The 138,586-nt window shown below is 62.5% G+C and overlaps 3 protein-coding genes across 7 annotated transcripts; 2 read left to right on the top strand and 1 right to left on the bottom strand.

Annotated features, from left to right (window-relative positions):
• Window positions 1-14,387: 14,387 nt before the first annotated feature.
• On the bottom strand, window positions 14,388-22,316 carry CMPK2 (cytidine/uridine monophosphate kinase 2). The gene is made up of 5 exons (XM_080683495.1): window positions 21,601-22,316; window positions 19,904-20,018; window positions 18,279-18,480; window positions 16,663-16,896; window positions 14,388-15,956 (listed from the first exon to the last, which is right to left on the bottom strand). The coding sequence occupies exons 1-5, from the start codon at window positions 22,267-22,269 to the stop codon at window positions 15,830-15,832; spliced, it is 1,347 nt and encodes a 448-aa protein (XP_080539621.1). The 5' UTR covers window positions 22,270-22,316; the 3' UTR covers window positions 14,388-15,829.
• Window positions 22,317-32,854: 10,538 nt separating this feature from the next.
• RSAD2 (radical S-adenosyl methionine domain containing 2) lies at window positions 32,855-47,391 on the top strand (the record flags this gene model as incomplete). The annotated part of the gene is made up of 6 exons (XM_080685715.1): window positions 32,855-33,194; window positions 38,472-38,633; window positions 40,216-40,445; window positions 43,420-43,569; window positions 44,409-44,441; window positions 45,770-47,391. 6 exons carry the CDS (start codon window positions 32,855-32,857, stop codon window positions 45,932-45,934), a joined length of 1,080 nt encoding a protein of 359 aa, XP_080541841.1. The 3' UTR covers window positions 45,935-47,391.
• A 4,943-nt stretch (window positions 47,392-52,334) lies between these two features.
• On the top strand, window positions 52,335-113,102 carry RNF144A (ring finger protein 144A). Of its 5 annotated transcripts, none has more exons than XM_080683021.1 (8): window positions 52,335-52,696; window positions 94,969-95,114; window positions 96,846-96,950; window positions 97,082-97,142; window positions 99,882-100,089; window positions 101,978-102,125; window positions 103,860-103,949; window positions 108,661-113,102. In XM_080683021.1, the coding sequence occupies exons 2-8, from the start codon at window positions 94,980-94,982 to the stop codon at window positions 108,790-108,792; spliced, it is 879 nt and encodes a 292-aa protein (XP_080539147.1). In that variant the 5' UTR covers window positions 52,335-52,696; window positions 94,969-94,979; the 3' UTR covers window positions 108,793-113,102. The 5 variants fall into 5 exon arrangements, with proteins under 5 accessions (XP_080539147.1, XP_080539151.1, XP_080539149.1 ...); XM_080683023.1 differs by lacking the exon at window positions 52,335-52,696 and adding an exon at window positions 72,839-73,157; XM_080683024.1 differs by lacking the exon at window positions 52,335-52,696 and adding an exon at window positions 73,198-73,254.
• Window positions 113,103-138,586: the final 25,484 nt, after the last annotated feature.

Below are 138,586 nucleotides of genomic sequence, written 5' to 3'. Positions count from 1 at the left end.
CGGGATGCTCAGAATCGGCGGAGAGCCGCACGCCCCAGCTCGAGGCCGGGGGTCATGCTGGCGAGGCCACCCCGTCCTGTCTCCAGGCCTCGCCCCGGAGGGAAACCTTCCCCCCCACGTGTTCGGCGAACGTACGTCTCCAGAACCAGCGCCCCAAGTGCGGGGAGTCTGGGCGTTTCTGGCGATGTGGCCTCAACACGGAGGAAGGAGCTCGGTGCCCAAACCTGCCTGTCGCGCCCCAGAAACCTTTGCAGATGCACCCACGTCTGAGTGTGGCGCCGCGGCCCGGCGTCCAGGACGCACGGAGCCCAGGAAGTCGTTGAAATCGGGGCCTGGGAGGCATGAGCGGGCTGGTTTTTAGTTGAAATGAACTGAGTTTACACATTTTCAATGTGGCGCGTGGAGCCCCTCCCGTTGGTTGTGAAGTGGGCAGCGAAGGACGGAGGTGGGGGAACATAACCCCAGTCCCTCCCGCGCCCACGAGAAATGAAGCCTGAAGGGAACGGACAGAGGTTCCTCGGTCGGATGGAGAGCCAGCACCTGTACCCCAGGGCAGTCGTGGGGAGCACAGCCGAGCTTGGTGGAGAGCCCAGCGCAGCCGCCCCCGGCCCTCGGGCTCCTCCGTACGGCCGACGAGACGGCGGCGGTCCTCCCAGCCCGGGGCGGGGGTCAGGGCGGCTCCCCGCTTTGCTCTCTTGTGGTGTTGGTGTTGGTGTTGGTGTTGGTCTGGCCTGGTCATCCAATGAGGGTGTTAGACACAGAAATGCATCTAATGTCATTTTTCAAATTCTCGGTGGCTCCTTCCTCCTTCAGCCAGATCCCAAGGACGCGGCCGCGGGTCCCTGTCCCCAGGCCTCAGGCCTCGGCACCTGCAGGGTTAACGCTGCCCCTCCGCCCAGCCGGCCGGGATGATCCCTCAGGCACATCTGTCCCAGCCAATCCCGCACAGCCCGACCTGACGGAGGGCGGGCGGGGCTGTGCCAGGCGCCTTTCCCTGCTTCTCAATGCACACACGCCCCCCACACACACCCACACACATGCACACACATGCACACACATGCATGCACACACATGTGCACACACATGCACACACACATGCACGCACACACATGCACACATGCACACACATGCACACACACACAATGAGACGAGAAAGCAAAGTCTCCCTTTGAAAAATAAACGCTAAGCGCTGGGCGTCCTCCCCTGAGGCCTGTCCTTGGGGGGCAGGGACTCCCCGTGTCCGTCCTCCAAGCAGGACGGTCACTGTGGTGCTGCCGGGTCCCTGCTGCTGAGGACACTGTGAGCACCGAGCAGGAGGCGCATCCTCGCCAGCACTGGACCCCGTCAAAGGGCCCTCAGTCCTCATGGCACGTCCTCCACCCTGTGCAGGGGCCGGTGAGGGTCCCGGCAGATGGCAGCCGGTCTCTCCCTCCCCCTCCCTCTCTCTCTTTCTCTCTCTTTCCCCTCCCCCTTTCTCTCCCCCTCCTTTTCTTCGTCATCTCTCCCCCTCCCTCTGCCCCCTCTTCTCTCCCCCTCCCTCTGCCCCCTCCTCTCTCTCCTCTCCCTCTGCCCCCTCCTCTCTCCCTCTTCTCTCCCCCTCCCTCTGCCCCCTCCTCTCTCCCTCATCTCTCCCCCTCCCTCTGCCCCCTCCTCTCTCCCTCATCTCTCCCCCTCCCTCTGCCCCCTCCTCTCTCCCCCTCCCTCTGCCCCCTCCTCTCTCCCTCTTCTCTCCCCCTCCCTCTGCCCCCTCCTCTCTCCCTCTTCTCTCCCCCTCCCTCTGCCCCCTCCTCTCTCCCTCTTCTCTCCCCCTCCCCCTGCCCCCTCCTCTCTCCCTCATCTCTCCCCCTCCCCCTGCCCCCTCCTCTCTCCCTCATCTCTCCCCCTCCCTCTGCCCCCTCTGTCTCAGTCTCGGACCTGGTCAGGGTCTCTAGGAGGCCTGCCGACCCTGCCCCGGGCTGTGCACATCCATCTCCCTGGGCCTGTGTATATTGTCCGTCTCGTGGGATAAATACAGGATCTGGGACCCGCCGTCCGTTCCCGAGAAAGAGGCTTTAAATCCCTCTCCAGACACAGGGTGCTCTCACGGGGTGGAGATTCTCCATTGACTGGGTTTGAAATGCTAACGGGAACATTTTTTTTTTTTTTACATTTATGGGTGTCTTTTTTTCCCCCCGTGGAGGGACTCAAGAACATTGCTGGGCTATTAACCAAACCAATTCTGGGGCCCCTGAGGCCTGCCCTCCCCACCCCCACCCCAGAGCTGAGCAGTGTGGGGAGCTGGAACACAAAACATGGAGAATTCATTCATCGTATCGGGAGAAGCGTCACAAGACTACGTTTGCACTGGCCCATCAGCCTGCGTGTGCGTGCGTGCGTGTGTGTGTGTGTGTGTGTGTGAGTGTGTGTGTGTGTGTGAGTGTGTGTGTGAGTGTGTGTGTGAGTGTGTGTGTGAGTGTGTGTGAGTGTGTGTGAGTGTGTGAGTGTGTGTGAGTGTGTGTGTGAGAGTGTGTGTGAGAGTGTGTGTGTGTGTGAGTGTGTGTGAGTGTGTGTGAGAGTGTGTGTGTGAGAGTGTGTGTGAGAGTGTGTGTGTGTGAGTGTGTGTGTGTGAGTGTGTGTGAGAGTGTGTGTGTGAGAGTGTGTGTGAGAGTGTGTGTGTGTGTGTGTGTGTGTGAGTGTGTGTGAGAGTGTGTGTGTGAGAGTGTGTGTGAGAGTGTGTGTGTGTGAGAGTGTGTGTGTGTGTGTGAGTGTGTGTGTGAGTGTGTGTGAGAGTGTGTGTGTGTGTGAATGTGTGTGTGAGAGTGTGTGTGTGTGTGTGACTGTGTGTGTGTTGGGGGGGTGATAAGAATGGTGCTATGACATTGTCATCTGGAAACGAGACACTCAGGCACAGTGACTTTGCAGATCTGGTCCACACCGAAGCTTGAAAACATGTAAAACGAAAACGAAACATAACGAGAAAATATTTATAGAAACCACTCCCTCCGGTTTATAAATTAAAAAAGAAAAAACACTTTAGAAAACGAAGTCAAGAGAAGAGGGCTCAGGAGTGGAGACCTGCTGGGCCGGGCCGGCGTCCCATTTCCCCAGCCCTCATCCCTCCCTCCCCAGAGCCCGAGGGGTTAGCGGAAAAGTGGGCGTGGCTGCTGATGACTCTCCGCAGATCCAGCCACCTGATGTCGGCCTCCCCTCTGAGAGAGCACGTCATTATTTTCAAACTAGAGGCCCGGTGTGTGACATTCGTGCACGGGGAGGGTCCCGAGGCGTGGCCACCTTCATTCCGTGCCGCCCCCTGGTGGTCAGTGCACGTCATAGCAATGCTCGAACTCCAGGTCTCCCGGTTGAACTCCCGAGGGGACACTTTGCATATTGGCCTTTTATTTATAGATTCTCCTCAAGCTCTATTTTTTGGGGGACCCGTGGAAATGCTAACCACTGTTTTCTTTCCTGTGGTACACACACACATGCACATGCACACATATGCACAAACACACACATATACACACACACAAACCCCACAGTGACAACAGGAGTCAACGGCATGGCTCACCACCCGTTTTCCCCTGTAAAGCTCAGGCTCCGTTCGGATGCGTGGAAAGCAGGGACCCAGAGCCCCAGGAAGCACACGGCCGGGCCACGCGGTGCGGGCTTTGCGGGTCCTCTCACCGGGGCCGGTGGCTGTCTGCATAGACACCCGGTTCACTACACAGAGACCTTCCGCTCCTCTCCCTGGACGGGGAGCGGGGTGACTGGGGTAATTGAATATTCCAGCAAGCAGTGAGGCTCCATTCATCCACGACGGATTTCCACTGGTGAAAACGTCCATCCTGGGAAAAGCACTCCGTCTGCCGGCTCCATGGAACACACCCCGGCCTTCAGGATGGGGCTCAGCATGGACCCCGGGCTCCTCGGCCAGGGACCGCCTCCACCCCTGGACACGGGGCTTCCTGGCACGGACGAGGGGGAAGCTTGGGAGAGAGCGCACGCTGAGAACATGTGGGGGAAGGCAGGGGAGGCAGGAAACACTTGGGTGCGTTCCTGGGAAGGGACAGAATTGATGAGAGAGGGGCGTGGGAGAGAGAGAAGTGAGGTCCAACATCTACAAAAACCTACACCCACAGCATCCTTAATGGTGAGCAACTGAGTGTTCCCGAGACCAGACACCATACGAGATGGCCCTCTCGCCATCCTTCTTCCATACCCCACCAGGAGGCCTGCCTGTGGCAACGAGACAAGAAAGGGGCGGAAAGGTGCACAGATTGCGAGGGGGACGCTGCATCGTCCACAGATGACATGATGGCCCCTCCTGCGTGTCTAAGTGGTGCCGGTGGGGGATGTCCGCGTCCCCAGCACCACCTGGGAGCAGCCCGGGAGCTGGGGAGGGGGGGCCTGACAGGTAATGCAGTCAGCTTCTCACTGCTGCATTCAGAGTGTGTGCACACGTGTGTGCTTGCGTGCAGGTGTATGCATGCATGCTTATATGTGCATTTGCACCCTTGTGCATTGTATGTACATGTGTGCTTGTGTGTACGCATGCATGATTTCTGTACACGCACATGTGTTTTATATGCGTGCATATGCATGTATGTGCACATCTATGCACACGTATGATTTATGTGCATGTGTGCGCACATGCATGCTTGCGTGTGCACTTGTGTTTTATGCATGTATGCATACATATGCATGTGTGTGCAGTGTGTGCTTGTGAGCATGCACACCGCTTTACCAAGGCTCTAGTCATTAGCAGAAGAGCTTTAAGATCTGCTAAGACACATAATGGCTTTCAAACCTTTGACATTAAAATGTTCTATAATCACCTTCCATTAGCAAAACCAGAAAAAGCTTGGCTTTGGTGTAAAGCACAAGTCAATTTGCCTCCTCCCCACCTTGCCTCGCCCTCCATAATGGCCTGGTGCCTAAAATACCCCAGACCTTTGCGATCTTAGGAAGGCAATTAGTGGAGTTTTTTTGGCTTTGCCGTAAAAAAAAAAAAAAAAAGTTCCAGATTTCACGGCGCCCAGCGCAAGCCCTTCACACCGTGGCGGACGGCAAGTGTAGGAAAACCCACACGGAAGCGGGTTGCGAGGGGGGCTGGCTTCGTGCACATCAGGAGACGTTCCCCAGGGAAGGGAACCGTCAGCCCAAGACGCCAACGGAGGAGGCGAGCTCTGGGAGAGCACACCCCCGGAGGTCCCGGCTGCGGGCAAAGGCAAGCATGAGCCTTTGTCAGCCATGTGCTGGGTGGTTTGGTTGACCAGATGGCTCTCGGGTGACTTTGGGTTCTAAAATCGCCTGTACTTGGATGGTCTTTGAGAGCCGTGCCTCTTTTCCCCATCTTCCCAGGCCCCCCACATGCAGGTGGCACCTGTGGATGAACAAGGAGGCCTGGGGGGGGGGGGGCGGGCGGACGGGGGGAGCCAGCGATAACGTTGCCCGAATCTCCATGCATCTGGATGCCAGTTGCCCCCCCTTCCCTGGTCTTAGTGACCCTAGGACAGGGTGAGGTCTCCCCGCAGCTGCTCGGGGAGTGCCAGCTGCTGAGCCGGGAGACGAGTGCATGCACACGCGTGTGCTTGTGTGCAGGTGTATGCTTATACGTGCATTTGCAAAGGTTTGTAAACCTGCGGTTTGCCGTCTCGCCCACTCCCTCCCTCCCTCTCTGTGTGGGTCTCAGGTCTCAGCACGGACACCCCACCCAATCCTCGGCACCCACCCTTCACGTGCTGTTCTTCCCGCTGCCGATGCCCCCCCCTCTCAAGGAACTCTTACTTTTCTCTAAAACTCACTCCGGGGTGGGGGGTGCGTCTCCCAGCGCTGCCCCTGACCTTCTCCGCCTTCTCCCGCCCTCTCTCCTGGGCTCTCGGCACCTGGACCGCTGCTGCTGATTCTCACCTGTCTGCCTGCCCCCCCCGCCTCCCCGTGACTGCGGCATGTCCTTGGACCTCTGAGACCCTGGCCTGTCCTCATATGCCTGTCATCGGGGCGAGTGCTGAGTGCTGTCTCCCCCACGCCTCTTGCTAACGTGGGAGGCTGTTCGTGCCGCCCAGGGGTGAAGGCCTGCTGCCAGGGGAGGGGATGCGTGTGGTGGCTCCCGAGCACCCACGGCACGGCGGGCGGATGTTTGAAGAGGGGGCACGGCCCGCCGGCAGCCAGCTGTGGGGGAAGCACCCTCTCTCTTGTTCGTACAAGACGGCCGCCGCACTCAGGCCAACAGGTTTCTGTTAGACGGGTCCTCGGGGAAGGATTTCGAATCCTAGAGAGCGTGGCGTGTGGGGACCTGCGTGTGGGTCTCCTACAAACTCTCACTGTCCGACTGGGAAGAGCCTCAAAGCCGGACCACGGACCAGAGTCCGCCCCCCCGCCCCCCCCCCCCGAGGGTCCTGTTCTATGAAGCCCTCCGGAAGGCGTGGAGGGTGGCGCTCCGAGCCCCCGGGCGAGGGAACGCGGGGGACCCGCCGTTTTCGGGGAGACCTGCAGCACTCGGCCCTGTCTGACCGCAGCAGCCCCATAAAGCATCTTGGCTACAGCGCGGAACAGGCTCGCAGCCACCCCACGTCCACAGAGGGCCCTGCGGTTGTCGGCGGAGCGCGGACCGGCGGCGACAGGACCGGGGATTCATTTCTGCAGATTCTTTTTTACATTTTCAAAGTGCACCGTATGGTCATCAACACTGACGTTATCGCCTTCCCTGTGTGTGCCTTCGGGGGGACGCCTGGGCACGCCCGCGGGGGGAAGGGCGGTCCCGTCCGCAACCTGCTCTGTTTGTGTTGGTTCTGGGAGCGCCGACGGAGGGAGCCTCACCGGGCCGTGTGGCCTGCATCTCGGTGGGAACGCCGCCAGGCAGGGCCGTCCCAGCTCTGTCCCGGTCCACAGTCCACCCCTGACGGTTCCCAATCTCTGTACCGAGAGATGCCAGGGATGAGGTGCCGTTCTTATCACCCCCGGGACTCCCCGAAATGGGTCCAACCCGATCCAACCCGGCCAGAGAGGCTAACACACATCACACACCTATTCACAGACGAACCCTACCCTGGCGCTACCGGCCTCTTCCAGGGCATCGCTGCCTTACAGGCGTCTCTGAGGTTGGGGGCCCTGGCTTCTGCATGGAGAGGTGCACCGGAGATCGGGAGCAGGGCGGTTCCCGCACGGGGCCCACCTGGTGCCTCCTCGTCCAGGGCCGCTGTTCACCCCCAAACACGCACACATCCGGTTCAGCTCCTGCTCAGATGGCTGACAGCTGAAGGTCGCAGCCTCGGGGTCAGCTACCAGAGCGGCTTCCATGGGGGATGCGGTGCATGACCGCTGGCTCATCGCCCGTCAGTCCCTGGCGCTGGGCCTGCCCCTTCGCTCTCCTCGCTCCCTCAAGTGCCTCCGGGCCGATGACCTTGACCCCCGGAGGGGCCCTTTCCGGTCCCATTTCAGAGGCACAGGAACCTAAAGGCAGCCCCTCACAGACCCCGTGACCCCGGCTTCCTGCGGCCACGGCACAAAGGAGCCGTTTCATCGGGCGCTCACACGGCGGGCCGAGCGGGACCGTCCTGCGAAGTCCTTCCTGGAGCCGCCGCCCTGACGACGCACAGCGCCACCCGCTAGGGAAGCACAGCGCCCGATGCGGGGGGGGGGGGGGGGGGGGGGTATGTCCTCTGCGCGGGCGTTAGGCCGAGCGGGGCCTCGATGCGGGGCGTCTGTGACGTGTTTTACGGGGCCATTCCTCGTCCTGGTTCCCTCCGCCGGCAGGTTCTGCCCATCGCCCTGCCATCGGGACCACGCAGGGGGAGGAGGGGCAGGGTGCCGGGCGAGGAAGCGGTGACTCTAGGGCAGGGGTGGGCAAACTTTTTGACTCGAGGGCCACCGTGGGTTCTTAAACTGGACCGGAGGGCCGGAACAAAAGCATGGATGGAGTGTTTGTGTGAACTCATATAAATTCAAAGTAAAGGAGCGGAGGGGAGAGCAAGGGAACCGGACAGAACAGCCGGATCCGGCCCGCGGGCCGTAGTTTGCCCACAGCTGGTCTAGAGCCTGGGACACAGCAGGCCCCGCCCGGCCGCACACTGGCCGCTGGGAGCCTGCCTCGGGCCCCACTTGCACGCCCCGTGGTGACCGGGGCGGGGCTGAGGAGAAGGGGAGAGCGGGCCGGGGCCCCCACCTGCGACCCTCTGGCCGGCGACGCCAAGAGAGCCACGACCACACCTCGGGATGCGGGGACCCAAAGGCGCTGCCTCCTCTCCCGCAAACCCAGCTGTTGGCGGATCCGAACCTCAAGGCCACACCCCAGCAGCGAGGCCCCCGGCGGACATGGCAGGACGCAGCCGCCTCCGGGCAGGGGGTCACCGGGCCCTGGAGCCCAGCTGGCTGCACAGACCACAGCTCAGGACAGACCTGAATCTGCTTCTGTTCCACCTCCTTCCGGAGGATGGGGGATGCCGGCCACCCCAGGACGCCCCTCTGAGCAGCGCGGCCCCCGTGCAGACCGCTCACCTGGCCCAGCCCCGCAGCGGGGAGCCGGGGACCGAGACCGCGGTGGGACTTCCAGCTACAAAGGAAGTCTGCGGGGTTAGGCCAGCCACGTGGTTTTAATTGGAAACGGGGCTCTCCTCCAAGGAGAGAGACAGCGGGGGTGGGGGGTGGGGGTGGGGGTGTGGGGGGGTAGGGGTGGGGGTGGGGTGGGTTTGGAGTTCTGCAGGGGAGGGGGGTGTCCTGATTCAGGTGCTTATTGGGGGTCAGCAGTATGGCCCCACAGGAAGGTGCCCCGTGAGGGTGGGGCCTTGCCGTCCGCAGGCAGCCGCAGCTGTGACCTCTGACCCTCAGCCCCAGAAGAACGACACCTCATCCATTTCTCCTGAACCGCATGTGCAACCCGGTCCCAGGGGCACGGCCGTGCAGCAAACGCCCGGCGTCAGCCCCGGAGCCAGATTTTCTTCAAAAGGACGGGCATTTTCCAGTCCGCGGGCCGGCAGCATGCGGGAGGGTCCCCGGGGAAGCCACAGCCGCTGATTATCCTCGTAAATTTTTCATCAGGACATCTGCCCAGCTCGCTCCCCTGCCTGCCCTGCCCTGCCCTCCCCCTCCCCTCCCCTCCCCTCCCCTCCCTCTCTCCCCTCCCCTCCCCTCCCTCCCTCCCATCCCCTCCCCGCCCAGGGCCTCTGACAAGCATGAAAGAGGAGAAGGCAGGGCTGGCCCCCAGCAGCCAGGAGTGGCCCCGGAGGCTGAGCTGGGCCGCTGATGGGTCAGGGCCCTACGGTGAGGCTGCAGAGCCAGGCCACGCCAGGGCAGGATAAAGTCCACCTGCAGGCCCCGCTGATCTGGGCCGGGAAAGGGGGGTGCCTGCCCCCCACCCCACCTTGTTCTTTCCCCCTTTCTTTGCAAGGGTGGCCTCCAGCGTGGGGTCCAGGGCCGGCTCCCCACGAGACCAGACCCTAGCGCCCCACGCCACGCCCAGGAGAAGGAACGCGCAGGAACGGGCGAGGGCGGGGATGCTTCCTGATTCCCAGGGGAGACGGCCGGGTCCTGGGGAGACGCTGGCCGCTCACCGCTTCCGGCCCCGCCCTCCCCGCGGTGCGCACCCGCACCCGGAGCCCGCAGCTCCGCCCCGAAGGCAGCGAGTCCCGTGCATTCTGTGCGCTTGGAGGCGCACGTGCTCCCCCGCTTCGCGCAGATCTCCCCGGGGACGGGCCGCGCCCTTGACCTGAAGCTGCGGTCTGGGCGCTGGGGGTGCCCCCCTGCTCGGCGGGGTCCACCGTCAGCGCCCACCACGCGGAGGGCGGGGGTCCTCCAACAGGTGGAGGCGCTGCGCACACCTCGGAAAGGCCACCTTTTGTGCTCCGCTCGGCCCCTTCCCTGGGGAGCCAAGCGGGTCCGTGGAGCCACAGCGCCACCCAGCGGCCCCTCCCCGCGACGCCCCGTCTTTGCAGAGAGGAGGGGGAGGGGAGAGGGCGGATTTCTTCTTTTTTTGCCTGAAAGCAGGAGGTGCGTCTCCCTCAGGTCACGCCACAGCATCTCCACCCCTCGGTGTGCCCTTCATGCGCCCCCTCCAGGCTCCCGGCGCGCCCTCCTGAAGTCAGGTGCCCCTGGCTCCACCTGGGCGGGCTGCCACGCCCCACGGCCTCAGCCCCTGCCAGCCCCGGAAATTCCACGCGGGGACGGGGTGCCCCGGCCCCCCATGCTACAGCAGCTCCTGGCACAGGGGATGGATGGGTGTACCTGCCCGGCGGGCGCCGAGCCCCAGGGGCGCCCACGGGCTTCCCTCCACCTGAGACCTGCCCCGCACCCCCGCGGCCCTGGCGGGTGGAGGCTCTGGAGAAACCCCGGCCCTGCACCCCGCGGGCCCTGCCCACCTTCCTCCCCCACGTGCAGCCGGCGCCTTGGGGACGGGACCCAGGAGGGAGACCTCTGGTGTCACAGCGGCAGGCGCACTCCCAAAGGTTTGAATAATGTTCCCGCGGGCACTTAGGGCACAAAATGGGCGAAGGGGAGCCCTCCCGGCGTGGCTCAGTGGATAGAGCGCCGGCCTGTGGACCAAAGGGTCCCGGGTTCGATTTCCGTCGGGGGCTCGCACCTCCCCGCCCTGGTCCGGGGCACGTGGGAGGCAACCCATCCCTGTGTCTCTCTCACATCAGTGTTTCTCTCTGTCTCTCCTTCTTTCTACTCTCTCTCAAAATCAATGGAAAAAAATATCGAGTGAGGACTGAAAAACAAATAAATAAAATGGGCAAAGCCGAGAGCCGTGGGGTCTAGAGATCGGGGTCTGCCTCCCGCCCGCCCTCCCTCTTCCTGGGTGGCCCAGGGACCTCGCCAAGCACAGAGCCTTCCTCGCAAGAAAACAGTCTTTCAAAGAAGAAACCAGCCCTGGCTGCTGTGGCTCAGTGGATAGAGCGTCGGCCTGCGGACTGAAGGGTCCTGGGTTCGATTTTGGTCAAGGGCACGTACCCCGGTTGCAGGCTCATCCCCAGCAGGGGGCGTGCAGGAGGCAGCCGATCCATGATTCTCTCTCATCATGGATGTTTCTCTCCCCCTCTCCCTTCCTCTCTGAGATCAATAAGAATATATTTTAGGAGGAGACACAGGGGCCCTGGCAGAGGCTGGCCCCCTGGGTCCCCCGATTCTCGGCTCTTGCTCTCTCCGCGCCCCGCCTCGTCCAGAGGAGGTTTAGCGGGAGGTGGCCTCTCACTGGGCGCCCGCTGCCCCCCTCAGCCACATCCTCGGGTCCCCTCTGTCCTCTTCACCCCCGTGGCCCGCCCCCAGCGCCCCCACCCCCCCCCAGGGCTGAGAATTCACATTCAGAGGGAGGGAGCGCGGGCCATCTGCTCAGGCCCGTTTCCGGCAGCGACACACTCAGAGCGGCCGGGCGTCCCGGACCGCCCGTGGGGAGGACACGGTCACGGAAGCGCCATCCCCGCCGCCAGGACCGGAGCCAGGACGCCGCCTGCCGCCTCTCAGTCGTGGGCTCCGCGGACGGCGAGGCCAGTGAAGCGGCTGATGTACAGACTGGGCCTTCAGGACCGCCCACTCCGGTCAGTGGGCAGCGGGGTGGGGGGTCCCCGTCCTCACTCACGCCCGCCGGGAGCCTCGGGAACCCTGTTTTAGGGGAGAAGCACCAGCGGGTGCTCAAGGCGGGCTCTGACCTCCGGGCCACCCCCTGTGCAGGGAGCAGTCGTCGGGAGCTGGGACGGCCGGTTTGCGGCGCAGAAAGAGCCCCTCAGTGACGATTAACGGGGTGTGGGGGGGGAAGGGGGTGTCCCTGTGAGCCGGGGTGCCGGCAGGAGGAGGAGGAGGAGAAGGGACCTCGATTGGGGGCCTCCCCGGGCAGGACCAGAGCTCCTTCCCCCTCGTCCACTGGTCCTGGCCCGGTTTCACCCTCAGGGGCGGGAGGGGCAGGATGACACCCTGAGGGAGAAATGAGTTCAATAAGGTGTCCCCGGAGCTGGTAAGAGGCAAGCCCGGCCCACGGCGGGTCTGACAGTAGGGGGTTCTCTCTCCATTGGACAGAAGCTATGGAGCCGCTGTGCGCCAGGCACTGTGGTCGGCGCTGGGCATGGCGGTGAGCACGCTCGGCCTTGATGGAGCGCTTGTTCTAGTGCAGGAGCAAGGACACACACACACACACACACACACACACCTACATACATACACATATACATATGCACACATACATACACATATACATGCTCACACATATACACACATACACATGTACATACATACACGTATATATATACACACGTGCAGCTATAATTACAGATACAGGCATGGGCATACAGTTAGGGACATGGATATGGCTATAGATGTGGGATAAAGATACAGTGATGGGGATGGGGATGGGTGTGGCTACGTGTATGACGGGCGTAGGGTTGACGTAGACATGGGCGCGGACTAAGCGTGGCTAGAGCAGGTGCATGAGTCAGAGCAAAGGGGAAAGGGCGGGGAAGGTCTGAGGCAGAGTCATGGGAAAGGCCTCTCTGGGGAGCGGTGGGGAACAGAGACCGGGGGGTGGGGGGGGAAGGCACCCAGGAAGCCCTGAGGGTGAGGGGCCGGTGACGGGTGGGCTGGCGCTGGGTGCTGCCCTCGCCCGGACTGCAGGGGCCGCAGGTGCGGGCAGCAATGAGGCGGCCACTCATCCCGGTGCCTGTGAAGGAAAAGCAAGCCCGTGGGCATGCCGAGAAGCCGTCACGCAGCCGCCATCAGGTTTCCGGGGGATTGGAAGTGCGTTTGTTTATAAAATGTTCACCTGTGGTCGCCAGGGGAGGGGAGGGGAGGGAGGGAGGGGCCCCAGCACAGGTGACGGAGATGCGACGTGGGGTGGCGGGCACGCAGTGCAGAGCACTGATCTTGGGGCAGAGACGCCCACCCCTGCACCCGGGGGTTCATGGTGACCAATGTTACCCCCAGGAGTCGTACGGAGAAGACTGACTCGCCTAAAGGGCTGAGGGAGCCCACCCATCACGTCGCAGGTGGTGGGCCGGCTCTGGCCTCCCCGGTTACGGAAACATCACAACCATGGAAGAGAAACAGCTTGCCTTGAGCTCCGATCCCGGTGAACATGCTGCGGGCTCGGGCCCGAGAGGGAACACGCTGCGGCTGTGGCGTTTGGCTCACGGCCCCGCGGCCGCGGACGGCGTGTTCTCCAGCCACGGGATTCGGCGATCCGTCAGCGGCCGCGGGGGGCCGGGAGCTTGCGGGGACATTAGCCAATCTCAGCAGGAGCAGCCCCGTGGCGCCCAGAGCTGCTGGGAGGGGAGCGGGGTGCGAGGTTTGAAGAGCACGTGAGCGAGCACACGCAGAGCCCCCAACGCCTCGGGGCGCCAGGTCCCAAACCGTGACCTCTGGAACCGTCAGTCACGCGCACAGGTGAGCTCGGGCCAGCAGTGCTGGCGAGCCTGGTGCTTTGTACGGAGCCTGGGAAGCCGGGAAACGCACGCCGTCACGCATCGGCCGCTGACAGGTGACCGGGGCAAGCCGCTCCGGCCCATCCCCACGGCTCAGAGACTGACATCGCTCACCAAGGTCTTTCCTGGAAGACTCTTCTGACCCCCGGGCTGTATTTAGAATTCTTGAAGCAAGAAGTCAGCCCCTTCGGCCTGGAAACGCCCTGTGCTTCCTCCTGCGTCCTCCGGGGAGACCGGGCGTTTCCATAAAAGGAGCCTCTGCTGTTGTCAGGGTGCAGCTCGGGGGAACCCGTACCCGTGAGCTCTCCCCCGCCCCCTGGTGGGCACAGGGCGGACTTGCTGGGAGGCCATTGGGTTCCATTTTCATGAAAGAAAATCGAGAAAAAGAGCTGAGTTCTAAGCGGGGGGAGGGATGGAACCAAACGCAATTCGTGACCCGTTTCCCACGTGAAGTTTTTTAAAGTTCAAGATCAGCCATGAGACGCTGCCAAGCAGACTTCAGCCAGGGCACAGGCCCCCGGCGAACCCCTCAGACCCACGCTGGAGGCTCTGCGTTTAATCCGGGCCCCGAGAACCTTTCCATCAGGTCGCGGATGAAAATCACCCCTCAGAGCGTGGAACCGAATGGGACGCGGGGCGCCAGGGCTGAGCCAGCAGGCGGGGCGTTTGGGCAGGATGTGCAGATTGCGCTCGGCCCGGGGGCCCAGGCCTGACCTCTTTACGCCCCAAATGTCCCTCCTACCCCAGAGCCCCCTGGAGGGCACCTTCGGACATGAACACGCGCGGCCACAACAGCGCAGGCCGGGGACCGCAGCGAGTTTATTCGCCGCGAGGGCAGAAAGGGGGCCCCGAGGCTTGTCTTCCGGGGCAGCACGCAAGCTGTTCAGGCCGTAAAGCCATGAACCCCAAGAACATAATTCGATGTCACATCTTAAAGGATCCTGACACTGTGTATCAGCTTTAAAAACATCTTCAGCTGAAATTACATTTCCATTTCTTTTTTTTTTTAATATATTTTATTGACTTTTTACAGAGAGGAAGGGAGAGGGATAGAGAGTCAGAAACATCGATGAGAGAGAAACATCCATCAGCTGCCTCCTGCTCACCCCCTACTGGGGATGTGCCTGCAACCAAGGTACATGCCCTTGACCGGAATCGAACCCGGGACCCTTCAGTCCGCAGGCCGACGCTCTATCCACTGAGCCACACCGGCCAGGGCTACACTTCCATTTCTACGCACAGATATAGAGTGTGCACAGAACCTAGAGTTCTTTTGAAAAATAGAGTGATACAGTTCATACTAAAGGTTACTATAATTTAAGATTCCATAGCAGGAACCTGGTAAGGCCTCACATATAATTATCTGGGTGGGCGGGGGGGGGGGGGGGGAGGGACTGTCTCCAGAAGACAATCATCTATCCATCTTAGACCGGGAAGAGATTTTAGGTGATCGCCTGTGTCTGCTCACTCCTTAAGACACACAAAGCATCATCCTCCCATTTTTGATCACGTTACTACTAACGTTACGTGACTCACCCAAGGCCACCAAGCTAGGAAATGTCCTCGCTTCTCAGCCACTGTTTTCTAGCCGAACAGACCGCTGAGCAGATTTCATGTGCACACATGGACATTCAAGTGCCAGACAGCCTACTAAGACCCCCCCTCCCCGCCCCGCGGGCCCGCTGCGCTCATGACGGAATGAGCAGACACGCCAGCGTCGCCGTGGCTTCCTGGCCTCCACCGTTGTTAGTGAACCCCCCTCCCTCGGCTACGGAAACCCTGCGGGACACAGCGACGTGACCACATCGCGGCCCCGGCCACGCGGAGGCCTCCAGCTCAGGGCAAAACACTCCCCCCTCACCCAAAGCCCGTCCACGAGGAAAGGACGGGATCCAAACAAGCAGAAGGTATCCCATAATCCCAGGGAGGCCGGCGTGCCTGCGCTCAGGGGCCCTCGGGGTTGTGAGCCGCAGGCACAGGTGGACACCGGCCGTGTACGTGCCCCCTGCCCACCGGACGGCTCCTGGGAGCCGGGACACACAGACCCGTCCTGCGGGAGTGCTTGGCTCCGGGATCCGGGGCTCGGTCAGGAGAATGGGGCGAGGCCAGGCTGGGAGGACGTCCACGGCCACCACCTCAAGGTCTTGCCAGCGAGCAGGTGTGGGCGCGGCGGAGGCCGGGGCGGGACGCCGCGGGGCGGGGAGGGCTTCCTCGGACAAGACAGACGGTGGAGGCCTTTGCTGGGGCGGCCTGAACCCCGCTCCTAGAACAAGTGTGGGACGGGACTGGGCGGAAATCCCTCTTGGCTCTTACGGGAACGTGGCCCGTCTCCACCCCGACCAGAAGCAAGAACGGTAAGGAGGGGGACACGGAGAAAAAGGTCTGTGCCCGATGCTCGGCGGCACCCCGCGCGGGGAAGCGTGTGCCCAGCGTGGGTGGCCAGGCGCGCGTCACGGCAGCTGAGGCCAACGTTGGCGGAGGAGGCTGAGCACCGCCTGCAGGACCGTCTCCCTGGAGGGGCTGGCGTCCACCACGTGGCAGCCGGGGTCCTCCATCCGCTCGTAGGAGACCTCCACCCTGGGGACGGGAGGAAGGAACAGGGTTGGCACACACCTCCCCTCGGCTCTCGGGCACACGGCACTGTCCCACCCGCAGCTTGAAGCAAGGACCCCGTGGCGTTACCGCCACCTCCCCTGGCGCTCCTCTGCCCACAGGCCATGCTTGAGACACCGTGTTTGGTACCTGAGAGGGCCCGGCCCGCGTGGCTCAGTGGTTAAGGGCCGACCTAGGAACCAGGCGGTCACAGTTCGATTCCTGGTCAGGGCACAGGCCCGGGTGGTGGGCTCGATGCCCAGGGTGGAGCACAAGGAGGCAGCCGATCCATGATTCTCCCTCATCATCATCATCATCATCTCTCTCTCCCTTTCCCTCTGAAATCAATAACAATATGTATTTTTAAAAATACCTGATAGGTTAGGAGTGATGTTTAGCGGCCAGCATTTATGAGTCCCTACTGTCTGCCACACAGTAGGGTTCTGCACGAGCCTTCCCTCCTCATACCCAGCGACCTTAGGGAGGACCCACTGGCACCCCCATTTTGCAGACCGAGTAGCAGAGGCTCAGAGATTAGGTCATACGCCCAATGACAGACGTCTCCGCAGTCCGTGCCCCGGACGGTTTCCGATGACCCAGAGGTCACACAAGCCAGAGGTCGTCAGCGTGCACACCGCTTTCTCCCCTGAGCGTCTCAGGCGCCCCCGCCCGGCGCGGGCGCAGCACCTACTTCTGACGGAAGACGCTGTTGGCCTCCAGCTCCTCCTCCTCCCTGGTCCTCTCCAGGCCGCGGCCTTGGATCCGCTTCGTTCTCTCCTCAGGGCTCACGGTGAGCAGCACGACCAGGTCGGGTCTGAGCAGGTCCTTCGGCCACTGGTATATGGGGTGGTGGGCCGGGGGCAGGTGCTGGACGGCCCCGCTCACCTCGGTGGCGATGGCGTAGGCGGCCGTGCTGTGCCAGTACCTGGGGAGCCAAGGGGCGGTGAGTTCCCCGTCTGCAGGAGGAATCGGGGTGGCTGAGCATCAGCCACAGGGGTGGCTCTGCTCGAGCCTCCTGAGCGTTGCACCAATTAAATAAATAAACCGCATCTCACGCTTAAAGTATTTACAAAACATCAAGAACAGCTGGCCCGGCCAAAACCGGTTTGGCTCAGTGGATAGAGCGTCGGCCTGCGGACTGAAAGGTCCCGGGTTCGATTCCGGTCAAGGGCATGTAACTTGGTTGCGGGCACATCCCCAGTAGGAGGTGTGCAAGAGGCAGCTGATGGATGTTTCTCTCTCATTGATGTTTCTGACTATCTATCCCTCTTCCTTCCTCTCTGTAAAAAATCAATAAAATATATTTTAAAAAAAAAAAAAAAAAAAAAAAAAGAACAGCTGGCCCGGGCGGCGTGGCTCAGTGGTTGAGCGGCGGCCTATAAGCCAGGAGGTCACCGTTCGATTCCCGGTCAGTGCACAGGCGGGGGGGCGGGCTCGACCCCCAGTGTGGGGCGTGCAGGAGGCAGCCGATCCATGATTCTCTCTCATCACTGATGCTTCTTTCTCTCTCTCTCTCTCTCTCTCTCTCTCTCTCGCCCCCTCTCTCTCCTTCTTCTTCTCTGAAATCAATAAAAATATATATTTTTATAAAAGAATAAAATGCACACCCACAGTAAGGATGCGGTGGGCTCCCCGCAGAGCTGGCGACTCGGCGGGAACTGCACGCAGGGCGCGAGTCCGCTGTCCCATCGTCCTGATTCGTCCCCTTCTAGGGATTTACCCGTCTCTGGTGTGCTCTATGTACAGCGTGTCCCAGGAGGTATACACACTTTCGCAGCTGAGAGCGCAGTTCCGGAAAGGAAACGTGTCCTAATAAACACGCCTTTAGAGGGACTCACAGTGTGTACGCATACGTGTTTGGGATGTGCTGTATTTATCGCCCTCTCCTGCCACCGTGTGCTTGCTCCATGACAGCAGGGCACCAGGGAGGTGGCCAGGACACGCCTGCCGACTCAGCCAGCGACCCGGCAAACCGCTGAAGGGGTGGACCGGTGAAGGAGACTGTGGCCACTGTCCCCACGGGGCCGCTCAGGACCTGGGCAGGTGGCATCGTCTTTCTCACGCCTGCGTTTCTCAGCAGGAAGGTGGGGTGACCCTCCGTGCCCGCCCAGCTTTAGGGCGACGTATGCGGCCTTCTCAGCGCAATGCCAGGCGGCGGTGCAGGTAACTCATGCATCACAGACGCTATTGCTGTGACTATCGTAACACAGTTTCCCTTAACAAACACAAGCGTGTACTCGCCCGCGCACACACATGCGCGCACACACACACACGTCAGGAAGGCAATGCCGCCCTCCTCTCACCCACCTGTCCACCACCACGGGGGCCCGGGCGGACGCCTGGGCTATCTCGGAAGCCACGATGTAGTTGCCCAGAGAGTAGAAGGCTCTCCTGACGATGGCGGGCTCGTCGTCGAAGGTCTGCCGCCACTGGCTGACGCAGGCGGGCGGCGACTTCAGCAGAGCGGCCTGGAGGGCTTCTGCCACCGCCTGGGTCACGGTGGTTTTGCCTGCGGGGCACACAGCACGTCTCAGCCCCCACCACTGTCACTCCCAGGAGTCACTCTCCACGCGGGAGCAAAGGCGTTCCTTCCACGGTCCCTCAGCGCAGCGGGTGAAATCACACGATGCTTTGGAGCAGGCGTGTCAAACTCACGGCCCGCAGGCCGCAGGCCTCGTTCACTCGGCCCGTGTTAGCCTTTGCGTTTGACGTGCTCGCGTCACAGACACGCGGAGGCCCTTTGGGACCCCGGGACCCGCTCTTCGGTGTCGGAACGCCGGGAAGGGAACCCAACTGGCCCCCTTGTTGACAAGGGATGGGCAAGCTCTGGCGTGGAGGCCGGATCGGCTCTGCTCACGCCTCCTGACCTGCCCGCTGCCCCGGGAAAGGGCCCTCCAGCCGCCACACCAGGTGACACCATTGTTCCCCCGAGAACAGCCTTGTCACCTGGCGGGCCGGTGTGGCTCAGCAGCTGAGCGTTGACCCAGGAATAAAGAGGTCACCAGTTTTGAAAAACATTATAAACTGATGAACAAAAAGATAGATACAGAGGCAGTAAAGCATCCAACAGAGTGTCCAATGACAGCGGGAAGGTTAGGGAGAGGTGGGGAAAATAAGAGATCAACTGAAGGACTTGTATGCATGCATATAAGAGTAACCAACGGATGCAAAACATTGGGGGGTGAGGGCATGTATGGGAGTGGGGTGGGGGGGGCAATGGTAAGGTATGTACACATATAATACCTTAATAAAAATTTGAAAAAAAAAATAAAAAAGAGGTCACCGGTTCGATACCCGGTCAGGGCACCTGCCCAGGTTGTGGGCTGGATCCCCGGTGGGGGCTGTGCAGGAGGCAGCCGATCGATGGCTTCCTCTCTCATGGATGTGTCTCTCTCTCTAAAGAAAATAATAGTGATAATCATAGTAATAGCCGTGTCCGGGGCTCTCCTCCGCCCTCGGCCGCACCTCTGCGTGTGCCGATTCTCGGTGGCGAGGACCCATCGGGCCTTCCTTGCCGGCCCAGCCCCTCTCTGGGCCAAACACCGCCCCCCCTTCCCCACCACCCTCCCCCACCACCCTCCCCCCCGCCAGCTCTCCCCGTCTCCAACCCCCTAGCCTCCCCACCCAGGCTGCACCCACTGCCATCCACCGCCCCCCCTTCCCCACCACCCTCCCCCACCACCCTCCCCCCCGCCAGCTCTCCCCGTCTCCAACCCCCTAGCCTCCCCACCCAGGCTGCACCCACTGCCATCGTGTGCCTGAGGCTCAATGCCCCAGCCCGAGGCCGCCCACCGAAGGGCTTTGGCGTCTCAGCGTCGCACCCCCAGCTCCCTCGGCACAGCCAGAGGCTCGAGGCCCAGCGGACTCTGCAGTTCCCTCGGGCAAGACCTAACCGGCTCCTCGTGGCCACACCCAAAAGGAGCGTCCCTCACCTGTGGCGTCCAGGCCTTCCATGACGATGACCGGGAACGTGCCTCTGTGCACCTGCCTGGGGCACTGGTCCACCAGCTCCAGCACGGCCCGGGCCTCGGGCATGAAGGGCGTGCACTGCAAACAGTGCAGCGTCAGCATCGGGGAGGGGGGGGGCAGGGGGAGCCTCAGCTGAGCCCAGAGCAACCTGGAGCCCGCAGGCAGCGACGGCGGCGGGCGCCACCCCGGTTCACAGTGTGTGGACCTGGAGGGCGGGGTGGCTGCCGCTCAGAGGCGGCAACCGTCAGGGTCCCGCTTCCCCGAGGAGGAAGGACGGGAGTGACACCCCACTACGGACCAGCATCACCCAGCGATATGGGGACTCCAGGCCCCGCCTGGGAAGTGCGTCCAGACACCTGGAGGATCGGCTGCGCCCACCATGGGCTCTGAAGAGAGCAGTGGGTCCCCCGCCTCTCCATCCCTCCCGGGTGAAACCCCGCCCGGCGGGTGGGAACGAAGGGAGCACTGAGCACCTCAGGGGCTCAGGAGCCAGGCTTCTCGGGGACCCAGCCTAGCCAGGGCCTGGGGTCCAGGGGCACCTGGACAACCACACTGTGCGCCCGGATTCATTTTACAAGCTTATGGGGAGCGCGGACAAAGGCGGAGCAGAGCGGGGTGTGGCAGGGGTTCAGAGAGCGGACTCTGGGTCACCCCACTGCAGCCCCCTCCCCGGCAGCTCTGGGCTGAGGCGTGGGCTTGGCTGAGCCGGGCATCCTGACAACTCTGTCAGGGGTGGTCCTCGCATTCCCTCTGTCGCTAAGGAAACAGATGCAAAAACTTTTAAGAAACTTGCTGAGGCCAGCCAGCGTGGCTCAGGGGCTGAGCGTCAACCCAGGAACCAGGAGGTCAGGGTTCGATTCCCGGTCAGGGCACAGGCCCGGGTTGCGGGCTCCATCCCCAGTGTGGGGCGTGCAGGAGGCAGCCGATCCATGATTCTGTCTCATCCTTGATGTTTCTCTCTCTCTCTCCCTTCCTCTCTGACATCAATAAAAATAATAAAAAAATAATAAAATAAACATAAAAAGAAAGTGAAGTGACACAGGCCCTCAATGCCAGAGTCTGGATTTCACCCCGAGCGGCCTGGCCTGCGCGCCTGTCCCCGGGGATACCCCATAAGCTTGTAAACTGAATCCAGGTGCACAGTGTGGCCTCCCGGGGCGGCCCTGGACCCCAGACCCTGGCTAGGCTGGGTCCCCGAGAACCCTGGCTCCTGAGCCCCTGAGGTGCCCCCTTCGTTCCCACCCGCAGGTGGGGTTGCACCCAGGAGCGATGGACAGGGGAGCGGGCACCTCAATGGCCCAAGCAGGCGGCCTGTTTCAGTCTCAGCTACTTACACCCCCAGGGGCCTGCCTTTCTCCACCCCCACCTCAGGACGGTGAGACCCTGAGCTGACGTCATCTCAGTGCCCCGCAGCTCCTGTCCTGTGTCCAGCTCTGTGCCAGGGGCCAGGTGTCCCACATCGGGGTGGGCGGTCCTAGCGGCTGGGATCTCCAAAGGGCCACGGGGTCTGCACAGAGCCAGGCAGGCAGGCTGCCTCCGAGACCCCACAGTGAACCAAGGACCTGGCCAGAGGGCCCTTGCCAGGCAGCCCCGCCCCACGCCCTGCCCGCTCCTCGGACCCAGGGCTCCATCCAGCGGGCTGGGAAGGGCGGCCACTTACCGCCTCCAACACTGCGCGCGCGGCCTCCCGGTGGGGGAAGACCCCCGAGCTGGGCAGGTCGGGCACCACGGGGTGCAGCGCGGGCTCCGGGGCGGGCACGACGCGCTCAGGGTCCACCTGACGCCACTCCCGGCCGCCTCGCAGCTCCCACGGGCGCTGCCACAGCTGGTGGCTCTCGTCGCCCACGAACTCGCCCAGGCTCGGGCGCGGGGCCTCCAGGCACGAGTCCAGCAGCGCCAGCAGCGCGCGCCGCGTGTCGGGGCTGTCGTCGGGGTCGCGGAGCAGCACCCCCCGCTGCAGGCCGCCCGCCCCGCCGCCCGGGCAGTAGCGCAGCATCCGGCGCAGCTGGCAGCGCCCGAGGGGCCCGCGGCGCAGCTGCAGGAGGAGGCGCTGGAGCAGCCGCGCGGCGCGCACCCGGGCGGCGCAGTCCCTGCCCGGCGCCACCGGCACGCAGAGCGCGTAGCTGCGGCCCGGGGGGCCCAGGAGCGCGGTGGCGCGCGGGTCGGGGGGCGGGTCGGGGGCGGCGGCGCCCGCGGTGCCCACGGCGAAGTGCGCCAGGCTGCAGCCCGGGAGCTCGAGCGCGAAGCAGCTCGGCTGCGCCATGGCCCCCGCGCAGGCCGGGCTCTGCGGCCGGGCCAGGAGCGCGAGCAGGCGGCCGGCCGGGGCCATGGGCGGTTCCCGGTCCCAAGTCCCCGCGCTCTTAGGAAACCGGGTGCGGTCGGGGCGCCGCCAGGAAACGAAAGCGAAGCGGGGGGGGGCGGGAGGGGGAGGGAGAGGGCGGGGCAGGCGGGCGAAGTCCGCGCCAACTGGCAGGGTGTGGGGGAAAGGCCGCGGTGCGCGTGGCCGCGGGTCCCCCGGGTCCCTGGTTCCCCCCGCGCCACCCCTGGAGCCGCCTTCTGCGCGGGCTCCGCAGGCGGCGCCGGGCGGGACTGCGCCTGCGCGGGGCTCCAAGCGCAGGTGGCCGTGGCCCTGGCCTGGGTGAGTCTGTCCGTCCGTCTGTCCTCACTCGCCCTGCAGACGCCTTACCCCAGGGGCCTGCAGGGCCTGCAGCCTTTTCCGGACCTGGCCTCCCCGCCCTGCCCACCCATCCGCCTGGCTCAGCCCCAGCCCCACCCGGAGCTGCCCAGGGCCTGAGCACGTGCTTTATGCTTTCCTTCGGTTTCCCGCTGCTGCTGCTGCTGATGCTCCAGCTGGGACACCAGCTGGGCGCCTCCGAAGGGCCTGTCACCCGGCGGAACCCCAGCGGGAAGTGGGGGGCGGGGATCCACCATGGACTGTGTGCATGCACCAGTATGCATCACCCGTGGCCACAGACAATGGGGGGAAGGGGTGGGGGGGGGGAACAGGAACAGGCTGGAAGAGGTCAATGGGGGCGGGGGGAGGAAGACCTATATAATACTTTCAACAATAAAGGTTAAAAATAAATAAGTAGCGGGGCGTAAACCAAGCCCGTGCCCAGGGCCCCGCCACAGGGACCCACGGGGTGTTTTAGGGGCGGGAAGAGGCGCCTCGGGCCATTGCTGCCTCACTCACGCCATCACTTGGGTATTTTCCTTCGCGTGCGCTCATTCGCTGATCCTCACCAAGGATCTGGCTGACCAAGCAAAAAAAAAAAAAAAAAAAAAAAATACCCTGGGGAAAACTCTGGAACGTTTAGACTTGAGATGGAGGTGCGGAACAGAAGATAAACTGAGAACTGAGCTTTGCCATGGGGCCGTGCTGATGGACGGTGGCATGCTGTTTAATGAGAAAGGAAACTTCCTGACACACAGCTCGTCTGGAGATGGGGTGCAGTGGGGCGAGCAGACAGAGGGGACGGGGCTTAGCGCCTGGGAGCGTCCGTGTGATCCCTACGAGCGAGACGCTTAGGGGGCCGAGCTCCTTGCCCGGCATAGCACAGGTGGACATAAAAAAGGAACCAGCTCCCTCGTGTGCGCTTTTTAAAAATATTTTTATTGATTTCAGCGAGGAAGGGAGAAGGAGAGGTAGAAACATCAATGATGACAGAGAATCACGGATTGGCTGCCTCCTGCACGCCCCCCACTGGGGATGGAGCCCGCAGCGCTGCCACCCCAGGCAGGGGCCCTGCCATGGAATTGAGTGGTGGCCTCAGGTTCATAGGTCGGTGCTCAACCACTGAGCCATGCCAGGCCGGCTCCTTTGTGTCCTGCCTCCTCCTGTGAGCCTTTCTGGATTCTTCCATGCCACCCCCTCACCACACACACACACACCTGTTCTTAATTCAAGCTTTCTCTCCATTTCCACCCACCTCCTCCCTACAGGACACGTGAAGGTCATGACAGGGCCGTAGCTGAGCTCAGTCAGGGTGACCTGGTGTGGAAAACGGAAGACCCACCATCCTCACTTACGAAGGAGAACCATCTCTCCAGCCTGGGACCCTCCGTCCCGGGGCCGAGGCTCTGTCCACGGAGCCAAACCAGCCAGGGCCTGGGAAGGTTCTAGATGTTGACCCCTGCTGATCCCCGTGTGAACCTGAATCCTCGTCGCCCTGTCCCGAGCGCTGTGCACAGACGGCCAGGTGGGGACGGGAAGCTCGTGCACAGCTGGGGTCCCGAGATGAGGTGCCCGCGGCGTCCCTGACCAGCGGTCTCTCTCGCACGTGTCCCTGCGGCTCACTGCCAGGGAGGACGCACGGCCTGTGGGAGCCCAGGTGGCGAAGGCTCGGAAGCCGGTGCCGGCCTCGCCCGACTGTGATGGGGACCCGGCCAGGTTGCTCTCGCCCGCCTTCCCTTCCCTGGAATGAGCCCCACCTGTGAGTGCCAGCTGCCTCCACGGCTCATGAGCTCTTGCGGCCAATCGGCAAACAGGAGGGCCACCTGGAGACACACAACCTCACACAGAAATGAGATAAAAATGTCACGGAATAGAACTGTTACTGTGGAGCACCTTGGGGTTCTTCCATCTCGTTAAACATACACACACACACTTACACACACACACTTACACACACTTACACACACTCACACACACACACACACACTTACACTCACACACATTCACAATACATTCACACACACACACATCCACACACACACTCACACACACACACATTCACACATACATTCACACACACATTCACACACACATTCATACACTCACACACATACACACACACATTCACACACACACACTTAAACACATTCACACACATTCACACACACACACTCACATTCACACACACACACACATACACTTACACAGACACACACTTACACACACACTTACACACACACGCACTTACACACACATTCACACCCACATTCACACACACACACACACACTCACACACACATTCACACACACACATTCTCACACACACACTCACACACACACACTCACACACACTCACACACTCACACACACACACTCACACACACACACACACACACACTCACACACACATACTCACACACACACACACTCACACACTCACACACACACACACACTCTCACACACACTCTCACACACTCACACACACACACACACACACACACACAGGTCTGTAAATGAGTAACATTGCTCTCATTGCCCGGGTTCCCTCACAGCCGGCCAGGGCGGGGCAGGCCGAAGCGTTAACCCCAGGCTCCAGGACCCGGGAAGGCGCGCCGCCAGTTCCTACCCATCGGCCAGGAAAACCCCACACGGGGACGGCGAGAGACCTGCGCAGGCGCGTCACGAAAGAGAACATCGGTGCTCCCCTTCACCGTCCTCAGAGACCGGGACACGAATTGAGAGGAGGGACCACGACACCCTCCCTGGGTGGCTAGGGGGAAACCAGGCAAACGGGAGCGTTTGGGGGAGCACGGGGAGCAGGGGCTGCGGCACGGGCCTCCATGGTTCCAGAGAGACAGGCGCGGGGAGAGGCCTGGTGCTGTGTGCGGGGGAGCACCCGTCCCCCCGTGTGCCGGGGGAGCACTCCTCTCCCCGTGTGCCAAGGGGAGCACTCCTCTCCCCGTGTGCCGAGGGGAGCACTCCTCTCCCCGTGTGCCGGGGGAGCACTCCTCTCCCCGTGTGCCGAGGGGAGCACTCCTCTCCCCGTGTGCCGAGGGAGCACTCCTCTCCCCGTGTGCCGAGGGGAGCACTCCTCTCCCCGTGTGCCGGGGGAGCACTCCTCTCCCCGTGTGCCGAGGGGAGCACTCCTCTCCCCGTGTGCCGGGGGAGCACTCCTCTCCCCGTGTGCCGGGGGAGCACTCCTCTCCCCGTGTGCCGAGGGGAGCACCCGTCTCCCCGTGTGCCGAGGGGAGCACCCGTCTCCCCGTGTGCCGGGGGAGCACTCCTCTCCCCGTGTGCCGGGGGAGCACTCCTCTCCCCGTGTGCCGAGGGGAGCACCCGTCTCCCCGTGTGCCGGGGGAGCACTCCTCTCCCCGTGTGCCGAGGGGAGCACCCGTCTCCCCGTGTGCCGGGGGAGCACTCCTCTCCCCGTGTGCTGAGGGGAGCACCCGTCTCCCCGTGTGCCGGGGGAGCACTCCTCTCCCCGTGTGCCGGGGGAGCACTCCTCTCCCCGTGTGCCGGGGGAGCACTCCTCTCCCCGTGTGCCGGGGGAGCACTCCTCTCCCCGTGTGCCGGGGGAGCACTCCTCTCCCCGTGTGCCGGGGGAGCACTCCTCTCCCCGTGTGCCGGGGGAGCACTCCTCTCCCCGTGTGCCGAGGGGAGCACCCGTCTCCCCGTGTGCCGGGGGAGCACTCCTCTCCCCGTGTGCCGGGGGAGCACTCCTCTCCCCGTGTGCCGAGGGGAGCACCCGTCTCCCCGTGTGCCGGGGGAGCACTCCTCTCCCCGTGTGCTGAGGGGAGCACCCGTCTCCCCGTGTGCCGGGGGAGCACTCCTCTCCCCGTGTGCTGAGGGGAGCACCCGTCTCCCCGTGTGCCGGGGGAGCACTCCTCTCCCCGTGTGCCGGGGGAGCACTCCTCTCCCCGTGTGCCGGGGGAGCACTCCTCTCCCCGTGTGCCGAGGGGAGCACCCGTCTCCCCGTGTGCCGGGGGAGCACTCCTCTCCCCGTGTGCTGAGGGGAGCACCCGTCTCCCCGTGTGCCGGGGGAGCACTCCTCTCCCCGTGTGCTGAGGGGAGCACCCGTCTCCCCGTGTGCCGGGGGAGCACTCCTCTCCCCGTGTGCCGGGGGAGCACTCCTCTCCCCGTGTGCTGAGGGGAGCACCCGTCTCCCCGTGTGCCGGGGGAGCACTCCTCTCCCTGTGTGCCGGGGGAGCACTCCTCTCCCCGTGTGCCGGGGGAGCACTCCTCTCCCCGTGTGCCGGGGGAGCACCCGTCTCCCTGTGTGCCGGGGGAGCACTCCGGTTCACGCACAAGCACGCGTGTTGACCAAAAGGCCGACCTGCACGGCCTCAGAGCTCTTCTCAGTCGAGCAGCAACTAAGCCAGCCGTGGGCAAACTACGGCCCGCGGGCCGGATCCGGCCCGTTCGCCTGTTCTATCCGGCCCGCGGAGCCGAAAGAACAGAGGGTTCTCTTGCTCTCCCCTCCGCTCCTTTACTTTGAATTTATATTAGTTCACACAAACACTCCATCCATGCTTTTGTTCCGGCCCTCCGGTCCAGTTTAAGAACCCATTGTGGCCCTCGAGTCAAAAAGTTTGCCCACCCCTGAAAGCGGAGGCGGGTTCACAGGCGGACACGGGGCAGCTGCGCAAAGGGACACGTCTGTGGACACCGAGTGGACTGGGCTGCGCAGCCCTGAGAGCCGCTGTGTGGTCGGTCTAGGTCCACTGTGGTCGGCAAACCGCGGCTCGCGAGCCGCATGCGGCTCTTGGGCCCCTTGAGTGTGGCTCTTCCACAAAATACCACGGCCTGGGCGAGTCTATTTTGAAGAAGTGGCGTTAGAAGGAGTTTAAGTTTAAAAAATGTGGCTCTCAGAAGAAATTTCCATTGTTGTCCTGTGGATATTTGGCTCCGTTGACTAAGGCGTTTGCCAACCACTGGGCTAGGCGTTAAAAGAAGGCACACCGCCCTGGCCGGCTGCTCGGCGGTTAGAGTGCCAACCGCACTCGGAATGACCTCGGGTTCGATGCCCGGCAAGGGCACGGGTCTCCGGTGCAGGTTTGATCCCCGGCTCGGTGGAGGCGGTGGTGGGGGGGGGAGACGCAACCAATCGATGTGTCTCTCTCACATCGATGTGTCTCTCCCCGCCCCCTCTCCATCTCTCCCTCTTTCCTTCCCTCCCTCCCACTCTTTCTAAAAGTCAATGGAGGAAATATCCTCAGGCAAGGATTAAATAATAATTAATAATCATAATAATAAATGAGTGAGAGCAGGCAAACTTAGGGTGCAGTTGGAGAAAACAGGACAGGGTCATCTTGGCGGCAGAGGGAGGCCCCGGGCCTGGGAGAAGGTCGTGGCGAGGTCAAGGTCGGGGTAAAGTGTTTTTGTTGCTGTGTGTGTGGTTTTTTTTAACAAGATGGTGGTGGCCAAGAAGCGTTCACTGTCGGGAGGTCACTGTGCGCACATTTGTGACTCCACGTGCCACCGTGAGCTCACGCACGTTCCCTCTTCCTCACGCACCATGGGCTCAGCGGCGACCCGAAGCAGAAGGGAGGTGGTTGCGAGCAAGGACACCCAGCCCACCAGCCCCTGATGCGTCAGCCGAGCAAGGACACCCGTCCCACCAGCCCCGGGCGGTCCGCGTCGGAGCCCGGGAATGTTGGGAATGTTGACGTGCTGAGGGACAGACGTCTCGGGGCTCAGAAGCTCGATGGTGACGACGTCTGCCTGTGACCCAGCTGCGTGGATGCCTTAGAGCTGGCCGACCCCGAGGAGCAGAGAGGGGAGGGCTGCCTCGACCTCCCTCCCTGGCCTTTCCAAGCTACGACTTTGAGGAAGAGGGGCGCCCACTCCTGAGCCTCACTCCTCGGGGTGAGAAAGGCGATCAGGGAGAAGCAGCCCAGGTTCAAAGGCGCTGCGGTGACTGTCGGCTGCTGGGAGCCATCGCAGGAGGGACCCTGACCTACTGATCTTATGTGTGTTTCACATGTTGATATTTTAAAGATATATCTTTATTGATGTCAGAGAGGAAGGGAGAGAGAAACATCCATGATGAGAGGGAATCACTGATCGGCTCCCTCCTGCACGCCCCACACTGGGGATGGAGCCCACAACCCGGGCCTGTGCCCTGACCCGGAATCGAACCGTGACCTCCTGGTTCCTAGGTCGGCACTCCACCCCTGAGCCCCGCCGGCCAGGCCATATATTAATCTTTTTTTTTTTTAAATATATTTTATTGATTTTTTAACAGAGAGGAAGGGAGAAGGATAGAGAGTTAGAAACATCAATGAGAGAGAAACATCGATGAGCCACCTCCTGCACACCTCCCACTGGGGATGTGCCCGCAACCAAGGTACATGCCCTTGACCGGAATCGAACCTGGGACCCTTCAGTCCGCAGGCCGACGCTCTCTCCACTGAGCCAAACCGGTTTCGGCCGTATATTAATCTTTTATCTGATGCCCAGGAGGCTGCCGGTGAACACGGCTCATGGGAAGAACAGAGGAAGGAAAGGGTGCCTGAATGCACGAGGGAGTGAGGAGCGAGTGGATGAAAAATGAAGGAGCACAAGCCCGGGGCCCGGATCCAACAGCCTGCGGAGGGAACCATAGGTCATGTGATAGTCACGATCAGTGAGTGAGCCGTGTGGCAAGTCTGTAAGTGCTCTTTCAGCCCCTACGCCCCGGGGGACGTGAGCGCCTCCGGCTGTGAAATAGGTTAGCGCGCAGGGAGAGCAGCCCACCCCGGGCACGGGCGCTCCCAGGGGCGGTGTGCGGTGTTTCTAATTGTGCCCACCCCGACGCCCGGGGCTTCACACGCATTACACCAGCCAGCAGACATGGCTCCGGGGGTGCGCGTTGAGCTAGGAACCAGGAGGTCACGGTTGGATTCCCGGGCAGGGCACACGCCCGGGTTGTGGGCTCCATCCCCAGCGTGGGGCGTGCAGGAGGCAGCTGATCCATGATTCTCTCATCACGGGTGTTTCTCTCTCCTCTCCCTTCCTCTCTGAGATCAATAAAGAACATATTTTTGAAAAGAGACGCCTTCCGTCCTGTCATCCTTCAAATGCCCCGTGTGTGAGCCTGAAGCCCGTTTTCCCAGGGGTGGTACCAAGAGCAAGCAGGTGGAGAACTTTATCTCACAGTAAACAGCGGCGGCTGAGCTGGCCACACCTTCAGACCTGTGGCTCCCAACACCCGAGGTCACCGCGTGTGCCCTCGGGGACGTGGTGGGAAAAGTAAACAGACTTGTTTTCGTTTCCTGATGCACACGTGATCTAGAAGAAAAACAATACAAACCTGCTTCTGGTTTGAGCCAGACCAGGGTGCGGGGGCGGGGGGGAGGTCAACGCTGTGGGCAGGGCCGCAGGGAGGGCACTCCGTTAGCGGTCGCATAGCAGGTCTTCGGCACGCACCCCCTCGTGTCTCCCGTGGGGTTTCAGTTTCACTTCCCGGGAAACACGGTCTCCGTTTCCTTCCAGACAGTGCTCTCTGCAACAGCCCCCACCCTCCCGCTGTGCAGGCCCGCCTCAGCGGTTCCCACACGTGCAAAGCCCTCGGGTCTGGGGGATGCACAGCTCGGGGGGTTTGCAGCCGGGAACGGAGATCCAGGGAGATAAACAGGACCCAGCGCCTCGGGGCTGCTGGGTGAGGAGCTCGGGCTGCGGGATCCCGCCGTGCTTTCTAAGAAAACTGTGAACACCAACAGCCAGCCGCCGTCCTGCGAGAGAGAAGCATCTGAGAAAGGGCCGGGGGCCCTGGCCAGTGTGGCTCCGTGGACAGAGCGTCGGCCTGTGGACGGAAAGGTCCTGGGTTCGATTCCCAGTCAGGGCACATGCCCGGGTTGTGGGCTCCATCCCCACGGTGGGGAGTGGAGGAGGCAGCCGGTCCATGATCTTCTCTCATCATCGATGTCTCTCTCTCCCTCTTCCCCGCCCTTCCTCCCTGCGATCGGTACAAACACATTAAAAAGCGAAGGGCCTGGTTGTACCACGTCGGTTACCGACGGCCGGAAGGGGCCGCGCTGCAGGGCAGTGTCCTCCTGCGCCAAGGGTCAGCCCGGGACGGGTTGGGGTGCGCGTCACCATGGCTGTGGTCTGAGAGGGCGGCGGGGCGAGTGAGAGGGTCTCAGGGCGAGTGAGAGGGTCATGGGGCGAGTGAGAGGGTCACAGGGTGAGTGAGAGGGTCATAGGGTGAGTGAGAGGGTCACAGGGTGAGTGAGAGGGTCACAGGGCGAGTGAGAGGGTCACGGGGCGAGTGAGAGGGTCACGGGGCGAGTGAGAGGGTCACGGGGCGAGTGAGAGGGTCACGGGGCGAGTGAGAGGGTCACGGGGCGAGTGAGAGGGTCATAGGGTGAGTGAGAGGGTCATAGGGTGAGTGAGAGGGTCACGGGGCGAGTGAGAGGGTCATAGGGCGAGTGAGAGGGTCATAGGGTGAGTGAGAGGGTCTCGGGGCGAGTGAGAGGGTCTCGGGGCGAGTGAGAGGGTCACGGGGCGAGTGAGAGGGTCTCGGGGCGAGTGAGAGGGTCAGAGGGCGAGTGAGAGGGTCTCGGGGCGAGTGAGAGGGTCTCGGGGCGAGTGAGAGGGTCACGGGGCGAGTGAGAGGGTCATGGGGCGAGTGAGAGGGTCACGGGGCGAGTGAGAGGGTCTCGGGGCGAGTGAGAGGGTCACGGGGCGAGTGAGAGGGTCTCGGGGCGAGTGAGAGGGTCAGAGGGCGAGTGAGAGGGTCTCGGGGCGAGTGAGAGGGTCTCGGGGCGAGTGAGAGGGTCAGAGGGCGAGTGAGAGGGTCTCGGGGCGAGTGAGAGGGTCTCGGGGCGAGTGAGAGGGTCACGGGGCGAGTGAGAGGGTCACAGGGTGAATGAGAGGGTCACAGGGCGAGTGAGAGGGTCATGGGGCGAGTGAGAGGGTCTCGGGGCGAGTGAGAGGGTCACAGGGCGAGTGAGAGGGTCTCGGGGCGAGTGAGAGGGTCAGAGGGTGAGTGAGAGGGTCATAGGGCGAGTGAGAGGGTCTCGGGGCGAGTGAGAGGGTCACGGGGCGAGTGAGAGGGTCTCGGGGCGAGTGAGAGGGTCAGAGGGTGAGTGAGAGGGTCTCGGGGCGAGTGAGAGGGTCACAGGGCGAGTGAGAGGGTCATAGGGCGAGTGAGAGGGTCTCGGGGCGAGTGAGAGGGTCACAGGGCGAGTGAGAGGGTCACGGGGCGAGTGAGAGGGTCAGGGGGCGAGTGAGAGGGTCATAGGGTGAATGAGAGGGTCTCGGGGCAAGTGAGAGGGTCATAGGGGTGAGAGGGTCTCGGGGCGAGTGAGAGGGTCATAGGGTGAGTGAGAGGGTCACAGGGCGAGTGAGAGGGTCATGGGGTGAGTGAGAGGGTCTCGGGGCGAGTGAGAGGGTCTCGGGGCGAGTGAGAGGGTCACGGGGCGAGTGAGAAGGGTCACGGGGCGAGTGAGAGGGTCTCGGGGCGAGTGAGAGGGTCTCGGGGCGAGTGAGAGGGTCATGGGGCGAGTGAGAGGGTCATAGGGCGAGTGAGAGGGTCACGGGGCGAGTGAGAGGGTCACGGGGCGAGTGAGAAGGGTCACGGGGCGAGTGAGAGGGTCACGGGGCGAGTGAGAGGGTCACGGGGCGAGTGAGAGGGTCTCGGGGTGAGTGAGAGGGTCATAGGGGTGAGAGGGTCTCGGGGCGAGTGAGAGGGTCATAGGGTGAGTGAGAGGATCTCGGGACGAGTGAGAGGGTCATAGGGCGAGTGAGAGGGTCTCGGGGCGAGTGAGAGGGTCATAGGGTCAGTGAGAGGGTCATAGGGTGAGTGAGAGGGTCATAGGGTGAGTGAGAGGGTCTCAGGGCGAGTGAGAGGGTCATAGGGGTGAGAGGGTCATAGGGTGAGTGTGGTCATGTGGTCAGCGGTCACCCGGCCCAGAGGCAGCGGTCACGCCTTTCACAGCTGACTTCCCCGGAGGCACCAGGCAAAGGTGACAGGTAGAAACCTCTAGAAGTGATGTCAGGCGTGAGTCATGCCCGGGACAGAGGTGGCCTCCCTGCGTCTATCGCGATGCGGCACCTACGTGCAGGCCCGGAGGCAGCGGCCGGGGCCGGGCGAGTCCTCTGCCTGGGCTGGCCCTGCGCCAGCTTTCATTTTCAGGAAGGGAGAACCGAAACTCAGACAGCTGAGCGTCAGCCCCGAGGGGTGTGTCGCCGGCTGCCGTGACAGTGTGGCACACATATAAGCAAGCCGCGCGGCCGCCCCGCCACGGACCCTGCACCATGTGGGCACTGGCTCCCCTGGCGTTCCCCGGGAAGCTGCTGGGCGCCCTGTGGGGCAGCCTGGCGCCCCTGCTCCTGTGGCTCCGGGCGCTGCTCCGGCTGGCGGGGACCGACAGGGGCCGGGGGCGGCAGGAGGGGCCGGAGCCCGAGGGGGCCGGGGAGGAGGAGGAGGAGGAGGGAGGCGGCGGCCACGACGGGCCCCTCACGCCCACCAGCGTCAACTACCACTTCACGCGCCAGTGTAACTACAAGTGCGGCTTCTGCTTCCACACGGCCAAGACCTCCTTCGTGCTGCCCCTGGAGGAGGCCCAGAGGGGGCTGCGGCTGCTCAAGGAGGCCGGTGAGTGCCCTCCCGGGGCATCGGGGGCTCGGCCACGGGCACTGGGCTGGGGACGCACACGGGCTGGGGACCCACACGGGCTGGGGACGCACACGGGCTGGGGACCCACACGGGCTGGGGACGCACACGGGCTGGGGACGCACACGGGCTGGGACGCACACGGGCTGGGGACGCACACGGGCTGGGGACCCACACGGGCTGGGGACGCACACGGGCTGGGGACGCACACGGGCTGGGACGCACACGGGCTGGGGACGCACACGGGCTGGGGACGCACACGGGCTGGGGACGCACACGGGCTGGGGACGCACACGGGCTGGGGACCCACATGGGCTGGGGACGCACACGGGCTGGGGACGCACACGGGCTGGGGACCCACACGGGCTGGGGACGCACACGGGCTGGGGACCCACACGGGCTGGGGACGCACACGGGCTGGGGACGCACACGGGCTGGGGACGCACACGGGCTGGGGGCCTGCGGTTTCCCATCGCAGGACGAGGATACCGCACAGGCCCTGGAGATGATGCTGGCTGACCCTGGGGAGGGGCGCCAGGTCTTTTAAAACCACGGAGCCGGCTGGGGCCGTCCGCCCAGTGTCGGGGAAGAGGCAGGTGGGAAGGCTGTGGTACTGTCCGGCTTTGTCCAAAGCACCGATGGATCGGGTTTTCCAGAAAGCGTTAAAGAGGCAAGTCCAGTCCAGCCGGCAGGGCTCAGGGGTTGAGCGTCGACCTAGGAACTAGGAGGTCACGGTTCCATTCCCGGTCATGGCACAGGCCCTGGTTACGGGATCGACCCCCAGTGTGGGGCGTGCAGGAGGCGGCCGATCCACGATTCGCTCTCATCCTGGATGTCTCTCTCTCTCTCCCCCTCGCCCCTCCTCCCTGAAAGCGATAATATGTAGAGATAGTGAAGCAAGTCCGTGCCCAGAACACAGGCTTGGATTGGGGGCGGCAGTGATGGGGCCTTTCACGTCTTCCAATGAAGCTGGAAAGACATGGCTGTCGAGACCCCTGGCTGAACCTGAGGTTGGTAAAGGCGGGCAGGCAGGCAGGGCACGCCGTGGTCAGCCCAGAGGGGATGCCCTCCTTCCCGCCCGTCCTGTCTGTCCCCCAGCACCTCTCAACGAGCAGTTCAGCGGCAGCACCCACATTCCCCTCCGCTGCTCTCACTTTCCATGGAAGCTTAGGCATCCACACCATGGCCCCCATCCAGAGGGCACCCCGTGGCCCCCCCGCGGGAAAGCAGCACCCCTCCCCGGGCGGAGAGACCACGTGCCCGAGGGCCCGCTCCCTGCCCACGCCGCCCCCTCCCCGGGGCAGCCGCCACGCCTGCTCAGCGCCCAGGAGCTCGGCCTGGCGGCGCCCTGTATGCGATCAAACCCCGCGTCTTGCTCCCCATTCTGTTGCTCGATGGTCCACAGCTGCTGGGTCCCGTGGGGTCCGGCTGAGGGGGTCCCCGTTTCTCAGCAGGATGATCACGTTTCATCTCACTGTCTCTGCGGCCCCCACTTTCCCGTGGCCCTCTCTCTCGCTAACCTATTTCTGATGCTCCAACTCGCCCCCTTAGCCCTCTCGCACCGCACCACGTCCCCCGCTTCCCCCCGCGTCAGCACAGCCTTCGAGGCCCGTGGCAAGCTCAGCGTTGCCATCAGCACCCCCACCCCAACGCCTTAGGTGCCCCGTGCAGTGGGCACATCACGCCACACCCCTGAACCCCCACATCCGCACCCCCAAGCCTGTGGTCACACTGGCCCCTCCTCCTGGAATGCCGGGCACCCCAGTCTCTGTGGGGGAGCGCCCCTGCTCCTCTTCGGGCAGACGAAGGCCCTGCCCTTCCTCTGTGACCCCGCAGCCTTGTCCCGGGGGGGCAGGGTACAGCACCTTTCAAGTCGCGAGGCGGTTTGGTGTTGTGGTTTGGTTTCCGGTATCCGAGGCCCCAAAGCGTTTGAGGGCCAGGGTGGACGCTCAGCCGTTGTGTGTCACGCCCGGCCAAGGAGCTGGAACGGAGCAGGGCCCTAACGCGCTTTGGGGTGTGGAGTGAACGGGGCGCGGAGCCTGCGTGGGGAGCAGGCTTGTCCTGGGGGAGCGTCTTCGGCTCTTGAGTCCCCACGGGCCTGGGCCTGAGGGACACGGTTTATCCGACATCGGGCGTCTCTGGATCAACAATCTCTAAAGGCAGGGAAGGTAACTCCGGACCGCCCAGGGCAGGTCACAAGACGCAGGCCCGCGAGTGCTGATGACTGCTTACAGGGGACGGCCCACCACGGGCAGCTGCAGCCAATATGTTCACGCGGTGACCTCTCAGGCGGTGACCTCTCAGGCGGTGACCTCTCAGGCGGTGACCTCTCAGGCGGTGACCTCTTAGGCAGTGACCTCTCAGGCGGTGACCTCTCAGGCCGTGACCTTCAGTGACCTCTCAGGCGGTGACCTCTCAGGCGGTGACCTCTCAGGCCGTGACCTCTCAGGCAGTGACCTCTCAGGCCGTGACCTTCAGTGACCTCTCAGGTGGTGACCTCTCAGGCAGTGACCTCTCAGTGACCTCTCAGGCGGTGACCTCTCAGGCGGTGACCTCTCAGGCGGTGACCTTTCAGTGACCTCTCAGGCAGTGACCTCTCAGGCGGTGACCTCTCAGGTGGTGACCTCTCAGTGACCTCTCAGGCGGTGACCTCTTAGGCAGTGACTTCTCAGGCAGTGACCTCTCAGGTGGTGACCTCTCAGGCAGTGACCTCTCAGTGACCTCTCAGGCAGTGACCTCTCAGGCAGTGACCTCTCAGTGACCTCTCAGGCGGTGACCTCTCAGGCGGTGACCTCTCAGTGACCTCTCAGGCGGTGACCTCTCAGGCGGTGACCTCTCAGGCGGTGACCTCTCAGTGACCTCTCAGGCGGTGACCTCTCAGTGACCTCCCAGGCAGTGACCTCTCAGTGACCTCCCAGGCAGTGACCTCTCAGGCGGTGACCTCTCAGGCGGTGACCTCTCAGTGACCTCTCAGGCGGTGACCTCTCAGGGTCAAGCCGACAAAAGCGCTGGGATGGGAATGGCTCAGGTGCCGGATGAGCAGGTGTGTGGCTCAGGGAGGAGCCTCTGTGTCGGGGACGACCGAACAGGTAGATTCACATCATAACCTGAGTGCATCGCCTTCACACGTGCAACATATTTCACGTTAAGACACGCGGGGCTGAAGCGACCTCCGCTTATTTCCTTCCCTGGCTCTTCAGCAGAGAGGCTGGCGTGTTCACCCCCAGGAGCCGCTGGGACCCGTGCACGCGTGTCACCCTTCCCGTGGGCACCACTGGGGACCGGCTGGCCTGTCTGAGACCTTCCCCCCTTCTCCCCTTCAGCTGCTCATCACATTTTTAAACATGTTTTTATGGATGTCAGAGAGGGAGGGAGAGGGAGAGAGAAACATCCATGAGGGGAGAGAGTCATGGACCGGCTGCCTCCCGCACGCCCCCCACCGAGGATGGAGCCCGCAACCCGGGCCTGTGCCCTCGACCAGGAATCGAACCCTGACCTCCTGGTTCCCAGGTCGATGCTCAACCTCCGAGCCACACGGGCCGGACCAGCTTCTCGTCCTTTCGTCCCCTCCACACCTGCTCCTGGGCCTCGGCGAGAGCCTGGCGGGCCCGCACCCCCCTCTGGGAGAGGGTCTCCCTGTCCCGGTGACCCGCCCTTTCACCTCAGGGGGTTCCCCTGGGGGACACTGCCTGTCGCGCTGGAGCCCCCAGCCTGTGAGCTTGTCCGTGGGCGGCGAGCAGGCACCGCTGGCCAATCACAGCACCGCTGAGGGCGGAGGGCCCCAGGAGGGACCAACAGCTGTGATTCGGGGTGCCTTCCCCCGGGACTGGTCCGGGCAAGGTCGGGGGCACCCTCTTTATAAAGCTCCTTGGGGAGAACAGGACTTGTCCAGGGAGTCCCGGGCCGGTCACCTTCAGGAGCGGGAATCGGACAGGAGCCTTCGCTGCGGTTCTGTGGGGGGAAGAGGACAGGGTGCGGCATGCCGGCGGCTGGGCACAGGGCTCCCAGCGGGCTGGCCCGGGTGCAGGGGGCAGCGAGCAGCTCCCGGAGGGTGAGCCCCAGGGAGCAGGTGTGGGTGCTCCCCTAACTGCTGCCCCCGGACAGGCGCTGAGAGCCTGTGGCCAGGGCCCGGGCCTGGGGCAGGGTTGCGTCCCTAAAAGCTGCTACAGCTGCACGGATGCCGTCGCCCGGCGTCTGATGGGGAGGTGAGGGGGGGATCTGATGGGGAGATGGGGGGGGGAGGTTCTCAGGGACCTGTGTGGCCGGCGTGCCGGGTCCACGAAGGCGCAGGTGGACATGGCAGGACGTTGAAGGAAAGCCTCTGGAAGAGGAAAGGCGCATCCGTGCGAAGGCGTGTTTATAACGTGTTTGTAACAGTTTCCCAGACACCGGCTGGGCGGGTTGGGAGCCTGGAGGACCGTCAGCACGGCCTTCCAGCCCAGCGCGCAGAGGGCTTCCACCTGAACTGACCGCGGCTCTCGTTGAACACCTACGGGTCCTCGCTTTCATTCTGACTTCACTATTTTGTTATTTTCCCCCCAAATAAGGGAGTAAATCAACCGAGCGCAGGGCAAGGATTTGGGGCAAGAGGCACCGGTCTGTGGAAGGGAAGGGAGGGGAGGGGAGGAGGAGGAGGGGAGGAGAAGGGAAAAGAAGGGGAGGGGAGGGGAGGGGAGGAGAAGGGAAAAGGGGGGAGGGGAAGGGAGGGGAGGGGAGGGGAGGGGAGGAGAAGGGAAAAGAAGGGGAGGGGAGGGGAGGGGAGGAGAAGGGAAAAGGGGGAGGGGAAGGGAGGGGAGGGGAGGAGAAGGGAAAAGGGGGGAGGGGAAGGGAGGGGAGGGGAGGGGAATCAACCAGGGGACTTTCATTTTCCCGGTGAAGCCCTGGCTCACCACCCAGTCACTCTCATAGCACGGGGCTGACGGGCCGGGGCCTCGGGGCGGGGTGGGGGGGAAGGCAAGGAGACTCTCACGGCATTTCCGTGGCGCTGAGAAAACAAGGCTTTGGCATGGAGGTGATGATGGGTGTCCGTGGCCGGGAGAAATGGGAGAAAAAAATGTGCCTCAGCCCTGGCTGGTGTGGCTCAGTGGATAGAGCACCGGCCTGTGGGCTGAAAGATCCCGGGTTCAGTCCCGGTCAGGGCCCATGCCTGGGTCTCGGGCTCAGTCCCCAGTGCGGGGGGGGGGGGGGGGGGGAGGGGGCGTGCAGGGGGCAGCCGGTCCACGACTCTCTGTCACCGGGGGTGTGTCTCGTCCCCGCCAGGCATGGAGAAGGTGAACTTCTCGGGCGGGGAGCCCTTCCTGAAGGACCGCGGCGAGTACCTGGGCCGCCTGGTGAGGTTCTGCAAGGAGGAGCTGCGTCTGCCCAGCGTGAGCATCGTCAGCAACGGCAGCCTCATCCGCGAGCGCTGGTTCGTGGATTACGGTGAGTGCCCTCCCCTCCGAGGCCGCCCCCTGTGCGGCTGCATCTCCTTCCTGCCTGGGCCCGGGGCCAGGCCTCCTGCGGGGACGGGAGGGGACCAAACGGGCTCCTTCTAATCCCTTCGCAAGCCGCGTGTGGAGGTGACGGCAGGTGAGTTCTGCAGGGCTCCCGCAAACACGTGTGCGCGGGCAGATAACAGCGTTTGTGAGCACAGCCCCTCGGCCGGGCCTGCCAGGGTGGCGAGCAGGGGGCTGGGCTCCAGCTTCCCCGCAGCAGGCAAGCCCCACGGTTTTGCTCTTTTGCTATCAACTTTAAGTCTCATAGAAAGTAAGCGACTGGCCCGGTGGTGTGGCTCAGGGGCTGAGCATCCACCTGGGAACCAGGAGGTCACGGTTCGATTCCCGGTCAGGGCACAGGCCTGGGTTGCGGGCTTGATCCCCAGTGTGGGGCGTGCAGGAGGCAGCCGGTCCATGATTCTCTCTCATCACTGATGTTTCTCTCTCTCCCTCTCCCTTCCTCTCTGAAATCAATTATATATATATATATACACACACACACTCACACACACACATATATATAAAATAATAAAAGTGTAATATGCTAATTAGTCTGGACAGCCGAACGAACTTCCAAATGACCTTTTGGACAAAGCTGGGGCTGCGAGGGCCAAGCCCCTTGCATGAATTTTGTGCACCGGGCCTCTAGTATGTGTGTGTGTGTGTGTGTGTGTGTGTGTGTGTGTGTGTATACTAGAGGCCCAGTGCACGAAATTCATGCACAGGGGGTGTCCCTATGCCTGGCCTGCACCCTCTCCAATCTGGGACCGCTTGGGGGATGTCCGACTATCGGTTTAGGCCCGATCCCGCTAAACCAGCAGTTGGACATTCCTCTCACAATCCAGGACTGCTGGCTCCTAACTGCTCGCCTGCCTGCCTGCCTGCCTGATTGCCCCTAACCACTTCTGCGTGTCAGCCTAATTGCCCCCTAACTGCTCCCCTGCTGGCCCGATCGCCCCCAACTGCCCTCCCTGCTGGCCCGATCGCCCCCAACTGCCCTCCCCTGCCAGCCTGATTGCCCACAACTGCCCTCCCCTGCCGCGACCCGCCTCCTCCGCTGGGACCCGCCTTCGTTGTGCACGTGGCCATCTTGTGGTGGCCATCTTTGTGGTGGCCATCTTGTGGAGGCCATCTTGTGACGACATCGTGCATGAGGGCGCAAGGACCACCTAGGCTTTTATTAGTATAGATATGAAAAGGCGTAGGTCTGCAGAGCCATGGATCCAATGTACCGACCTCCCTCAGAAGTGAGTGAGACCCTGGAGGACGTGCTGGTAGGACCTCACACACACGGGCGGAGAGTTTCTCTCGCGCGTAAACGTTGCCAGCATCCTGTGAGGCGTCTTCATTTCTAAGATTATTTTACCGAGCGTAGCGCGTGTTTCCGTGAGTGCTGTGGGGGCGGGGGCACGCGGCGTTTAAACATTGAAAGCGGACGTGGGACACAGGTTTGTTTCATCCGAGGAGGTCCGAGCCGCCGACAGGCCTGGGTCCTCGGTGGCCATCTGAACGGCCACCCTCTCCCGCAGGCCAGTACCTGGACATCCTCGCCATCTCCTGCGACAGCTTTAACGAGGACGTGAACGTCCTCATCGGCCGCGGCCAGGGGAAGCTCAACCACGTGGAGAACCTCCGGAGGCTGAGGCGCTGGTGCAGGGAGTACCGTGTGGCATTCAAGATCAACTCCGTCATCAACCGCTTCAACGTGGACGAGGACATGCGCGCGCACATCCAGGAGCTGAACCCGGTGCGCTGGAAGGTGAGCGCCGGCGGCCCCGCCCACGGTCACTCCACACCGTGCTGGCGGGAACGGCTTCGGGGAAGTGGAGATGGTGAGCCTGCAGCTCTGAGCCACAGAGCCAGCTGGGAGCCAGGTCCTTCCTTTTTAAGAAATATATTTTTCCTAGAGGCCCGGTGCACAAAATTCATGCATGGGTAAGGTCCCTAGGCCTGGCTGGCCATCAGGGCTGATCTGTGGGGCGACTGGCGAGGTGATGGGGTGGGCCCCCGCTGGCACCCACCTTGGCTGGCCTGGTGCCTCCTGCTCGCCGGCCCCACCCCCCGCAGCTGCCACTGGTCGCCTCCCTCTGCGGGGTGACCGGCGGGGTGATCGGGGGCCCCTGCTGGCTCCTGCCTTGGCTGTCCTGGGGCCTGTGGGCTAGGGGCAGCTCCTGCATTGAGCATCTGCCCCCTGGTGGTCAGTGCGCATCATAGCAACTGGTCACTCCATGGTCGTTCCGCTGTTTGGTCGATTTGCATATTACGCTTTTATTATATAGGATTGATTTCAGGGAGGAAAGGAGGGAGAGAGAGATAGAAACATCAATGATGAGAGAGAATCATTGATCGGCTGCCTCCTGCACGCCCCCCTACTGGGGATGGAGCCCACAACCTGGGCCTGTGCCCTGACCGGGAATCCAACCATGACCTCCTGGTTCCTAGGTCGACGTTCAACCACTGAGCCACACCAGCCAGGCCCTAGGTCCCCTTTTATCTCTTAAAGTAGAAGCCACGTGCATTCTCTCTGCCTCGGTTTCCCCTCCTGTACATGCAGGCAGGGCTGATCCCTTCTGCATATGGGGAGGAGGGAGGCCGGGGTATGCTGGGTGCTGGGAGACGGTCTGAAGAAGTGTCCCGAAAGCCTCTCCCGCATTCACCGTGAAGCAGAGCCAGCCGCCGGTCCCCCTGCTCTGGCTTCTGTGTGCACGGACGCTGTTCTGCATCGATCCTGCGCACATGCCTTTCCATGGCGTTCTTTGGAGGTAGCCAGGGCACGGCCCTGCCCAAGCTGCAGCAACGTTCATTCACTACGATCTGTGCGTCCAGGCTGACCCCACCGTCAGCTACTGAAGCATCTCAAGTTCAAAGACACTCCTTGCCTTTGGTCGGCTGCCACCTGTGGTCCCCTGACAATTCCCTGGGACGGAGTTTTTCCTTTCCCAACGATGCGGTCCTTACGATGGACTATTACCACACACACTCACACACACACACACTCTCACACACACACTCACACACTCACACACTCACACACTCTCACACACACACTCACACACACACACACTCACACTCACACACACACACTCACACACTGACTCACACACTCACACACACACACTCACACACACACTCTCACACACACACTCTCACACACACACTCACACACACACACTCTCACACACACACACTCACACACACACACACACTCACACACACACTCTCACACACACACTCTCACACTCACACTCACACACACACACTCACACACTGACTCACACACTCACACACACACACTCACACACACACTCACACACACACACTCACACACACACACTCACACACACACACACACTCACACACACACACTCACACACACACACACACTCACACACACACTCACACTCACACACACACACACTCTCACACACACACTCACACTCACACACACACACTCACACACTGACACACACACACTCTCACACACACACACACTCACACACACACACACTCACACTCACACACACACACTCACACACTGACTCACACACTCACACACACACACTCACACACACACTCACACACACACTCACACACACACACTCACACACACACACACACTCACACACACACACACACACACACACACTCACACACACACACTCACACACACACACTCACACACACACACACACTCACACACACACACACTCACACACACACTCACTCACACACACACACACACTCTCACACACACACTCACACTCACACACACACACTCACACACTGACACACACTCACACACTCACACACACACACTCACACACACACACACACTCTCACACACACACTCTCACACATTCACACACACACTCACACACATACACACACTCTCACACACACACTCACTAACACACACACTCACACACACACACACTCACACTCACACACACACACTCACACACACACTCACACACACACACTCACACACACTCACACACACACTCACACACACACTCACTCACACACACACACACTCACACACACATACACACACACTCACACACACACACACACTCACACACACACATTTATTTACTTAAAAGAATGTTGAAAAAGACAATTCATGGCTTTGGAAAACTGTCCTTATGCAGTAACTGAGAAACTGATACACCCTAGGGGCCTTCATCAGGTATTTTATTAAAACTCAGTGGGAAGAATAGCATTTTGAAAATGCTTATATCTTGATTTGGGGATTACAAACAATTGGCTTTTTAAGAAAATATTCTTTTTAATTGATTTCAGAGAGGAAGGGAGAGGGAGGGAGAGAGAGAAACTTCCATGATGAGAGAGAACCATCGATCGGCGGCCTCCTGCACGCCCCACACTGGGGATCGAGCCCACAACCCAGGCTTTGGCGCCCAAACACATGTCATATATGTGTTCGCATGGCCCCTACATCCTTCCGGGAGCATTTCTTATTCTGTGGTCCAAAAACTTAGATGACAAAACCAGATCAAATGTCACCGAGGCCCGTTATCTCTGCATCTACCTTTTAGAAACATCTGTGCTCCCTGAACCCCAGGGCGAGCTCAAGTGTCCCCAGAGCAATGTCTTTCTAGAATGTTCCTCAGTGTGAGCGGTCGACTCGGCTCGGGAGAGAGGAAGCTGGGGCGGGGGCCTGGGTTCGGGTGGCACGCGACGGGACGCTCTCGCCAAGCACACGCGTGTTCCAGGTGTTCCAGTGCCTTCTCATCGAGGGGGAGAACGTGGGGGACAGCGCCCTGCGGGAGGCCGAGAGCTTCGTCATCAGCAAGGAGGAGTTCCAGGGCTTCCTGGACCGGCACCGCGGCGTGCCCTGCCTGGTGCCCGAGTGCAACGACAAGGTGGGCGGCCTGCGCCGGCCTGGCACACCGCACGCTCAGATCCATGCCGAAGGGGCCCCTCTCCCCAGCTCCGCAGCGTCACGTAGAGACAGGGCCAGGGGGGCGTCTAGGGCTGCGGCCGCCATCTGTCCTGCGCCCTCCAGCCCTGGGGCCTTCGTTTGTTTTAAAAAATATTTTTACCGATTCTAGAGAGAGGAAGGGAGAGCGAGAGAGAGAGAAACATCCATGATGAGAGAGAATCATGGATCGGCTGCCTCCTGCACGCCTCCTACTGGGGGCTGAGCCGCAACGGGGCACGTGCCCTGACCGGAATGGAGCTTGGGACCCTTCAGTCTGCAGGCCGACGCTCTATCCACTGGGCCACACTGGCTAGGACAGCCCTGCGGCCTTTGCATGAGCTCAGGGTGCCCCCTCCTCCAGCGGGCGTGGTGCCACCGTGGAGCGCTGGTCTCTCCTCCTGGAATACAGACGTTGAAAAAGGGGGCAATGGGGTGCCTGGGGGAATCGGCCGCTGGGAATGCTGGGTAACGAAGAGCAGGCTCTCCCACCGCGAGAGGAGATGGGGAAGACTTTTTTCTGAGCGACACGGGACCCTCTGGGCACAGGGCAAAGAGACCGGTCGGTCAGAACACACACACCAGCTGCCCTGGAGGGTTGGGAGGCGGGGTGGGAGGTGGGGAGGAGGTGGGAAGGGGGAAGGCTCACCCGGGGGTGACATGCCCAGAGACACTGAGGCGAGGTGGGAAGCGCTGAGCCCGGGCTAATGATCACAGACCCGCGGGACAGCCCCCGAGCGTGGGACTGAGCTGGAGGCTGAACTGGTCCCTCTCCCTTTGCAGATGAAGGACTCCTACCTGATTCTGGATGAGTATGTGAGTGCGCCCCGCGGCCACGCGCTGTCTCTGGCAGATGGGCGAGGGAGCCACGAGGGCCGGGTCAGAGCATCGCCCTTGGTCCACAGCGGTCCTTGGCCAGCGATTCACCTTTCTTCTTTTTTTGGTTAATCCTCACCCAAGGATGTTTTCCCATTGGTTTTTAGGGCGAGTGGAAGAGAGAGACATCCATGGGAGAGAGACACATCGATGGGTTGCCTCCTGCACGAGCCCCGACCGGGCCCGGGCCAGGGAGGAGGCTGCAACCGAGCTGGACCAGAATCGAGCCCGAACCCGTTGGTCCTCAGGCCGACGCTCCAGCCACGGAGCCACACTGGCCAGGGCAGCACTTGATGTGTCCATGGGGTCCCCGAGTCCCATTCACGTTACCAGCCCGGCCCCTGCGCCAGGTTCTGGGTCACGGCCTTGGCCAGGCTCAGCGTGCACCCGCCCCTGTACTTGCTCGGAGCCTCGGTGATGGGTTCCCCGTGTGGCTGTGGGTCCACGGACGTGCCCTGGAAGCCGGCATGACGGTGCCTCTGTAGAGCCGCCATGACCCGCCCGCACTGCCCTCCCAGGGGGAAGGGAGACCCCTCCCCCAAACGCCCCCCCCCCTTGCTTGTCCTGTTTGGCGTGGCTTTTTTTGGGGGGCGGTGGGGGGAGGGGTCTGGATTCATACCACTTGGCCCATATTTCTACACCAGAACAAATAATTCCATTCAAAGACCTGTATGTATTTATTTTAAATATATTTTTATTGATTGCAGAGAGGAAGGGAGGAGGAGAGAGAGAGAGAGAGAAACATCCATGAGGAGAGAGAATCATGGATCGGCTGCCTCCTGCACGCCCCACCCTGGGGATCGAGCCCGCAACCAGGCATGTGCCCTTGACCGGAATAGAACCCGGGACCCTTCAGTCCGCAGGCTGATGCTCTATCCACTGAGCCACACCGGCCAGGGCCCCAAGACCTGTTTTTTTTTTTAAAAAAAAAAACGCGTCTAATAAGAACCATGGCGGCAATTTTTAAGTTGGATTTGGTCCTTTGAGAGACGCTTACTGTGACTTTATAGCTTTTTATTGTTTTCCAGTTAATCAAAGGCAGTTCATAGCTACTTATTCCGGGTTTTTCCTGTGGGGCGTGAGGGGTGAGGCGAGCGTGCGGATGCGGTGCCCGGGGCCCCGGCAGGCTGAGCGGTGTCCGGCCCGCGGCTCTCGGCGAACACGGGCTGAGATGGTGGGAACACCCACAAATCGGGCGGAAGCCCAACAGCGAGTTTTCCGGGTACACGACGCGGAAACCCCCCATGTCTGTCCTGCACTTTCCACAGATGCGCTTCCTGAACTGCAGAGAGGGCCGGAAGGACCCGTCCCCGTCCATCCTGGACGTGGGCGTGGAGGAGGCCATCAAGTTCAGCGGGTTCGACGAGGTGACGTTCCTCAAACGCGGAGGGAGGTACGTCTGGAGCAAGGCCGACCTGAAGCTGGACTGGTAGGGCAGCCGGGCGCCTGGCCCCGTCGGGGGAGCCTCCAGCCGCCCCCGGGGACCCGGCGGACTCCCTGCTACGCCCGGTGGCTGGCCACGGGGTCCCGGCGCGCGTTACCGTGGTAACTGAAGCCCACGGACGCGGACCACTCGCTGGGGTCACTTCGCTTGCGTGGTGTGGGTTTTTCTTCAGCGCCGTTTTGTTTTGTTTCCTGCGATTCCTGCGTGTCCATCTCCAAGTTACTTTCTCTGGTTTGTGCATTTGACGGTCACGTCTTTTCTGCTAAATCCCCCGAGGCCAGTGGTCACCTCTGGAAAGATTGGGACACCTCCCTGCCGCCACGGCTGCGTGTGGCAACGCCGTCCGCCTTCCCGCCCTCGCACCATGGCCACCCGGACTCCCTCCCCAGGCGGGCAGAGCGCGGCAGCGGTGTGTCCGGCTCAGGAACAGCCTCATCATCGGCTTCGGTGCCGGCCCGGGGAGGTGGCCGCGTCCCCCCATGATGCCGGGACCAGCCCAGGCCCAGGCTGACTGCTCCATAAATGAGGGCTGGCTCGCTCTCTTCTCTCGCTCTCTCTCGCTCGCTCGCCTTCCTCTCCAAGATTCCTAGCAAACCCCAGGCACACTTCCCAGTTCACGATGCAGTTGACCCGGGCTCAGGCCTTGGGGTGCTGTGTGAACCCATTATTCAGCCACACGAGTCTGTTCAGCAGAAACGGGCGAGTGTAGGGGGCAGATGGCTGTGGGCACCGGCGGGACGTCCCGGCGCCGGGCGTGTGGGAGAGTGAGGAGGGGTACACGCTGCACCTGGATCCCATGTCGACGGAGCCGAGGGCCCGGGTCCTGCTGCTCGAGTCCTCGGAGCCACGGGGAGGGAAGAAGCGCCGTCCAGGCCCGAGGACAGGGCCCCACGTCTCTCCCTCACACCACGAGAGACCGGGCGGGACCTGTCCCCGAAAGGGGTCAGGACCAGAGAGCCCTTGTTTATGTAACCGAGTCCTTGTTGATGGCCTGGAAAATGATAACTTCCTGTCATTGTTTCCAAAAAAAGCAAAATCATGGAAAATTTTTGGCCCTAGCAGAGCAAAGAGCTATGTCCATCCCGCTGCCACTCCGCTGCCCGCCACCAGGTGGCGCGTCCCCGGCGGCACAGCCCGCCCCACGCGCTGATGTGTGTCCCAGGCCTGCGGATGCCGAGGGGTTTGCCTTGCTGGTGTCTGTTTCTCAGGAAAGACGTCCCTGCTTCAGAGTCCGAGTCCCTGTCATTCAGCAGGAGTGAGTGTGTGTGTCCCGTCGTGCTGTCAAACGTCTTCCGTGCGGAGGTCAAGCCGCAAAACACACACACAGATGAAGCAGCTGCCGCGTTAGGGGCCCTAACGAACACCAAGGCTTCACTGGGGTCAAAAGGAGGAAGAGACGGATAGGAAGTGGCTCTCCCCTGTGGGCTTGATGGCATCGAGGCTATGATGATGTCACTGTGATCGAGCTATGATGATGTCACTGTGATCGAGCTATGATGATGTCACTGTGATCGAGGCTATGATGATGTCACTGTGATCGAAGCTATGATGATGTCACTGTGATCGAGCTATGATGATGTCACTGTGATCGAGCTATGATGATGTCACTGTGATCGAGGCTATGATGATGTCACTGTGATCGAAGCTATGATGATGTCACTGTGATCGAGCTATGATGATGTCACTGTGATCGAGCTATGATGATGTCACTGTGATCGAGGCTATGATGATGTCACTGTGATCGAGCTATGATGATGTCACTGTGACCGAGCTATGATGATGTCACTGTGATCGAGCTATGATGATGTCACTGTGATCGAGCTATGATGATGTCACTGTGATCGAGGCTATGATGATGTCACTGTGATCGAGCTATGATGATGTCACTGTGATCGAGCTATGATGATGTCACTGTGATCGAGGCTATGATGATGTCACTGTGACCCGCAGAAACACAACTCGGGGTGTTTTCTTCCCTTAACGCGAGTGCGCTTTGCCAACGGTCGCTTATTCCCTGAGAGGAAGCGCGTTGCTCGCTCCCTCGGTGTCTCTGAAGCAGAACCCCAGCCCGCAGCTCACGTCCGCCGACTAGAGGGACTTTTCCTCCCGCTGACCGAGACGGGCCCTCTCCTGCCCCAGAGGGAAACATCAAACAAAACCAGGCTAAAGCTGCCCTTCGGGAGGACGCTGCGGCTTTGCGCCCCGTGCCTGCCCCGCCGCCGTGAAAGCACCCCCCGCCCCCCCCCCCCCGCCCCGCCGCCTCGCGCACCCTCAGGAAGGGCAAAGCCTTGACCTTTAAAACATTCAGAGGTTCCCCGTCTCTGAGCCGAGAGAAGCGCGGCGTTCACACCGCAGGGACTTGGAAGTTGGATTATGTAACCTGTTGCGTGACGCTCTCGGTTTCAAATCCGAGTCTCCAGTTTCACGAGACATGTTCCTCGGTGGCTGGGACAGCTTGGGAGGGACCCGAGGCGTCTCCGGGTGAAAGGCGGAGGCTGCGGCCTTGCTCTCCTGCTGAGTCTCCGCCGGAACGACAGGACTGGCGGTTCGTCTTAAGGGGCCGAGATCGACGACGGGCGCGCGCAGTCGCCCATCCGGCTTTGAAGGTGTGATGTCTCTCTGTCCTTTCTCCGAAGTGATGGGGACGTGCCTCCTCTCTGTCACGGGTGAAGATGCGTGAGACCACTGGGCGGGGCCCCCCGAAACGCAGGCACCTGCTCTGCGTCCGGCGGGAGACTGGGATCGAGTTGTGGGTTCGAGAGAGAGAGAGAAAACCTGATACTAAAGAGAGCGGACAGGTCACATGGGGCTCAATCCGACAGTCCCTGCAGGCCACCCCCTGGCAGAAAAGGCGCTTCGTCAGCTGCGGTCACAGAGGCAACGCGGGCCCCGGAGGTCAGCATTCCGCCGGAGTGCGAGCCGGCGCTCTGAGACGCTGGGGAAACGCTTGTATATATCGTCCTCGCGTCTGACGCTGTGTTGGAAGATAGAATGTATTAAAATGTGTTTTGTACGGGCCTCCTCTCTCCGTTGAGTGTGATCAAGTGTGTACGGTCATTGCGTGCTGCCGTCGCGAGAGGCGAGGACACGTTAAGCGTCAGCCAGGCTGTCCAGGGACCCTGAGCACATTTTAGCCCAGCCGTGGGCAAACGACGGCCCGCGGGCCGGATCCGGCCCGTTCGGCTGTTCTATCCGGCCCGCGGAGCCGAAAGAGCCGAGGGTTCTCTTGCTCTCCCCTCCGCTTCTTTACTTTGAATTTATATTAGTTCACACAAACACCCCATCCATGCTTTTGTTCCGGCCCTCCGGTCCAGTTTAAGAACCCATGGTGGCCCTCGAGTCAAAAAGTTTGCCCACCGCTGCTTTAGCGTGGGGGTGGAGGTGAGAGGGCGTGGAGGTGAGAGGGCTGAGTTCCTGCAGATGGGCGACCAGCATGGCACCAGCCCCGGGTGTGGGGGTCAGAGGGCTGAGGTCCTGCAGACGGGCGACCAGCATGGCACCAGCCCCGGGCGTGGGGGTCAGAGCGCTGCCCTGCGGAGTGTGACCTGGTCAGCTGCCCAGCAGAGAAGGGCTCCCCCAGGACCCTGGTTCCTGGTGTCCATTCAGTCTTGACCCCTCAGATGCCTGGGGCTGGCCCTGCATCGGCCCCACGTCATGAAAGGCTGACGCTTCCGTCACCTGTTCCCTCTCCGCCCCGCTCCCAGTTCCGGGGCCCCAGCGTTCCCCTCACGCCCTCCGGCTGGAACTGGTCTCCCTGGACACGCCCGAGCGCCTGACCGCTGGTGAGAAGCACTCACTTTCCCCCGAGGCCATGGCCTCGCTCCCCTCCCATCCCGATGGGCCAGCCTCGGGGCGCAGGCCCCAGGACGGGGAGTCAGATCCAGTGAGGACACTCCAGGGACGGCTGGAGCCCTCATCATCATGGCCGGGTCACCCCCAGCCACATTGGGGTGCTCCCCTCAGTGCCAGGCCCCGGGATGCGTGCCTCCGCCAGTCGGGGAAGGAACAGGACCTTACACAGAAACGGAGGAGCCAGTCCGACGCAGAGGCCACTCACGGGGCTGGGGTGACCAGAAGGATCTAGCGTTGTGTTCATGATGAAAAGAGCACACATCCGGGGCCTATTGGAAAAGCAGAGTCAAGCCACAGGAAGAAAATAGAAATCGCCCACAACCGTACCCCCAGAGGCGACCGTGCATTCGCCCCGTCTTCCCGGGCACGCACGGGTTCAGCGAGTTCATGCTCCACACTCCTGTCCCCGCACCGTCTGAAGGGTCACCCGGCCAGTGCGTGTCCTTCGCGTGAATGAGAGCAGCTGGCGCTCACAGTCCCGCTGGGGGAGGCGAAGGGCCCGTGGCATTCACAGCGCCCCCCTCCCCCCTCCTCCCCCTCCCCCCCCCCCCCCCCCCCCCGAGTGTGAACCAGGCCCCGGGCTGGGTTTCCATTTGCCTGCATGCCTGCGTGTGGATGTGCAGGTCTCTCAGGTCCTGGGAATTCGCTGAATCTTAACCACCACCACCGCCACCACCACGGAAACAAGGCCCGGACAGAGCCGCCCCCGGGGCATCTGGGAAACTGCCCGCAGGCTCCGCCGATCGCCCGGGCATCTCGCTGTCCCGGCTGCTTCTGCTCCCGGTTCACACGCGGTGGTTATGTTTTTCCCGCACCAGCCGGGGCCGGCCAGTCCCCTGTCTCCCCACACCGCCGGCCAGAGAGCGTCAGATCCCACAGACACCCCGACGGCCCTCCCCGCCCCTCACGCTTTCCTAATAAACAGGATGACCTATTTATTAGGAAAGGACGCAGCTCAAGAGTGGCCAGACGGGAGAGGGGCCGAGGGAAGGTCTGTGGGAAGGCACCTCCCGCTCCCCACATCGCCGGGGGCGCCCTCCCCTGGAAGCTCTCTGAGCCCATTGGGGCTCCCCTGGAGGCAGCAGCCCATGGTCATGCGTGAGCAGAGCGTTGGCCTCGATTCAAGGCCCCAGCCTCCTCCCCTCCTTGAAGGTCCGGGGATGGGACTGAGGTCACACGGTTGGGGTCGGCGTGAGGCGCCATAGCAACCGTCACACCTGCCCGGTCCCACCCAAGCCCCGCTCAGTGGGTGAAGCCCACGCCCTGCCCCCCCCCCCTTTTCTTGTGTTAAACCTCGGGCAGCGGACTCGCCGCCACGCCTCTTGGGAGCGAGCTCTGGGCGCCCACTTCCTGTTGGCAGGGACCGCACCGGGCTGGACGCCTGGAGTGTGGTCTGGGCCTCCGCCCAGCAGGGACAGTCCCGTCAGGGTCCATTGACAAAATGCGCCACGTGTCCCTGGCTCTGCACGCGGCTGGAAAGGGCGCGGACGCCCGTAGATGATGCCGGGGTGGGGGGGGGGGCGGGGGGAGCACTCAGTGCCTGCCCTCGATGAAGGGGCCGCCTGTCCCCAGACCCGCTGCTCTGACAACAGGACCCTCAGGGCAGCCAGGGAATGGCTCTGCCTGGACCTCAGGTAGTCAGAAGCCGGGACCATAAAGGGGGCCCCCCCTCTCCATGCTCAGAGCAGCCAGGCGGTGGGATGGGGGGTGGGGGGGGAAGCTCATGTGACCTGGCAGAGGGAGGGCCTCTCAGCAGGCACCCATTTCTTTCTTCTTTCTTTCTTTCTTTCTTTCTTTCTTTCTTTCTTTCTCCCTCCCTCCCTCCCTCCCTCCCTCTTTCTTTCTTTCTTTCTTTCTTTCTTTCTTTCTTTCTTTCTTTTTCTTTCTTCCTCCCTCCCTCCCTCCCTCCTTCTTTCCTTCCTTCCTTCCTTCCTTCCTTCCTTTCTTTCTTCCTTCCTTCCTTCCTTCCTTCCTTCCTTCCTCCCTCCCTCCCTCTTTCTTTCTCTCTCTCTCTCTCTCTCTCTCTCTCTTCTTCTTTCTTTCTTTCTTTCTTTCTTTCTTTCTTTCTTTCTTTCTTTCTTTCTTTCTTTCTTTCTTTCTTTCTTTCTTTCGTAGTGGTTATTGTTTTTTAATTGATTTCAGAGAGGAAGGGAGAAGGAGAGAGAGACAGAAACATCCATGATGAGAGAGTCATTGATCGGCTGCCTCCTGCACACCCGCTACTGGGGATCCAGCCTGTAACCCCGGCATGCGCCCTGTCTAGGAATCAAACCGTGACCTCCTGGTTCATAGGTCGAAGCTCAACCACCGAGCCACGCTGGTCAGGCGGGCGCCCACTTCTTCCCCAGCGGGCTCAGATGCCCCTCCCGCCACGGTTGGCATCGGGGACAGACTTCTAGGAAGCGGCCGGCGAGCCCTGTGTGCCAGGCCTGGGGGTGACATTGCTGGGAGGTGACCAGGCTGCCGTGCCCGGGCTGAGAGCATCTGCTTGGCACCCGTGTCTTTCCTCGCGGGTGTATGTGCTTCTGTCCCACCCGCAGGTTGGCATTTGGGTGGGCTCCTGGCGGCCCCCCTGGGCAAGGCACCTCTCGTTCTCCTGGGTGGAAGCGGGCCGTGTGGTGCCCAGGGCGGGCGGCAGGGGGCGCTGCGCGGCGGGCGGGGGCCGGGAGCTCCGCGCCCCGTCTTTGTGCCGTTCGCGCCACCGCCCCGTCTGCCGCCGGCCGCGCGCCCCGCTGGAGGCCGGGCCGGGAATAAAGGGCGGCTGCGGGCGGACGGGGCGGGGCGCAGGCGGCGGACCCCGGGCGCACACCCACCCGCGACACCGGACTCGGGCGGAGCGTTCGGAGCCTACGGCGGCCGAGCAGGAGCGAGGACCCTGGAGCCTGGCGCGCGGGACCAGGTGGGTGACGCGCGTTCCCTTTGTGTCGGCATCTGGGGAGCGGGGAGTGGCCGGGGGGGCCCAGGGAGGCGGCCGCGGGGAGCGGGTCCAGGCGTGCGGGTCCGGGCGTGCTGGCGGGACCGTGGGCTCCGTGCCGAGGGCGCCACCCTGGCCGGGCCTGCCCCGCGGTGGCCTCTGCGCGCGGCCACTTGGGGAGCGCGGGTCGCCCCTCCACAGCCCGCGCGCGGGCTCCTGGCGCTCGGGCTGGGTGGGCGGCGTGGTGCCGGCGGGGCGCGCAGGCCGCGGAGGGCGAGGTCTGGGGAGGGGCACCGAGGGGCGCGGGGAGGCGGCGGGGACCCAGGGTACCCGCTATGCACCTCCCTGGCGCCTGGAGGACCCTGGCCACCTGCCTCCCGCCCGAGCCTCTCCCCTCTGAGGGGCTGGGGAAGTCCCCTGCGGGTCCCCCCACCTCCCTCCTTGCAGCGGCGCCCCCGCCCATCGGGGCATCCAGCCAGCGTGGCTTGTGCGCACCCGGCGCTCCAGGTCACGGGAGAAAGGGGTTCCTTCTTGTACCCTAATAATCTCCATGGGGAGGCTCAGATGGTCACCCCAAATGTGTGCACTCTCCCCTGCCCTCTCTGTCTCTCTCTCACTCCCCCCCTCGGCCCCCCCCCCCCCACACCCTGAATTCCAAAAAAGAAAAAAATTCCTTCAGCAGGGCTGTAACCTGGTTTCCTGCGCCAGGTGGGAAGCAGGTGAGGGAGAGATGAGAGGAGACCAGGGACCCTGAGGGCCTGCTGCCCTGGGGGGGGTGGAGGGTTAGTACCTGCCCTAAGAGGTGACCCCAAATCTTGCTCCCACCAGTTCGGGAAGGACGCTCCTTCCTGGGGGTGGGGCCCTGGAGTTAGGAAAGGCCTGTAGGTGACTCAGGCCAGGGCCACCCTAGGGGAACGTTCCCAGCCAGCAGAGGTGCCTGTAAGTGAAAGGCCGTGGGGAGGCCGGAGGGGAGGCCCCGGCTCTGCCAGGGAGAGGAAGCTTGCAGGTGGGCCCCTGCGGATGGCAGGAAGGGCCCTGGCCGAGGGCTGCCCCGGCAGAGGAGGAGGGGAGGGACACAGAGGGGTGTGGGGGCCCTGCCCCAGGTCCTGGGCCCAGGCAGGCAGGCTGTGGTGTGTGACTCCCTCCCCCAGCCCTGGCAAGAGGCACCCCGTCTTTGCAGCTTCCTCGTGCCTGTCTAAGTTTTGTTTCGTTATCTTTTAGAGGGCAGAGAGGTTATGCCCGGAAAGGTCAGATGGGAAGAGGTCACGGAATCTGTGGATTCCAGGGGACCTGGTCTTGACCCTGTGGCGGTGGGAGCCATTGAGGGTTGTGGAGGAGGAGAGGGAGCGAGGCGGCCGTGCCGTGATTGAGGCTGTGTGGAGGGAAGGGGGGTGCGGAGTGTGAGCCTCAGAATCCGGCTCCCCACGCTGGCCCTGCTGCTCAGCGGGCCAGGCCTGGACCCAGGTCCTCGTGGGAAAACGGGATGCAAATGACCTCATTCTGACAGCATGGAAAACGTCCCGATTTGGCCCAAATGGCGTTTGGGAGTTTATATGGTTATAACTCAGTTTTTTAAAAAAAAAAAAAAATGTTTTTATTGATTTCAGAGAGGGAGGGAGAGGGAGAGACAGAAACATCCATGACGAGGTAGAATCATGGATCGGCCGCCTCCTGCACGCCCCGCACTAGGGATCGAGGCCACAACCTGGGCCTGTGCCCTGATCGGGAATCGAACCGTGACCTCCTGGGTCATAGGTCGACGCTCCCTGAGCCACACCGGCCGGGTGGCAGTTTGTGTGTTTAAAGGAGCCTGGTCTCCTGCCAGTAACCTTGGGAGGGGAAGTGAAGAGGGTGACCTCAGTGCTGGGGCCCGAGCTGCGGGCGCGGAAGACGGATGCGGCACCCAGGCGCGCGGGGCTGGGACAGGAAACGGGAGCACGTCCAGGTTCCCACGCCGTGGGCTGTGCTGGGGCCAGGGCTCCGAGCCTGTGTGGTCCCACTAGGCGCCCCGGAGTGCGGCTTCCCTCGCCGTTTGAGACCCACACGGTTCAGCTGCAGCCGCTGAGGCCTCTCGGGGGGACGTGCCGCTCGGCGGGGCCAGGTGCTGTGGCTCAGAGTTTGGCCCTGCTGCTGCCTTCTCCTCCTCCTCCGGGAGCCTTTCTTACTTTTTAAAAAAATATATTTGTATTGATTTCCGAGAGGAAGGGAGAGGGGGAGAGAGAGAAACATCAGTGATGAGAGGGAATCCTGGATCGGCGGCCTCCTGCACCCCCCCACTGGGGATCGAGCCCACAGCCTGGGCATGTGCCCTGACCAGAATCGAACCCTGACCTCTTGGTTCCTAGGTCAGCGCTCAACCCCTGAGCCAGGCCGGCCGGGCCGGGAGCCTTCCTTTGTGGGAGAGGCAGGAGGAGGCCTGTCCCAGCAGGATCCCAGAGCGAGGCGGTCGGTGGTTTCCTTGCCCAGCCCCTCCTGGTGACGCGAGGACACGGTAGGCTCAGAGCCACGGTCAGGGACCCCGGCCACGAGAGGGCTACGCCGGCCCAGCCTGGCCTCTGCTCTCCTGGGCGCTCAGGACAGAGGGGACGGGGGCGGGGGGGGGGGGCGGTCAGCTGCCCGCGGGTCTAGGAGTCCCGGCCACCGAGGATGCTCTTCCCAGGCACCTGGTCAGGCAGGGACCCCGGATTCCCGGGGGGCGGGACAGCAGGGCAGCCCCGAGGCCAGAACAGAGTGGGTGCGGCTAAGGAAGACAGACGAGCCTCTCCGCGGTCACTAGGGTAACGTCCTGCCTGGGAAACCCAAGAACCGCGTGGAAGGAGCCTTTCTCGAAGCCTCGCGGCCACGTGAGGCCACAGTTCTGGGCCACCCCCCTCCCGGCGGCATTGCCCACACCTGGACGCCTCCTCCTAATTAAGGAAGAAGTTCCACGGGAGCCACTGCTCACCCTCCTGCTGGGCTCGGGGCTGAAGGATGGAGCCCGTGCCCCTCAGGACCCAGCTGTGGGACCCTGGTGCGTCTTCACCTCCCTGCGTGGCCCCAGCCTGCACGGTGGGGGCGGGTGGGGGCGGGTGGGGGCGGGTGGGGGCGGGTGGGGGCGGGTGTCGGCTCGGGACGCAGCCCTGGCTGGGAGGGGCAGGACCCCAGCCGTCCTGGGTCCTGTGGTCGTGTCAACAGCAGGCAGCACCCCCTCCAGCCTCGCGGACAGTGGCCTGCATTGCCGTCTGGAGGTGGCAGGTCGCGTGGGGCAGCCTGGGGTGTAAGGGGCGATGAGGCTGGCATGGCCTTGGCCTCGCCCTCGGGGGCTCTAGTCCAGCAGGGGAGACGAGCTGAGGGAAGGAGGTGCCCACCCCGGGGTGTGCCAGGCCTCCGTGAGGAAATGCCTGGCGGAGGCTGGCGTGCGTGAGGGGGGCTGTGCGGACGGGCAGGGCGGAGAGGGGGGGCTCGTGCTGGCAGAAGGGCCCAGAGGTGGGGACCACAGAGGGTTTGTTCCTGAGGACGTGGGGCGGTCAGGGCAGGGGGTGGGGACAGGCGGGCATGGGGCCGGCAGCCGACGAGGCTGGGGTGCCCTGGGGAGGGGAGGGAGGCGGCGGAGTTCCTAGAAAGAGGGTCGCCAGGTCAGCGCGGTGCGGGCGTGGGTTCCCGTGGTGCTTCCTGTGCGGGGACTTCCTGTGCGGGGTCTTCCTGTGCGGGGACTTCCTGTGCGGGGTCTTCCTGTGCGGGGACTTCCTGTGCGGGGACTTCCTGTGCGGGGTCTTCCTGTGCGGGGACTTCCTGTGCGGGGTCTTCCTGTGCGGGGACTTCCTGTGCGGGGACTTCCTGTGCGGGGTCTTCCTGTGCGGGGTCTTCCTGTGCGGGGACTTCCTGTGCGGGGACTTCCTGTGCGGGGACTTCCTGTGCGGGGACTTCCTGTGCGGGGACTTCCTGTGCAGAGCACCCTTTGTGTGGCTGCTCCGTCTCCCCTGAACCCTTTGGGTCCCCTGGTCGGGGCGGCCTGCAGGAGTCTTGCAGAGCGGCTGGGGGCGGCGGGGGGTGGCGGGGGCGGCTGGGGGGGCTGGGGCTGGGACGGCTGGGGGGGCTGGGGTGGCGGGGGCGGCTGGGGGGGCTGGGGGCTCCTGGAGCCGGGCGGATGGCTCTCTGAGTGAGAACCCGAGGAAGCGAACAGCCCCAGGATGGGTTCCTCAGCGCAGAGCGCCAGCCCGGGGTGGGGACGGGGAGCGAAAGGGCGCCCCGCAGACCTCAGAGCAGGCGCCAGGCCCTGGAAGCTGGGCCCACACGGTCCGTGTCTCCCCGATCGCTTGGCAGGCCCGTCCCCACCAGCGGGCAGCGGGGGGCGGCCGGAGAGGGCAGGAAGGGGTGTCTTGATTCCGTCAGCTCGGGGACCCCACGAACCGCCTCAGTGGTAGCCTCGTGCCTCCCCTCATGCTCACGCGCAGGCTTGGCTGCCGGAGTGCGCTGTGTCCCCCGTTCACGGGCTCCGGCCTGACCCCCGATGTGATGGGGTTTGGAGGCGGTGGGCGCCGTTATAAAGGGGACCCAGCCCCTCCGTCCCGTGGGGACACAGTGAGGTGCGGATCGTCAGCCGGGAAGAGCCCTCCCCAGCCCCGTGGGGACACAGTGAGGTGCGGACCGTCAGCCGGGAAGAGCCCTCCCCAGCCCCGATGGGGCACCTTGACTCGGGCTCCAGCCTCTGAAACTGGGAGAATAAAAGTCTTGCTGATAAGCCCCCCTCCCATCGGTGGGATGTTTGTCAAGACCGTCCGCCCGACGGGTGTGGCTCAGGGATTGAGCGTTGACCTGTGAACCAGGAGGTCAACGGTCAGGGCACAGGCCCGGGGTGCAGGCTCCATCCCCAGTAGCGGGGCGTGCAGGAGGCAGCCGATTCATGATTCTCTCTCATCATGGATGTTTCTCTCTCCCTCTCCCTCTCTGAAATCAATAAAAACATATTTTTAAAAAAAGATCATCCGAATAGGCTAAGACGGGCAGACACTCCTGGTCACACGCCACGTGGAGTGGGGCCCGCTCGATGGACCGCGTGGCAACTCGCTCATCTGCAAAGACCTGAACAAGGTCCCATCACAGGTGCTGGGGTTCGGAGTTCAACCCCCAACACCCACCCGCCAGGGTCGGTAGCCCGTGTTCGCATGGACGGACGTGTGTGTCGCTGTGCGTCTGGCCGGACAGAGCACCAGCAAGGCCCCGGGCCCAGGGTGTCCGTGTCCTCGGCGACGCGATGCTGAAGGTGTGGTGGCTGGCGCCGGTCCAGCGGCTCGGCGCTGTCACCGCGACCCGGATGCCCTGTGTGGCTTCGCCGTCCTTCGCTTGTTACCCTTTGCCCTCTGAGGGCGGCCCGGGGCCCAGGTGGCTCTCCAGCGCTGCGGGCTCCCGTGTCAGGTTGCAGGACAGGTCGGGGGGGGGGGTGGGGAGGTTGGGGCCGGCCCCCTCTGTCCCTATTATCAGGAAGGAACCGGCTTTTCCGGAGGCACCGCGAGGCTATCTCTTCATCTCCTTGGTCCGGGCTTCATGGCAACTCCCGGGAGCGAGAGAAGCGGAGACGGCGAGGCGGCGGGGGCCCCGGGACCGTCCTGGACAGGACTGGCCCCGTGTGGGCGAGGCAGACGGCGCGTTAATAAACTGTCCGCCTCGCCCCCCCTTGCGGGCGGGGTCCAGACCGCCGTGCCGTAAGCTGTGAGCATTTGCAGCTTGGGGTGCAGTGAGGGCCAGGACCTCACAGTCCTGCTGTGCTCAGCGCCGTGTCCCTTGGCACGGTGCCTGGCCCGTAGTAGGTGCTCGGTAAATGTCTGTTGAACGCATCGGGCATCTTTTCCCTTCAAACACATTCGAGTCCAGAAGCGATCTCACCCGTTCACATTCTTCCTTTCTGTCCCTTCGTGGGGCAGAAGCCTTTGGGAACGGGGGGGTTCGAAGGCAGATGGAGGAACGCACAGTGCGGGGGGGCGGGGGGGGCGGGGGGTGGCGAGAACGAGGTGGGGGGTGGTGGCCTGTAAGCGGCAGGACAGGTGTGAATCTGTCATTCATGGAAGTGGGATACAGAGGAGCCCCTTGTGCCCGCAACGTGGCGCAGTGCCCGTTTCTCCTGTTTGCAAACCAGCTCAACGTCCGCGGTGCGTGCTTTCCAACACGCTCACTACATCCTGCCCAGGCGCACCCTGTGCTTAAAGGAACGCGCCCTTCCCGCCAGGAGGGGCCGAGGGGCGCATCCCTTGTCTGTGAGTATTGTAATCACTCCGGATTCCTTCTCCCTTGGCCCGCAGCCCCGGGTCCTCGGCAGTGACCTTGTTCTCGCTCAGTCCCTGGCCACGGGCAGCCGGTCCAGCTTTGTCCGAGAGCAACGGCTCCGCCACTCCCCGGGGCCTTGTCTGTGCCCGCCAGGCGGGCGGGTAGGGCTGCGCCCTCAAGGACTGTGTGCATCTGGGGAGGGCAGGGCCTCTGGGTCAGCGGGGGCAGGCAGGCAGGCAGAGGGTGCGCCCCGAGAGCGGGCTGTCCGGGCGGTGGCCGCTGTCCCCCACGGGGCATTGAGCCCGTGGCTGGTGGCTGTGCCGAGGGCACTGGGTGGGAGAGGGGGAGGCAGGACGGCACCCCGGGACCCGGTGTGAGAACCTGCACCCGGACTGCGCGCTGACGGGGTGCAGCCCGGCTCTTGTCGGCGTAAGTGACACACGTGCTCACACGGCTTTTCCCGCGTGCTTTACCTCCTTGGCACCAGAACATGGATCCACACATGGGCTGGCACGTTGCCTGGGGCTGCGGGTCTGGAGGGACCGGGGAAAGTCTGTTTCTCTGTGGTCAGCAGGCTCTGGCCTCCTCTGTCCCCTGCAGGGGGCCGGCCGGTGCCGGGGAAGGGCCAGCAGCGGCCGGGACGGGTGCAGGCCGGGGCCGCCTCCTGCTGCGTTTTCCCTGCCGCCCTCCGGTTCCCCCCCGTCTCACCTTGAGTTCGGTGGGGACGCTGGGGAACCCTGCCCACGGGCTGGTGGGGCCCCACTTCCCTGCACCGCGGGTTACCAGACTCAGCTGTTCACGGGCTCAGCTCAGCTCGGTGTCAGTTCAGGTACAAAGCCCTCGGATGTGTTTTCTTAGGTGGAAAGCGAGGGCCTTGGGTTCGATGAAGTCACGTTTCTTTACAAAACTCCCCCCCCCCCGACCCCGTCCCATATCTTCCACCTCCCAGAGGGCTTCCCCTGAACGGTGTCATTTCCCCGCCCGCCTTCCAAGTCCAGCGCCCCCACCAGACCTTCCACGGAGCAGGTGCCACTGAGGACGGGCGGAGGGGCCTCCCCGCAGGCGTCTGTTCTTGGTGACCTCCGCCCCCGGCGCCCGGCCGGGCCACCTTGCCTTCCCTTAGAGACTGAGCACCCGGATGTCCGCTGGCGGCTCCTCCAGGACTCTGAAGGCTGAAGATCTAGCCCAGGGGTGGGCAAACTTTGTGACTCGAGGGCCACAATGGGTTCTTAAACTGGACTGGAGGGCCGGAACAAAAGCATGGATGGAGTGTGTGTGTGAACTAATATAAATTCAAAGTAAACATCATTACCTAAAAGGGTACGGTCTTTTTTTTTATTTCAATAGTTTTATTCATTTCAAACATTTTAACAAGAAGAATGTAAACACTAATTATTACAATTTGAAACTTCAAAAAATGGAGGAATCATAGCTCAATAACATACCTTATATTGAAGATGGCAAAGACAAAATAAAATTGCCTAACAAAGGAAAGGTACAAAAGCCTTTCAAATTAAACTTAAATATAATAAAATAATTTAAAACTAAAACAAATAGAAAAGAACAAACTGTGTAAACAGTAAATTAAACATTTTCTTTAGTGCAACTTCCAAATTATGCCCGGGACGTAGATGTAGATGGCAATGTAGACTGGGTTGGAAGGTTTTTGGTCTTTAAAACATCACCTTCAGTGGGAACAGTGTTGTTGGTCTCCTTTTTAGCGAATGCTCTGACACTGTGCTCTCCAGGGGTGTGTCTCCCTACATCACCACGATAACGTGTCTCCGCATTCCCAGGGTGATGTCGGGGGACGCGTCCGCGGGCATTACAAGGAGCCTCTGGAAGACGGAGAGGTTGTTCCTTCTACTGAATGGGGGATATAAATCCGCCCACTCAGAAGAAGGAGCTGCGGCCGTGTTTCCCGACGTTGCCATGTTAACACTGCTGCTGGTGAAGGAGCGGAGGGGAGAGCAAGAGAACCCTCCGCTCTTTCGGCTCCGCGGGCCGGATAGAACAGCCGAACGGGCCGGATCCTGCCCACGGGCCGTAGTTTGCCCACGGCTGGTCTAGGTGGATCTCCTGTGCCTGGCTGAGGCCACAGAGAGAGATCCAGACGGCAAGCTGAGCCTTTATTTTACAGTCAGAGGTAAACAAGGTAATTTACAATCTTCTTGTGAGTTTCCCTTGTTTTGGCAGCACTTGCTGCCCCTCCCACAGCCCATTATCTGCCCAGGAAGGACCTAGGTAACAGGTCAAGCTTAATGATGCGAAGGGGGCTGTGCCCTCCAAGCTGGGACTTGTTTGCGGCTTTGCCGGCAGGTCCGTCCGAGGCTTCACCCTGGAGCCGCTCCCTGCACCTTACGACATCCCCCAGCCCTCAGCGCAGTTCTGCGGTGATGACCACCTCGGGTCGCCCGATAGAAATCTTCGTGGTCCACGCGACGCTGTGAGTTTGTAATTGTTTTCTAAGGGGAATTGGGGACGAGGGACCTTTGCTGGACGATGACGCGCGCCCGCTGCGGGCAGGAAGCCTTTCGGCCTCCATCACGGCCTCGGCAGCAGGGCGGCTCCGGGGCCTCAGGACCGATGCCGACGTCTGTGCCTCGGGGGGGATTTCAGACGTCGCTCTGCGGGGACGGTAGCTCCAGGAAGTCATGGTAAATGTGGAGGAAAAGCATGCCGTGTGCACACACATCTCTCTCCTTTCCTTTTTAAAAAAGCAGTAGCCTCACGTGGACAGCTCGGGAATGCGGTTCATCGGACGCTGCCATTCGGTGGGGCTTCGGAGCTGTGGCCGCGGGGGGGGGGGGTGGGTTTGTTTCCGTCGCCCGGTGAGGGGAGAGCAGGGCTGAGGCCGGCCGTGTGCCGCAGGGACCATCACGCCTCCGGACGGGACTTTGCTGCTGCGTCTCGTTCCTTTACTGTGGTTACATTCATGTTGCGGAGAAATACATGATTTCACTTACCGTTTTCCTGGTTCGTGCTGCCTGCCAACACACACGTGTGATTACTCCGTAAGCAGCAACGCGTATTCCAACAAGGGGGTGGCGCTGGGCCGCGGTGGGCTTGGGGGAAAGGAGTGATTGGCCAAGAGGAAGCCTCCGCTTGTTAATGAACACACCACAGCCGTGCAAGGGCCCGCGTGTCCCCGGGAGGGGCCCCTTCCGGCTCGCTCCGCACGTGCCACCGCAAACCCCAGCGGTGACGGCCCCCGTGTCAGCGCAGGGCAGCGTGGCCCTGCCACGGCCAGGCCACCTCGCGCGGAGCCCCGTGGTGCCGTCACCGCCTGAGCTGAAGGCCACGAGACCTCAGGCCCCCCTCCCAGATGCTGCCGAGACCTTTTTTTTTTTTTAACATATATTTTTTTTTAAATATATTTTATTGATTTTTTACAGAGAGGAAGGGAGAGGGATAGAGAGCTAGAAACATCGATGAGAGAGAAACATCGATCAGCTGCCTCCTGCACACCTCCTACTGGGGATGTGCCCGCAACCAAGGTACATGCCCTTGACCGGAATCGAACCCGGGACCCTTCAGTCCGCAGGCCGATGCTCTATCCACTGAGCCAAACCAGTTTCGGCTGCCGCTGAGACCTTTAACCTGTTCTTGTCCCCATTTTGTCCATCTTACAGACGTCCTCAAACTACGGCCCGCGGGCCACCTGCGGCCCGCCGAAGACATGGATCCGGCCCGCCGGGTGCCGCTGCCTGTCCTGCTTAGCAGCCGACGCGTCCCGGGCCCGCAGTGCGCATAGGAATTTGTTCATAGTTTTCTTTTTAAACGATAGTCCGGCCCTCCCACGGTCTGAGGGACAGGGAACTGGCCCCCTGTTTAAAAAGTTTGAGGACCCCTGGTCTAGAAAGTGGGAACAGGCCGGGGGAGACTTCTTTCTTGGGGGCTCCTCTGAGGAGTCGATACATTAAAAGTCTTTAAAAAACTTCGAAGGCCGCCGAAACCGGTTTGGCTCAGTGGATAGAGCGTCGGCCTGCGGACTGAAGGGTCCCGGGTTCGATTCCGGTCAAGGGCATGTACCTGGGTTGCGGGCACATCTCCAGTGGGAGGCGTGCAGGAGGCAGCTGATCGATGTTTCTCTCTCATCGATGTTTCTAGCTCTCTATCCCTCTCCCTTCCTCTCTGTGAAAAAATCAATAAAATATATTTTAAAAAAAAACTTCGAAGGCCTAGGAACAGTTAAGCAGAAGCGTTGCAGGCCTCTCTGGGGGCAGATGGACGGGTGGCCCTTGGAGCTCCGGGGGCGGGAGGCAGCCAGGTGCCAGATGTGAGGAGCGGGGGGAGGAGGGGGGCTCTGGGAGTTCGGGCGGACGCTGCCTCGCGCTCAGATTCCATCTGGAAGCCATTTCCTGGTTGGATCGAATCCGGCCCTCCAGTCCGCACGGATGGGAAGCGAATCCGGCCCTCCAGTCCGCACGGATGGGAAGCGAATCCGGCCCTCCAGTCCGCACGGATGGGAAGTGAATCCGGCCCTCCAGTCCGCACGGATGGGAAGCGTTAGCCCCACCACGTGTGTTACTGTTCTCCGTGCCTTCGCAGCTCACGCGGGGACGGGACGGCTGCACGGAACGACGCCATCGCCCCTGCTTTCCGCACTTGCCTCCTCTGACCGAGGCTTTCCTCTGTTTCCGGCGAGAATGCCAGGAGCCCGTGGCGTTGCTGGTGGAGACAGCAGGCCCGTGGCCGTGGGCTGAGCTTGACCAGACCTTCTCCCGAGGGCTGCTGTAGCCGTCCTGACCGTCCGGGGCAGCCCCGCCCGAGGGTTGTCAGTGTGAGTGGTCCTTCACCCAACCGGCTCTGGACGTTGCTGTCGCTGACACTGCGCCGGCGTGTCTATGGCTTTTCCTCGGCTTGCCTTCGGGGAAGGTGGCTCTTCCCGAACGGGGAGCTCGGGTGTTAATCTTAGATCTTTCTTCCTCTCCGATACGTGCCTTTCGCTGCCCGCTGCTCATTTCGGTCGGCCGCGTTGTCATTTTCCCCGAGTTCACAATGTTCCCGGGCTCCCTGGAGGCGTGCTCTTGGGCCCGCGTGTTACTTACAGACGTGCTGTTTACCCTCCAGATATTTGGGGGTTTCCCAGCGATGTTCCGGCGAGTGGCTCCTGGCCGAGTCCCCTTATGATGGGGAAGCTTCCTTTGTCTGATTTCTGTTTTGTTTTGTGGTCTGCTTCACAGCCTGAAATGTTCCGCAGGAGCTAGGCCAGTGGTCGGCAAACTCCTTAGTCCACAGAGCCAAATATCAACAGGACAACGATTGAAATTTCTTTTGAGAGCCAAATTTTTTAAACTTAAACTTCTTCTGACGCCACTTCTTCAAAATAGACTCGCCCAGGCCGTGGTATTTTGTGGAAGAGCCACACTCAAGGGGCCAAAGAGCCACATGTGGCTCGTGAGCCACCGTTTGCCGACCACTGTCCTATATAATAATCCTATATAATAAAGAGGTAATATGCAAATTGACCCTTATGCTCTTGCATCACAAGATGGCCACCCCTATGTTGTCACAAGATGGCCGCCCCCACACTGTCACAAGATGGCCGGCAGGGGAGGGCAGTTGGGGGTGACCAGGCCTGCAGGGGAGGGCAGTTGGGGGCGACCGGGCCTGCAGGGGAGGGCAGTTGGGGGTGATCGGGCCAGCAGGTGAGGGCAGTTGGGGGCGACCAGGCCTGCAGAGGAGGGCAGTTGGGGATGATCGGGCCGGCAGGTGAGGGCAGTTGGGGGTGACCAGGCCTGCAGGGTAGGGCAGTTGGGGGTGACCAGGCCTGTAGGGAAGGGCAGTTGGGGGTGACCGGGCTGGCAGGGGAGGGCAGTTGGGGATGATCAGGCCGGCAGGGGAGCAGTTAGGTGTCAATCATGCCGGCAGGGGAGCAGTTAGGGGGCAATCAGGCAGGCAGGCAGGCAGGCAAGTGGTTAAGAGCCAGCAGTCCCAGATTGTGAGAGGGATGTCCGACTGCCGGTCCAACCCCCGCGGGATCGGGCCTAAACCGGCAGTCGGACATCCCCCGAGGGGTCCCAGATTGGAGAGGGTGCAGGCTGGGCTGAGGGACAACCCTTCCCCCCCAGTGCACGAATTTCATGCACCAGGCCTCTCGTATGTTATAATCCCCTAACCCATAGTTATTTTTGCTGTTAACCAGTCTTCTTCTTCGAAGTGTGTTTCTTCAGACAACATATAGGTAAGCCTTCCTTTTTTCTTCTCCGTCCTGGGAAATCTCTGTATTTTAACTGGCGTATTTAGACTGTTTGCCTTTAAAGTGATTATTGCTATCGGTGGTGACTATCTACCATGTTCGCCGTTGCTTTCTCTCTCTTGCCTTTGGCTTGTTTGCTGGTGTGGTTTCTGAAGGGAAATGGGATCCAGTTCTCTTCCTTCCTCCTCTAGGCGTCCAGTGCCTTTGGCCTTCGCGGTGGAGTGCGAGAGGCCCAGGTGAGCGTTTTGGGTGTTTATCCTCCTTGGGGGTCGGTGGACACCCTGAAGCTGCGGTTGGGTGTCTGTCATTGGCTTTGGAAAACCTCTGGCCATTCTTGCTTCCAATATTTTTCCGCTCCGTTCTCTCTCTCTCTTCCTTCTGATTTCCAATCACGCATATCTTGCACATTTTGAGATTACCTTGGGGGGGGGGTGTGTGTCTATATACATTCATTCTGTGGCTTGTTGTGGTTTGTCATCCAGGAATTTTCTGTTGCCCTCCGGTCCGGCTCCACTGATCTTCCTCTTGGCCGTGTTCCCTCTGTTGGTGACACACTGCGCCTCCGTGAGCCAGTTAATCAGTCTGGACCCTTTCTCCAGTCTGGACCCTGTCTTTATTCTGGCATTTACTGAGATCATTATTTTTTTAAAAATATTTTATTGGTTTTTTACACAGAGGGAAGGAGAGGGAGAGGGGGTTAGAAACATCGAGGAGAGAGAAACACCGATCAGCTGCCTCCTGCACACCCCTTACTGGGGATGTGCCCGCAACCCAAGGTCCATGCCCTTGACTGGAATAGAACCTGGGACCCTTCAGTCCACAGGCCGACGCTCTATCCACTGAGCCACAGCGGTCAGGGCTGAGATCATTATTTCTCATTCCATCTTTGTGCTTCTGTGACCCATTTAACTGTTGCATGTTGTCTGCCTTTTCCCTGAGAGCCCTTCGTGGGTTCATCATCGTCCTTGAGATCCTCTGTCTGGTGCTGGTAAGTCCCACGTGGGCGCCACGCCTCAGTCCGGTTCTGGTGCTCGCTCTGCCTCCGCGGGCTGTGACTTCCCCTGCCTGTTGGCGTGCCGTGTGGGCGGGTGCTGTTGTAGGTAGCTGAGCCTCAGGTAGTTGGTGGTAGGAACTAGGATTTCAGTGGGAAACGGCTACCTGGTGCTCTTCTTCCTGTTTAACTTGAAGGTTTTTTTTAAAAAATATATTTTATTGATTTTTTACAGAGAGGAAGGGAGAAGGATTGAGAGTTAGAAACATCGATGAGAGAGAAACATCCATCAGCTGCCTCCTGCACACCTCCCACTGGGGATGTGCCTGCAACCAAGGTACACGCCCTTGACCGGAATCGAACCTGGGACCCTTCAGTCCGCAGGCCAACGCTCCATCCACTGAGCCACACCGGTTAGGGCTAACTTGAAGGTTTTTCTTGTCACCACACACAGACCTGTCTTACTCCCTTTCAAAACTACACCGTCGAAGGGACTGTTTTCTAAGTGAGGTTCGCGTTCGAGATGGACGGCAGGGTGTGTCCCCGAGCCGTGTCCCCCATCCCAAAGAAATGGCTGTCTCGCTGGGTCACGCCTCTGTGATCAGAAGCCTTAGTCTGCGCCCCGTTCAGTGTCGCTGGGCCAGACAGCGGGTTCTTTGTAAGCCGGCTGATGCCTCCCCATCAGATGCACTTTTGCGAGTCATTTCTTGGACGCGGGCGACGGTCGAATTAGCCACACGCCCTCCGTCCCCGCGAGAGAACGAAGAAACAGCTCGTGTCACGAACTAACAGCCAGCGAGCGGGCGAAGGTGCTCCGGGCTGCCCTCTGACCAACAGCCCCGGCCCCCGAGGAGCAGCCCACGATGCCCCCGCCCCCGGAGCCGGCAGATGGGGAGACGCTGGGCCAGGGCCACGGGAACGCGAGACTGAGGGCCTCTGTCTCCCGCGTGCGAGCCGTTTGTGTGCAGGGCCCCTGAACAGAGGCAGCTTTATGGGGGCCGGACAAGACCTCCATTCATCTGCACGTCACATGGATCACGCGCGCGAAACCCTCCACGGCAGGCTGCGGACGCTGGCGCTCGCGGGGAGCTCTGGGGAGGTTCGAAGTTGGGGCTTGGAATTCAGCAGCAGCCACGAGACAGCCTCCACCCGGAGAGCGAGAGGCTGGGGAGGCCCGTGGGGGCTCCCCGTGTCCTGCGGGTCAGGCAGCGGAGGCGCGGGCTCTGCCTCCGGAGCAGGCGTCTGTGCTGGCCACCGGATGGCCACTGACAGTGGAAGGAGAGGGAGGGAGGGAGACGGGAGGAGAAGGAAGAGCTCGGGGCTCACCTGGTGGATGCCCAGCAGGCCCCATCCCGGAGCCCAGAATGCGGAGCCGGGGGCCCTTTGTGCGGGATGTTCATGCCGAGGCGGCGACACGCACTTACCTGTGGTATCGGCAGTCAGCGAGCGAGACACACAGCGCCTCGGTGAGCCAGTTAATCAGGAGTCGTTGATTGCGCGGCCCCGAGGGAGGTGTCCCCTCCAAATCTCTGAGCAAACAACTTACGGGAAGTTTCCCGTGTTTATACTTTCCCAGCCTCTTTGCAGACTTCACCAAGAGCTCAGTGTAGGTGATGGTTAATGAACGGTTTGCAGCCTTGAGTACATAGTGAGCTAACACTTGGCATGAGAATATGGTAGCTGTGGGCAAACTACGGCCCGCGGGCCGGATCCGGCCCGTTCGGCTGTTCTATCCGGCCCGCGGAGCCGAAAGAGCGGAGGGTTCTCTTGCTCTCCCCTCCGCTCCTTTACTTTGAATTTATATTAGTTCACACAAACACTCCATCCATGCTTTTGTTCCGGCCCTCCGGTCCAGTTTAAGAACCCATGGTGGCCCTCGAGTCAAAAAGTTTGCCCACCCCTGGAATATGGGAATTACTATCAATGTTAGTCTATTACCTTAGACGGCTAGCTTGCAAGGTCAGACAGTTAAGACTATCTTTTACTATTACTTAAACAAAAACAGTTATTTCACAGGATAAGGGACTATCTAAGAATAACGGAGCTGACCTACAGAATAAGGGGCTAAGAATAGCGGAGTTGACCTACAGAATAAGGGGCTGTCTGAGAATAACAGAGTTGACCTACAGAATAAGGGGCTGTCTGAGAATAACAGAGTTGACCTACAGAATAAGGGACTGTCTGAGAATAACAGAGTTGACCCACAGAATAAGGGACTAAGAATAACAGAGTTGACCCACAGAATAAGGGACTGTCTGAGAATAACAGAGTTGACCTACAGAATAAGGGACTATCTAAGAATAACAGCGTTGACCCACAGAATAAGGGACTGTCTGAGAATAACAGCGTTGACCTACAGAATAAGGGACTGTCTAAGAATAACAGAGTTGACCCACAGAATAAGGGACTATCTAAGAATAACAGAGTTGACCCACAGAATAAGGGACTGTCTGAGAATAACAGAGTTTACCCACAGAATAAGGGACTGTCTGAGAATAACAGAGTTGACCCACAGGATAAGGGACTGTCTGAGGTCCAGGTGTGCTGGGTCCAGGTGTGCGGGGTCCAGGTGTGCGGGGACTAACAAGTCCCTTATTCTGTAGGTCAACTCTGTTATTCTCAGAATAAGGGACTAAGAATAACAGAGTTGACCCACAGAATAAGGGACTGTCTAAGAATAACAGCGTTGACCCACAGAATAAGGAACTGAGAATAACAGAGTTGACCTACAGAATAAGGGACTGTCTAAGAATAACAGCGTTGACCCGCAGAATAAGGAACTGTCTGAGAATAACAGCGTTGACCCACAGAATAAGGGACTGTCTGAGAATAACAGAGTTGACCCACAGAATAAGGGACTGTCTGAGAATAACAGAGTTGACCCACAGAATAAGGGACTGTCTAAGAATAACAGAGTTGACCCACAGAATAAGGGACTGTCTAAGAATAACAGAGTTGACCCACAGAATAAGGGACTGTCTGAGAATAACAGAGTTGACCCACAGAATAAGGGACTAAGAATAACAGAGTTGACCCACAGAATAAGGGACTGTCTGAGAATAACAGAGTTGACCCACAGAATAAGGGACTGTCTAAGAATAACAGAGTTGACCCACAGAATAAGGGACTAAGAATAACAGAGTTGACCCACAGAATAAGGGGCTGTCTGAGAATAACAGAGTTGACCCACAGAATAAGGGACTGTCTAAGAATAACAGAGTTGACCCACAGAATAAGGGACTGTCTAAGAATAACAGAGTTGACCCACAGAATAAGGGACTGTCTGAGAATAACAGAGTTGACCCACAGAATAAGGGACTAAGAATAACAGAGTTGACCCACAGAATAAGGGACTGTCTGAGAATAACAGAGTTGACCCACAGAATAAGGGACTGTCTAAGAATAACAGAGTTGACCCACAGAATAAGGGACTGTCTAAGAATAACAGAGTTGACCTACAGAATAAGGGACTGTCTAAAAATAACAGAGTTGACCCACAGAATAAGGGACTGTCTGAGAATAACAGAGTTGACCCACAGAATAAGGGACTGTCTAAGAATAACAGAGTTGACCTACAGAATAAGGGACTGTCTAAGAATAACAGAGTTGACCCACAGAATAAGGGACTGTCTGAGAATAACAGAGTTGACCTACAGAATAAGGGGCTAAGAATAGCGGAGTTGACCCACAGAATAAGGGACTGTCTGAGAATAACAGAGTTGACCTACAGAATAAGGGACTGTCTAAGAATAACAGAGTTGGCCTACAGAATAAGGGGCTAAGAATAGCGGAGTTGACCCACAGAATAAGGGACTGTCTGAGAATAACAGAGTTGACCCACAGAATAAGGGACTGTCTAAGAATAACAGCGTTGACCCGCAGAATAAGGAACTGTCTGAGAATAACAGAGTTGACCCACAGAATAAGGGACTGTCTGAGAATAACAGAGTTGACCCACAGAATAAGGGACTGTCTGAGAATAACAGAGTTGACCCACAGAATAAGGGACTAAGAATAACAGAGTTGACCCACAGAATAAGGGGCTAAGAATAACAGAGTTGACCGACAGAATAAGGGACTGTCTGAGAATAACAGAGTTGACCCACAGAATAAGGGACTGTCTGAGAATAACAGAGTTGACCCACAGAATAAGGGACTGTCTAAGAATAACAGAGTTGACCTACAGAATAAGGGACTGTCTAAGAATAACAGAGTTGACCCACAGAATAAGGGACTGTCTGAGAATAACAGAGTTGACCCACAGAATAAGGGACTGTCTGAGAATAACAGAGTTGACCCACAGAATAAGGGGCTAAAAATAGCAGAGTTGACCCACAGAATAAGGGACTGTCTGAGAATAACAGCGCTGACCCACAGAATAAGGGACTGTCTGAGAATAACAGCGTTGACCCACAGAATAAGGGACTGTCTGAGAATAACAGCGTTGACCCACAGAATAAGGGACTGTCTGAGAATAACAGCGTTGACCCACAGAATAAGGGACTGTCTGAGAATAACAGCGTTGACCCACAGAATAAGGGACTGTCTGAGAATAACAGAGTTGACCCACAGAATAAGGGGCTAAGAATAGCAGAGTTGACCCACAGAATAAGGGACTGTCTGAGAATAACAGAGTTGACCCACAGAATAAGGGACTGTCTGAGAATAACAGAGTTGACCTACAGAATAAGGGACTAAGAATAGCAGAGTTGACCCACAGAATAAGGGACTGTCTGAGAAAGCAGAGTTGACCCACAGAATAAGGGACTAAGAATAACAGAGTTGACCCACAGAATAAGGGACTGTCTAAGAATAACAGAGTTGACCCACAGAATAAGGGGCTGTCTGAGAATAACAGAGTAGTTCAAACAGCAGTTTTCCGAAGGAGGGATTACCCGGCTTCATTCGTTATGTGATCTTCTGTGAGGTGCGCGGACAGGAATTCTTCTCTCTGGGTGTGTGTGAGCTCAGGGTCACACCCTCATCAAAACCTTCAGCTGGAAAGGCTCCGTTCCCTGGGCTGCAGTAAAGAAAATGGGGCCGGGGAGGGGCCAGGGGAAGAGGACGTGGATTTTCTACCGGCTTTCCTTTTTTTTTTAAATTCTAGAAAAGTTAGGGGTGTAAGCGTTTCCCTCACATGTGTGTTCACACGTCGGATTTATAGAAATTGCTGTCTACGACGCCTTTCCTTTTTTTGCTGTTCTGTCTTAGACACCAGCTCATACTGACACCTGGGGCGGTCTCGCTCATTCTCACTTACGGGGGTGACACTATATGTCTTCCTCCGTGTGTCCCCCTTCACGGCTCTTAAGTGGCTCCCCAGTGTTGGTGCCTGCCCAGTGTGCTGCCGAGAATGTGCTGTTCGTCACATATGACACCTGGGTGCCAGTCCGGCCATCGAGTAAATTCTCAGGGTGGGTGGCATATGTGGGTCCAAGGTCTGTATAGTTTATATTTTACCTACGTCCAAGTCATTTTCCAAATGGCATCCATTATTATATTCCCAAAAAAATAAGTGAAAGTCTTCCTTTACCACAGTCAACGATACTGAATTTTTATTCAGCCACATAGAATTTCTAGTCGTTGCTGATCAGATAGGTGAACTACGGCACCGTTCCAGGGGTCCTCAAACGACGGCCCGCGGGCCACATGCGGCCCGCCGAGGACATGGATCCGGCCCGCCGGGGGCCGCTGCCTGTCCTGCTTAGCGGCCGACGCGTCCCGGGCCCGCAGTGCGCATAGGAATTTGTTCATAGTTTTTTTTTAAACTATAGTCCGGCCCTCCCACAGTCTGAGGGACAGTGAACTGGCCCCCTGTTTAAACAGTCTGAGGACCCCTGGTTAGTCCATTTCTTTCATTGGGAGGCCCCGCGTCGCGTCCAATGTTTGTGTGTTGACGTGCATACAATTGATGAGGCGGGTGAGCGGCTGAAAGAACGTTCGGTGCGTGCTGGCACCAGGCTGGCTTTGCGGGGTGGTTTGTTCGCACTTGGACGCAGCAGCGTGAGGGCCGTGTGCTCCCTCCCCCTCCCCCCGCAGGCCGCTCTCTGAGCTCCGTGCCCTCCTGTTTCCCAGGTGCTCGGTGGCCTGCGGGCCGTGACACGCTGCGGTGCCCAGAGACCTTGCCCCACTTCTCCACACGCGTGACCGGGCATGAGGGGAGGAGCCCGCGGAGGCACCGCTGCACACGGGCACACCTGAACACCAGCACACCTGGACCCAGCACATCTGGACCCAGCACACCTGGACCCAGCACACCTGGACCCAGCACACCTGGACCCTGCACACCTGGACCCAGCACACCTGAACACCAGCACACCTGGACCGCGCACATCTGGACCCAGCACACCTGGACCCTGCACACCTGGACCCCGTATACCTGAACACCAGCACACCTGGACCCAGCACACCTGGACCCCGCACATCTGGACCCAGCACACCTGGACCACGCACACCTGGATCCCGCACACCTGGACCCAGCACACCTGGACCCTGCACACCTGGACCCAGCACACCTGAACACCAGCACACCTGGACCGCGCACATCTGGACCCAGCACACCTGGACCCTGCACACCTGGACCCCGTATACCTGAACACCAGCACACCTGGACCCAGCACACCTGGACCCCGCACATCTGGACCCAGCACACCTGGACCACGCACACCTGGATCCCGCACATCTGGACCCAGCACACCTGGACCCTGCACACCTGGACCCAGCACACCTGAACACCAGCACATCTGGACCCAGCACACCTGGACCCAGCACACCTGAACACCAGCACACCTGGACCGCGCACATCTGGACCCAGCACACCTGGACCCTGCACACCTGGACCCCGCATACCTGAACACCAGCACACCTGGACCCAGCACACCTGGACCCCGCACATCTGGACCCAGCACACCTGGACCCCGCACACCTGGATCCCGCACACCTAGACCCAGCACACCTGGACACCAGGATTTGGCCAGAAGACAGTCGTCTCCTCCTCCCCGGCCTTCTCAGAGGTAACTTGGCATTCGGAAGGTTTGAATTGGCAAAGCTTCGTCGCCGTCTTCTTAGTGGAATCGCAGGCCGTTGCCGGGGAAGACGGAAGGCCTACCAGTAAGTGCGTCTCCACACCACACGAGCCGCACCATAGGAGCGTGGCCCAGCCCCGTCCCGATGACTGTGAGGCTGGACCTCGGCACAGTGTGTGTGCTGTTACGGTGACGTTTGTACAGATCCCCACGCAGGGCTCACGCCCGGCTCCTCACAGCCTGGGGGCGCGGTGCCGGTGCCGTAGACCTGGGGGCGCGGTGCCGGTGCCGTAGACCTGGGGGCGCGGTGCCGGTGCCGTAGACCTGGGGGCGCGGTGCCGGTGCCGTAGACCTGGGAGTGTGCCGGTGCCGTAGACCTGGGAGTGTGCCGGTGCCGTAGACCTGGGGGCGCGGTGCCGGTGCCGTAGGCCTGGGGGCGCGGTGCCGGTGCCGTAGACCTGGGAGTGTGCCGGTGCCGTAGACCTGGGAGTGTGCCGGTGCCGTAGACCAGGGGGCGCGGTGCCGGTGCCGTAGACCAGGGGGCACGGTGCCAGTGCCGTAGACCTGGGAGTGTGCCGGTGCCGTAGACCTGGGGGCGCGGTGCCGGTGCCGTAGACCTGGGGGCGCGGTGCCGGTGCCGTAGACCTGGGGGCGGTGCCGGTGCCGTAGACCTGGGAGTGTGCCGGTGCCGTAGACCTGGGAGTGTGCCGGTGCCGTAGACCAGGGGGCGCGGTGCCGGTGCCGTAGACCTGGGGGCGCGGTGCCGGTGCCGTAGACCTGGGGGCGGTGCCGGTGCCGTAGACCTGGGAGTGTGCCGGTGCCGTAGACCTGGGAGTGTGCCGGTGCCGTAGACCAGGGGGCGCGGTGCCGGTGCCGTAGACCAGGGGGCGCGGTGCCGGTGCCGTAGACCAGGGGGCGCGGTGCCGGTGCCATAGACCAGGGGGCGCGGTGCCGGTGCCGTAGACCTGGGGGCGCGGTGCCGGTGCCGTAGACCTGGGGGCGGTGCCGGTGCCGTAGACCTGGGAGTGCGGTGCCGGTGCCGTAGACCTGGGAGTGTGCCGGTGCCGTAGACCTGGGGGTGCGGTGCCGGTGCCGTAGACCTGGGGGCGCGGTGCCGGTGCCGTAGACCTGGGAGTGTGCCGGTGCCGTAGACCTGGGGGCGCGGTGCCGGTGCCGTAGACCTGGGGGCGCGGTGCCGGTGCCGTAGGCCTGGGGGCGCGGTGCCGGTGCCGTAGACCTGGGAGTGTGCCGGTGCCGTAGACCTGGGAGTGTGCCGGTGCCGTAGACCAGGGGGCGCGGTGCCGGTGCCGTAGACCAGGGGGCGCGGTGCCGGTGCCGTAGACCAGGGGGCGCGGTGCCGGTGCCGTAGACCTGGGGGCGCGGTGCCGGTGCCGTAGACCTGGGGGCGCGGTGCCGGTGCCGTAGACCTGGGAGTGTGCCGGTGCCGTAGACCTGGGAGTGTGCCGGTGCCGTAGACCTGGGGGTGCGGTGCCGGTGCCGTAGACCTGGGGGCGCGGTGCCGGTGCCGTAGACCTGGGAGTGTGCCGGTGCCGTAGACCTGGGGGCGCGGTGCCGGTGCCGTAGACCTGGGGGCGCGGTGCCGGTGCCGTAGACCAGGGGGCGCGGTGCCGGTGCCGTAGACCTGGGGGCGCGGTGCCGGTGCCGTAGACCTGGGGGCGCGGTGCCGGTGCCGTAGACCTGGGGGCGCGGTGCCGGTGCCGTAGACCTGGGGGCGCGGTGCCGGTGCCGTAGACCAGGGGGTGTGCTGGTGCCGTGGACCAGGGAGCGTGGTGCCGGTGCCGTAGGCCTGGGGGCGCGGTGCCGGTGCCATAGACCTGAGGGCGCGGTGCCGGTGCCGTAGGCCTGGGGGCGCGGTGCCGGTGCCGTAGACCAGGGAGCAGGGTAGGAATACCAGAGGGTGCGTCTTGGGCCTGACCGGCTCCCTCGTTCATGGAGAGCGTGCGGGCTGGGCCCCTGGCTGTGCGGGCGCTCTTCTGACTCGGGATCCAGGGACACAGACACGAGCCCTGCTCTCGGCGTGCGTGGGGGGGTGGGGAGGGGACAGGCAGGGAGGGACAGGCCGACACCACGGGCAGCGTGAAGCAGCAGGGGACACGCGGTGTTCCGTAGCATTGTGGAGGAGAGAAGAAGGGGACGGCGTTGGGAGCGCCGGGCAGGGCGTAGCTTTAAATGGAAGGGGCCGGGAGCTCTCGCCGGGAAGGCGACATTGACCATGGATTTAAGGAGCGTGGGAAGCTGGGAGCTGCTGTTTAGTGTCGGGAGCAGGAGTGTTGCAGGGAGAAGAAGGCAGGGCCGGGGCAGTGGCCCCACCACACCAGCGAGTGGGCGGGGCAGCGTCGGGGGCGGGGAGGGGGGGCTGGGAGGGGTGTGGGAGCAGTGAGCCCGGGGCCTGTCCTCAGGGCTGGCAGGAACCCCTTACCTGGCCTTGCTGATTCTTGGGGGAAGCCTAGGTTTTACGATGGGCAGTGGGCGCAGGGTTGAAGCAGAGGGGGGATGGGATTTGCACCCACTTTCACGGGCTCGCCCCGGCCTCTGCGTTGGTGATAGCGCAGGCGGGTGGGGGCAGGGGGAGGGTCAGAGGACAGTTAGAGGCCATGGGAGAGCTCCATTGACGCCCTGGGCGGTTCAGACGACAGAGAGCGGGCCTGCTCCCCCGCGAGCCGGGGAGGTGGGGAACGGGGCCCCGTTCTGGGTGCGTCTGCGGATCGGCCCTGGGCTCCTGGCAGAGGCGGCGTGGGAGGAAGTGTGGGTGGTGTCGTGGGTTTCAGATGAAGCTGTCGCCGCCTGCGGTGGGCAAGTCTGCAGGTGGCGACGGTCTAGGCGCCGAGAGAGCGGAAGCTCCGTTTGGAACGTGTCGCGTTGGAGACGATGGGACCCCCACGGGGCGGCGGCTGTACCCACATGCGCGCTGGAGACAGTGGTCGGGCTAGAAACGCAGTGGGAGTCGTGGGGTGACGGTGAAAGGGTGAGATGAGATGAGATCCCAGTGAAAGGAGAAGGTGGGGGGTCTGGGCCCTGGGACCTTCCCGATTCGTGAGGTCCAGAGGCAAAGCCAGCAGAGGAGACCCAGGGGGGACGGACCGAGAGGCGGTGTCCCCGAGTGTGGCTGTGGGGAGTCCCAGGAAATGGCCCCTGGCGGGCGGGGCGAGGAACTGTGTCCTGATGGGCCGGGTGAGCCAGGGCGGGGCGCTGGGCGTTGGCTGCGCGCCGGCAGCTTAGCGGTGGCTTTGGCAAACACAGTAAAATGCCGTGTGGGTCCGGCGGCTGCGGCAGCACGCCCCACTGGTGTGGGTTTGGGGGGAGGGGTGGAGGGGAGCATCGGGGACACGGATTGCTGCCACCGCTTCCGAGAGGGGAGCCGGGCAGGGGCTAAATGAGGCCACGGGATTGTGTTTCTGTGGGAGCGTTAGCCATTTGCTTTTTTACTTTTATTTTTATATATTTTTTTTACGTTTATTTCTTAATGATGTCAGAGAGGAAGGAAGAGGGAGAGAGAGAAACATCAGTGACGAGAGAGAATCATGGATCGGCTGCCTCCTGCACGCCCCACCCTGGGGATCGGGCCCAAAACCTGGCATGTGGCCTTGACCGGGAGTCGGACCGGGACCTCCTGGTTCCTGGGTCGATGCCCACCCCCTGAGCCCACCAGCCGGGCGTTGGCAGTATATGCACACGCTGGTGGGAATGACGGGGCCGCTGGGGGCCGAGGGTCGCCAGGAGTGGTTCTTTAGTGGAGGGAGAGGTGCGTCTGGCAAAGGTGGGGTTGTGGATGCCGGGGGACGCAGACAGTTCCTGGGGGGATGGACGGTGACGGACGCGTGGGTGCCGGCCTGGGGCCCTCAGAGCAGGAGGCTGTGGGGTCTTCCGGTGGCTTCTGTTTTTCTTTGTGAAATGGAAACAAAGTCATGGCCGAGGAGGGGGCTCACGGTTTGGGGGGGCGAGGGGAGGCGTGGGAAGTCCTCTAGAAAGAGGGTGCACGGAGGGGTCGCCTGGCTGCTTTAAACGCCCCGGAACGGGGAGGCCGCGACTGGAACGGCCTCGATGCGTGAGTGTGTATTTCTCTAGCTCGGGAGGTCAGGGGCTGCTGTACCCCGTGGCCAAGCAGAGGGGGCCCCGTGAGAGGCTGGTCCGAGGGGACCGCTGCTCAGGGCGTTCACTGTTCCGGGGGGTGGGGGCGGGGAGGAGGGAGACATCTCCTGGGGTGTAAGAAGGTCACTGCAGCTCCTCGTGCAGCCCCTGCAGGCCCCTGGCGCTCACCTGCCCCTCGCTGCCCTCCCCCAGCCTGTCTGCAGCAAATGCCAGGCCTGCAGCAGCGCCGGCTCCCTCGCTCCCTCCTTACAGACTCGTGTGGGCGAGGCCGACCCCCCAGACAGGGAGCCTGAGGCGGGGCCTGCACTGTTTCCCGGTGCCGAGGCTTACAAGACGTCTCCATGGACAGAGCCACCGGCACCTCGTTCTGTGGTCCCAGGAGCGACGTCTGAGAGTTTTGTTTTCCTCGAGTGGAGAACGTGACGAGTAAAAAAAAAACAAACCGAAAGCAATCTTCGGTGAATCTGGGGCCTTGGCCTGGCTCAGCCCCGGGGCCGCGGCGTCTGCACAGCCCGCCCCGTCCCTGGCCCTGCAGCTCAGGTCGCTCGGCTCCGACCAGAACGGAAACGGTCAGCAACTGCTCAGTTCTCGGCCTCGAGCGGCCGAGGGGGCCGGCCAGCGATACTTTCCGATTTCCAGGGGCCGTTCTGAGACGCCGTGGCCGCAGGTTCGGTGAAAATAAAGCGTGAAAACCACAGGTATCTCCATTGCAGTTTCTCTGTTTTTCACTTTTAGTTCCTTGTTCCCTTTTCATTTGGTTCGAGCGCCCGGGTCAGTCTCCTGTGTGTGCTGGGGTGGGCTCCGCCCTCTGGTCTCAGGAGCCGGAGCCGCTCAGCGTGCCCACGCCCGCTGGGAGCGGCAGGGAGGCCGCAGGCGGGAGGCAGGATAGGACCCCCTCCCTGGGATGGGTGATGTCCACAGACACACTGGGCAGCGGACATTCACCGCGCACCTGTCATCGGCAAGGTCACCTGTCATCTGGAAGGTCATCTGTCCTTGGCAAGGTCCCCTGTCATCTACAAGGTCACCTGTCTGTCATCGGCAAGGTCACCTGTCATCTATAAGGTCCCCTGTCATCGGCAAGGTCACCTGTCATCTCTAAGGTCCCCTGTCATCTGCAAGGTCACCTGTCAGTCATTGGCAAGGTCCCCTGTCATCTGCAAGGTCACCTGTCTGTCATCGGCAAGGTCCCCTGTCATCGGCAAGGTCACCTGTCATCTCTAAGGTTCCCTGTCATCGGCAAGGTCACCTCTCTGTCATCTGCAAGGTCACCTGTCAGTCATCGGCAAGGTCACCTGTCTATCATCGGCAAGGTCCCCTGTCATCGGCAAGGTCACCTGTCATCTCTAAGGTCACCTGTCATCTCTAAGGTCCCCTGTCATCTGCAAGGTCACCTGTCAGTCATCGGCAAGGTCCTCTGTCATCTGCAAGGTCACCTGTCTGTCATCGGCAAGGTCCCCTGTCATCTGCAAGGTCACCTCTCTGTCATCTACAAGGTCACCTGTCAGTCATCTACAAGGTCACCTGTCAGTCATTGGCAAGGTCACCTGTCAGTCATCGGCAAGGTCACCTGTCAGTCATCTACAAGGTCACCTGTCAGTCATTGGCAAGGTCACCTGTCTGTCATCGGCAAGGTCCCCTGTCATCTGCAAGGTCACCTGTCTGTCATCGGCAAGGTCCCCTGTCATCTGCAAGGTCACCTGTCTGTCATCGGCAAGGTCCCCTGTCATCTGCAAGGTCACCTGTCAGTCATCGGCAAGGTCCTCTGTCATCTGCAAGGTCACCTGTCATCTCTAAGGTCCCCTGTCATCTGCAAGGTCACCTGTCATCTCTAAGGTCCCCTGTCATCTGCAAGGTCACCTGTCATCTCTAAGGTCCCCTGTCATCTGCAAGGTCACCTGTCAGTCATCGGCAAGGTCACCTCTCTGTCATCTGCAAGGTCACCTGTCTGTCATCGGCAAGGTCACCTGTCAGTCATCTACAAGGTCACCTGTCTGTCATCGGCAAGGTCACCTGTCTGTCATCGGCAAGGTCACCTGGGATCTGCAAGGCTGTGCGCTCGGGCCATGAGGGAGGAACGAGGAAACGGCCACTCTGCTTTCATGCTTTTCTCTGACCGATGTGAACCGCGGAGGGTGCGGGCACAGACACAGCCAAGCCGAGGCGCGGGGGGCTGGGTGTGAGCGCACCCTCACCTCCCCGCTGAGCCCTGTGGCGCCTGCACAGGAGAGGTGCCAGGACAGCCTGAGCAGACAGACCCTCAGGCCACGTGGTCTGGACCCTCGGGGTCGGGAGCCACAGCCATGGACCCCGTGAAGGGCGGTGACAGGGTTAAAAGCTCACACACACGGACAAGGCGTGTTTTGAGCCCATCTGAGCAGAAGCCCTGAGAATAGTCAACGCCCCTCCCCGGCCCAGACCCTGCAGGGTATCCTGTGGGGGCCGGAGGCCGCGGGTCCTGCTCCTTCAAGGCTGAACAGCAGCCCCTAGGTAAACGCCCCTCTTCTCTGTCCGTCCATCTGTCCGCCGACGCCGGGCGTGTCCGCATCTCGGCCACTGTGACAGGCTGTGGTGGCCACGGCACAGACCCCCGGTTCCCGGTAGCGAGTTCGCTGCCTTTGCATCACACCCGGACGGGCCGCGGGGTCGGCGGCGGTGCCACGTCCAACGTTGTGAGGAGACGCCAGGCCGTGCCAGCTCCATCCCGCAGACGGCGCAGGCCCCACAGACGGTCCCGCCCCGCAGCCTCGCCAGCACTGACGTGCCGTGCCATCGTGATGACGGTCGTCCCGACGGGTGTGGCGGTGCCGGGTGTGGTCCTGATTTGCATTTCCCTGATGATGCGTGATGTCGCGCAGCTTTCTGCACACCTGCGGGCCATCTGACTGTCTTCTTTGGAAAAGTGTCCGTTCAGGTCCTTCCCCCTTTTTTCCGTTTGGCCACGGGAAGCCGATGAGAGGCGCCGTGGGGCGGCGGAGCCAGCTCAGCACGGGCATTCAGGGGACCGCGGGGGACCCAGCGTGGCCGCTTCCTGCCCCAGGAGCTCGCGCACGCAGGAACTCGCAGTGCGTGGGTTTCTTCCCGTGAGCGGGAAGCCGTCCCCGGTGGGGAGCGGGAAGCCGTCCCCGGTGGGGAGCGGGAAGCCGACCCCGGTGGGGAGCGGGAAGCCGTCCCCGGTGGGGAGCGGGAAGCCGTCCCCGGTGGGGAGCGGGAAGCCGTCCCCGGTGGGGAGCGGGAGGCCGACCCCGGTGGGGAGCGGGAAGCCGTCCCCGGTGGGGAGCGGGAAGCCGTCCCCGGTGGGGAGCGGGAAGCCGTCCCCGGTGGGGAGCGGGAAGCCGACCCCGGTGGGGAGCGGGAAGCCGTCCCCGGTGGGGAGCGGGAAGCCGTCCCCGGTGGGGAGCGGGAAGCCGTCCCCGGTGGGGAGCGGGAGGCCGACCCCGGTGGGGAGCGGGAGGCCGTCCCCGGTGGGGAGCGGGCGTGCCTGTGTGCTTCCCAAGGTACAACCGTCGTTGGATGTCGGGGCCTCGGAGACTCACACCTAAAGGGCCCGTTTTAACTTGTCACGTAGGAAACCACGAGTCTGTGCCTGGGAAAACGGCAGTTTAAGAGAACAGACTCGCAGAGGCAGGCGTTCCAGTCCCTGTACGAGCCTTGGCAGACCTGAGTGACGAGAACCCTTCCAGTAAAGAAGGCGCACGTCTTGCTGTCATCGGAGCGCCGCCAAGTTCCGAGGGCAGTCATTCCAAGCGGACGCGGAATCTTGCAAGGAGCAGGAAAAACATAAACATGGGGAGGGGGGCGGGGGCTCCCTCGAAATCAGACAAAAGCAGTTAAAGAAAAATACAGGCCGCTAACCTCACTCGTGAGTAAAGAAACGGAAATTTAAAACAAACTACGAGCCAAGAGAACCCAGATGTTCATCCGATGTGTGTTTGGGAAGAAAAATACAACACCGGCTGTCAGACAAGCTCGCTCCGTCCTGGGGGCGCGCACCGGAGGGGCTCCGGCGGGAAGGGGGGGCCGTGTGACCGTCCCAAGGACGAAGAGCCGCCTTTGGTAACCCAGCGCGCCTCGGTGATGAAAATCATAAAACCCAACGCCGCAAACAGACATAGGGCACGCCCGTGACCTGACGGGCACCAACGGGAAGCCGAGGCCACTCAGGCTGGTGGGGCAGGACCGGTTCCACGCTCTGGGCCCCTGCAGGCCCTCCTGCTGCCAAACCCTCCCCCTCCCCTCCCCTCCCCCTCCCCCCCAGGAGGAGACACAGCTGGGAAGTGGTGCGCTCGCCCCCGCCTCCCCCTCCCCCTTCCCCCTCCCCTCCCCCTTCCCCCTCCCCTCCCCCTTCCCCCCCTCCCCCCCAGGAGGAGACCCAGCTGGGAAGTGGTGCGCTCGCCCCCCCCCCCCCCCCCGGCATAGCTCCTTTGGGCCTGCCTGGACGTCGCACAGAGCGACCCGGCGTGAGTCTGCTGCTGGCGTCCCGGGAGCCCGGCCCGGCGGGCGGTGGAAGGCCCGGTGGCGGCACGTGTCCGTCGCAGGGATGTGGTGACGCGAGGCCCCGTTTTGGTGTCTGTCTCGTTGGCTTCGGGCGTGTCACTGGTCTCCTCGCGATGGGTCCCTCTGGGACCGACTCTCTCCGGCGGACAGACCACACGCCGTTTCTGGGCTGTGCGTTTCCATGGCTCCCCCCCACCCCCCCGCCCGCCCACGGTCCAGCTCTCCGACCACATGGGCGTGGGAAGTGCGGGCGGCTGAACCGGCTCCCCTAAATGCCCGCCAAACCCAGCCTGCGTGCCAGAGCCAACGCGCAGCCCCGGTTCCCAAAGAAGCTGCGGACACGCCACGCAGCTTGGCCCTCGGGGCAGACAGCGAGGCGGTCCCCCAGCACCGCCTGAGCTTGGGGGGGGGGGTTCCAGAAGGGCCCCGAGCACGTGTGAGGGGTCTGGCTCATCGAGGACTTGCCGCTGTTCCTGCTGCACCCCTAGGACGGACGGCTGGGGAAGGGGCGACTCACAGTCAAACCCAGCTGACGGCTGGGACAGCGATGGACGGACAGACAGACCGAGAGGGCAGGCTCTCCGTCCGTCCTTCCACCCTGAGCCATCACCCCGTTTCGGAGGAACGGGAGCTGTGTTTTGGGTAGAGCAGCCTGGTAAAGAGACCCCCCCCCCATCACGTCCCTTCCCGTGGGCGTCTCAGCGGGAACCTCGAGAAGCGAGCCGTGTCCCTCGGGGCAGTTCCCAAGTCGTGCGGCGGCTGGAACCCCGGCCACCACGTGGCCGCCTCTCTCTGAGTCCTGGTGCGAGCTCCCGGGACGTGGATGTGGCGTCCTTGCACCAAGCCACAGCCTGTGTGGCCACTTTCTGGGAGAGCCCACGTGACCGTGACTGATTTCCCGAAGGGTCCTGGGCCGGCCGCCCCGTCCCCATCAGGCCCTTTCTGTGCATCTGGGCAAGGAGGATGCCGGGTGGAGGGGAGGAGAGCGGGGGGGTGGGGGGGGTGGGCCTGACACCTCGGTGCAGATGCCACGCCCCACGTTGGGCCGCACACACCTGAGGATACAGGCCGTGGAGAGAGACGGGTGCTGTGCGTTCCCGCCCCCGTGGGCTTGACCATCAGGCCGTGGCGTTAGCCGACCCGGAGGCTGTCCCCCGTGGCCCGCACCAGTCGGGGTTCAGACGCCCAGGGTTCACAGCAGCTTTGGGGGCGCAGACTTTGGTCGCTCCCATCGGGTGTGATGCCTATAGGATCGGGCTCACCCTCTGGCCTGGGGCTCGGCCCAGGGACGCTGGCTTCTGCCCCCGCAGGCGCTCAGAGCGGGGCGGGGGGCTCGGCTGCTGTTTTGCTGGAGACGTGGAGTCCGAGCCAGTTCCCGGTTCCAAATGCCTTTCATCGTCGGTGGCGCGAGCAGCCAGGGCGGGCACGGGCGGTGAGGGGCGGACACCTGGGGAGGAAGCTTCGGGGTGCCCAGAGGGTCACAGACCGCGGCCGCTCCCGCCGGCCCAGCTTCCTCTGGCCCTCGGCTTCCTCCCGGGAGAGGAGGGGTCTTGGGGTTGTGTCTGCACACGAGTGGGCGGCGTGGCTGTGTGCCTCTGGCTCCCACACCCCTGCAGGGTGTCGGCGGCTCCCCCCAGCCCCCCCCCCCCCCGCCCCGTGGTCTGTTTACTTCCTGCCTCCTCTGCCGGCCTTGGCACTGAAGGGGTTGTGAGCTCATGGGGTGGTTGATGCCGGCCGAGGGCCGTGTGTGTGTGTGTGACTTGGAGAACCCTGCTCTGTGTCTGAAACAAAGCTGCCCCCAGATATCCTCCCGGCTCTTGGGTTTATCGTGTGTTTTCTTTACGCCTTTTCTTGTCTTCTCCCTTCGAACACCGTGGGACCCGTTCGCTGTTGGACAGGAAGGACAGACACGCCTCCCTTTCTTCTTCAGTCCGATGGGGGTCCTCACGGCCTGGCCTCGCCTCTCGGGAAGGCTGGTCGCTTCCTGGGAGTTAGATCCCGGTTGCGTTTCTTTCCCAGAGTTGTGCTTAGATGGGAAGGCGATAACACACAGCCCGGCCGGCGGGGCTCGGGGTGAGCGTTGACCTAGGAACCGGGAGGTCACGGTTTGATCCCTGGTTGAGGCGCACGCCCGGGTTGTGGGCTTGATCCCCAGTGGCGGGGGGGGGGGGGGGGGGGGGGCGTGCAGGAGGCAGCCGATCCATGATTCTCTGTCATCACTGATGTCTCTCTCTCTCTTTCTCTCTCTCTCTCCCTCTCCCTTCCTCTCTGACATCAATAAGAATATATTTTTAAAAAGGACTGAATGGGCCGAAACCGGTTTGGCTCAGTGGATAGAGCGTCGGCCTGCGGACTGAAGGGTCCCGGGTTCGATTCCGGTCAAGGGCATGTACCTTGGTTGCGGGCACATCCCCAGTGGGAGGTGTGCAGGAGGCAGCTGATCGATGTTTCTCTCTCATCACTGATGTCTCTCTCTCTCTCTCTCTCCCTCTCCCTTCCTCTCTGACATCAATAAGAATATATTTTTAAAAGGGACTCGATGGGACAGTCTCCAGCGAGACTCAGGGTTGAATGTGCGGGGAGAGGAGAGCTCAGGAGCATTCGGGACACGGGAGCGAGCCAGGTCGGGGTTCTCGCCAGGACAAACCCAGTTGGCACCGCCAGCCGAGCCAGGGACCGCCCACCTCCTGGCCCGCAAACCCAGCTCTCCCGCGTGTTCTGGGCGCAGAAAGCTGCTCCCGTAATTGAAGCGTGTCCTGCGGCCGCGGCCGTAGTGAGGGCTCCGTGCCGACTCGCAGGAGGCCTGGTGGGGTGCGCCTCCCCTCCCTCCCCTCCCCTCCCTCCCCTCCCCTCCCCTCCCCTCCCCTCCCCTCTCCTCTCCTCCCTTCCCCTCCCCTCCCCTCCCCTCCCTGCTGGCCCGCTCTCACGCCGGAACACACCGTTGACACACAGTCATTTTCTCCAGCTCGCCTGGAAAGACCCAGTTCCCTGCCTGTGGCATTTACAGACCCGCGTAGCCAGGCGGCGGAGAGAGGTGAACTGGCCTCGGGACAGAGATGCTTCGTGCTCCGCAGGTTCATAGCCTGGTCCGGGGTGACGTCCTCAGACCCCGGGTGCGTGACCTCTGCCCTCCGTCCTCAGACCCCGGGTGCGTGACCTCTGCCCTCCGTCCTCAGACCCCGGGTGCGTGACCTCTGCCCTCCGTTCTCAGACCCCGGGTGGATGACCTCTGTCCTCTTGTCCTCAGACCCCGGGTGCGTGACCTCTGCCCTCCGTCCTCAGACCCCGGGTGGGTGACCTCTGCCCTCCGTCCTCAGACCCCGGGTGGGTGACCTCTGCCCTCCGTCCTCAGACCCCAGGTGGGTGACCTCTGTCCTCTTGTCCTCAGACCCCGGGTGCGTGACCTCTGCCCTCCGTCCTCAGACCCCGGGTGGGTGACCTCTGCCCTCCGTCCTCAGACCCCGGGTGGGTGACCTCTGTCCTCTTGTCCTCAGACCCCGGGTGGGTGGCCTCTGCCCTCCGTTCTCAGACCCCGGGAGGGTGACCTCTGCCCTCCGTCCTCAGACCCCGGGTGGGTGACCTCTGCCCTCTGTCCTCAGACCCCGGGTGCGTGACCTCTGCCCTCTGTCCTCAGACCCCGGGTGGGTGACCTCTGCCCTCTGTCCTCAGACCCCGGGTGGGTGGCCTCTGCCCTCTGTCCTCAGACCCCGGGTGGGTGGCCTCTGCCCTCTGTCCTCAGACCCCGGGTGGGTGGCCTCTGCCCTCCGTCCTCAGACCCCGGGTGGGTGGCCTCTGCCCTCCGTCCTCAGACCCCGGGTGGGTGACCTCTGCCCTCTGTCCTCAGACCCCGGGTGGGTGGCCTCTGCCCTCCGTCCTCAGACCCCGGGTGGGTGACCTCTGCCCTCTGTCCTCAGACCCCGGGTGGGTGGCCTCTGCCCTCCGTGGCGCCGTCTGAACCCGCCCGTTTCCCTGCGGTGAGCGTGTGAGGCTGGCGGGTCCCTGTGGGTCACACGCGGCTGAGGCTGAGGATGCCGTGGCCGTGCTGCTCGTTCTGGGGTAACTCTCCCTCGTGCGTGGCCTCCCGTGTGCGTTTCTTAGCGTCGCCACGGCTGTCGCCACATCCTTCTTCCTCAGAACACGTCCCGTGTCTTACCGCGCGGGGAGCCCTGTCCCCCCACGCAAGTGACCGAGCAGGGAGCAGGGGCCGGGAGACGCGGCGGGTCTGGCTCGGGCGTCCCCCGGTCCCAGGGGGAGGAAGCCGGCCGCCTCCCGGGGCCCAGCCGGAGCACGGGGCCTGGACGGGGTCTTTGGACACTTGTCACGTCCAGGTGTTGGGCCGACGAGCATTTTTATTCCAACGCAGAGGAGGCCGCGGTGCCGGAAGGCCCTCCGCACCTGCACCTGTGCCCGGGGCCCTGCGCGCCGTCCCAGGCGGCCGGTGTGACAGGCGTCACGGGCATGAACCCCTGCTGCCAGGAAGCTGCCGGGGAGGCAGAGGGGTGACCCCTCGAACAGCGTCACCTCGCGTTCGCCCGCGCCGAGTGTGGGGCGGCGAATGAATTGTGCCGGCCCAGGTCCGTGGAGCGTGTTCTCCGTGACGGGCCCACGGCTTGGGCGGAGCGGGCTCTGTTACTCGTGGCGCCGTCATTCTAGAACAAGCGTGTCCCACTCAGAGGCTGACCCGCCAGACAAACAAGGTTTGAGTGGATGTGGCCGCAAAAAAACAAAGGCTTCCAGTTTCATAGACACGTAGGTTTATTCCGATAGAGACGTGCCGAAGGCCAAGGGCTGAACTAAACGAGTCATCGTTCACATAAAATAATAGAACGTTTTATTTTTTTTTAATTTTTTTAAAAATATATTTTATTGATTTTTTACAGAGAGGAAGGGAGAAGGATAGAGAGTTAGAAACATCGATGAGAGAGAAACATCGATCAGCTGCCTCCTGCACACCTCCCACTGGGGATGTGCCCGCAACCAAGGTACATGCCCTTGGCCGGAATCGAACCCGGGACCCCTCAGTCCGCAGGCCGACGCTCTATCCACTGAGCCAAACCGGTTTCGGCTAATAGAACATTTTAATAACAATTAGTATTTTTTCTTGAACATTAACTTACCAGGCACTGAATAACTGCACAAATTAGTAAGCGTCACGCAAATAAACCTATTTTTCTTGTTCTCCGAAAGCGATGTATTTCCTGTTGTGCACACCAGACAAGTCAGTCCAAGACCAATGACGGGGCCATCGGCTGCTGAAATATTCGCTGCTGGTGTTGGTGGGGAGAAATGGTGCCCCTGCGTGTAAGGCGTGTAAGGGAAATGAATGCAACACGGTTATAGTCATCAGTCATCAGCGAACGTTGCAGTTCGCTATTCATTAAGTATAACAGGATATTGTAAAAATTAAATTATGAAATTTTTATTAAAACGTTTCCTTCGCCGAAACCGGTTTGGCTCAGTGGATAGAGCGTCGGCCTGCGGACTGAAGGGTCCCGGGTTTGATTCCGGTCAAGGGCATGTACCTTGGTTGCGGGCACATCCCCAGTGGGAGGTGTGCAGGAGGCAGCTGATCGATGTTTCTCTCTCATCGATGTTTCTAGCTTTCTATCCCTCTCCTTTCCTCTCTGTAAAATACCAATAAAATATATTTAAAAAAAAAAAGTTTAAAAAAAAAAAAACGTTTCCTTCATACCGTTATATTGGCTGGACCGCAAAAATATCCGTTGTGGGCTGCATGCGGGCCGCAGGCCACGAGTTTGACATGCTTGCTCTAGACCAGTGGTCGGCAAACTGCGGCTCGCGAGCCACATGCTTGAGTGTGGCTCTTCCACAAAATACCACGGCCTGGGCGAGTCTATGTTGAAGAAGTGGCGTTAGAAGAAGTTTACGTTTAAAAAACGTGGCTCTCCAAAGAAATTTCCATCGTTGTCCTGTTGATATTGGGATCTGTGGACGGAGGAGTTTGCCGACCCCTGCTCTAGACGAATGCCTCTCAGTCGCCTTCGTGCGCGCTCTGTACAGGGGTGAGCAGAGCAGGTGAGGACGCTGCCGAGGAGCGGAGGCTCCGGGAGGGGAGGGATCAGCGCCACAGGGGAGGGACACGGACACGGGGACGGGGACCAGGGCTGAGCCTGCAGGAGAGAGCGGAGGGGGCTGAGGTGTGGCAGGAGCAGGCGAGGAGTCTGCCTGTAACGTGAGTCACGGCAGTCACTGGGGCCAGAGCTGGGCGACGTGAGGAAGCCGTGTCGTGGCCGCACGCAGGTGTCGGGAGCCGAGACACAGCCCCCACCCCCCCCCTCCCCCCACCGTATCCGCCTTGCCCCGTGGCAAGCAGACAGGAGAGGAGTGGGCACGTGGCCCAGCAGACCAGGGGGCTGGGCCTCCACAGCCTGGAAGGCGGGACACCCCTGAACCCCTCTGTGGGTCAGAGGCGGGGGCTCCCCTGTGCGTGAGGAGAACACGGGTCGGACCTAGCGGGTTCCATTCGTTTTGCTGCCATCGTTCTACGCTAACGATTCTCAGGCGGCCTCAGATTTTGCATCCTTAAGAGAACGTATCCCCGTAGACCCGTTATTGGGTCCGCGGCTGCGTCCGGCCCTTAGACCGACTTCCGGGGCCACTCCCGTCCGTGGGCCACTCCCGTCCCCCCACCCAGGGCTGCACGCACAGGGACTCCCCAGAGAGGGACTCCCCACGGAGGGACTCCCCCACGGAGGGACTCCCCACGGAGGCCCTGGCAGCGAGCCCGGCTGTGGCCGTGGCTGGAAACCATCGCGTCCTCCGGGCCCTGATCAGGGGTTCCCCGCAGGGATGCTTCGGGCCGGGCACACCTGCTCCAGCGGGGTGTTTGCTCGGGATGAGGTGAGGTCGCATCTGCTTTCCTGGGGGGAAGGTTCGTCAGTGGATTCAGGGCGCGATCCCTCGGGGAAGGGCTCGGGCAGAGCTTCCTGCTCAGGAGACAAAGGAGCTGGGGCTGCGGCAGAGCCTGCCGTCTGCCCGGGGTGCTCCTTCCGTCTTCGTGAATATTCTTTTTTTAAAAATTACTATTTTTTAAAATATATTTTTATGGACTCCGGAGAGGAAGGGAGGGAGATGTATAGAAACACCAAGGATGGGAGAGAATCACTGATCGGCTGCCTCCTGCACGCCCGACACTGGGGACGGAGCCCGCAATCCGGGCGTGCGCCCTGACGGGGAATCGAACCCTGAGCTCCTGGTTCCTAGGTCGACACTCAGCCCCTGAGCCCCCAGCCAGGCTTCGTGAACACCCTTTAGCTGAAGCTCCGTGGCGGCCCCGGGGGGTCCTGGCTGCCATGTCGGAACTGATTTTGAGTAAGTTCTGTGGCTTGTTTTCTGTCTCCGGGGCTTACCGCGTGGGGGATGGCGGGACGGGCGAGGGCCCGGGTCCGAGGGCGAACGTTCCCAGTGTTCGCGGCAGTTCCGTGGTCATGCCCCCGCCCCCTGACTTTGGTTCTGTCCTCTGCACGTGGGCCTCCCCGGCGGGGTCAGGGAAGACAGGGATGGGGCCTAGGTGTCCCCCGAGTGCCTGTCGGATGCGCCCTCCCGTAGGGGGTGCGGGCGTGGACACGTGGCTGAGGCGCGGGAAGCAGAAGTCGTTGAGGGGGGTGGATGGAGCTGCGGTGGGTGGGCCCTTCCTGACCTCCTGACCTCCTGACCTCGGCCATGCCCCTTGCCCGCGGTCTTGCTGTCCATCCCAGGACACCCCGAGGACCTGGCCTTTGTCCTGGGTCGGGGGGGGGGGCCGAAACGACAGATTTCCGGGTGATGGGCGGCCTCTGGCAGTGGCGTGGGGACACGGGGGGCGGGCTGTGTGACTGACCTGTCCTCTGGCCGGGGCCGTGGGCACGGGGTGGGGGTGGGCATCCTGGCCTCCTGAGGGGCCTGTCGGTGCCACCACCAGGTCGCGCGCTCCCCCGTCCCCGGGGCTCCGTGGGCCTAAAGGGATGAGTGCTTGTTCTTCGGTTGGAAACAGCGGTGGCGTTTTTTCTGAGGGGGCCCCTCTGTGCCCCAAAGGGGGACCAGCCCAACCGCAGCAGTGCCTGTGCGGGCGGCGGCCAGTCACGACGGGAGTGAGGCCCTGAGTGGGAGCCCAGCCCGGACACGCTGGGCGAAGCCGGCCACGCCCGCCCCCACGGGGGGAGGAGGGAGCCCTCGTGGGCGCAGAGGGGGCCCTGCGGGCAGCTCCCAGCAGCGCAGGGGAGACCCTCGGTCCGGGCAGGAGCGGGGACGGTCAGGAAGGGTCCGCGGTCACCAGCCGCCACGCTGAGACGTGGCCCCGGTTTCTGGACCTGCATGGAGGCCCTTTGCACCCACGCGTGCGCCCTGCTTCATCCGCCCCCCTCCCCCGTGCCATCCTCCGGCCGAGGCGGGAAGGGGGGCAGGGCAGTGGGCGTGCCGTGGGCCGAGTGCCTGAGATCCATTCAGAGCAGGGATGGGGCGCCTGCCCCCTCCCCCCCCCCCCCCGGCTTTACTGCTGATGCCCTGGGCCACTTCCCAGCGTCTGCGGCAGGAAAAGACGGGCATCGTGGCGAACGTGGCGAACCCTGGGCGGTTTGCCCGTGACAGGGGCAGGGAGAGGGTGTGGGCGAGACTCCTGCAGCCCCTGAGCCCTGGGAGTGAGGAGGCCCAAGGCCACGGCCAGCCCGGGACCGCGTGTCTGACTGTTACCGCTGACTCCGAGGCCTGTGGAGCTGGTCTTCCTGGGGCTCCCCGGCACCCCCTTCCTGCGGGGCCGGGCCGGGCTGGCTGGCGTGGGGGGCAGGCCCGGACGCGGACGCTGCGGAGACCGTTCAAGCTCCTGTGTGGGGCCCGGCCGGCGGGGCTCGGGGGTGGAGCGTCGGCCTGTGAACCAGGAGGTCAGGGTTCCGTTCCTGGTCGGGGCACAGGCCCAGGGTGCGGGCTCGGTCCCGTGGGGGGCGTGCCGGAGGCAGCGGGCCCATGATTCCCTTGGCCATGGGTGTTTCCATCTCGCTCCCTTCCTCTCTGAGGTCAATTTCAGAAGCTCGGGGGTGGGGCTCTGGGGACGGGCGCCCCCACTGTGTGTCTTAGGAATGAAGGGCCGGACTCTGCCCCGGAGGCCGCTCCAGAGGCTGCCCCAGCTCCGGTGGGTGGTGGGTGCGCAGGTCTGCCCGCCAGAGCGGCCCGGCCTCCGTGGGGACCCTCCACGGCCGCTGGCGGGGGATGCGGTGTCCTCGCGGGGTGCCCCCTCCCCCTGGTCCGCCAGCAGCAGCTGGAGCTGGGCTTGCTGGGGACTCTCGGGCCCGTCTCCGCAGCCGGCCTGCTGTCTGCCAGGGGTGCCGCCTGCAGCTGGGATGGGGGTGGGCGGGGTGGGCTCCCAAGGCAGCGGCTCCCCTGCCCGCCCCCCCCCGCCCCCCCCGCCCCCCCAGGCATTTCCTGTCCCGCTGCCCAGGCCCCGTTCCAGGGTGGGTCCCGATGTCCGAAGTGACAGGCTGCTCTCACCGGGCAGGGCGGGCGGCTAAGTTACAAGGCACACGGAGGGAGCCTCACTGGGCGCCGTGTCTTCATGAACCCGTTCAGGCAGGTTGGGGGGGGTGGGGGGGGTGGGCGGGGGCAGCTCAGCCAGCCGGGTCCTCTGGAGTCTGTGGGTCCTCTTTGTCCATTGTGTCTGTTCTTCCGCCCCTGTGAGCTCTGAGTGTGGCCTGTTTCTGTGGAAGGATGAGAGCAGCGCCCTCCCTCCCTCCCTCCTCCCCTCCCCTCGCTCCTCCCTCCCTTCTTCCTCCCTCCTCCTTCCTTCCCCTCCCTCACTCCCTCCTCCCTCCCTCCTCCCTCCCTCCTCCCTCCCTCCTTCCTCCCCTCCCCTCGCTCCTCCCTTCCTTCTCCCTCCCTCCCTCACTCCCTCCTCCTTCGCTTCCTCCCTTCCTCTTTCCTTCCTCACTCCCTCCTTCCTCCTTCCTCCCTCCCTCCTCCCCTCCCCTCGCTCCTCCCTCCCTCCCTCTTTCCTTCCTCCTCCCTCCCTCCCTCCTCCCTCCCTCCCTCACTCCCTCTTCCCTCCTCCCTCCCTCCTCCCTCCCTCCCTCCCTCTCTTCCTTGGTTCCAGGACCTCAGGGGTGTGGGTTGTGCTGGAGAGAGTGTCTGGAGGTTCGGTGGGGCCACTGCCCCCCCGGAGCGCCTCTGTGCCGAGGCCGTGGTGCTGTTAGATTAGGGCGTCGCCCTCCTGACCTCCTCTAACCCTGTTCCCGCCTAAAGACGCGGAGGCTTAGGGCAGCGCTGGGTGTGCCTGCTGGGGGCGCCGTCCGGTCCCCAGCATTTACCTTAGGGCCCACGCTTGGTGTGGTGTGTTCCGTGGACTTTGACGCACGCATAGGACGTGGTGGCGCCGTGACAGTGTCTGCGTAGCCGTCACGGTCGGCTTGTCTCACGTGGTCCTCCGTGTCCCCGCGGGGCGTGGGAGCGCGTCGCCTTAGCGGGGGGGCGGCGGGCGGTGTGTCTCCCCTGGGGGGGCACCTTGGCTGCTTCCCGCGCGGGCGGCCATGGGACGCGGCTGCTGTGGCATCCGCTGCGGGTTCGTGTGGATGTGCGTTTTCAGGTTTTGGGGGTTGATCCTGGGCAGCAGCGAGTGGAAATAGTCCAGTGTTCTGTCCAGGCGTGACAGGAGGGCGGGGCGGTGGGAGGGGGGCCCGGGACTGGCTGGCCCTTGGCTCGCTGAAGGGGTGCAGGTGGGAGGAGCGGGACCCGCAGCCCGCAGCCCGGGCACGGGGTCCTGGCCCAGTGGCCACGTCGCCTGCCCGTGTGTGTGGACCGCCCCCTCCGCGCTGAGCTCCTGCTGCGCTGTCTCCTCGTCCGGGCCGCTGGCTCCCGTCACGGCTCCGTGCGCGGCCCCAGCCCGCGCTCAAGGGGCAGCCGCCTCCTGACCCTTCCGAGTTGCTGGGATGGGATAGAATCCACCAGATGTTCTTAAAATAGCTGGCGGTTTCGTAAGACGCCGCACTCCCCGGGGGGAAGCAGAGACTGCGTTTTCTCTTTGCTTGTGCATTGTGACTCCTAGCCAGTTCCTGTCTCAGCTTCGCAGCCGTGGGCTGTGTACCGGGTCCTCCTCGGCCCGTCCTGTGCGCGGGGCCGGGGGCTCAGACGGCAGGCACAGCGTTTCGGGGGTGAAATACGTCCGATGGTCATCAGCATCGGGATCGGGATTTTGAACGCAGGCCAGAGGGTGTCTGCCCTCGAGGGGGACGCTGACGGGTGCTGGGCAGCTAGGGTGTGACCTGAGACGGTCAAGGCCTGGGGGGGGAGGGGCCCGGGCAGTGGGGAGCCACGCCGTCTCAAGGTCAAGTGGAAGCGGCCGTCCCGGGAGAAAGGAAGCAAGAGGTCGAGCCTGCAGTGTGTGCGAAGGGTCACGTCTCCGCAGAGGATGTAAACAGGAAAAGGGGCTTCGCCAGGGCTGGCGGCGAGATGGTCTGGGTCACAGTGGTCGGCAAACTGCGGCTCGCGAGCCACATGCGGCCCGCGAGCCGCGGTTTGCCGCTCTGTTGACTAATGAGTTTGCCGACCACTGACCTAGACCCTCGATTCCAATAATTAGAGGCTGTTGTTGTTCCTTGTGATTAAGCCCCTTTCCCAGTGGTCGGCAAACTCATTAGTCAACACAGCGGCAAACCGCGGCTCGCATGTGGCTCGCGAGCCACAGTTTGCCGACCACTGGTCTGGGAGGACGGCCGGTGGGACCTGGTCTAGGGTGACAGGCGGTGGTTAGGGCGGGAGGAGAGGTGGGGGTGGGATTCGGGGGCTCCAGGTGGAAGGGGGACCCCTCGGTTCCCGCCCTTCTGAAACGCACTTGGGCCCCGTCCGGCCCGGGACCCCACGCGCTACCCAAGCAGGTGGCGGCCCGGGAATTGTAAGGAAGCTCCCACTCGTGCAGCAGGGGTCCGTGGAGGTGACGGTGACTCAGGTTTCGAAACGCAGGAGGGAGGATCATTTCTCCAACATCGCCCGCCGAGGGCCCGACGAGAGCTTGACCTCACGTCCCATGATTCCAGAGCGATCTGTTCACCCCGAGACGCTGCCCCGGGCCTGAGACTCTGACCCCAGGCCTTTCAGCACAGTCTCTCCTCCCCGCCCCCCTGCTCCCCCCCACCCCCCTGAAGGAGTGAGCAGCCACTGCCCCCTGGAGGACGCTGCCAGTATTCTTTTTTAAAAAAAACATTTTTATTATGGATCTCAGAGAGGAAGGGAGCGGGAGGGAGAGAGACCCATCGATGAGGAGAGAGAAGCGTTGATTGAGCGGCTGCCTCTTGCACGCTCCCAACGGGGGAATGGAGCCCAGAACACGGGCATGTGCCGGACCTGGAATCGAGCCGTGACCCCTGGGTGGGGCGTGGCCAGCGTGTGTCGTGAGGTTGGGGCGTGGGCCTCGCCTCCACGGTGTGGTGGGTGTGACGCAGCAGGTCCCCGAGCGAGCGCGCGGACCTGCGGAGGCCTAGGCCTCCCGAAGCCACACAGGGGTCCTCAAACGACGGCCCGCGGGCCACCTGCGGCCCGCCGAGGACATGGATCCGGCCCGCCGGGGGCCGCTGCCTGTCCTGCTTAGCAGCCGACGCGTCCCGGGCCCGCAGTGCGCATAGGAATTTGTTCATAGTTTTTTTTTAAAACGATAGTCTGGCCCTCCCACGGTCTGAGGGACAGTGAACCGGCCCCTGTTTAAAAAGTTTGAGGACTCCTGGCTTAGAGGACCTGTGAGGGTGTAAGGAGGCCACGGAGCCTGGGCCGTTTCTGAGGTTCGGGGCCCCTGGGGTGCGGATGGAGCCAGGGTGGAAGGCGCGGTCCCTTCCGAGGTCACCAGGGCTGAGGTCATCGCCCCCATCGATGGCTCTCTCAGCTAAGGCTTTGCCCTCCTGGCCTGGGTGCTGGTGGTGGGGGGGTCCCCTTACTCAGTGGCCCTCAGAGGGATGGAGGGAAGTGTGGGCCGGGTGGGTCTCTCAGCATCTAACCTTGACTGTCGCCATCCATACGGGGAAGGACCCACCCACAGACCCAAGTCAGGGGCCTCTGGGGAACCTCTCAGAGGACCCCAGTGGGTCCCCGAAACCCCAGGGTCCGCGGCAGGCCCTTGGCCACCGCCCGGGTCTCTCCTCCAGGCCGCAGCCAGGAGATGCGACCCCTGCCTGCCCCAGCGCAGGGGCCGGGGGAGGGTCTGACGGCGCCCTCTCTCCTGCAGACTGCTCGGCCATGACCACGGCGTGGTACCGGCCCACGTGGGAACTGGCCCTGGACCCGCTGGTGTCGTGCAAGCTGTGCCTCGGCGAGTACCCGGTGGAGCAGATGACCACCCTGGCGCAGTGCCGCTGCGTCTTCTGCACGCTGGTGGGTGCGCGGGCCCCCTGTCCCCCCCGCCCACCTGTCCCCCCACACCTTTTTTTGCATCCGTGTCTGCAGACCACACCTTTTTTTGGTAATAGGTATGTTTGTGTTGATTTCAGAGAGGAAGGGAGCGGGCGAGAGAGAGAGAGAAACATCCACGAGGAGAGAGAATCCTGGATCGGCTGCCTCCCGCACACCCCACCCTGGGGACCGAGCCCGCAACCCGGCATGTGCCCCGACCGGGAATCGAGCCGTGACCGTCGTGACCGCCTAGTTATAGGTTGACGCTCAGCCACGGAGCCACGCCGGCCGGCCCAGGCCTCCCTGTACATGGAGCAGTTCCGTGCTGGTGGGTGGGCCCAGCTGGAATCCCAAGCTGCCTGCCCACTGGTTTAAACCAGAATGTTTTGAAATCCCATTTAGATCTCCGTAAGACGGGGCTTGATTGGGGCCCAGTGATTTGCTCGTAACAATTACGGGGCCTTGCCGAAGCCGGTGTGGCTCAGTGGATAGAGCGTCGGCCTGCGGACTGAAGGGTCCCGGGTTCGATTCCGGTCAAGGGCTTGTACCTTGGTTGCGGGCACATCCCCAGTAGGAGGTGTGCAGGAGGCAGCTGATCGATGTTTCTCTCTCATCGATGTTTCTAGCTCTCTCTCCCTCTCCCTTCCTCTCTGTAAAAAATTAATAAAATATATTTTAAAAAAAAAAACAATTACGGGGCCTCCGTGCCCATCCGGCCTCACTCGGACGCAGCCTTTTGCTCGTCAGGAAGGGAGAATGGGGCAGGGTTCATTTCCAGCTCACCCCATTGAACGTCCATGGTTTTTTCTTCCCATTCAAACTCCAAAACGGAAAGAACCATTTTCTTTCAACTTGAAAGACACCAACCAAAGTCTCTGCTGCGTGGACCTCTCACCCGTGGGCCCTGTGGGTGGCGGCTCGGGCGCTGGCCGGTGGAGCGATAACCTGCCACCCCCAGTCCTTCCTGCCTCCAGGGCTCGGCCGTGCCCTCTGGGGGAGCCGCCAGCACCTCCTTTGGTGACTGGGTTTTTACGTCGGATGGGGGGGTTGTCGGGTCCCGTGAGAATACTGAGAGGCGGCCATGAAGCAGTGGGCACTACCGCACTGCCCCTGAGCAGAGCGACCCGGCCCTCCCTGCCTGCCCCCTGTCCCCCGCCCACCTGTCCGCCTGCCCCCTGTCCTCTGCTCCCCTGTCCCCTGCTCCCCTGTCCCCCCCAGTCCCTGTCCCCCTGACCCCCTGCCCCCATGTCCCCCTGCCCCCTGTCCCCTGCCCACCTGTCCGCCTGCCCCCTGTTCCCCCATCCCCCTGTCCCCCGCCCACCTGTCACCCTGTTCCCTTGCCCCCTGTCCCCCTGCCCCCTGTCCCCCTGCCCCCTGTCCCCCCGCCCACCTGTCCCCCCGCCCACCTGTCCCCCCGCCCACCTGTCCCCCTGCCCCCTGTCCCTCCCCGCCCACCTGTCCCCCCACCCACCTGTCCCTCCCTGCCCACCTGTCCCCCTGCCCCCTGTCCCTCCCCGCCCACCTGTCCCCCCACCCACCTGTCCCTCCCTGCCCACCTGTCCCCCCAGTCCACATGTCCCTCTCTGCCCACCTGTCCCCCCTGTCCACCTGTCCCTCCCTGCCCACCTGTCCCCCCTGCCCACCTGTCTCCCTGCCCACCTGTCCCCCGCCCATGCGTGTCCATTTCACGGGTGCGTCTCTGGTCTGTTGCAGTGCCTGAAGCAGTACGTGGAGCTCCTGATCAAAGAAGGGTTCGAAACCACCATCAGCTGCCCGGATGCTGCCTGCCCGAAGCAGGGCCGCCTGCAGGAGCATGAGGCGCGTGCCGGGACAGCCGGGACAGCCGGGGGCGGTGGGGGGGGCGCGGGGGGTGCTGTTGCGGCTGAGCCGGCCTGTGGCCCAGCCCTCAGCTGGTCACACCCCTCGTCCGTGTGTCTTTTCTCCCGCAGATTGAGTGCATGGTGGCGGCTGAAATCATGCAAAGATATAAAAAGCTGCAGTTTGAAAGAGGTAGGTGCCCGACAGAGGAGCCGGTTAGGCGGCCTCTGACTGCCCCCGGGCGGCCGGCGGGCGTGTTTTCGGTAGAGGGCGTGGGGCGTCCTTCACTACGACCGGAGGGGGACGGGGATGGCAGTCCTGGGGGTCAGCCGTCATTCTGAATTCTCCACACCCCGAGCTGGAGGGCCTCGGGGAGCAGTGGGAGCAGGAGGGGTTCGCGAACCACATCGGTTATGGAGACGTGGGCTCACGGGGTGACATCGCTTATGGAGACGTGGGCTCACGGGGTGACATCGCTTATGGAGACGTGGGCTCACGGGGTGACATCGGTTATGGAGACGTGGGCTCACGGGGTGACATCGCTTATGGAGACGTGGGCTCACGGGGTGACATCGCTTATGGAGACGTGGGCTCACGGGGTGACATCGCTTATGGAGACGTGGGCTCACGGGGTGACATCGCTTATGGAGACGTGGGCTCACGGGGTGACATCGCTTATGGAGACGTGGGCTCATGGGGTGACGCAGCGAGGCGGGACCCGGGGGCGTTGCTCCTCAGCCAGGTGAAGGCCGGGCCGCCGAGGGCTGAGCCCGGGGACCTGCACGAATGTGGGAGCCGCAGGCGGCGGGAAGGCCTGCGGGAGGGTGTGGTCACCTTCTCCCCAGCCTGACCTCTCCCTGCACTCCGTCCGCCCGGCTCCCGCCCGCCTGGACTTCCCGGTCTGGGCCGTATCTCCGTGAGCGACCCACAGCCGCCCAGGCCGTCTCACCCGTTTGCACTGACTCCGCGGAGGCCAACGGGCTCACCCCGAGTTCCATCTTAGTGGGAGGGGGGGAGGGGGCGATCCCTCCCCCAGGGCCCTGCCCGCCCTCACCAGCCCTGACCCCGGGGTCTCCGGGGCGCGGCGTGGAGCGGCGTGGAACGTGCGTACGGCTGTGACGTCGATAACAGCGCGTCTGAGATGACATCGCAAGTGTCACAACCCTCGATTGTCCTCTTTGCTCTGACGTGCACGTGCCACCGTGTCCACAGAGTCTTTGCTCTGACGTGCACGTGCCACCGTGTCCACAGAGTCTTTGCTCTGACGTGCACGTGCCACCGTGTCCACAGAGTCTTTGCTCTGACGTGCACGTGCCACCGTGTCCACAGAGTCTTTGCTCTGACGTGCACGTGCCACCGTGTCCACAGAGTCTTTGCTCTGACGTGCACGTGCCACCCTGTCCACAGAGTCGATGCGTGCCCTTTGGCCTCGCTTCCGTGTTCCATTTTTTAAATATGTGTTTATTGATCTCAGAGAGGAACGGAGAGGGGGAGAGAGAGAGAGGAACACCAGTGATGAGAGAGAATTACGGATTGGCTGTCCTGCAACCCAGGCACGTGCCCTCGGCCGGAATCGAACTGGGGACCCTCCAGTCCGCAGGCCGACGCTCTGTCCACGGAGCCGCACCGGCCAGGACTTGCTTCTGTGTTTCTGTTCTGGGCCTTGGGCTCCTCGGGGGAGACCAGAGGACCGTCGGGAGTCTCCCTGCAGCCTCCGTGTGTTTTAAAGAAATGCTGGAGATACTTTCTCTTGAGGCTGACTTCTCAAAATAACTATAATAACAAAGGAATGTGTGGCCGAGTTAGAGAAGCAAAAAACAGCGTTGGGAGGGCCTTGAAATTACTTCTCAGGAGCTTGTTTTATTTAATTAAAATTTTTTTTTATTGATTTCAGAGAGGAAGGGAGAGAGAAACATCCATGATGGGAGAGAATCACGGATCAGCTGCCTCCTGCACGCCCCACACTGGGGATCGAGCCCACAACCCGGGCCTGGGCCCTGACGGGGAATCGAACCCTGACCTCCTGGTTCCCAGGTCGACGCTCAAGCCCGGAGCCAGGCCGCCGGGGAGGGGCTTGTGTGCCGGTGGCGCCTGGCATTGGGATCTGGCGGTTGATGGAGTCAGTCCAAGGCCGTGTGGCCGCAGGTCAGCGGGGGAGCCCTGAAGGGGGGGCTCCTCGGAAAACAGAGAACCTGGCCATGGCCGTCGCCTGGGTCCCGAGCAGACGCCCGCCCTGTGACATCGGGTGCGTTGAACATCGCGGCCGGGTCAGCGTCCCGCTGGCCACGCGAGCTGTTAGGCTCCGGAGCCTGGGCTCAGTCCAGGGGACGTTTTGTTCGTTTTGCATGAAAACAGGCCAGTTTGGGGTTACAGACGCACGCCTGTGGGTCCTGTTGCTGCAAAGCCTTTGCTCACGTGACGTCAACAGCCAAAACCAATGCGCCCGGCTGTCCTGGCGGAAGTGCGTCCGCAGGCACCGCTCACCCGGCACGGTGTCCGCGCTCCGACTGTGGCCGCCGTGGGGCCGGTTTGGAGATGCGGCCTGAAAACACGGGCTTGTTCTGTTCCTTTGAAACGTGTGGTGGTGAAAGCCTGTAAGACTGCAACACGCTCTCCGCCGTGAAACACGGGAGGCCCGGCCGGCGGGGCTCAGCGTGAGCGCCGACCTGTGCACCAGGAGGTCACCGTTCAGTCCCCGGTCAGGGCACAGGCCCGGGGTGCGGGCTCCATCCCCAGTGTGGGGCGTGCAGGAGGCCGCCGATCCATGATTCTCTCTCATCACGGATGTTTCTCTCTCTCTCCCTCTCCCTCCCTCTGTGAAGTCCATAAAAAGATATTTATAAATAAAACGAAATAAGAACGTGAGGCCTGGGTCTGGGCCCGAGGCCCCGTCCGCAGCAGCCTGACCTGTCCCTCGTGTCCCTGTGCCAGAGGTGCTGCTGGACCCCTGTCGGACCTGGTGCCCGGCGTCCACCTGCCAGGCCGTGTGCCAGCTGCCGGAGCTGGGGCTGCAGACGCCGCAGCCGGTGCAGTGCCAGGCCTGCGCCACGGAATTCTGCTCCACCTGCAAGGCCCGCTGGCACCCCGGCCGGGGCTGCCCGGAAACCATGCCCATCACCTTCCTTCCCGGGGACACCAGGTAGGCTCCAGCCCGGGAGGCAGGGCTGGGGGGGGGGAGTGGGGGAGGGGGGTTCCTCCCGGAAGATGCCCAGGAACACTGCTCTCTGCCCTCTCCCCTCCCCGCCCACCCCCGTTCCTGGGACTCCTTATCCCTCCCCAAGCCTGGCTCCCGTCCTCCTTGGTTCAGCTTCCCGGCAGCCAGGGTGGGGCCGGTGACCCCGCCTCCGTGTCCGCTGGGAGGTGGCCCGGCTGATGGCGGCACCCCCACGTTGTGTTAGTTCGTCCGCCTGCGTGGCTGACGGCTCCCGCCGCCTTGGCTTGAACTCGCCCCCCAGATCCTGGCACACGCAGCGGGCACCCCTCTCTAGGGAGGCACGTTCGCCACAGTCCTCGCCACGCCCTGTCGCCTCCCTGGCCCTGGCGCTGGCGGTCGGGTGTCTTTTACGACTCGGCGTCCCCTCGGCTGCTTTCCTGTAACAGAGCCTCTCTCTTCGACACGAGGTCCCCCGCCACCCAGGGCGCCGGCCCGCGTAGCTCACGTCCCTGATGTCTGAGTCTCAAAGGCACGAGGGTGTGTGGACGTGAGGACAGCTGTGCGGAGAGAACAGGGTCACGTGCCATTCGGGCCTGGAGTGCCGGGGCCCTGTGCACGCAGGTCGCCTTCTGCGCGGGCCCCGGCGCACCCCAATTCCCTACTGTAACCGTTTCTGTTCGCAAACGTCTCCTGGGAGACGCTCCCCGGGGTGTGCTGGCCCGGGGTGTGGCGTTTCCTTCAAAACTGCTCCGAGTCCCCCGAGAACATCGGGTCCCTTGCCCCAAGGTGGCACCTGCAGGCACAGCCATGTGGCCGGACGTGGGAGTGGCCTCGCTCACTGGCTTGGCGCCTGGGGACCGTGTGTCTGCAGCCATCGGCTTCACCCGAGGCGGCTCCGTGAGCGTGTACAGAGCTGGCCCTGCCCGGGTCCACCAGCGCCCACGCACCTGCAGCCACCTCTTACACAAGAGCGGATGGACTGACGGATGGATGGACTGGTGGACGGACGGACGGACGGCGTTGCATCCTCACCTGAACATCTGCGTTCCTTTTTGTAAAACATGTTTTTATTGATTTTTAGAGAAAGAGGAAGGGAGAGCGATAGATAGAAACATGGATGAGAGAGAATCCTGGATCGGCCGCCTCCTGCACGCCCCACGCTGGGGATCGAGCCCACGACCCGGGCCTGTGCCCTGACCGGGGATCGAACGGTGACCTCCTGGTTCCTAGGTCGGCGCTCAGCCACGGCGCCACGCCGGCCGGGTTCTGTTACCTTTTCATCGGCAGCGCGGAACGTGGCTGCCACTTACCTGCCCCTCGCGCGCTGCTGCTGCTGCGGCCGTGCTGGGCACACGGACGCCTCGGGCGCCCTCCGGCTCAGAGCGCAGGGTCCGCAGCGAGTCTGTAGACGAGCCAGCACGGGCCCCGGCTCAGCGGCCTCCTGCCACCCCTGCCGGCCTCCCCGGCTCCCCCGGAGGACGGTCTGTGGAGGCGGGCCCGGGACCTCGCTGGGCCGTCAGCGCGGGCGGCTGGCAGTTGGTTTCCCTGAAAGTGGTGAACCGCATAAACGTGACCAGCCCTTTGGAAAGCACACGCCGCTCGCATCCGGCGTGAAGCGTGACCACAGCCCCGTGGGGCCTCAGACCCCCGCTTCCTGAGCCTCCCCGTCCTCGTGGCTGGTCACACCCGTGTCTCAGAGGGGGCGTGGGCTGCTGCTGCGGCTCTTCCCCAACTCTGAACGGGCCGCACCCGTTTTCTCTCGTTTACCAACAAGCGACCTCCGTCCGTCCGGGGAAGCCCCCGCGCCCAGCACAACCGACCGGCCGCCCCCGGGCCCTGCGGGCGGGCCCTGACCCCCCACTTCTCCCCACAGTTCGGGGTTCAGGCTGGAGGAGGACGACGCACCCATCAAACGCTGTCCCAAGTGCAAGGTCTACATCGAACGGGACGAAGGCTGCGCCCAGATGATGTGCAAGAACTGCAAGCACGCCTTCTGCTGGTACTGCCTGGAGTCCCTGGACGTGAGTACCGCCCGCCGCCCGCCAGGGCGCAGGGACGCAGGGCGCCCTTGCCGAGGAGCCGCAGGAGGCTCTGCGGCCCCACAGTCTCGGTGGCCCCCTGTGCGTCACACACACGGGGGGACAGTTTCGCACTTCACTGACTTCCAGTGGTGTTGAGGAAACGTGATGTGCTGCGACGTGATATCTGACCTGCGACTGGCCGCCGCTCAGCACTTCCCTTAACGAGAAAGGGAAGCGAAACGCCAGTCCGTTACACGGCATCCGGTGTCCCTGAATTGTTGTGGGGGAAGGATGGGAATGCGTGAGGACACGTGTGATTTCCGGAGCCATCGCTGCCTGCGGCTCTGTGGCCCGCCACCCCGATGGCCCCAGTCACGGGAGGCCAGCCCGCGGGTGCCCCTCTGGGTGCAAGCTGTCCGCTCTGCTCAGGGGCCGGGCAGTGCCCCCCCGCGTCCGAGTCAGTTCTCACCGGGTTCCCCCGGGCCGTGGTGATACCTCTGAGCGATCATCGGGGAGACGGTCCCTGTGACAGAACCGCCCCTGGGCCCTGGCAGGTCCCGCCCTCGGGCCCCAGGCATCCCTCGTAGTCAGGCCCAGGCCGGCGCCCTCTGTCCCCAGGAGGAGGTGGCCCTGTGGCAGCCGCCCAGCGTGCTCCCCGCAGAGGGCTTTTGGGGCCGGAGGACAGCCAGCGTCCGGCCTCCGTCTCCCGGCCCCGGAACCAAGGCCGCTGTCCTCGCAGACACGCCGGGCCCCTGGCCACACCCTCCTCGCAGGAAGAAGCAGCCACCAGCCCCTCCTTTGTGCCCCTTAGGGAGCTGGTTCTTTTCAGGGCTAAGAGGGGGAGGGCACCTCCCGTCGGGGGCCGGGGGGCTGTGTCTAGGTAACCCATTTGCTCGCTCAGGGGTGTTTCTAGAGCAGCTGTGGGCAAACTACGGCCCGCGGGCCAGATCCGGCCCGTTCGGCTGTTCTATCCGGCCCGCGGAGCCAAAAGAGCGGAGGGTTCTCTTGCTCTCCCCTCCGCTCCTTTACTTTGAATTTATATTAGTTCACACAAACACTCCATCCATGCTTTTGTTCCGGCTTCCGGTCCAGTTTAAGAACCCATTGTGGCCCTCGAGTCAAAAAGTTTGCCCACCCCTGTTCTAGAGGTTCAGGGTGCCAGTCATGGGGCCCTGAGCCTGGTTGAACAGACGGGCGTCAGGGAGGGGAATCTGACCATCCGGTGGAGGTCAAGGTCATGGGAAGGTGATCCGAGGTCAAGGTGGGCGGTGAGAGCAGCAGGAGGCAGGCAGGGGCAGCCTGTGCCTGAGAGTCAGAGGGCGCTGCTGCCCCCTCCTGGACGGCGGGAGACCCTGCAGAGGCTGGCTCCCCCGTGGTGCTGCTGTTGATGGGCTGAGCGGAGAGCAGCACTTCCCAGGGAGAGGTCTGCAGGGTGCCGGGGGGTGGCCAGTGGGAAAGGGAGGGACGGAGGCCGCCACAGAGATGGAGGCTGCGGGGGACCAAGCTCAGCCAGGGCAGGCGCAGCCTTGGTGGGGGGGGCGGAGCCTCGGGTCGGCTGGATCAGAACCCAGCATCACGCGGTTCGCTCTCCTCCACAATCCGGAGCCGCTCAGCAGGAGTCCCGTGGGGCGGGTGTGCCGGGCTGGGCGGTCACACTGCAGGTCCCGCTGGCCTGGGACGTGACGAAGGGCGCGGCGGGACGGGCACTGCCCCCCTGACGGCTCCTCTCCCCAGGACGACTTCCTGCTCATCCACTATGACAAGGGGCCCTGCAGGAACAAGCTGGGCCACTCCCGGGCCTCCGTGATCTGGCATCGCACACAGGTAGGGCAGCCGCTGGGCTTCCGTCCCGGGGAGGGTGTGTGCGCGCGTGTGTGTGCACGTGTGTGGTGTGTGCATGCACGTGCATGAGTGTGTGCACGGGTGTGCGTGCGTGCGCACATGAATGTGTACACGTGTGTGTACGCATGTGTATGTATGTGTGAGTGCACGTGTGTGGTGTGCGCACGCATATGCATGAGTGTACATGTGTGTAGTGTATGCACGTGGTGTGTGCATGCGTGTGCACATGAGTGTGTGCATGTGCGTGCACATGAGTGTGTGCATGCGTGTGCACATGAGTGTGTGCATGTGTGTGCACGCACATGAATGTGTGCGCATGTGTGAAGGTGCAAACGTGTGTGCATGTGCACGAGTGCATGTGTGTGGTGTGTGCGTGTGTGTGCATGAGTGTGCGCGTGCATGAATGTGTGCATGCATGTGTGAGTGTGAATACATGTGTGTTGTGTGCATGCATGTGCATGAGCGTGTACATGTGCATGGTGTGTGCACATGGTGTGTGCTAAAGTGTGTGTGCGTGCGTGCACATGTATGCATGTGTGCGCAAGAGCGTGTGTGTATGCACATGCACGTGTGTGTGTGTGGTTTCCAGCACTCCTGCCGTTGGTTGGAGGCCTGCCCTGTAGAAACACGGGCCATCCGTGCGGGTCCTGGCCCAAGGACAGTTTTGCACACTTTGTCGTGCCCTGGGCCACGTGACTTTCCTCGTGTGGCGTCCCGTGCTGCCCCGGGGCTGCAGGAGGCGGTGAGGAGCGGGGCGGGGCTACGCAGGCTCCTGGACGTGCCCCTGGCGCGAGGAGCTGGGCGCTGTCCTCGGCCCTCGGCTCAGTCCCTTCAACCACGATGGCGGCCGAGAGTCCTTGGCCTCGTCCGGGCGTCCCGGGGACCCGCCGTCCTGTCTGAGCTGCGAGGGGCGGCGCCTTCTCCCCCGAGCTCAGCTGCCTCCTCGGACAGCAGCCCGGACCAGGGCGCGTGGTGCCCACCGGTCACCCCGCTGCTCTGAGCTGGGAACAGGCGCCTGGAACCTCCGCCCGCTCGCAGTGAGGCCGTGGTGCCCTCCGGTCGCTCCGTGTTCACCCCGTGGGGTGTGCCCTCCGCTGCCGAGGCTGCGCTGGGGGCCGGTGGAGTGTGTCCCGAGGTTTGTCATTACGTGTGCGTCCAGGACCCCCTCCCAACGGGACCCGTTCCTTAGGGGACAGACCCTCCCCGCTCCCCGTCCTGTGCTGTGTGCTGTTGAGAACAGCAGGCACGGGAGGCAGGTGGCAGGCTGAGGAGGGGCCGTCACACCCGTGGGAGTGGGCCAGGCCACTGCGGCCACTGCCCCTCAGTCCATCCCCTGCCTCGGGGCACCCGGAGCCGCCGTGTGGGCACATCTGGCTGCGGCTGCCGCACGGGGGTGGGAGGGGAGGGACAAGGACGGGGCCCCCTCCGGGTTGGCTCCTTCCTGGGGTGCGGATACTCCCGAGATGGCTATTTCAGGAGCCGCCGTGACGTCACTGCGCGGGAAATCAGGAAGGGACTTGTGAGCCGGCCCAGGGCACGCGACGCAGCCCTGGGTCCCTCCCTCCCCCGTAGGTGCTCGGCCGGTGCCGACGCCGCGTTCGAATGCCCGGTTTCCACGGAGGCTCCGTTTCACCTCACCAGGCCGTTGGCTTTGGTGTGGTTTCCGCGTTCTGGAACGTGTTTCACTGCCGATCTTGGGGCAGAAGGTTGAGAGCGTGCCCGTTGCATCCCACCCGGTTCACCCCCTACACGGGCACCGACTGTGGGAGGTGCCCCCCCCCACCCCCGTGAGGAACTCGGTCTGTGTGGCTCGCCGTCCCTTTGAAGTCGGGCTTTGCCGCGGGAAGGATGCTGTCAGACGCGATCCCTCGGGAGCCCGCGCTCTGTTCCCGTCTGTCCCCCCAGCGTGTCATCCGCGTCCAACACGTGTATCACGTGCTCACTGACGGGTTGCTTCTGTTTGGGGATATCTGCTTCCTGTCTCGCTGTTCTGTTGGCTGCCTCCTCCCGGCAGTGTCTGCCTCCTGTCACCACGTGGCACGAGAGTGGGTCCCCAGCCTCGCCGGCAGCCTGCCAAGCGGGCAAGGTGGACGGAGATGGCGGTGAGCTGGCCGAGCCCGTGGCATTGGGTCCTGATTTCGGACCGTCTTTGAGTCCCCGGCCCCGCCAGGACTAACCCTGTGTTCCGAGATTGCTCAAGAGCGCCCTCTGGGTACAGAACCGCGTCCTGCGAGTTTTCACGTTTTCCGGGATGTCGGTGTGTGCGTGATGGCGACAAACCGGAGTCGGAATTCACAGCGCACGGTTCCCCCGGTGACCGTCGGACCGGTGGGCGGAAAACACTGATCCTCTGCATGAGCCCAACCTCTGACGTACGGATGCACGTGCCTGTGTGTGATGGCGTCCGGCAGGAAGCTAAGGCCAGGCAGACTTCCCTGCACACCCTGGGGTGCTTGCCATACTGCAGTCTCCCAGAGCTGCTCGCGGTCCTCAGCGACCTCCTACCTCCCTGTGTATTTTATCCCTCAGAAAACTCAGGCCCAGAGAGAAGGCAACAGTCAGAACTGGACCCAGGTGCTGTGGGTTTGTGTAATTATCCCTCAGAGCACTAGGTGGGGCTGTAACCCCATCTTCAGGCCTCTATCCTGGCCTCTCCGCTGGGTGGGAGGGAGGCGGCCGATGGAGGGAACCAGGGAAGCGCAGATTCCTGCTCCACCCACCAGCCTCACCGCCTGATGTCCACACGGGCGGCTGGACATTCAGCCTTCACTGGAACCTGGGTTTCCAATGCCAGGAATAGCACAGGGCCGGCCACGCCCCATGCGCCACGCCTGCCTGGCCCGGTCTCTGCCTTATCCCAGCTGCTCTTGGTTACCGCCCACCTCCTGCCCGCTTTGTGATCGCAGATGGGTGGATGAAGGAAAACGCTCCTTCTCCCCAGGGCTCCCTGTACCCCCAGCCTTGCGGCAGCTTTGCTAATGGCATTGTTACCGTTGATTGAATTGTGGGCGCTTTCCTCCACACTGGCTGGCTGCTTCTTGAGGGCCAACATCTTAAGTGCCTCCGTCTTTGCTACAGCTAGTACAGTGTCTCGCTTGGGGCAAGCTTGTGAGTCAACTGGATGCATCAGTGGATGGATGTTCGGGTGCTTAGGAGGAACGAGGGAGGGGAAGAGAAGTGAAAATAAGAAAGAAGAAAAGGAGAAATGGGAGGAAGAGTGAGGGGGGGAAATTGGGAAGGGAATATGGATGGATGGATGATGGGTGGGTGGAAGGATGGATGGAGGAGTGGATGGAGATAAAAATGAATGAATGGGTGGATGTTGTATGGATAATGGATGGGTGGGGTTGATGGATGGATGGATAAATGGAGGATGGATAGATAGATGAATGGGTGGAAGGATGGATGGATGAATTGATGGATGGATGAGGATGGATAGATGGGTAGATGGGTGGGTGGTTGGGTGGAAAAATAGATGGATGAGTTTATGGATGGATGACAGGTGGATGGACATTGCATGGATAATGGAGGAAAGCATGGCTGGATAGATGGATGGGGGAGGAGGTGTGGGTGGGTGATGGATGGATGGGGGAGGAGGTGTGGGTGGGTGATGGATGGATGGGGGAAGAGGTGTGGGTGGGTGATGGATGGATGGGTGGATGGAGGCAAGCATGGATAGATGGGTGGGGGAGGAGGTGTGGGTGGGTGATGGATGGATGGGGGAGGAGGTGTGGGTGGGTGATGGATGGATGGGGGAGGAGGTATGGGTGGGTGAGAGCTGGATGGGTGGATGGAGGCAAGCATGGATAGATGGGTGGGGGAGGAGGTGTGGGTGGGTGAGGGCTGGATGGGGAGGAGGTGTAGTAGGGTGAGGGCTGGATGGATGGGGAGGAGGTGTGGTGGGTGAGGGCTGGATGGGGAGGAGGTGTAGGAGGGTGAGGGCTGGATGGGGAGGAGGTGTGGTGGGTGAGGGCTGGATGGGGAGGAGGTGTGGGTGGGGGAGGGCTGGATGGGGGAGGAGGTGTGGTGGGTGAGGGATGGATGGGGGAGGAGGTGTGGGAGGGTGAGGGATGGATGGGGGAGGAGGTGTGGTAGGTGAGGGATGGATGGGGGAGGAGGTGTGGTGGGGAAGGGCTGGGTGGGGGAGGAGGTGGGGTGGGTGATGGATGGATGGGGGAGGAGGTGTGGTGGGGGAGGGCTGGGTGGGGGAGGAGGTGTGGTAGGTGAGGGATGGATGGGGGAGGAGGTGTGGGAGGGTGAGGGATGGATGGGGGAGGAGGTGTGGTGGGGGAGGACTGGGTGGGGGAGGAGGTGGGGTGGGTGAGGGATGGATGGGGGAGGAGGTGTGGGAGGGTGAGGGATGGATGGGGGAGGAGGTGTGGTGGGGGAGGGATGGATGGGGGAGGAGGTGTGGTAGGTGATGGATGGATGGGGGAGGAGGTGTGGTGGGGGAGGGCTGGGTGGGGGAGGAGGTGGGGTGGGTGATGGATGGATGGGGGAGGAGGTGTGGTGGGGGAGGGCTGGGTGGGGGAGGAGGTGTGGTGGGGGAGGGCTGGCTGGCTGGCTGTGTGGTGGGTGATGGATGGATGGGGAGGAGGTGTGGTGGGGGAGGGCCGGCTGGCTGTGTGGTCCGTACTGCAGTGTGGCCCCTACAGACCCACCTGACCGTCTGCTCTGTGTGTCCTCCTTGCAGGTCGTGGGCATTTTTGCCGGGTTCGGCCTCCTGCTCTTGGTGGCCTCGCCCTTCCTGCTGCTGGCCACGCCCTTCGTGCTTTGCTGCAAGTGCAAGTGCAGTAAAGGTGACGACGACCCGTTGCCCACCTAGAGGACGGCGGGAGCTGGAGCGTCTGAGACCCCTGCCTCCGGGAGGCCCGACCCCCCGCCCCTTCCCCTCTCACTAAACACCCTTCTTGCCTTATGGGCCCCGTTGAGCTTCAACGTCACGTGGGTGCCGGGATTTCGGGGGCTGATGTCAGAGCGTCTGCTGAGGCCCCCGTGGAGTCACCGAGGCCGGGGGGGGGTGGGGTGGGGGGCAGGGCTGGCGTGCGGGCCACATCCACGCAGACTCTGACTTGACAGGGGAGGTGCTGCAGGACGCACTGGGCCAGCTCCCTCCCTGTGGTGAGGCGCTGGGACCCTCTGGTCGCCTAGGAGACCTTCTCCTGCAAGTGTCCTCGTCTCCTCCTTGGCCTCAAGGCGGCAGCTCACGGCCGAGACAAGTCCGGGTTCGACTCCCTGCACACAGAATGCGACGGTTCCGCTGGCGACAGCTGTCTTCATCGCTACGGCGTTTGGCGAGGTCCGTCCTTCCGGCGCAGCGGTGAGCGGTCGGCCCGGTGCCTCCACGCCGCCCCACGCCTTTCGGACACGTGCGTGGTCAGAAGTTGTGCCCGGCCCGCCCCTTCCCAGGACTCGCGGACAGCCTCCCGCGCCCCTCGCGTCCTTCCTGACACCTGTCGGGCGGACGCAGACGCGGGAGCCGTGCACCGCTGCGGACGTGGTCCCGGTGCCGTGGCGTTTCAGGCGTGGCCCCGGCCGGTGTGGCTCGGTGGATAGAGCGCCAGCCCTTGGACTGCAGGGTCCCAGGTTCGATTCCGGTCGAGGGCAGGTACCTCGGTTGCAGGCTTGATCCCCATGCAGGAGGCAACCAGTCGACGTGTGTCTCTCACGTCGGCACCCCCCCCCCCCCTGCCTCCCCCCCTCTCCTCTGAGAGTTGATGGAGACGTATCCCCGGGCGGGCGGGGAAGGGGAAAGAGGAGGCAGGTGTGTTCCAGGAGCAGCTGCACCGGAGCTGCGCCTCTTGTCCTTCTCTTGGCTGAGCCGGTTCCGCGCCCGACTCCCCCTCCCCAGCAGCAGCAGCAGCAGCAGCAGCAGGGGTTTCTCGAGTGGTTTGGCAGGAAGTCCCTGCGGCCTCTGCCTTCCTGGGCCGACAGTCGGTAGAGACGGGGCCTTGGTCCTCAGCGGGGTCCTGGGGCCGCTTCCTGGGTTTCGGGTTTTCTGGGACCTGGTTACCCTGCAGACGCCCCGGTCCCCCGAGCTCCGGTCCTGACGCGGCCACCTCCTGGGCCATCGCGCGCTTGGGGATCTCCCCACTCGCCTTTGCGGGCTGTGTGTGACTGTTGCCATGGCAGCAGCATGACCCATGAGACACATGTGACCCCATCGAACGTTGGAAAGTGGGGAGTGTGTGTTCTTTACAGAGCATTGACGTTAACTTGGCTTTTAAGGCCACGTGTACTTTTATGGTTATTTTAAAAAATATATTTGTATTGGTTTCAGAGAGGAAGGGAGAGGGGGAGAGAGAAAAACATCCATGATGAGAATCACATATCGGCTGCCTCCTGCACGCCCCCCACTGGGGATGGAGCCCGCAACTCAGGCCTGTGCCCTGACCGGGAGTCGGAACCGTGACCTCCTGGTTCATAGGTCAACGCTCCCCCCTGAGCCCCGCCGGCCGGGCGAGCTGGTGCTTTTAAAGGGTCAGCGGATTGCATTGAACTTGGGCGCCACCACCGGGAAGGCAGGTGCTGTGGTGTGACCGCCGTGGAGGGGTTAGGCCAGGGGTGGGCAAACTTTTTGACTGGAGGGCCACCATGGGTTCTTAAACTGGACCGGAGGGCCGGAACGAGAGCATGGATGGAGTGTTTGTGTGAACTAATATAAATTCAAAGTAAAGGAGCGGAGGGGAGAGCAAGAGAACCGAATAGAACAGCCGTAGTTTGCCCAAGGCTGGGTTAGGCTGACGCAGTTTCCCACGCGGGACTTGAGTGGAGGCAGACCTGACGGCGACCCCAGGCGTTGGCTGTGGGAGCCCGTGAGCCACGAGTGTTGGCATCTTCCCGTGGACGTGTGCGTCCAGCTCAGGCCCCGGGCAGACATCTCTTCTGCGCGTCTCCGTGCTCCGTGGGTGAGAACAGGATCGCACGCCGTCCCCTCCGCTACTTCTTTCCTTTACGAGACAGAAGCCACTGAGGAGGCCACTCCGTGCCGACGTCGCTCCTGCTGATGCAGTTTAAACCTCAGGCACGAACCGAGGACGGGCCTGGAGCGCCTTCGGGACTGAGGCCTGGCCGTGAGGGGTGCAACAGGGTCGGGGGTCGAAGCGTTTTGAGAGGCACCGACCCGGGGGCCTGGAGCGGAAGCCGGGGGCCGGGGCTCGAGGCCTCATCGCGGGGTTTGTGATCAGCTTTCTCCAGCCAGGGCCCTTTAAGACGTGGCCGTGTGTCCAGTGGTCCAGGGGGCACGCTCACCCCCCGGCCCGTCCTGCCGGGCCCACTGCACTGTGGGCTCTGGGTAACCCTGTCCTCCGGGACGCATTTCCCGGGCGAGAGTTCTGGTCACTTTCTTCCCGTGGGTCCGTCTGTCTGTCTGTCCTGGGGGACCCATGGCAGCCCCACCCGCCCAGCCCCGGCCGCCCGGTGCCTTCGGCGCTGACGGTTTCACAGGCACAGGGCTGGGCCCCTGGGGGCCAGAGGACACCCACTGCTCGGAGCGCCCGCACCCAGCACCCCTCACTCCGCTGCAGCGACGACAAAACCGACCTCCTGCTCCCCGGGACACCAGCAGGCCCGCCGAGGCCCTCCCTACCGCATCTCCCTCGGCCACACGCTCAGTCCCAGCCACCGCCCTGCCCGGGGTGCCAGCGACCAGGTGGCACATGGAGCCGGAGCATGGCGGCAGCTCGCGCTAACCTTGCCGTCCATCCCCGTCCCCGTGAGATGGGGGCGTGCTCCCCTCATTGGGCGGGGGGAGGGAGGGGAACCTCCCTGTTCTCAGCACAGGTGTCTCACGGGGCAATGCCATTCCCTTTCCCAGGCGGCTTCACGCTGGCCCTGGGAGCACACGCCTGCCCATCCATGTAGAGGCCTTTCCATGGCGGGGGGGGGGGGGGGGGGCGTGGAGCCTCCCAGAACCACCCGGGGCGATGGAGGGCCCAGCCGACCCCCCGTGGCCTGACACCCTTTGGAACCGGCCATGTTGGGAGGGGGCCTGGTGCTCAGGGTGGCTCTGTCCAGAGAGTCCTACAGCCCAGCCCGCGAGCCCTCCCCGCCGGGGCACAGGCCCGGCATCTGCAGAGGAGGGGTTACCCGGGGCCCACGGAGCGGAGGCCGAGCCGGGGTCTGAGCGCAGGCAGAACCTTCGACGACACAGACGCCTGTCCGGGTGGTTCGTCCTCAGCCCCCGGAGTGGCTGCCGGCCCCCACACTCCCCACTTCCCCGCAAAGGGGAGCACATTCTCTACCACACGCTGTTGAACAAACCGGGCCAGAACCCGCACCCCGACTTCTGTGTAGAGTCCGAGGCTCCTGGGGAAAGGTGGCCCGATTTGCAGGAAACACAGACGAGTTGATCTTTGTTCTACATCACAAAAGTTCAAGGCTATCTCACACGACAGGGGCGTCTCCCCTTGACCGTCTTGAAAACGTCCGGGGGTGGCAGGAAGCAGGGAGAGCGCTCTGTGCCTCAGATGCCCGTGTATGGACACACCCCCTGTGCTCACACGGCGGTGCGGTGCGTTCATCCCGGGGAAGCATGTTGCGTGTGTAGGTTTCATGAAGGTCTCGTTAAAAAATGCCAAAGCTGGTTTATCCCTTATCACGCCCCCGAGCCCTGATGGAAAGAAAATGAGGAGATTTGGGCTGGTGTTGCCAAGAATGCCCAATGGAGCCGGGGCCGGTGTGGCTTAGAATTGCAGGTGCACTGAAGCCCCGCCCCCTCGGTCTGTGCCACCCCGTCTTCCAGGGCCCAGGAGCCTCCGGGAGGGAGGTCCCTGCCCCCCGCCCGACGGTCCCTCCATCTTTGCTCACGTCCCATAGGGATGTCAGTCCTGTGTAGAGCATGCAGTGCGGCTCCGCGCTTGGACACGTGGTGTATTGGACACGCGGTGTATTGGACACGCGGTGGTGACGCGGAACCACGCCATGTTTGTACCTGAAACCTGTGCCACCCACCAACACTGTGATGTACAGAGGAGCGTCCGGATCCTTCTCCTGTGTGTGTGCACTTTGGAATCCCGCGGACAAAGTGTGATTTGTAATCTCAGTTCATATTTTCCATGTATGGCGTCTCACGTGGTGTGTCCCCCTTCCGAAGGGATTTCTTTTTAAAGATATTTTGGCTGGAATACAGGTTCCTTTTGTAAATCCTGTCTGCCGTGTCTTTTGTTCTTTGTGGGTGGCTGGCCTGGAGGTAGAAGTGGTGAGTGGGGGAGGGGGACAGACCTGGTGGGGCGGGCCTTAGACCTGGTGGGCGGGGCCTTAGACCTGGTGGGCGGGGCCTTAGACCTGGTGGGGAGGGGCCTTAGACCTGGTGGGGGGGGCCTTAGACTTGGTGGATGGGGCTTAGACCTGGGGAGACTGGGTGGGGCGGGGCTTAGACCTGGGGAGACTGGGTGGGGCAGGGCTTAGACCTGGGGAGACTGGGTGGGGCGGGGCTTAGACCTGGGGAGACTGGGTGGGGCGGGGCTTAGACCTGGGGAGACTGGGTGGGGCGGGACCTTAGACCTGGGGAGACTGGGTGGGGCGGGGCTTAGACCTGGGGAGACTGAGTGGGGCGGGGCTTAGACCTGGGGAGACTGGGTGGGGCGGGACCTTAGACCTGGGGAGGCTGGGTGGGGCGGGGCTTAGACCTGGGGAGACTGGGTGGGGCGGGGCTTAGACCTGGGGAGACTGGGTGGGGTGGGGCTTAGACCTGGGGAGACTGGGTGGGGCGGGGCTTAGACCTGGGGAGACTGGGTAGGGCGGGGCTTAGACCTGGGGAGACTGGGTGGGGCGGGGCTTAGACCTGGGGAGACTGGGTGGGGCGGGGCTTAGACCTGGGGGACATAAATGCTTGGACTTGCTCAAGTCCCGAGGTCACAGGGATTTCCTTTTCCTAAAACCCGGAGCATTCTCTGCCGGGATGACCCTCCCAGTGAGCCCGATGCTGCCTGTTTGCCAGGAGAGAGGAGGGTAACTCTACGTCCCAGTGCGGCCTTGGTCTTCCCTAGCCTCCTCCCAAGTTCTGGGGGAATGCGCACCCCATTGGCTGAGAGGGAAGGAGGGCCTGGGAAAAGGTTACATTGGAAACTCTCTTAGGGAGCTGAGGGGGCCTATTGGGGTCACTGCTGGCGCTCGGAGCTCCGGGTCTGGAGGGGCCACCCTGTCCGTCACCCACCAGAGAGGTGCAGAGCTTCCTGTCCCGAGTGAGGGCTCAGGACCAGCGGGATCACACGGGACAAACCAGAGCGACGGAGAGGGCGGCCTGGGGTCACCGTGGGGGCGGGGGCGGGTGAGGGGCTGGACTCCAAGTCACCGTCTAAGTGGAGTCGGAGATGGACGTCCCGCCGGCGGCTCCCGGCAGAGGGCGCGGGAGGTGACCGCACAGGGTGAGGCTGGCGGTGCGGGGCGGGGAGCTGCTTGGAGGCGGAGCAGCCATGCGGTGTGGAGGTGCACGTGCCCTGCACCGGCTGGAGGAAGGGGAGGAGGGAGCGTCGTCGGGATATGGACTCTGAGTCAGGGACCGAGTCCCAGCGAGAACCTCTGGGTTTCTGTCCCCGTCGGACCCAAGGTCCCGCGAGAAGACCCCCGTGAGCCCCAGAGGGGCACCCCCACCTCCTGGCTCATGGGAGTGCCAGGGCCAGGAGCGCTTCTCCCGGCGGCATCTGTTTGTGGGCGCAGCTCATCCATCGCGCGCACACAGGACGGCAGAGAAAGGTGAGGCTTCTATTAATGACAAGGGGCAAGCGGCGTGGTCATGGCGCTGGCAGACGGCCCGCGACCGGGAGTCACAAACCCCGGTTAGGAACTACGAAGACGGACAAAAGACAGGGAAGTTTCAGCAGAGCCAACTTCCGTTTCTGCCAAATGTCAGCCAGCGCACCTGCCACCACCTGTGCAGCCCGGGGGCGGGGCAGCCCGGGGGGAGGGGCAGCCCGGGGGCGGGGCAGCCCGGGGGGAGGGGGGGACAGCCAGGGGGCGGGGCAGCCGGAGGGGGCGGAGCAGCCCGAGGCGGGGCAGCAGGGGGCGGGGCTGACTCTAGGCAGCAGGGAGGGCGGCTCCAGGTGGGGGCGGGGCGGGGCAGCCAGAAGGGGCGGGGCAGCCCGGGGGCGGGGCAGCAGGGGGCGGGGCTGACTCTAGGCAGCAGGGAGGGCGGCTCCAGGTGGGGGCGGGGCGAGGCGGGGTGGGAAATGCCCGGGTCCCTGGGATGGAAAAGGTGCCATTTCCAGATGAACACTGTTCATAGCAAGTCGCCTCCTTTTGGTCGCCCCTAGAACTACAGGTGGTTTGTCCCGGGGAGTGAGGTCACCATTGAGGGGTTCCCATGCCCTTGGTCAGGCCCTCCCAGCCCCTCTCTGGAGGGCTCACTGTCGCCCTGCGCCCACTGCCCTCCCGCTGGGTCTGAGCCTGCTGCTCTCCATCCGGGCATCTTCCTGAGCTCAGTGCCACTCCAAGCGCCGCTGAGCCCTCCAGCGAGGCTGTGGGAGACCGGCCTGTGCTGGGCTGAGGACAGGGAGGTGCGGTGCATGCTGGACAGGGACGGTGAGTCCTCTTCTGGAGAAAGAGTTTCTGGCCCCTGGGTTGGCGGGGAGACACCTGAGGTTCGTGGGGGCTGCTGGGGAGTTGCAGTTCCTGGGGCGAAGGGCTTCGCCTTACCCAGAAGAGGCAGACCCAGGCCTGCAGGGCGGAGCCTAGTTCCAAGGAGCCCAGCTGAGCCCCAGCAGCCCAGCCTGGTCCCAGCAGCTGAGCCCAATCCCAAAGGGCGGAGCCCAGCCCCAGAGCGGCCTCCTCCCCTGCCTGGTGCCGGCCTGGGCCTGCGTCACACTGGCAGCACCGGGGCCCTCGGGCAGCTGGCAGTGGACAGGTACCCCCTCCCCCCGGCCCCTTCCCCCTGCGTCCAGGTGGACCGCCCGGCCTTGTTGCTCTTGGATGATTAAATCGAGCTCTTGGCTTAGTAATCCGTTTCTCTCCGTGTCTAAGTCAGGGATTCCCGCCTTTCTCTTTATTCTTCCACTCCGCTCTCTTCCGTTTAATCTTCTCACCGCCCCCCCTGCCCCCCATTTCTTGTGTGGAGCAGTGGACGACGCCTGTCCGTGCTCAAGTGAGAGCGTCCGAGGCGAGTCTCCCCGGCTCCGGCCGCAGCCGTGCTGGCGCTCAGGTGGCCCGGTCACTGCATCAGAAGCTCCGCTTTTCACTGCCGAGGGTTCGAGGTGTTCTTTGACCAGAGTGATGCTACGGGAGTTTGGAAAACGTCCTTCCGAAAGGCTTGCGGATGGGTCTTCCTCTCCGATTCTGACTTTTAATATCTGAGGGTCCCGAACGCTGTGGGAGCAATTCCACCTTCCTGGTCACGAGGGAGGCTTTGCTCGTGGCCGAAACCAAGTCAGACTGGAGGGCTGGTCCGTGAACGGGGCCGGCCGCCTGCGTGCTTCCTGTCGCTGTGGCTCCGAGGGGCCCGCGTGCTTCCTGTCGCTGTGGCTCCGAGGGGCCCGCGTGCTTCCTGTCCCTGTGGCACCGAGGGGCCCGCGTGCTTCCTGTCCCTGTGGCTCCGAGGGGCCCGTGTGCTTCCTGTCGCTGTGGCACCGAGGGGCTGTGTGCTTCCTGTCCCTGTGGCTCCGAGGGGCTGTGTGCTTCCTGTCCCTGTGGCACCGAGGGGCCCGCGTGCTTCCTGTCGCTGTGGCTCCGAGGGGCTGTGTGTTCCTGTCCCTGTGGCTCCGAGGGGCCCGCGTGTTCCTGTCCCTGTGGCACCGAGGGGCTGTGTGCTTCCTGTCCCTGTGGCACCGAGGGGCTGTGTCCTTCCTGTCCCTGTGGCACCGAGGGGCTGTGTGCTTCCTGTCCCTGTGGCACCGAGGGGCTGTGTGCTTCCTGTCCCTGTGGCACCGAGGGGCTGTGTCCTTCCTGTCCCTGTGGCACCGAGGGGCTGTGTCCTTCCTGTCCCTGTGGCACCGAGGGGCTGTGTCCTTCCTGTTCCTGTGGCACCGAGGGGCTGTGTGCTTCCTGTCCCTGTGGCACCGAGGGGCTGTGTGCTTCCTGTCCCTGTGGCACCGAGGGGCTGTGTGCTTCCTGTTCCTGTGGCACCGAGGGGCTGTGTGCTTCCTGTCCCTGTGGCTCCGAGGGGCTGTGTGCTTCCTGTCCCTGTGGCACCGAGGGGCCCGCGTGCTTCCTGTCCCTGTGGCACCGAGGGGCTGCGTGGTCTCACTCGCCTGGCGAAGGGCCCTTGGAGCCGCTGTGTGATGGGCTTTGCCTGCTCCATCCTTGCCTCATGCACGAAGCGGAGATATGTGTTCCCATTGCCCACAAACAGCTTTGGTTTCTGCCTCATCGGTGCTGACTCGGGGTGTTGGGAGCAGCCCCCCGGGTGGCTGTGGGCTCGGGGCAGAGCCGGGCTGTGGCCAGGCAGGGCGTGGCCGTGGCTGCGTGGCTGCGTGTAGTGGCACCCCCTGTTACGGGGACCGGGACACCGACTCAGGCCTGGCCGAGTCACGGCGAGGTTCAGGCACGAGGCCCCGCGGGGGACGCCAGGGGCTGAGGGGTCCCCGTCGCTGCTGCCCTGGCCGCCACCACTGCGCCCGCAAACCTAACGTTCACTTGAGTCTCAGGAGCGTGCCGGGCCCCTTTCTATGGGTCCAGGGAGGCTTTCATCTCAGGCCACCCACTGTGGCTGCTCCAGGCTCTGAGTGGGCAAGGCCGCCTCGCAGGCCCCCGAGCTGGCCAGGTGGGCGCGGGGCTAATGCAGCTCGTGGGCGGTGGTGCCGCCGAGGCCTGGCTGGCCTCCGAGCTGGCGCCCTTGGCCTCCAAGACCGCTGGCCCGAGTGTCCTCCACGCACCCGGCTTTCGGGGGTCAGCAAGGGGCCGGGGCCCCTTTGAAGGGGGTTCCGGCAGGATGTTGATTCAACTGCGGTCCTCGGGCCGCCCTGGGCTGTGTGGGTGTGGGTGTTGGTGTGGGTGTGGGTGTGGGTGTGGGTGTGGGTGTGGGTGTGCCTGTGGGTGTGGGTGTGGGTGTGTGAGCAGGTGCCTCCCGAGCGTGCTGTTTACCTGAGCGCACCTGATCCCACTCGGCCACAGGTGCTGCTCCCGTGGCACTTCCCCAGACGGCAGGGGCCCTGGCTGCTGTGGATGCCTGGGGTGGAGGCAGGGCTGTGCGGGGGGGAGGGATGTTTGGGGCAGGGCTGTGGGGTGGGGGAGGGATGTTTGGGGCAGGGCTGTGGCGGGGGGAGGGATGTTTGGGGCAGGGCTGTGCGGGGGGGGGGGGGGGGGAGGGGTGTTTGGGGCAGGGCTGTGGCGGGGGGAGGGATGTTTGGGGCAGGGCTGTGCGGGGGGGGGGGGGAGGGGTGTTTGGGGCAGGGCTGTGGCGGCGGGGAGGGATGTTTGGGGCAGGGCTGTGGGGGGGGAGGGATGTTTGGGGCAGGGCTGTGGGGGGGGAGGGATGTTTGGGGCAGGGTTGTGCGGGGGGGGGGGGAGGGATGTTTGGGGCAGGGCTGTGGGGGGTAGGGCTGTGGCGGGGCAGGGCTGTGGGGGGCAGGGCTGTAGGGGGCAGGGCTGTGGGGGGCAGGGCTGTGGGGGGGCAGGGTTGTTGGGGGGGCCTGCACCTTGCTCCAAGCACACACCCCCTTCCTCAGCTGCCGACGGGCTCAGAAGCCTCCCTGTGGGCCCCTCCAGCGCCGCCTCCAGGGTCCTGAGGCCTCTCAGCTGATGGCGCTCTGCCCGCGACCAGCCCCTGCGGCTCCAGCAGAAACGGGGACGTATTCCTCCCGCTTGTTGCCCCAAAGCAGCACACTCACTGGGGCTCAGCAGTTGAGCGCCGACCTATGACCAGGAGGTCAGGGTTCGATCCCCAATCAGGGCACAGGCCCAGGTTGTGGGCTCGATCCCCAGGGTGGGCCCTGCAGGAGGCAGCCGATCCGTGATGCTCTCTCTCATCATGGATGTTTCTCTCTCTCTCCCTCTCCCTTCCTCTCTGACATCAATAAAAATATATTAAAAAAAAAAAAAACAGCTCGCGTGAAAATCTGAGGGTTATTGCCTCGTTATCTGGGACCCTCCGCACCCCTGCAGGCTCACCACTCAGGGCTCTCCGCAGACCCGGCTCTCCACTGCCACGCGTCCCCCCAAGCGGCTCCAGCGAGAACACCCCAGGGGGCCCCGCCCGCTCCCCGTGCAGTCAGCCAGCCCGTGTTCCTGCCTTTATGAATTAGCCCACGCTGCATGCAAACATTTCGCAAACATCGGGAGCCAAGCCCTCGAGGGAGCTTTGGAAACATCAATCCGAGGGGGACAGCTTTCATTTCAGGCGGTTTTTAAAAACGTGTTTTAAGGAAGTATTTGCCCACGTTGGCTCTGTGTGTGTGAAACGCGATGAAGGCAGCAGCATCGCAGACCGCAGAGCCCCTGAGCTGTGGCGGGGCCCGGCCCCCTCCTGGCTTTCCAGGTGAGACGGACCTGTGGCCGCTGCCTCCTGCTCAAACCACAGAGCGGAGCCGCCAGCCGGTGGTCCGTGAGGTCCGAAAGGCTGCCGACCGCTGGCTTAAAGGAACCCCATTGCTGGGTGAAAGACACCCATTCCTTCTTTTTAAAAAATACATTTCCACTGATGTCAGAGAGGAAGGGGAGGAAGAGAGAGAGAGAAACATCAATGATGAGAGAGAATCATGGACCAGCTGCCTCCTGCTCGCTCCCCCACTGGGGATGGAGCCCACACCCCGGGCCTGTGCCCTGACCGGGAATCGAACCGTGGCCTCCTGGTTCCTAGGTGGATGCTCAGCCACGGAGCCACGCTGGCCGGGCTAAACTGCCCTTTTAAAAGCGGGCTTCACCGGGGAACGTGTGTGCACGTATGCAGAGCCACGGGTGCAGACAAGAGTGCGGTGGGGGCCGGGAGGGGCGGGTGCAGGGTGGAGGGGTCAATGGGAAAAAAGGGGGACATCTGTCATGTCTTCAACAATAAAGATAAATTTAAACAATAAATAAAAGCTGGGCTTTAAACCCTTTTCCCATCTTCCTGTTTTCCTGCCCTGCCCTGGGGGCTGGCTGCCCTCCCAGGGGGCGCCCCCCACGGTCTTACTGGGAACCAGCCGGGAAGGGAGCAGGCCGGTGAGAGTTACCCCTGAATGCTGTCTGCGCCCTGAACACCGCCTGCTGCCCCCCAGCTCCCAACCATCGGAGCGGCCTCTGAGCTAGAATTTGACCTTCGTCTCCCGGGAGCAGGGTCTCCCCACCGGGAGGGACAGGCACAGTTGGGGTGCCCTTTGCCCTGGTGGATGGGGCAGGGAGCCAGGGAAGGGCCAGGTGGGGCCAGCCTCCCTCCCCCCTCCCTCCCCCTCCCTCTCCCTCTCCCTCTCCTTCCCTCCTCCCTCTCTCTCTCCTCCCCCACTCCCCCTCTCTCTCTCTCCCTCCCCTTTCCTCCCTCTCTCTCCCCTCTCCCCTCTCCCCCCGCTCCCCCCTCCCTCTCTCTCTCCCTCCCCCTCTCCTCCCCCTCTCTCTCCCCCTCTCCCTCCCCCTCCCCCTCTCTCTCTCCCTCCCTCTCTCCCTCCCTCTCTCCTTCCCTCTCTCCCTCCCTTTCTCCCTCTCTCTCTTCTCCTCCCCCACTCCCCTCCCTCTCCCTCTCCCTCCCCCTCTCCCTCGCTGGATTTTTCGCTGTCTTTCCCAGGGTGCACCGGGAATCTCGGCCCTTGGTCCAGGCCCACGGTTCCCATCAGCGCCAATGCCGCCCTGTGGTCCCTGCACCATCTAAACCATGCGTCCCAGCCTGATGCAATCGCAGAAATAAAACCCAAAAGTGGCTGAGCTGAGCATGCCCTGGCCTGGGCAGCGCGATGCAAATGTATGCAAATATATGCAAATGTCTCCCTATTAGAATCATGGTCTGCTTGTCCTCCTCGCAGGGGCCCCGCGGAGCCATAGGACCTGCTCTTTGCACCTGCTGTTTCACTAATGGACAAGGCGGGCGCCCTCTCTGCCCCATCGACACATCCTCTCCCCCAGCCGCCTCCTCGGTCCCAGGGGCCGCTGGGCTCCGCAGCTGTGGCTGCTGACGTCTCCTCCGTTGGGCTGAGCGTGGACGGGGCAGGCGGCGACCCCGGGCAGGCCCAGGACGGAAGTCCTCAGAGTCACCCAGCCGGCAGGCGTGGCTCAGGGGGTGAGCGCTGACCTAGGAACCGGGAGGTCACGGTTTGATTCCCGCTCAGGACACAGGCCTGGGGTGCGGGCTCGATCCCCAGTGCGGGGTGTGCAGGAGGCAGCTGATGGATGATTCTCTCTCCTCGTGGATGTTTCTCTCTCCCTCTCCCTCCCTTCCTCCCAGAAATCAATTAAAAAAGAAGGAAATACTCAGAGTCACTTCCGCTCCGGGCCACGCAGCGACCTGGCTTGCACAGGCGCGAGGGAGACGGAGTCGAGCCTTCCCTGCCCCGGAATCGCGCTTTGCTCTCGTTGGCTCCGTCTGGTTTCCGTGGACGGGACAGCGCGCCACGCGCCCCCGCAGTCCCACGGGCTGGTCACTTTGGAGGCAGGCGTCCTGACTGAGGGGCCGGTGAGGCCTGAGGATGGCCAGGTCCGAGGCTGCTCAGCCTGCTCTGTCTCCTGAGGGAGACCCATTGCGTGGAGCAATGTCTGTGGGCTTTCCTCTCGGGTTCTGGACACAAGGAATGTTTCGTGTTCCAATTGTTTTATGTTTCGGGTAATTTTCACCTGAGGATATCTTCCCATTGATTTTTTTAGAGTTGAAAGGAGCGGGAGAGACAGAGAGAGAGAAACATCGACGTGAGCGGCACCTCTATCGGTTGCCTCCTGCACGCTCCCCGACCAGGGCAGGGCATGGATCCTGCAGCCGAGGTGCGTGCCCTGGATTGCACTCGAACCCGGGACCCTTCAGTCCGCAGGCCGACGCCCCGCCCCCGGAGCCACACCGGCCAGGGCTCGCGTTAAATCGTATGCATCTCTCTGTGGCGGCGGGAGACGGTGAGGCCGGCTCCTCCCTGCTCCTGGCCGTTCTCACAGCTCCTTTCTCCCTCGCTGGTGCCCAGGCAGGAATGGGCGTCCCGAGTGATGGCTCAGAAGGAAGGTCGGAGGGAAGGGCTCCGGAGGTGGCTCAGGCCGAGGAAAAAACACACACACTCACCCGTGCGATTGCCTCCGAAGGCACGGGGCCCCGGCCGGTCACGGAAGCATGCTCCCTTCCCAGCGTCGCAGAGAAAATGCTTCAATCACTCGCCACTTTGCTTATTTCCACCCGCACGGCCCGAACGCCTGCAGGGCCTCCCAGGAACATGAGGACTTTTGCAGAGTACGTGCCCGCCATCCTCGGAGACGGGCCAGGGAGCTTCGGGAGGCCGGCCGGTAGGTGGCGCCACGCCCTCACTGGACCCGGGGACCGGCGGGAGGTCTGGAAGGAATCGCATCCATGCCAGCCTCGAGCTGCCTAACGAACGGGAGGCATATGGCGAGCCCCAGGCCCGCCCGAGAATAACTCCGAGAAGCGCTGTTTTCTGGCCACACCGTGCCAACACGCCGCGGAGCCTTCAGGAAGAATCGGCATGGGGATGGCTCCGAGCTTGCGGATCACTGCCGCCCTCCCAAGAGCCCAGGCCGCATCCCCAGGGTGGCATACATACGCGAAGCTCTCCAGCCTGGGAGGAGAGTCACAGCTTGGTGGCTGGGGTACGCACAAGCAGTGCTCGCCAGCGACGTTCCTCTTCACAGACACACTACGTTTCCGCCCCACGCGTGGAGGACGGAGTGATTCCTTTCCCAGCCAGCCCATCTGGGGTGAACCCGCGTTTAAACAGCGAGCCCCCCCCCCCCGCCCCGGGGAAATGTCCCGGCCCGGATTCAGAACGTTTCCGTCTTGGCTCTGGGGTTGGGAGACTTCGTCAACGTGTCCGCAGTTGGGGTGCCCCTCACACAGTCGCCCCTCTGTCCGGGAGCCCCCGCGTCACACTGAAGTGGGTGGCGGACGGATGCGGAACGCACAGGACTCGCCAAGTTCCGCATTGTAACCCGCAGGCGGAGCTGCAGCTTTAGGACGGGGTTTACGGGAGACTTTGCATCATCATGTCCGTGTGGGTTGGACGGGCCCCATGCTGGCTGGGGTTCCCCTCGCCCGGTGGGCCTGCGTGGCCGAGGGCAGACCCACAGACACCAGGAGGCGCGAGGCGTGTTCGCACGAGGAGTGTTCGCACGAGGCGTGTTCGCACGAGGAGAGTCCTGAGTGGGAAAGACGCCGGGTCCTCTGACCAATGCGCTGCCTGTGCGGTGGGAAGGCGCCAGGAAGGACGTCGGCTACAATAAGCTCTTACACATCTATCTTCTGTTCCACGCGCCCCCACCCCTCCCCCCCTGCTGCCTGCCAGTGCCTCCCGCTGCCGAGTCCTCGCTTCTGCATCCCGGGCACAGGTGGCCCCCCACCCCCCAGGGAACACCCGAGAGGCGTTTGAAGGCGGCTTGTCAGACAGAATGCAGCCGGCCAGGTGCGCTGTCCATGGTTCCATATCTCCTCAGGTTAAAGGGATAAAGGGAACCCAGGCTGGAAATGCCTACCCTGAGCCAGGTGGGATGTCGGTCATGGGCTCATGTCTGTATGTATGTGTGTGCATGTGAAGCGTCCCCTGTAATAAAAGCCTAATGTGCTAAGTGTCTGGTCGGCCGGTCGGCCGTTCAACCGATCCAAGTGTAATATGCTAATGATATGCTAAGGCCACTCAAGCGCTCGCTGTGACGTGCACTGACCTCCAGGGGGCAGACGCTCTGACCAGTAGGTTAGCTTGCAGCTGGGGTCCGGCCGATCGGGACTGAGCGAGATGGGCCGGACACGCCCTGGAGCCCTCCCGCGGCCCCTCCCTGGCTGGCCAACCTTCCTCGTCCCTCCCAGGCCCGGATCGTGCACCGGTGGGGTCCCTCGGCCTGGCCTGCGCCCTCTCACAATCCGGGACCCTTCGGGGGATGTTAGAGAGCCGGTTTCGGCCCGATCCCGCAGGCCAGGCCGAGGGACCCCACTGGTGCATGAATTTGTGCACCGGCCTCTAGTGTACAATAACAGTATATAGACATATAATACTACATTATGTGTATATATATATATTATAATTTTTAAAAATACATTTTTATTGATTTCAGAGAGGGAGGGAGAGGGAGAGAGAGAGAAACATCCATGATGAGAGAGAATCATGGATTGGCTGCCTCCTGCATGCCCCACACTGGGGATGGAGCCCACAACTTGGGCATGTGCCCTGACCGGGAATTGAAGCCTGACCTCCTGGTTCCTAGGTCGACGCTCAGCCCCTGAGCCATGCCGGCCAGGCCACTAGTGTGTGTGTGTGTGTGTGTGTGTGTGTGTGTGTGTGTATGTATATAAAATAGAGAAATATGGGACATAATGGGTCGACTGGACAGGAGGAGGTTGTGCACACAGCATCGGGGTGGGGCCGCAGGGGCCTCCACGTGTCTGCGCTGGGGGAGGGCCTGATCAGCAGCGGCCACGGCTGCTTCAAGGGCTGGAGAGCGAGGCAGGGCAGGACTGGTGACTCGAGGGTGGGCAGCGCCGCGCAATTTTGAATTGTGTGCTGGGCTCCTGGTGTATCTATAATGGGTGGAAGGCTAAGAGATCTTTCCCCCGGTCCCCCGAGCAGCGATTAGCAGGCTCACACGCTCTGACTGCTGCCTTCTGCCCTCCTTAGCCATGGGGCGCAGTGCCTGGTCCCCGCCATGTCCCGTGCGAGCTCAGAGCCTGCACCACCCTAAGGGGTATGCGCTGTGCTGTCACTGCTGTCCATATTGCAGGTGTTGATGTGACTCGGAGGAGCCGGCCCTGCAGTGGGTGCGGGAGGGGTGCAGACGGAGGGCAAGGCCCTTTTCTCACGGAGTCAGCTGTGCAGCGGGGCACCCATGGCGTGTCACGTAAGGAAGCGCTGTCCTTAGCTTTCCTCATCCCAGCATCCTCATTGGCTTGAAAATGCTGACGTGATGGCCACAGATGGGGAGGGCTACGTAAAGGGGGTGCCCCCGGCCCGGGGGGCAGTCCCACGCTCCAGCCTGGAAAGAAAAACAGCAGGGAAACGTTGCCCTGGCAGCCCCAGCTTGGTCCCAGATTGCAGCCCGTTCCCTCCATCCTAACTCGTCAGCGTCTCAGCTGCTGAGAACCGGGAGGCCCCGGGTCATAAACCCAGCAACCCCCAGCCCCACCGCCCACTGACCCAGTGCTGTCCCCTCCCTGGGCGGGGGGGGGGGGGGGGGGGGAGGGAGGTGAAGAGGGGGGGCGCGTGGGGCCCACCCACACTCCGGCAGGCAGAGCCGCTGCCCAGGTCCGCGATTCTGATCCCTGTCCTGTGCGTCCGCCTGCCCTGGTGGCCGTCGCTGAAGGATTGGATGGGGAAGGCGTGAACCCGGCAGAGGAAACGGTGCATCGCTGTCCACGCAGCCCAGACATTCACTGACAGCAGAGGCGCTCCCGACAGCGAGTCCTCACAGGGCCCAGGCCGTGGGGCTCCGTCACACCTGGGGCCACCCCCCACGGGGCCACCCCCCACGGGCCACCCCACACGGGTCACCCCCCACGGGCCAAAGCTGGTCCCTCGACCCCTCAGACCTGAGTAGATATTCTACGTCTCAGGCAGCACTTTCCAGGCCACCCGATGGCGGCCCCGCCTTCCTCCTGGGCCTGCCTTCCTCTCACCCCGCCTTCCTCCTGGCCCCGCTTTCTTCTCAGCCCCACCTTCCTCTCACCCCGCCTTCCTCTCGGCCCCTCCTTCCTCCTGGCCACGCCTTCCTCCTGGCCACGCCTTCCTCCTGGCCCCGCCTTCCTCCTGGCCCCGCCTTCCTCCCGGCCCCGTCTTCCTCCCGGCCACGCCTTCCTCCCGGCCCCGCCTTCCTCTCGGCCCTGCCTTTCTCTCGCCCCGCCTTTCTCCCTGGCCCTGCCTTTCTCTCGCCCCGCCTTTCTCCCTGGCCCTGCCTTTCTCTCGCCCCGCCTTCCCCTCGGCCCCGCCTTCCTCCCAGCCCCGCCTTCCCCTCGGCCCCCCATTCAGCAGCAGAGCCGGGCTATGGATGCAGCGTCCTGTGCAAATCACGGAGCCGGGGCTGAGGCCAGCCTGGAGCCTGTGCAGGTCGGGGGGCGGGGGGCCCTCGGGGGCGCTGAGAGGCAGGCTCTGGCCCGGAGCCCTGGGGGTGGGCTCAGCGGCCGGGCCGAGCTATGCAGCAGGGCCTGGCTCTGGGAGGCAAACCGTCTCAGTCTGAGCCTCCTCGTCAGCGAATGACCCTGAACTCCGGCAGCACGAAGCGCCCGCCGTGGCCGAGGCTAAAGAAGCTGCGGGGAGGGGACGTGTCAGCTCGCGTCAGTGTCGAGCCCTCTACGGCTGACCAGTGCCACCCTGGGCGTCTCCAGCTGCGGGAGGTGCCTGGGGCGGAGAGGGGGGGGGACCCCGGAACCAGGGCTGCCCAGGGTGGACCCAAGCCGTGGTGTGACCTGCTGGGGCGCAGCGGAGGGAGGGAGGTGGCAGGTGTAAAGTGCAGGGTGCTCAGCCTCCCGCCCGCCAAGCACGGAGCCGCGGCTTGCAGAGAGCAGTGACTAAGCGTCAGCTCCCACAGGCCGGGGCCCCGGACACATGACAGCAGTGACACCGCGCAGGACGGTGCTGATCAACGGAGGGACAGGACGGGGCCCTTGCTCAGAGGGCAGAGGGGGCGGCTGTCCCGAGCCCCGGGGGTCAGGGCAGGCGGCCCTGGGCAGGTCTCCCGGGCAGGGCTGGCGGAGAGGCAGGGGAGGGCCTGGCATGTCCTGGTCCTGGGCTCTGCCCCCTGAGCCCCCGGGAGCCCAGGCGTGAGCCACGGCCTCGGCCTGCGATGCGTCTCGGAGCCACTGGCTCTCGGGGGCGGGCGGGAGACTGAGCTAACGAGCCTTCCTGCGGGCGGGCCGGTGGGAGCAGTGCCTCTGCCCTGGCGCCCGCCCCAGTTATTTTTCTTTCCAGTCAAGAAACAGGCTGCCCCACATCAGGTGGCGCCCAGGCTGGAGCGCATCTTCCCTCGGGCGACAGATGGCCCCTCACACCCCCGCCCCAGCCCCCTGGCCCCGCGCTGCGCACATATGACGCCCGCGTGGCAGACACTCTGTCATCCATCGCCATTCACGCGTGACGGAGCCGGTGCCAGGGCAGCTTCGGAGACGGGGGGGAGGGGGCGGGGGGGGGCGCGGGGAGCAGAGGGCGGGGGCTCCTGGCTGAGGCACGGGCTCTGGGGCCAGGACGCAGCGGCCTGGCTCAGCAAACGCCGCCTTTCCTGGATCGCGGGCTCTGATGTTCCAGGTGACGCGGGTCTCACTGGAATCGCAGAGCAGGACTCCGTGTTGAGACGCTGCGGGCGGGTGGGCGGGCGGGCGGGCGGGAGCTGCTGTGGGAGCGGAGGCTGCTGCGGGAGCGGAGGCTCGGGACGGAGCGGTTCCCGTTTCCGTGACGTTTGGGTCTCACTTAAGCAAAGAATACCAGTAAGTCTGTACCCATGTGAGCTATTATTTGAGTATAAATAGAGGAAAATCTAGGAGTTTGCTTTCCGAGTTTGCTTTCTGCCTTGTTTTGCTCCTGGTAACATCGCAGCTGAGAGGGGTGTCAGTGTTAAGATTCCAGAACCCTGTCTTTTGTTGCAGAAAACAATCGGAGTGGTTGGCTGAGGAAGCTGTTACGGGGACAGAAAAGCAGGCAAGGACAACACACCCCACTCTCCCCGCTCCTCGGCGACAGAAGTCCCACGTCTCACGTTGCAAACACCTCGCGGCCAGGCCTGCCTCTCAGCGCCGCGTGGCCACGTGGCTACGTTCTGACGGCTGGGCCTCGGAGTGCGTCTGTGTGACTTTGGGGTGATGCCCGAGGATGCAGGGAAAGCCCTTCTCTCCTTCCTCCGCCCTGCCCCCCCAATGTGAGTGAGCCGTCCAGGCCACCAAGACGTGGGAGTCTTTGTTCTGATTGGAATGGTTTTCTTGGAACTTCTTGTTGTCTAAAAGGGGCACAGTCAGGCCCGGCTGGCGTGGGTCAGTGGTTGAGCATCAGCCTATGAACCAGGAGGTCATGATTCAATTCCTGGTCAGGGCACACGCCCAGGTTGTGGGCTCCATCCCCTGTGTGGGGCGTGTAGGAGGCAGCCGATCCATGATTCTCTCTCAGTATTGATGTTTCTGTCTCTTTTTCCCTCTCCTTCCCTCTGTCTGAAATCAATACAAAAATAAAATAAAAAGGGGATAGTCAATAGAATTTAGCTCCCAACTTCCATCTTTTCTTTTTTAAATCAAAGAAGAGGAGTCATAAACTATTGAGGGCCAAAGTCACTGTTTTCTCATAAATACATCCGTGCTCACGTTTTATAATAATTTACATCTCTGGATCCATCTTTCTCCTCAGAGTCAATGAATGGCTCACGTAGCCGGCATCTCCACCAGCCTCCACGTTCCTCCACCTCACCAAGGTCACCTGCCCCTCTGATGGGGGAGGCGCTTGGCATTTTTATGGTACCCACCATCCAACCTAACTGGAAAGCTCTATTAGCAAGTAGAATTGTTAGAATAAATGCTCCTTGTAAGATATCTTCCTTGATACTCCTAGATTTTCCTCTATTTATACTCAAATAATAGCTTACATGGGTACAGACTTACCGGTATTCTTTGCTTAAGGAGACCCAAACTTCAACTGGGTTGTAGGAAGATCATAGACTCTGAAATGGAGTTTAATCGATAAAGTGGGAATAATAATAATAGTCCAATTGAACATGATCCCAGTAAAAAGAACTCAGAACCATGTATGTTACCCAATAATAATTCATCATCACCATCACCATCATTATCACCATCACCATCAACATCATCATCATCACCATCATCACTATCACCAACACCATCATCACCATTATCAACACTATAATCATCATCACCATCATTACCATTGTCAACACCACCATCATTACCATCACCATCACCATCATTACCATCATCTCCATCACCATTGTCAACATCACCATCATTACCATCATCATCATCACCATCATCATCATCACCACCATCCATATCACCACCATTATCATCATCATCATCACCATCACCATCATCATCACCATCACTATTACCAACACCATCATCACCATTACCAACACTATAATCATCATCACCATCACCACCATCCATATCACCACCATTATCATCATCATCACCATCACCATCATTATCACCATCACCATCAACATCATCATCATCACCATCATCACTATCACCAACACCATCATCACCATTACCAACACTATAATTATCATCACCATCACCATTACCACCATCATCATCACCATCATCATCACCATAATCATTACCATCAACATCATCACCATCATTATCATCACCATCATCTTTATCACCATCATAAGGATGAGAGGACTTTTTGTGGACCAGAAAGTCCCATGCTAATGGGACTGGTACTGTCCAATCCAGTCACAGATAATATCTCCCCAACATGGAAGGACCCCATTTCTCTTTCCAAACCAGGCATTGAAATCCTCCCTGTGGAATTGTGGAAACGGCTTACATCCCATCGTATCTTATTTGCAGTAAGTAACCAGATACAAAGAGATGCTCAAACAACTCCTCTGCTGCCACTATTTGAAGCAAACACTTTAATTTCTCTTTAAACTGTGTCTCTGTCAGACACAAACCGGTTCCCTGATGAATCCACATTAGGGTATGACGTTTGTTGGGGAAAAGTCCCTAACGTGTTCCAAGGCATTTATAAACTGGGGGTCTTTCATAGGAGAAATCACCCCGTCTGACTAATCAAGAGAATGTTCTCCCCGCTTCGGCTTTGCTAACCAATCAGCTGGATAAACGTGATCTGTTGACTTCCCTGGGCTCAGTCAGTGTCCTCGTCTGTAAACCAAGGAGATTGGAGCTAACCAACCGCCGGGCTGTAGCCGTTCGGTTATCGCAAAACCCTGTCCTTCCAGAAGACGTGTCAGGGCGTAGCCTCCAATCGCATCCCCACGTGTTCTAACGCCATAGCCACCCAGGGGCACTCCCACAACTAAACCAGAGCGCGCACAGACAGCGCCCCGCCGCAGAGCTGGGCGTCAGCCCGCAGGTGGCTTCTATCAGGACGATGTCTAGATTCCGCAATGAAAGCTGCAGGTGCGTGACAAAGAAGCGGGGGGAACACAGCCCCCCTACAGAACCGGTAAATACGAATGCGAGGATGAGACGTCGCGCTCATCCTGAACACACGTTCCAGTGTCTACCACAACTTCATCGGGGCCTTTAGGGGGGGAGCCACGGGGAACCTTTTATAACAGAATGAAGCCCTTTGTGGCGGCAAAAGGCTCCACGCTCCCGCCTCCCCGGCCCCAGGCCTGGCACCGAGACGCTGGGTGAAGAGGTGCTTTATTCCCTCCGCGCTGCAGAGACCGCAGGGCTGTGCCGGGCATGGGCTCCTGGATGAACGTGTGGGGCTCACGGGCAAAGGCCAGCGGAACCAGGAGCGATGCCTCTGTCGACGTTAAATATACACTGAGTGGCCGGATTATGATGATCTCTGAAGGCATAATAATCTGGCCACTCAGTGTGTGTGTGTGTGTGTGTGTGTGTGTGTGTGTGTGTGTGTGTATATGCAGGGGTCCTCAAACTTTTTAAACAGGGGGCCAGTTCACTGTCCCTCAGACCGTGGGAGGACCGGACTACAGTTTAAAAAAAAAACTATGAACAAATTCCTATGCGCACTGCGGGCCCGGGACGCGTCGGCTGCTAAGCAGGACAGGCAGCGGCACCCGGCGGGCCGGATAAATGTCCTTGGCGGGCCGCATGTGGCCCGTGGGCCGTAGTTTGAGGACCCCTGTAGGCCCGGTGCATGAATTCGTGCATGGGTGGGGTCCGGCCAGCCTGGTCAGGGGGAGGGGACATGGGCAGTTGGCCGGCCTGCCTGCGGGTCAAACTCCTGGTTGAGGGGACAATTTGCACATTAGCCTTTTATTATATAGGATAGACACAGAGTGGCCAGGTTATTATGCGTTCAGAGATCATCATCATCTGGCCACTCCGTGTATATCTGAATCACGTTGTCCAGGAGGCTCTCGAAGCTCGCACAGATGACATGTTACCCAGGGGGTGACTTTTCCACTTGGCAGGAGGATTTGGGGAGCGAAGGGCCCGCTGCCCCATGGACCTCTTGGTACACTTTGGGGGAATTTAGAACCGATAGCAAATAAGACCCTTGAAGCCAGTGGTCGGCAAACTGCGGCTCGCCGCTCTGTTGACTAATGAGTTTGCGGACCACTGACCTAGACTCTCGGTTCCAATAATTACAGGCTGTTGTTGTTCCTTGTGATTAAGCCCCTATCCCAGTGGTCGGCAAACTCATTGGTCAACAGAGCGGCAAACCGCGGCTCGCGAGCCACAGTTTGCCGACCACTGCTTTAAGCCACATGTCACTTTCGAGTTTTGTATTTGAAAGCGAGTGAGAAGGTCGCAGGATTCAAGTAGGATTCCATCCTGCCTCCTGCGCCTGGAACCAGCCAGGAGCGCCAGTCCTGAGCGTTCCACAGGGGCCTGGCCGGGGCTCCCTGCGGCTCCCAGGGCAGCAGGCCAGGAGCTGTTCCCGGGTCCCGTGAGAGAAGCGGTGTGCTCCCGAAAGCGAGCCAGCCACGGGCAGAGCACCCGCTCATTTCCGCTGCAGGCTCTCGGAAGCAGACGCCCGTTGCTGCTTTCCGCCCTGGCACAAGCTCCCTAGCCTGGCCTTTTTTATTTTATTATTTTATTTTATTTTATTTTATTTTATCCTCAGCCGAGGACATTTTCCATTGATTTTTAGAGAGAGTGGAAGAGAGAGGGAGAGACCGAGAGACATCGATGTCAGAGAAACGCACTGATTGGTTGCCTCCTGCATGAGCCCCGACCAGGCCCTGGATGGGGAGGACCCTGCAACCGAGGTCCGTGCCCTCGACCAGAATCGAACCCGGGACCCTTGGGTCCGCAGGCTGATGCTCTGTCCACTGAGCCACACCGGCCAGGGCTTATCTTGGCGTTTTGAATGCCACTGGCCACTTCTTTCAGATCACCGGGGAGACGGAGGCGCGGCGAGAGTTAAGGGACTTGCCCGGGTCGCACAGCCATTGACGGCTTCGGTCTGTGGCCCCTGCCCTGGCCGGCAGGTCCGGGGGTGAGAGCGCAGCCCCAGGCGCCCAGGTGGCAGGCCCAGGCTCCCATCGGGGCACAGACAGGAAGCCGCCGTGAATGCGTAAACGAGGGGAACAGCAGATCGGAGTTTCTCTCCCTCCTCCCTCCCTAAACCCCATCCCCCTCCTCCCTCCCTAAACCCCATCCCCTTCCTCCCTCCCTAAACCCCATCCCCCTCCTCCCTCCCTAAACCCCATCCCCCTCCTCCCTCCCTAAACCCCATCCCCTTCCTCCCTCCCTAAACCCCATCCCCCTCCTCCCTCCCTAAACCCCATCCCCCTCCTCCCTCCCTAAACCCCATCCCCTTCCTCCCTCCCTAAACCCCATCCCCTTCCTCCCTCCCTAAACCCCATCGGTGCGAACGGACCAAGTAACTCTGTGGCCCTGGCTGCCCCGCCATCCTTTCCTGGACTCCACGCGCCCCCGTGGGACTGTGCTTAGATCCGCCCCTGGAGTCGACCCTCTGCCTCCTGCTTTCTCTGAAGGATCCAGTCCATCCCTCCTCCTTGGTCCTCAGGTCATCCTGCTCAGAGAGGCCTTGCGTTCCCTCCCGCCGGGACGGCATCAGCCTTGTCGTCGCGTGACTATTTAAATGTTGGTCGTCTGCCATTCCCCGCACACACGTCCCCTGCAGCGCGATCAGACGGCCCCGCAGGTGGCGCCCGTGCCATCTGTGCCGCCTGCACCGGCCCCTGGGTGGCCGGCAGCCGCAGGCCCATCTGCGCTCAGGTGCGGCCCAGGCGGAGCAGATGCAGCCGGCGGGCCCACGGCCGAGGCACCGTCGCTGCCAGGAGCACACACCTGGGCGAGCGGCCACCACAGGGCAGATGGGGGTCTTGGCCTCCAGGAGGGCCTGGCTGCCAGGATCGGTCGGGGACCACATGTCAGTGCGAAGCCGCAGCCAGAACGGGCTCCTCTCTCCCCGCTCCCCGCGCCGGCCCCACCCGGGGGCGTGACAGGTGCAGGAAGGCATGGCCTGCGCCTCGCCGGTGCCGGGAGCTCAGGCGTCTGCTCCCGCTGTCTGTCCTTGTTCCGCGTCTAAGGAGAGAGCACCCTAAAGGGGACGGAGGGGGCGGAGCCTCTCACTGCAGCCTGTACTTCGTGGATAAAATGTGCAATATGCGTTGTGCGCAGGAGGGACCTTGGAGCCATGACAGCTCCCTCTGAATGTTTAGTTTTTGGTCATCAGCGGCGAAGGATACAAAATAAGGCTGCAGACGGGGTTGGGGGGGGGGGCGGCGCGGGGCGGGCGGGGCTGCGGCCGGGGTAGGGCCCCCAGCACGGGCTCCTGGCCACGCTGGTCCCTGTGCCCTCCACGCGCTCCAGAGCCGTGTCCTCGCGTGTGCGTGCGTGTGTGTGTGTGTGTGTGTGTGTGTGTGTGTGAGAGAGAGAGAGAGAGAGAGAGAGAGAGCAGAGTCAGGGCCGGGCACGGAGAGAACCCTGGAATGGGAAGCACGAAGAGAACGCGGGGGCTTGTCGGGGAGCAGGGCCCGAGGAAAGGCGCGAACGGGGACTCGTCTCCTGGGAAATCCCCGCACTCCGGATGAAGAGCTTCCTGTTTAGGGAGGAGTCCGCCCTTGGGGGACAGCGTGGAGGGACGGGGAGCATTGTGCTGAGTGAGAGGAGCCGTCGGAGAGAGACCGGTGCCACATGAGCTCACTTATGTGCGGAATTTAATCAACGAACGGAGCCACCGAGCAAAGGGTGACTGACTCGTCGTAGAGCCGACAGACGGCTCTGGGGGGAAGAGGGGTTAGGGCAGCCGTGGGCAAACTATGGCCCGTTCGGCTGTTCTATCCGGCCCTTTCGGCTGTTCTATCCGGCCTGCGGAGCCGAAAGAGCTGAGGGTTCTCTTGCTCTCCCCTCGGCTCCTTTACTTTGAATTTATATCAGTTCACACAAACACTCCATCCATGCTTTTGTTCCGGCCCTCCGGTCCAGTTTAAGAACCCATGGTGGCCCTCGAGTCAAAAAGTTTGCCCACCCCTGGGTTAGTGGAAGAATTGAGAGAGAGAGAGAGAGAGGGAGAGAGAGAGAGCTCACAGACACGGACAGCAGTGTGACCGGGTGCAGAGGGCGGGCGGAGGTGGCAGAGGGCATGGAGGGGACAGAAGGTGATGGAAAATGAAATGAAATTATGAGACGAGAGAAGCAGCATCTCCTCGCTGTGAGGGGCGCGCAGAGGACCCCGGTGACCTGAGCAAGGTGTTCCGTGCATGTGTGTGTGTGTGTGTGTGCGTGTGTGTGTGTGTGTGTGTGTGTGTGTGTGTGTGAGCGTGTGTGTGGGTGTGTGTGTGTGTGTGTGTGTGTGTGAGCGTGTGTGTGGGTGTGTGTGTGTGTGGGTGTGTGTGTGTGTGGGTGTGTGTGTGTGTGTGTGTGTGTGTGTGTGTGTGGGTGTGAGCAATGTGTGACGTGGTTTACGCCGCTCCTGCTGCTTCTCCAAGGCCCGACGGTCACGGGACCGGCCCCAACGCTCGGGTCCGAAACGCTAGAAGGCACGCACCTTCTCATCCAAGGCCAGGCCGCGTCCCTGCACCGTCTCCCCGTGTGGCTTCCTGAGGGGGAGGGGGGGGCTCAGAGCACAGGGCGCTGTCACTGCGATGCCCGGCAGAGGGCAGATGGCGATGGACAGTGACGGGAGGAGACTCCTGGGAAGAGGACAATGGCCAGAGAAAGGCAGGCATTCTCTGTGGGTAGAAATCGGGGGGGGGGGGGTTCAGAGCACCAGCTCCACTCGGGACCCGCCCCCACCCCCCGCGCAATCAGCCCCTGCTGCAGCCAAGGACGCTAATGCGGGGACATGGGCGCCAACGGGCAGGGGCTGCGACAAGCAGGCTGTCTTCAGTGGCTGTTGAGTTGAATTCACGTGAAGGAAAGACAAGGGGGTGGGAGGGGAGAGAGAGCCCCACAGAGGGTCCTGGGAGCTGCCCCCCCCCCCCGTGTGGGGCTGACGGCCGGGAATCCTGCCTCCAGGGGCCGTCCACACCGCACGCTCTGCGCGGGTTTCTTCACGCAGGCGGGCAACAGCGGGCGTCGGGGGCCCGGGGTGTGTGAGGCCCAGGGATGCCGGAGAGCCTTGACCTCCACCCATGGTGACCTTCACGCCTGAATGAAGACAGTCACTGTCCGACAGCGATGGGTGTGTGCATGTGCATGGGTGTGGGCATGGATGTGTGTGCAGGTGTCTGTGTGCCTGTGTGTGTGACTGTGTGAGCACGGGTGTGAGCATGGATGTGAGTGTGTGCAGGTGTCTGTGTGCCTGTGTGTGTGACTGTGTGAGCACGGGTGTGAGCATGGATGTGAGTGTGTGCATGTGTCTGCACCCGTGTGTGTGCGCGCATATGTCTGCACCGGTGTGTGTGTGCACATGTGTCTGCACCTGTGTGTGTGCATGTGTCTGCACCGGTGTGTGTGTGCGCATGTGTCTGCACTGGTGTGTGTGTGCGCATGTGTCTGCACCCGTGTGTGTGCGCGCATGTGTCTGCACCCGTGTGTGTGCGCATGTGTCTGCACCCGTGTGTGCATGTGTGTGTCTGTGTGCACACGTGTGCCGCAGGGGGAGGCGCTGGGAAAGGCTCTGACTCAGCCCTCGCCCCGGGCAGCTGCGTGGACCCTTGTGATTCCACAGCCCGCCGTGGGCTCCAGGGGGCCCAGCCTCGGCACTGCAGGCAGGACCGGCCCCCCACGGACACTTCCCGCCCTGGGCGCGCTGCCCGCCTCCCCGCAGCCTTTGCGTGTTCCCTCCGGGCGGCGTGTCGTTCCTCTGGGTTTGCTCCTCGTCTCCAACAAGGGGCTCGGCCAGGCGGTCTCCCCCCTGCCCCCCCGCCCCGGCCCGAGAGCAGACGGCGTGTCCTGTTCAAAGGGGACACGGGGCCGGGCCGCTGCGCCTCTCCAGCCCCTGGCCGTCCACGTTACCCAAGACCCAGGGTCCCCAGAGGCGCCTCGGGCCGGGGTGCCACCCCTTCCTGTTCGCTCAGGACAAACCCAGACGCAGAGGACCCCGGAGCACCTCGCTGGGGTGTTTGTAAAGTGTGCGCACTCCTCAGCGTCTGAGCCTCTGACAAAGAGCACGTCCACGTTGCCGTGTTTATTATTACCCGAGCCTGTGGTCGGACCTTCCTCCTCCCCCCTCGCCCATCTGCTGGGACTGACGGAACAGATGGGGGCCCGCCCGGTTCGGGGAGCGGCCTCGGCTCGGTACTTTCAACCAAAGGGAACCGGCGCAGGCGGAGCCGGGGTGCAGTCCCGCCCGCCCTCCTCTGGGCTCCCGGCTGGCGAGCAGGCGGCAGGTGCCTCTGAACCCCACCTGCACCCCGTCAGTCAGAGGACAGCAGGGGTGCGTGAGCCTCCTGCTGGCGTCTCTGCTCCGTCGGCACCGCTGCTCCCGCCTTCCAGGCTCCGAGTCTTGTCCTCAGCCTGAGATGCCTGCCTCCTCCACGCCCCTGGGCAGTGCTCACCAGCGGGGCCCCTGGGGGAGGCCCCTGGGGGAGGCCCCTGGGGGAGGCCCTGGGGGAGGCCCTGGGGGAGGCCCCTGGGGGAGGCCCCTGGGGGAGGCCCTGGGGGAGGCCCCTGGGGGAGGCCCTGGGGGAGGCCCTGGGGGAGGCCCCTGGGTCTGCAGGTGGCCTCGCTACTCACCAGCACCCCCCCATTGTCTGCCCCTGCAGCCCGCACCCTCGGCCTCCCCCCGTCTCTCTTGCGAATCTGATTTCCTGTGAGGCAGGCGGAGGCTTAGACGTGGCGAGAGCACGGACAGGGCGCGTTCGGCATGAACTTCCACATCGAGCGGCACCCCGTGTGCCTAACCCTCGTGCAGCGCCGAGAGCGAGCGTGATGAACCGCGGGGCCCAGCCCCCCCGGAGGGAGGAGACGCTGGCCGTGCCGCGGTGTCACATGTGACGGCGTTCCTGTGACGCCACCGTGTCCCACGGCCGCGCGGGGAGAGCAGTGGAGGCTGGGAACCGAGGGGTTCGGGTGCCAAGCTGGATCCCTTAAAAACGTGCTTTTTCAAATGACCGGTTCTAATCAATACAGCTGTCGTCGTGACATCGTGATAAAATGCCCTAAGGATCTGGGTTTCTCATTCCCGGTCCCGACACGGATGTGAGAGAAACAGGGCTTGGCTGCCTCCCAGACACGCCCCACAGGGGAGGGCGCCCACCCAGCCCACCCCGGCACGTGCCCTGACCGGGAATCGAAGCACCACCTCTCCGTGCACGACGGCCACCCGCGGAGCCCACCCGCCCGGGGTGCTGGCTGGCGGACGCCTTGGCAAACCCGATCCGGGAGGCAAGCCGCTGCCTTGCGCTGGGCCCGGGCCGGGACCCGCATGGGAAGGCCCACGGGGAGGGCCTGTGGGTGGAAGCCGTGTTCACGTTTCTCATCCGGGTGGCGGGTCCTTCACGGTCTCCAAACAGCCACCCGGTGCCCGATGCGCTCGACTTACAGCGACCCCGTGGCTTCTGTTGTGGAGGGAGAAAGCAGGCTCCCCCTCCCCCCTCCCTCCCTCCCTCCTCCCTCTCTCCTTCCCTCTCTCCCTCCTCCCGCCCTCCCGCCCTCCCTCTCTCCTTCCCTCCCTCCCCCCTCCCTCCCTCCCTCCCTCTCTCCTTTTCTCTCTCCTTCCCTCCCTCCCTCTCTCCCTCCCCCCTCCCTCCCTCCCTCCCTCCCTCCTTCCTCCTTCTCTCCCTCCCCCCTCCCTCCCTCCCTCCCTCCCTCTCTCCTTTTCTCTCTCCCTCCCCCGCCCTCCCTCCCTCCCCCCGCCCTCCCGCCCTCCCTCTCTCCTTCCTCCCTCCCTCCCTCCCCCCTCCTCCCTCCTTCCTCTCTCCTTCCCTCCCTCCCTCTCTCCCTCCCCCCTCCCTCCCTCCCTCCCTCCCTCCTTCCTCCTTCTCTCCCTCCCCCCTCCCTCCCTCCCTCCCTCCCTCTCTCCTTTTCTCTCTCCCTCCCCCGCCCTCCCTCCCTCCCCCCGCCCTCCTGCCCTCCCTCTCTCCTTCCCTCCCTCCCTCCCCCCGCCCTCCCTCCCTCCCTCTCTCCTTCCCTCTCTCCCTCCCCCGCCCTCCCTCCCTCCCTCTCTCCTTTTCTCTCTCCCTCCCCCACCCTCCCTCCCCCCACCCTCCCTCACCTCTCACTTTTTCTCCCTTCAACATACTTTGAGGACCCGACACGCCGTGCGGCCTCGCCCCAGGAGGTGCTCAGTGCCCAGGTGGGAAGAGGGCCACGGTGCTTGTCTCAGGGGCCGTGTGCTGGGACTTCCCGGGGGGGCGGGGTGGGGGCGCCCCCTCTCTGGTCCCCGAGTGAGCGGCTGCATGGCTGGCGTGTGCTCCGGGGCGCCAGGCCGCACGGGGGGTGCAGGTAGCACCTCAGCCCTCACGGCCCCCCTGCTCCGAGCGTGTGGTGTCTGAACAGCCGGCGTTCCTACCCGTGGCGCTGACTCTGGATTCACACTGAGGTGTGGAGCCCCGGGATCGCCTGAGAG

This window comes from Plecotus auritus (assembly GCF_963455305.1).
Source record: "Plecotus auritus genome assembly, chromosome: 8".
Taxonomy (NCBI): Eukaryota; Metazoa; Chordata; class Mammalia; order Chiroptera; family Vespertilionidae; genus Plecotus; species Plecotus auritus.
The sequence above is the reverse complement of the archived record's forward strand: the minus strand, read 5'-3'. Positions and strand labels throughout refer to the sequence as shown.

Bases quoted from the DNA above. Each gene is read 5' to 3' on its own strand.
- CMPK2 (XM_080683495.1), bottom strand. From the start codon at position 22,269: ATGGCCCCGGCCGGCCGCCTGCTCGCGCTCCTGGCCCGGCCGCAGAGC. The intron at 16,897-18,278 runs GTGGGTGAGAGG...TTGGCTCCCCAG, and splicing joins GCCCCCGTGGTGGTGGACAG to GTACTGGCACAGCACGGCCG. The intron at 15,957-16,662 runs GTAGGTGCTGCG...TCCCGTCCCCAG, and splicing joins AACAGCGTCTTCCGTCAGAA to GGTGGAGGTCTCCTACGAGC.
- RNF144A (XM_080683021.1), top strand. From the start codon at position 94,980: ATGACCACGGCGTGGTACCGGCCCACGTGGGAACTGGCCCTGGACCCG. The intron at 95,115-96,845 runs GTGGGTGCGCGG...GGTCTGTTGCAG, and splicing joins GCTGCGTCTTCTGCACGCTG to TGCCTGAAGCAGTACGTGGA. The intron at 96,951-97,081 runs GCGCGTGCCGGG...TTTCTCCCGCAG, and splicing joins GCCGCCTGCAGGAGCATGAG to ATTGAGTGCATGGTGGCGGC.